This window comes from Acomys minous (assembly GCF_964271855.1).
Source record: "Acomys minous genome assembly, chromosome: 14".
Lineage (NCBI taxonomy): Eukaryota > Metazoa > Chordata > Mammalia > Rodentia > Muridae > Acomys > Acomys minous.
Genome location: NC_140496.1, coordinates 7083635 through 7213853, shown reverse-complemented (window position 1 = coordinate 7213853; position 130219 = coordinate 7083635). Strand labels below are relative to the sequence as shown.

At 51.6% G+C, this 130219-nt stretch overlaps 3 protein-coding genes and 2 long non-coding RNA genes across 9 annotated transcripts; 3 read left to right on the top strand and 2 right to left on the bottom strand.

Annotated features, from left to right (window-relative positions):
• Positions 1–59490: 59490 nt before the first annotated feature.
• Positions 59491–70098, bottom strand: LOC311582620 (uncharacterized protein C16orf95 homolog). 3 transcript variants are annotated; one of them, XM_084755798.1, is made up of 8 exons: positions 69822–70098; positions 68087–68138; positions 66444–66495; positions 65780–65920; positions 63874–64020; positions 63270–63306; positions 60385–60601; positions 59491–59755 (listed from the first exon to the last, which is right to left on the bottom strand). In XM_084755798.1, the coding sequence occupies exons 1-8, from the start codon at positions 69847–69849 to the stop codon at positions 59737–59739; spliced, it is 693 nt and encodes a 230-aa protein (XP_084611924.1). In that variant the 5' UTR covers positions 69850–70098; the 3' UTR covers positions 59491–59736. The 3 variants fall into 3 exon arrangements, with proteins under 3 accessions (XP_084611924.1, XP_084611926.1, XP_084611925.1); XM_084755800.1 differs by lacking the exon at positions 68087–68138 and having other exon boundaries at positions 69822–69842; XM_084755799.1 differs by lacking the exons at positions 68087–68138; positions 69822–70098 and adding an exon at positions 67590–68068.
• Positions 70099–75315: 5217 nt separating this feature from the next.
• On the bottom strand, positions 75316–113970 carry FBXO31 (F-box protein 31). Of its 2 annotated transcripts, XM_084755795.1 has the most exons (10): positions 113601–113970; positions 92957–93028; positions 91362–91448; positions 87204–87280; positions 86701–86868; positions 85212–85286; positions 82230–82339; positions 81629–81782; positions 80416–80765; positions 75316–78718 (listed from the first exon to the last, which is right to left on the bottom strand). In XM_084755795.1, the coding sequence occupies exons 1-10, from the start codon at positions 113896–113898 to the stop codon at positions 78496–78498; spliced, it is 1614 nt and encodes a 537-aa protein (XP_084611921.1). In that variant the 5' UTR covers positions 113899–113970; the 3' UTR covers positions 75316–78495. The 2 variants fall into 2 exon arrangements, with proteins under 2 accessions (XP_084611921.1, XP_084611922.1); XM_084755796.1 differs by lacking the exon at positions 91362–91448 and having other exon boundaries at positions 113601–113968.
• On the top strand, positions 104433–112534 carry LOC311582621. Its single transcript, XR_014774172.1, has 2 exons — positions 104433–104882; positions 110185–112534. It is a non-coding gene; the product is annotated as an uncharacterized lncRNA (long non-coding RNA).
• Positions 113971–118034: 4064 nt separating the features above from the next.
• LOC311582946 lies at positions 118035–119401 on the top strand. Its single transcript, XR_014774319.1, has 3 exons — positions 118035–118125; positions 118226–118314; positions 118835–119401. It is a non-coding gene; the product is annotated as an uncharacterized lncRNA (long non-coding RNA).
• Positions 119402–121080: 1679 nt separating this feature from the next.
• On the top strand, positions 121081–129442 carry MAP1LC3B (microtubule associated protein 1 light chain 3 beta). Of its 2 annotated transcripts, none has more exons than XM_084757695.1 (4): positions 121081–121240; positions 125109–125164; positions 128198–128304; positions 129028–129442. In XM_084757695.1, exons 1-4 carry the CDS (start codon positions 121201–121203, stop codon positions 129197–129199), a joined length of 375 nt encoding a protein of 124 aa, XP_084613821.1. In that variant the 5' UTR covers positions 121081–121200; the 3' UTR covers positions 129200–129442. The 2 variants fall into 2 exon arrangements, with proteins under 2 accessions (XP_084613821.1, XP_084613820.1); XM_084757694.1 differs by having other exon boundaries at positions 121082–121240; positions 129025–129442.
• Positions 129443–130219: the final 777 nt, after the last annotated feature.

Genomic DNA, 130219 nt, shown 5'->3' with positions numbered 1-130219 from the left:
ATCAATCAACACAAAGCCACCAGCCAGAGGGCACTCACTAGCAGGATCCTCACTAGAGCCAGCTGTGCTGTGTAAACTCCACTTCCAAAACCATGAGCTGCACTTACCCATTGCCAGGAGCCACCATAACCCAGGGCTCTGCCTGTGCCAGGCAAGCACCCTCCCAACTGATCTGTACCCCCAGCCCTTCTTTCTTTTTTTAAGTGCCCAGCCGCTGGTGCTTTGTGACAGCAACAGAAAACAGGCTAAGGTCAACAAAGAGCCCAAGAGCCACTGTCACACTCTAGACCTCGGGTTCTGCCTGTCTTCCTACGGTGTGGCCACGCTGCGCTTCAAGGCCATTTCTAAGGGTGACACTTGAGGAGAGTGCTGGATGCAGAAAGCGCAAGGAAATCAGGATCCCTCCCTCCCTCTCACCCCAGACTACTTCCCAGCACCCTATCTGGGCTTAAGATCTGTGCCCGCCTACCGGTCACATGACCACACATCAGGTCCTGAACCTTGATCCCACCAGGGCCTCTGTTGGCCACTCAGCTGCCAAAGTGAACACCTCCTGTGCTCTGGTATGTGAAGCAGCTGGGCTTACACTCCAAGCTGGGGTTGGGGGGTGGGGCAGGGGAGGATGCTCAAAGGCTGCTGGCCTTCCCTTGACAGCTCTATTGGCTAATGGATGTTCCCAGAGCTTTAAGGTCTGTCTGACTCATGAACAGGGGCAGGGGCTGAGCCTGGCAGCTTTTGGGGCCCAGTAGGTGAAGGGTGTAGGCAGCAGCAAGGACTCTGGGTGTCCCAGCTCTGGGGTCAAGCTTGACCCACCCCTCTTCCACCCGAGTGCTAGATGAGACCCAGCTAGGTCTTGCGACTTCTCTCTGATCTCAGTGTCACCTGCACGGCCACTTGCTGCACTTTGCACCTCCATCTGTGAGGAGTGAGCAGAGGACAGTGTCGACCCCTTCTCCGTCCCAGCCTTTCCAACAAGACAGTGTCCAGAAGGCCCACCCACAGGAGCCGGAGAGGTGGGCCAGTGGCTAAGTGCATTTGCTGTGCAATCTCCAGGCCTCGAGTTCAGATCCCAGAACCCACAAACCAAGCCAGGTACTACACACACCTGTACAGCTCTGATGAAGGTGGACACAGGAGGTTCTCTGGGACTTGCTGACCTCCAGCCTATCCAAGAAAATGCCAGTCCTAGGTTCAGGGAGAGCCTCTGCTTCAAAAGAGTAAGTGGAGGGCGACAGGGGAGGACTGGATGCCCTCTTCTGACCTCCATGAGGGTGCACTGCCTTGTGCACCTGCACACACATGCACATACTAGCACAGACATGTACACATATAAAATAAATGATTTTTAAATAAAAAAATACACTTGTTGAACATGGGCCATTAGCTAAGCAGAGCTCTAAATGTGAGGTGTCCTTCCCGGATGTACCCCTCTGTTCCCTGCCCTGAAAACCACTCACTGCCTTCTGAGTTAGCTTTGCTTGTCAACATGACGGAGCCCTGAGTAAACTGAGAAGAGGAGCCTCGGCTGAGGAATCACCTGCACGAGATCAGCCTGTCAGCACACCCGTGGGGGCTGGTACCTTGTCCTGTCATCCTCCTTCAGCAGCTGTCCACTGTGACCTAAAGGCCGAGTGTGACACCTAGCCCCGTTTCAGCACAGGCCTCAGCAGTTTTCCCGGCACGGAGCCAGCAGCGGCCTCACCGTCTTCTGTGGACAGTGCTCAGCTCCAGGGCCTGGACTAGCCCCATCCTAAATCCCTCCCTGGGGAAGGTCCAGATTAATGGAGTCATGAGTAATTACCCAGAAAGAGTTGGAGACTGGACAGAAAGAAGCAAGAAGCCACCAGCACACAGCCGCCATCTTAGACACAGAGAGCTCAGGAGAAGGGGGAGAGATAGACAGAACCCCCACTCTTGTCATCTTCAGTCTTCTGCGCCCAGTGACAGCAGAAGTTTCCTCTCTGGTCAGATTGGGGTGAACCTGGGTACCCAGTCTGTCTCTACCCAAAGGTCCTGGCCTCATGCAGGGGCAGTGTAAAGTGTTAGCAGCAAGACAGGACAGCTAAGTCCCTCTTAGGAACAGGGACCCAAAGGAACGCCGCCCCGGGAAGGCAGGTGACACACACAAAAGGTTTGAAACTGTGAACACCAGCACACCTCACAAGGCCCAGAGTCTTGATTATAAAAATAGCAGCAGCTGCACGCAGGACACTTGAACAGCACTGCTCCAGTGTGCACAACTAGGCAGCCACGTGAATCCGAGCTCAAGGAGGAAAGCTGGGTAAACCATGCCTGGGTGCACCCAGCTCAGCATAAACCATGTAGGCAAGCTGGGTATAGTGGTGACCACCTGTGATGTCAACTCTCATATGACAGAGGTGGAGGACTGAGATCCTGGCAGGCTGTTCTACAGGGTGACTTCCTCATTTTTTTGTGGTGACCCACCAACCATAAAGGTATTTTGTTGCTATTTCACAACTATAATTTCGATAGTATTATAGATTGTAATATAAATATCCACTATGTAGGATTTGCGACCCCTGTGAAAGGGTCGTCCAGCCCCGCCCCCAAATGGGTCTCCACCCACAGGTTGAGAACTGCTGATCTAAAGCCTACCGGAAGTCACAGATCTCAGACATTTTCAGCATAGTAGGGAGGCTCATCAAAATTCCAATGGTATTCCTCATGAACACAGGAAAACCTGACCTTAGCTTTTATGTGGAAGCACAGAAGAACCAGACTGTAAGAGCCAAGCTCTCCCAAGGGCTGGAAGTTACTTTCTGGACAGTGATGGTTGCCCCTGCAGTGGCCTGGGGGGGGAGGGGGACACATCTGCGCAGACACTTGCTGTAGTGAGAAGACATAAACTCCCCACAGCCTGCGTCTTGGTGAGGCATCTCTGCCACTATCGAGTGGGTGGCTCCTGGTTTGGCCTAGTCGCTCCTCCCAACTGTTATTCCTGGGCATTTCCAACAAACCTTGGAGCTGAGGAGGATGGTGATGACAAAGCCATGCACTGTGGGCGTGGTGGTGGTGGTGGTGGCGAGGACAGTGACACTGGTGATGATGATGACGGTTGATGGCAGTGACAATAGTGATGACGGTGATAGCGGTGATGGTGGCCGTCTTAGTGAGGGTTTCTCTCATGATGAAGAGGCACCATGACCACAGCAACTTTTTTTTTTCCGAGACAAGGTTTCTCTGTGTAGCCTTGGCTGTCCTGGACTCGCTTTGTAGACCAGGCTGGCCTTGAACTCACAGCCATCCACCTGCCTCTGCCTCCCAAGTGCTGGGATTAAAGGTGTGTGCCAGCACACCCAGCTGACCACAGCAACTCTTATAAAGCAAAACGTTTCATTGGGTTGAGAGCTTTAGTCCTTTATCATCACGGCAGAAAGCATGGCAGCGTGCGGGCGGACGTGGCGCTGGAGAGGTAGCTGAGATAAGCAGGCAGCAGGAAAAAAAAAGGGACGCTCAGCCTGGCTTGAGCATTGGGACCTCAAAGCCCCGCCCCCAGGGACACACTTCCTCCAGCAAGGCCACCCCTCCTAATAGTGCCACTCCGTATGCGCCTATGGGGGCCACTTTCATTCAAACCACTACAGTGGTGAATAATGAGAAGGTGATGGTGATGGTGGTGATGCTGGAGATAGTGGTGATGGGGATTGTGATCACGGCCTGATGGCTGTAGTGATCACAGAGGTGATAACAGTGACATCGTGTTTTTAGTGATTTATTCAAGAAAACTACCTAAAAGCCTTGATATGATCCGTGGCTCACACCAAGCCATCAGGGAGAGCTGTGCTGACTGCTTTTTCTCATGATAAAGCTCTGTTTGAAAGCTGATGCTAAGCAATTCTGAGTGCTTTGCTGCTGTCTCTCAGCACATGGGCTGCATGAATTATGACTCTTCGAGGTTATAGATAGCAAAGGCCCTTTGTAAGCCACCCCACACCAGTTAGGGGGGCAGGGAGCTTCCTTTAGCCACAACGCCACGCTTCAGTTAGGGTCTCACGAGAACCTCCGACAGCATGTCCCAGTCTCGATCTCTCTGACCCACACTGTTCCCCTCTGTACTGGCTGCATTACAGGCAGGCTGTCCCATAGGGAGGTGGCAGAAACTTCCAGTAACCTCATGTCCAAACCTCATGGCTCAGCAACCCCACCCTCACCCCCACCCCCCACCCCCGGACACAGAGAGCCTCTCTTTCTCAGAGTTCCAGCAAAAGACCTTTCTCGATGGCCCCTGCACAGACTGCTGGGCTGTGTGACATCATCAGGCTGTCACTGTGGCCAGAGGCTGGCACCACAGCCACACTGAGCGAGGAGGAGAGGAAACTGGGCTGGGAGAACAGGACTGGACCGGGACTCTCTGAAGAGAAATTCAGATGTTGCCTCTAGAAGAAATTGAGTGTTGAGTAAACAAACACACAGATAATCAAGACACATCTACGGTGCTCCCCACCCCCCACCCCCCACCCCAATCCCCCGGCAGGCCAGACCTGGCCAAGCCTGCTAGTCTCTTAATTTCACCTTTACTGAGGGCTTGCAGTATGAGGCCTGTCTGCTTCCTACACTGAAGAGACCCAGCTTCTGACCCAGGACAGAGCTTCAGGGCCTTGGATGAGAGAAGATATCCCACATAGTAGATCTGCTTTCCAGGAAAGGGTTAACATTGAAGGGGAAGCCCACAGCATGGTGCCCAATGGGAGGAAGCCCACCCACTGCGCATGTTTAACCAGGCTTCCTGTGGGGGACAGGAAAGACTGGGTGGCCCAGCAAGGTATGCTGGGGTGAGTCTGGTTAGTCAGAAAGGCCCAGAGCCAGTGAGCCGTGGGTCAGCGAGTGTCCCCTGGGCCCTTGGGTTGAGTTCATTCTTCTCAGCTGATATCATGAGGCATCTCGATCCGGAGGAGAAAGGAAATGAATCCCCCGGAATGTTCCATCTAGGGGTTGCTACTGGGATCCGGGAGGTCACAAGAACAGGAGGATGGAAAAAATGTATGAGTGTGTGAGTATGTTTGTGTGAGAGTGCGTGTGTATGTGAGCATATGTGTGTGTAGTGTGTGGTGTGTGAGCATGCTTTTGTGTGCCTATTTGGCATGCATGTGCATTTGTGCCGGTGAGCAAGCTGGTGTGTGAGCCTGAATGTGTGTATATGTGAACATGTGTGTACATGTATGCATATACACGTGTGAGCATGTTTGTGTTCGAGCATATGCTTGTATGTACACTTGTATCCATATGAGTGTGTTTGTGTGTATACGTGTGTGTGAACATTGTTGTACATTTACATGTGTTTGTCCTTCTCCGATGGGAAAAAAGAAGTCTAGAAACAGAGTGGGAAACCCATGGGGCTATGACCCAAGGCTGTCACTTAGCCTCCAGCAAGGAGCTGTCGGTCCTGCCATAGGCAACTTCTTCAGACTCTTCTCACCTCTCAACCTGGCAGTCCTGTCCCTAAGACATGTCACCATAGCAATGCTTTCCTGTGCAGACATGTATTTGGGGGGTGGGGTGGAGCCCAGCCTCCCATTTTGAACTTGAGGTTCATCTCTTTGCACTCAAGCTTTCTGAACACTGGCAGAGCCACCATGTTTACCACCCATGGGTCCTGGTCCTTTCCTTCTAGTTGGCTGCTTGCGCAGAGTCCAGTAGGAAAGACCTGAGGCTCGGGGGCCCGCCCCTGAGGCAAGAGCCCAAAGCCCACCAATGAGAAGGAGCTGGCAGATGTCCACAGTGGACACAGTCACCGTCACACAGACAGGAGTGGCCTGCAGATGTGGGGCCAAGGCTTGAAGGTGGATGTGGTCAGTGAACAGGCAGGGGCCACCTAAGCCATGAGGTGTATCTCACGGGCCCTGTACAACCCAGATGGAATTCCCGCAAGAGAAGTGTCCCATAGACATGTGGGGCCCCAGCATCACATCCCCTGGAGCCTCTTAGTAGGGCCTTTCAGCCTAGAAAACCAACCGCCGTGGAGGGTTGCAATATATGCGCATGCATATATAGGCATCACTGAATCTCCTCTGCAGCAGCTGAGCAGGATGAAGGGAGATGACACTCATGACTGAGGGTCACTGCCCCTAGAACGCAGTGAGGAAAGGTCGGAAGCCGTGCGGAGGTCCCAGGGGCTGATTAGAACCATTTGTGGGGTCAGCATGAGGCAGGCCTGCAAGCTGCGAGTGAGGACAATGTCGGCTGTGTTCTGCTCCAGAGCAGATGCCAACGCTGCCTCTGACTTTACAGCTTTTTCTTGGCTGTGCGGGTGAAAAGAACTGATTAAAAACGGGCCGCTGGATGCTCGACAGCCTCCCGGAATGTGGTACAGGACGCGCCGGGCCTGCACCATAATCCTCGCTGGCTCCAGCTCCCAAGGAAAATGTGCAACCCGCGCGCGTCCAGCCTCGAAGGCCAGAGGCTCGGGAGCTGCCCACATTCTCTGGGCCTCCCGCCAGCTCGGACCCAGGGCTCACACTTTGTCAGCACTGAGCAGTGAGGGCACCTCCAGCCTCCCTGGGACTGAGGAGCCCTCAGCACCCCCACAGACCATCCCCTCTAGGTCCACGTGCTGAGCTGCGGCAGCCTGGTGTAGGTAAAACCCAGTAAGCCTGGGGCGTTGGGTTTCAGAGACGAGTCACTGTGTGGTCTGTGCCGAGTGCCAAGACTTTCCAACCATACATTTGGACAGCGGTTACTCAAGTTTGGGTAAGAAAACACTTACCCAATTTCCGAGCAGACTGTGGAGTAAGGGGCCTGTACCAGACACAGGCGTTGCAGTGGCTTCCCAGAAGCGTGGCCCTGGCCACGTATGTCCACGGGGTTCATGGGACAGCAGCCACGCCTGGCCCCATACCCCATCCACGAGATGGCAAACTCCCTGGAGCCTTGCAGAGACGTCCACACCACCGGTTCCTTGCCAGAAGGTCGAGGCTCCCGAGAGGGAGCTGGAATGCTGATTGGAAAATGAAAACACCCCGTTAACGAGGAGCCAGAGGAGGCTGAAAATGCCAAAGCTGGAAGGAACTTTGGAGAGGGGCGAGCTCGGGTCTCCAGGCCTCCGAGGCCTTGTCCATAAAAATGAGCGGGTGAGGTGAGGGAGGCAAGCCCAGGCCACCCAAGGTGTTAGTGGCTCAACTGGCCTCAGACCCCTGACCCCATTCAGGGCCACCTTCCACATGGCAGGCCCCATCTAAGACAGAGGCTGGAAGCTATCTCTAGGAGCGTGACCACATCTGCGCCTGCCAGAGGGAGGGACCTGCTCCACACAAGAGCCCAGTCCCACCCTTTCTTCACAAGGGCTAACCCCTTACCTCTGCCGACTAAGGCTCCTGTCTTCACAGCACATGAATTCTGATGCATATCAGTGTGTCTTGTGCTGTTGGGAAAGAAAAAAAAAAGGGAGGAAGGAAAGAGGGAAGAGAGAGAGAGTGGAACAACTATAGTAGATGTGTGACAGTGTGCATATGCGTGTGTGTTTACTGCCCCACCCCATTCCCAGCCACCAACATACCACCTTGTTCTGGCCACTGAGGACATGAAGACACCCAGGTGTAACCCTTGTTAAAGTCACCAGTCATGTGCAGAAGGCATCAGATGACCATAAGGAAATCCTCACTCTCCTTCCTTCCCACACAATGGACAGTGAATGTGTTCACTCCCCCAAAGCCCAGTACCAGCAGACTGACGGAAAAGCCAAATTGGCTGCTAGGTAACTGATGGTGACTAGTTGGTTGGCTGGTCAGCTGACTAATCACTGCTTATTTGTTACTGGTTAGGAGAGCTATGGCTTACAGGTTGGTGGAGTAATTTCATGAGTTGTTAACAGGTGGGTGGATGCTGGGCTAGTTGTTTAGTGGTTAGTTGGTTCGTTGGTTGGCTGGTTAATTGACTTATTGGTTGGTTTGTTGATTGACTTATTGGTTGGCTTATTGACTGACTTATTGGTTGGCTTGTTGATTGACTTATTGGTTGGCTTGTTGATTGGCTTACTGGTTGGTTGCTTAGTTGGTTACTTGACTTGGTTGGCTAGTTAATTAGTTTTTTAGTTGGTTGGGTGGTTGTTGGCTAGGCGAAAGCAAAACCCAGATCTAACCAACATAGTACTCTAAATAGAAGATGGACTTTGGGGTTGAAAGCCAAAGAAACCACTCCTATCTCTGTCACTTTCACATTCTGTGACCATGAGAAAGTCCCTTCAGGGCTTGATGAGATGGCTCAGCAGATAAAGGTGTTCACTGCACAAGCCTGGTGACCTGAGTTTGAAAAGTGAAAGACGAGAACAAACTCTACAAAGTTATCCCCTGACCTCCACACACATTATGCATACATGTACCTAATAATAATAATAATAATAATAATAATAATAATAATAATAACAATAACAATAATAACAATAATAATAAATTTAAATATTTAAAAAAGAATGTCCCTGCTGGGAGGCTAGTTGAGAAGGGGACAGAGATGGGAAGAGGACAAGGGAAGGTAGTGGAAGTGAATATCATCAAAATGTCCTTGTGTAACCCGTTACTATGCATAATTAATATATAATAATAAAGTGAATAAATAAATCTCTTTAGTCAGGCCTCATAGTTCAGACCAGTAATCCCAGAAGCTAGGAGGCTAATAAAGGAGGATTATCACAAGATTAAGGCCAGCCTGAGCTACACAGAAAAGACTCTCTCAAGTACAAAAACAAAACCAGAAGTCCTCTCACAGTGGGCCCCCAAACCCCCCAAGTTCCCTGTTGCACAACAGGTCTGTGTCAAACACTCTGCAAGTAGCTATATAAAGGACAAAAGTGCACTCTGTGAGTGGAAGGTGCTGTCATCTGCTCAGCATGGTTGAAGGACTCCATCAGCATGGCTGAAGGACTCCATCTGCATGGTTGAAGGACTCCATCTGCTTGCCACCACCCCACCAGCCACCACTTGGAGGGTCTGCACATGGTTTCCAAGTAAGTCCAGCAGTCCCTCTGAAGAAGAAGAAGTAGGATCCTGCCAGAACTGCATGACGAGAGTCAACCTGAAGCTCACAAGGTATAGAGAAAACATCTGAAGGGGTTTCAAATTCTATGGTGTTTGGGGTAGGAGATAGGCACCTGGGATGAAGGACCAGCTCGGATGCCAGCTCTTGAGGATGGAAGGCTTCCAGGAGCAAACATTTTATACTCTGTAAAAGACATCCTCACCCAGAGCAACAATGGTCACTGGGTGACAGCATCTGAGAGACAGAAGAAGAGGACCAGGAGTTCAAGGTCATCCTTGTTGGTACAGCAAGTTCAAGGCTAGCCTTGGATACTTGGGACCCTGTTTCAAGACAACAAAAAAGCACCCTCCCATCTCACTCACAAATGTCACATTATGTTTACTATCCATTTCCAAATGAGGAAAAGGACTCAGGTTCTAGAAAACTTTGGGTGGCTAGATGTTGAACGCCCTCTGCCTTTCCGGTGCCAAGGCACACTTAACAAAGTTCTGAAGAAAAACATGTAATGAGCACAAACACCTCTGAAACATCTGCTCAAACACAGACGAGTCCTAAGCCATCACTTTTTTAAATTTCTCATTCAAAAATCCCAAAGAGCTACAGATAAAAAACAAAGTTTTAGCTACCTCATACAACTCTGGAAAGTATCGGGACAGTTGACTTTTAGCTCTTATGAGATGGACTTGGCTCCTGCACACCTGAGTGACGGAAGACCAGCCCAACCTCATTGCTCCAGGATGCTGAGAAACAGACACAGCTTTCTCCTGCTTCCTGGTCATGTCTGAATGCATGTTTTTTGTTTTGTTTTGTTTTTTTGGTTTTTGGTTTTTTTGCAGTGAAAATGTTCCACTTGCTCATGGTGTCATTGTCCCGCGTGTGTCCCCCTTATCCTGCGGGTATATTGGACACAGCAAAGGAGAACATGGGTGAATTACAAGATTGAGCTAAAGCATCCTACAAAGTGCTGCACAGAAACACTGAGGTAGAACCCATGCAGGGGAGTTAGAGGCACTAGATAAAATAAGCAGTTCTATCATGTGCCTGGAACATTCCAACAGAATAAAAGATTGACACAGAGGCCAGGCAGTGGTGGCTCATGCCTTTAATCCCAGCACTTGGGAGGCAGAGGCAGGCAGATCGCTGTGAGTTCGAGGTCAGCCTCGTCTACAAAGTGAGTCCAGGACAGTCAAGGCTACACAGTGAAACCCTGTCTCAAAAAACAAAAACAAAAAAGACTGACACAGAGATTTTGAAAATGATCAAAACCTAAAATGTTTCCAAAATAATCTAATACCGTGACTATTCAGACTGAGGCGGCCAATGACTCCCAAGCAGCCTGGGATAGAAGGACGGACAGATAGATGGATGGGAGAATGGAGGGATGGATAGATTGTGGATATGGTTGGAAATGAATGACAAACTCACAGAAGGACTTTTTAAGGATGGAGATATGACTCCGTGGCTAAAAATCCTGACTGCTCTTCCAGCAGACCCAAGGCTTCAGTCCCAGGAGATCTAATACCCTCTAGTGATTTCTTCAGTCACCAGGAACACAAGTGGTATACAAACATATATACAGACAAAACACCCATGCATGATAGTAGATAGATAGATAAATAGATAGTCTCCAAACAATTAAGGAATGTTTACCATTTGTTACCATGATCAGCCACAGAAGCAGCACCATCAACATCAACATCATCATCATCATTACCAGCACCACTACAGTCATCATTATCATGACATTGTTGCCATCATCACCATGACTATCACCATCATCACCATGACCATCACTATCATTCACACCATGACCATGACCATCATCACCATCACCATCACCATCATCACCATTATCACACCATGACCATCACCATCATCACCATCATAACACCATAACCATCACCATTATCACACCATGACCATCACCATCATCACCATCATCACAACACCATAACCATCACCATCATCACCATTATCATACCATGACCATCACCATCATCTCCATGACTATCACCATCATAACAGTATGACCATCACTAGCATGACCACCATCATCATCACACCATGACCATCACCATCATCACTATCATCACACCATGACCATCACCATCAATGATCACCATGACCATCACCATCATCACCATGATCACCATGACCATTACCATCATCACCATGACCGTCACTATCATTCACACCATGACCATCACCATCATCACAACACCATAACCATTACCATGATCACCATGACCATCACCATCACTCCATGACCATTACCATCATCACCATGACCGTCACCATCATCACCTTGACCATTATCACCCTCATTGTCATCATGTCTAGAGACCACTGCTGTGAACACTGCCCAGCACATTTAATTTTACCCATTTTCCCTCTGTCCACTCACACTCTGTCCCTCTGTCCCTCATGTCCCTCAGGGCCATGGGAAGAATCACTGTTGTTTTGCAGATGAGATGCTGAAAGACCCCAAAACCTGACACCTTTCCCACTGCTGAAACTGCCGAGCTTGATGCCAAGGGGCCATGCCTCTACCCTCTGTCCTGCCTCCTGTCTCCTGCTGAGTTCATGCTGCAAGCTCCACAGCTTTGCAAAGGGCTCTCCCTGTACCTGGAGCCAAGCACATTCATCAGCTCCATTCACAGCAGTCTATGAAGACGCAGTAGGTCCCGGGGCTTGTTCAAGGTCCCCAAGACCCTGAGTTAGATCTTGCATGGCTCATTTCGCCACGCGCTGATGGGAAATGCCAGGGAAAACATTTTATAAGTTTAAAAATACAAACAAGCATATTAAAAGCTTTCCAAGGTGTCCATTATAAAAAGCATGGGTGTGAGGGCACTGAGCCTGGTGGAAAGGGAAGGCCCAGAGCAATGCAGAGGGAGGCCCCTCCCCCGCTCTCCTCCTCAGTTCCCTGGAAAACTGTTTTTACAGGTGGAAAGTGACTGCGTTTCAATGGGGATCAAATCCCAGCAGCCCTGGCAGCCCTCACAAGCGCCCACGCGGAGCAGAGCCTGGTTTGGCTAACTTCCCACCCTATAGCCTATTTCTGCAGGTCTTTGGATATTAAAATTTAAAAAAAAAAAACATAAACTCAGCTAAAACCCAAATGCATCGGCTCACTCCGACCCAGCATGTTCGGAGGGTGTCTTGCGGCTTGCATTGCATGCCTTCGACACTATCTTTAAGTACTGCAAACCTAATAATCAGGATGCCACATGTAAAATTCTTATGAAGTCTCATATACAGAACTGCAGCAACCTCCATACCCCACCCTTACTTCCTCTACCCCTACCAACCCCCGTCCCCACCCCAGACAAAGCTTGCATGTCTTGCTCAGGAAGCAGTGCAGGCACTCCATCCTCTTAAACCATGAGGTAATCTGGTCCTCAGGGCTGTTCTTGTACCAGCAGTCACCCAGCTGTCCCTGACAACGGTGGGGGCTTAGAAAGGGACTGGCACTAAAGGCTCCCGGGATTCTGAAGCCTGCCCTCCCATTACAAGTGCCTTAGACTACCTTTACATCAGTAAATGCTGCTGCCAGCCAGGTCCCTGCTCTGAGCACTTTGCATGCGTGTGTGTGTGTGTGTGTGTGTGTGTGTGTGTGTGTGTGTGTGTGTGTAGCCAGCACCCTCCAGAGAGCCACTGCCATCACGATTTATCTCACAAACTGAGGCACTGAGAGGTTCCCAAAGATACGCAGCCAGTAGGTAAAAGGACTAGAACTTGAACCCCAAGAAGAACCAGCAGGAAGTTTCGGGGAGGTAGCTGAGGCCTCAATCTTGCTATGTTCCCAAGCCACCCTTGAACTCTTAGCAATCTTCCTACCTCAAGCTCCCCCATCTGGGACGACAAGTATGTGCCTGCGCCCCCAGCCTGCTCTCAGTTCTTCACCACCATGTCCCCTGCCTGTCTGGGTGCCCCTGCTCTCCAGGTTGCCCACTAGACTATGACGCCATCCTCCAGATGCAGTGAAGCACGTGGCTCAGACAAGACCTCTGGTGTGAGCTAGAAGTTTTTGCTTCTTGGGAGAAAGAGACAGCCCTGTTGTAACTTTGTTGAGATAAGAATTTATTCCTATTACTCCGTGATGTAAATGGAGTCATCCGGGTTGTATAGTGTACAACCTGAACAATTATACGCATTAGCCCTACCGCCCTCATAGTGATTAAAAATGAGACCCCATGGGGGCTGGAGAGATGGGTCAGGCTCTTCCAAAGGTCCTTAGCTCAATTCCCAGCAACCACATGGTGGCTCACTACCATCTACAATGAAATATGGTGCCCTCTTCTGGCCTCCAGGTGTTACATGCAGGCAGAACACTGTGTACTAAATAAATAAATCTTAAAAAAAAAAAATGAGATCCCAGGCAACAGATATGATATGGAAAAGTTTATTTGTAGGAGTGTAGGAGAACAAGGAAGTGGGAGGGGCAGCCAAAGGGGCAAGAGACAAAAGAGAAAGAGAAAGTGAGTTTGCCTTTATAATCGTGGGCAGGGGCACATCTAGTGGCAGATAGGTGATGACATCATAGGCTGCTAGGCAGACTGGGGCAGTACCCTAACAACCCATCCTCAGCCAGTCAGTGTGCCACACAGCAAGAGGCGAGGAGCACGCTCCCCAGAGTCAGACCTAGTGATGTCACCTATGATTCAGGGGGTGCTGGGAATGTTTGCAGAAACCGATGCCAACTCTCAGTCTTGTTTCCCTCATCTTTCCAGCCACCTCTCTGGTTTTTCAGTGCTGCCCATCCGGGACCCCCTCTTCCCCCGGGTTGTTTTCACCAGGAGCCTCCAGACTGGCTTTCCTATCATGGGCTTGAACAGTATTCACACTCCCTGGCCCCCTTCCCTCATGAAAACGCCAGGCAGAGGCTTCAACTCCTTGTCACCCTATGAACAGGTAGGCACTCATAAAGAGCCACTGGGTCCCCAGGCAGCCCCGTGCACTGCTGTCCTTAACTCACACACAATAGCTCATGCCAATTATCCCAGAGGCACTCAGGAGGTGAAGGCAGAAAGGTTAAGAGTTCAAGGTCACCCTTGGCAATATAATAGTTGAGGCCAGCCTGGCCTACATGAGAGCCTGTCTGGTGTATGCCTTTAATCCCAGCACTCGGGAGGCAGAGGCAGGCGGATTGCTGTGAGTTCGAGGCTAGCCTGGTCTACAAAGCGAGGCCAGGACAGCCAAGGCTAAAACAGAGAGACCTTGTCTGGGGGGGGGGGGGTTGAGGGGGTCGGCGGAAGGAAACAAAAACCTAGCAGTTCACCCAAAGCTGGACGCTTCAGCAGATAGTTGCTCACTGGATCTTCACAATGTTACTTTGATGCTGAGACTCAGAGGAGTGCATCTCAGGCCTCAAAACTGCTGTTGAGCACTGAAGCTCCTGCCACTGCTAAGCATCCGTCTTTAGAACCTGAGACTCGGGCAGTCGACATGCTACCCTCTGTCACTCAGTGGGGGAGGTTTGGGAGGCAGTTATGTTTCTATGGAGCTCAAGGGAACTCAGACTCAGGCCTTTTTCTCCCTGGGACTGGGGGGAGCCGGGGACCTGGAGTGAGCATTCTGTGCCTTCTTCCCTCTGTTCTAGGAGCGGTGGAGCCAGCACCCTCATACCCTTTTTTTTTTTTTTAATCCAGTAACAAACAGTTAACTAACTCAAGCCCCTGCATTTTCTGCATGGCCCCACCCTCCTTTTTTTCTAAATTTCATGAGAGAATTTGGACCCTGGAAAGGGACAGTCCACCTAAGCATTGGTTACATCTTACTCTGAAATCAACCTAAGTAACAAGGGTATAAAAACAAGGTGGGCAGTCACAATGAGGATCTGGGAATCCAAGTTTCCTGCCAACTGCCGGTGACACACGGACAGTGACTAAAACCAGTACAATGCCATTGTTTTACAATAAAGTGAATGCTTCAAGGGAGTCTCTGGACAGGAGACGACAACCAGAAGGAAAGGAATCGGGCAAAAACAACAAAATATAATAACATACATCTCAAAACAACAGAATCTTAGATGTCACAGAGGGAAAGCACACACATGTACAGACGCGTCACGTACAAAGAAGAAGAAGAAGGAGGAGGAAGAGGAGGAGGAGAAGAGAAAAAGAAACCTTTTTTTGGTTTTTGTTTTTTCGGGGTTTTTGTTTTGTTTTGTTTTGTTTTTTGGGTTTTTCAAGACAGGGTCTCTCTGTGTTAGCCTTGGCTGTCCTGGGCTCACAGTGAAACACCTGCCTCTGCCTCCCGAGTGCTGGGACTAAAGGCATATGCCACCACACCCAGCTAGAAACCTATTACTTTGTATACTTACTAAAAATAAATAAATGTTTTCAATGTTTTCCTTAAACCAGATATTTACTCTACTATCAATATCCTTAAAATACCACTAATACCCCAAAACTCTGCTATCCTTGGTATAACTGAAAAGGAACCGAGAGCTACGCCAGTGTCAAAGGCGGGAGCCAGAAGATGAGAGACCCAGCTTCCCATCCGGAGCCACTCAGCGCTGAGAGACAGGGCATTCCGCCACAGGTCTGACAGGAGCTCTGTTTGCGGCCATGTGTCCCTATTATAAACAAGCAAATGGTCCATGAGGGGAGAGAGGGAGGGGGAGGGGGAGAGAGCGGGACTGACCCTCCTCAGCTGTGAGGACTGTGGTGGCAATGCAGCAGAGTGACAAAATGGTGTCCAATAAATCTAACCAGTTGACATAGAAGAGTGTCACACACACACACACACACACACACACACACACACACAAAGAATGGTTTGCATCCATCCCTCCAAAGCTAGGAGGTGCCTTCCTGGAAGGCGAGCCCTTCCCTAACACACAGACCTCGGCCTCCTCACCAGGAACCCTTCTCTAAACAGGTTGGATTCTTGCAAACTCTCCAACAAAGTCCCAAATTCCATCCTTGTAACCCCAGACCCGGGACCCTAATGGGACAGGCGGTTTCCATTTTCCTCGGCCTCCTACTTTTCCAAACAGGACAGGAAGATGAACAGTCTTCAAAGAATTCTTCCTGTTCATACGAAAAGGCAGATTCCCATCTGCCTGGAGGTTGCTTTTGGGCCAAAGCCACAGAGACCATGGTGCGCCTCTGGATGCTCCGATGCTCCCAGCAGCCCAGCTTCACCCCAGCAAGGAGGAGGCCAGGCCCACTTTGCAGAGGCCCAGCCCCAGCTCTGCTCCCCTACACCCTGCAGCTCATGGCGGGGGGAGCCCCAGACCTGCAGCCTCTGGCAAGCCTCCCACTCGAGGGGCTGGCGGGCCTGCAGGGCTCACATCTGCTGCCCTGGCCACAGTGATCTATGTTCCCACCGCCAAGGCCTGCGGTGCCAGCCCCACGTCGAGAGCTGGATTGTGGTGGTCTGTCTGTGTTTGTTGAAATTGGGCCTGGAGCAAGGGCCTCGCCGGCGAGACTCCCTGGAATGTGCGCAAGCCCTGTGCAGCCAGCTCTGTCAGCAAGCTCAGGAAATGGCTGCAGGGCTGGGCCAGCACGGGCTCCCCCTGAACACACCATCAGGAGGGGACCAAGGGACGGACACAGCTGCCAGGACAGAGGTCCCTTTTGTGCGGGCACCACCATCCTAGCCTCTCTGGGTTTGCAGTATGAGGCCCAGATTTATCTGGACCAAGTAAAAAGTCAAATAGGAAACTAGGATTTTTTTTTTCACTTGCCTTACAGAGTGTTTTCCAGAGAGAAAAGTAAAGCATGCTGTGTTTGAAGCTGCTAGTATGGGCTCTGAGCATCGGCCTTAAAATAAGAATAGAGATGCGTTGGTAGTTTAGAGGGTACTTTGTCTGCAGTTGTAACTGTGGATCACAGGCCTGCAGAGGCCGGAAGAGGGTGTTGATTTGTGCACCTCCAGGTAGATGCTGGGAATCAAACCAGGGTCCTCTAGAAGAGCAGGCAGCGCGTTTAACTGCGGGGCCACCTTGTACTCCTTGTCCTAATGCAGCCCCAGTGAGGCAGTTCACACAGACTCACTGGCCAGGGGTCTCCGCACCGGCTGAGGGCTGATAGGACGTCGTCTAAGAGAACAGAGGACACGCCTTCGCCTTCAGGACGGACCATCTTAGAAACAGGGGGTGTAGGCTACATGAGGGGAGCTCAGGCACCCTGGAAAGTGAGGAGGGAGCACTCCTCAAGGGTTTCCTGTCAAAGGTGGCAAGGGCAGGGTGGAAGGCCAACAGAAATGTGAGTGTGAGCTCCCTTCTTTTTTTCAGCTGGTCACTGTCAACTTTGAGCATCTGTTTTAGGAGATGCTAAAGTGTCGACGGGGAGGACTATTATTGTTTTCCCAATAATTAAGTAATAATATCTAGGAAGGGTTTGTGACAAAGGGAGAAAAGTGTGAGAAAATATTCTCCAGTTGGAAAATATGGGTATGCGTCCCAGTGTATCGTCACTAGCAGGAATCCGTGCTTACACAGGGCTCACAGCTCAGCTTCCCAGTGTGGGGAAGTGTGATGCACTGCCAGTGCACTCTGCTGATCCGAGGGTCATCGCCAGCGTCCTCTTGGTGGTGGTGGTTCCCTAGGGTCAGCTGTGGCTGAATGCAGGACTCAAGAAGTGAGGTACGGCTGGCAGAGGCCACACCTGTATGTGACAGGTGCGGTTCATTAGACTCTAAAAGTGGGACCAAGAGGCTCTCGTGCAGGGTAGAAATAGCAGGACATGAGCGGAAACCCAGGGAGGCTGCTCATCTGAAAGCGAGGGCTTTAGGAAGCTCACGAGTGTTCAAGGACCAGCTGGGTTGGGCTCTACCACCTGGTATGGGGCTGGTCTGAGTTCTTAATGTTCTGGAGTGCGTAATGAGGGAGTAATGTTCTCCAGCTGGCCAGCGTAGAACAAAGGAATGTGTGTCGGGCAGCTTTGTCCAGCTGCCATGTAACAAACTGTTTCCCATCTTCTGCTGTAGCCCGTGTTACCATTGGCCAACAGAAGCCTCCGTCTGCAGGCCTTCCCACTGTCACCCTCTGGGCCTTCTGCCTGTCCTATGGTGATGGCCTGGAATATAGGCAGACTGGCCACATGGCTCCTTTGCATGGCCTCTCCCTCAACCTCTATCTATCTATCTATCATCTACCTATCATCTATCTATCTGTCACACACACACACACACACACACACACACACACACACACACACACACACACACCTCCAGGGCTACTCCACATGGCTCGTCCCTCTGACAGGTAGCCTGGGTTGAGTTCACAGAACCTCTCAAGGAGAACACCAATGCCATTTCCTTTGGTTAATGTTGTTCAAATAGCCACAGGGTTGAGTTCAGGAGACTCACAGAACCTCCCAGGGAGGAAGGACAGCAATATCATTTCCTTTTGGTCATGTTGTTCAAATAGCCACAGGCTCAGGAGAGGGGTATAAGCTCTGGTGGGGAGGAGGTCACCTCAATACAAGTGCTGGGACAGGATCTGCCATCAGGCACTTTCTGCCTGTACCTGTTTGAAGATGTTTGCTGCCTGGAGTGAAGAAGGTTCCTTCACAACGTCATTGTGGCCTAGCAGCTAAGGGGCTGACACCAGCACAGTGGCATTTCTAAGACCAGTCCTGGTACATTCAAGGACTGTGCAGTGCAGTAGGTGTTGAGTCAATCAATGGACAGGGCACAGCAGGTGTTCTCCCTCACATGTTAGGCTAGGCTGGCCGGCCCATGAGCCCCAGGGATCCCCCTGTCTCTATCTCCTCAGTACTTGGATTGCAAGTGCTCACCAGCAAACCCAGCTTTTATACATGGCTTTGGATCAAACTCATGAGCCCTCGCGCATCTGAGGCAGGCACTTTACTCCTCGCCGCCTTCGTAAGGACTGCGGGGTTCCAGGACATTTGGCCGGAGAGGCCTTCTGACGCAGCCAAGCTCCTAGGAACATACTCACACGTGTTCTCACACGACTGTGCCAACACATGTGTGCAGCAAGGCTCACTGAAGCAAAATGCGGAATAGCAAAGACTCAGAGAGTTTTCTCAAAGGGCACGGGTCAGTGAATTACAGCCCAGCCATACAAAGAACACCACGAAGTTGAAAAGGAAGGTGGAAGCTCTCACATGAAAGGCGGGCCGCGGCGCACGCTGAGTGAAGAGAGCAGGCTGCGGACCCTGGAGCCTCATATAATCCCGTTTGTGTAAGAAAGCATAAATAGGCGCGATTGTTTATACAGACATTGGGAGTTCTGGACATAAGCGACATCAAACTCTTCACCAGGCGTCCTGAGAAGCGCCAGCCTTGCCGGTGTGCTTCCCTTTTCTAGCGCTTGAATTGCTTCCAAGAGAGGCATGCTCTGGGGCGAGTAAACGTGCCTCATTTCTGCTTTCTGTTATGGAAAAAGTTGAAACGAACGCCACAACAGAGAGGGACGCCAGCGTTCCCACCCCCACCCCCAGCTTTAGAAACCATGGGCTCACGTCCCAGCCTGCTTCATCTCCACCCTGGCCTCCCAGCCCCCACCCTTCAGCACACCCAGAACTCACAGCCTGTCCCAGTGACAGAAAGTATCAAGTGGGTGCCCTGATTTACAACCCCTTGTTATACTGTAGATTATTCTTACAACAGTTGGCTTCTACCAAAATTCAAATGAAGGGCTATACATTTGCAAGTGTGCTTGCCTTGGGTTTGTTTTGTTTCTTTATTATCCTGTGTGTGCAGGAGTGTGGGCGGGTGGGCGGGTGGGTGTGCATGGGTGTGCCATGGCCTGTGTGTGGAGATCAGAGGGCAGCTTTCTAAAGTCAGTTCTCTCCTTCAACCGTGGGTGCCAGGGAAGGGATGAAGAACCCAATACTTTATCTAACAGTCAGCCAGACCCCTGCCACTGCTCCCTGGCTTTGTGACTAGGGGCGGTTGACTGAGCAGGCATGATGCCCTCCCCCAAAGCTGTCCATCTGTACTATGTAGTGTTGAAAAGCTCAAGCCTCTAAGGGCTACTGCATACAATCTGCCAACCTACAGCATAAAGGTTCAGGGCTAATGGTACAGGGTGGCACTGTCTGCCCTGCTTGGGCAGTGTCACAGCAACCACAGGAAAACCGTCCATTTTTACCCCTTGCAAGGTTTCCAGAACTACTAAGAATAGAGTACCACCAGCCCTCGGTGTACCTTCTAGGGCCACATGCATCTCCAGGATCCTAGGCAACAGAGTTTATATCTGTATCTAGCAAAAATAACCAAAATATCTAGGCCAAGCTCTGCTGGTCAGCTCCTCCATGTCAAATTTACGCAAAATGTTTCTGGGCTCTGGCCTGTCTTAGTCACTTTCTGTGACTGTGGCAAAACACACAACAAAGCAAGGGAAGGAAGGAAAGAAGGAGGAAGGAAGGAAGGAAGGAAGGAAGGAAGGAAGGGGGGAGGGAGGGAGGGGGAGGGAGGGAGGAAGGATCTATTTGAGTGCAAGCCATCAAGGCAGGGAAGGCACAGCAGCGGGAGCAGGGGGCAGTTGGTCACATCGAGTCTGCAGTCAGGAAGCAGAGAGAGGGATGAATGTTGGCACTCAGATCATGTTCTCCTCATGCAGCCCACCCACAGGAAGTGCTGCCCACATAGGGTGGGTCTTCCCTGGTGTGTTTCCTGGATGTGAAACCTGCATGTGTTTCCATGGTGTCACTAAATCCAGTGCTGCCATTTAGTTACTTTGGGTTTTTTGGTTTTTGTGGGTTTTTTGGTTTTTGGTTGGTTCGTTGGTTTGGTTTTTCGAGACAGATGTCTCTATGTAGCCTTGGCTGTCCTGGAACTCTTTTTGTAAACCAGGCTGGCCTTGAACTCACAGAGATCTGCCTGCCTCTGCCTCCAAGTGCTGGGATTATAGGCCTCACTTGGCATCACCTGACACTGGCTGGGTGACACAACCTAGAGTCTCTAGAGAAGTGAGAATCTTCACTGAAGATTCCATCAGATTGGCCTGTGGCTGAGAGTTGCCTCCATCAGATTGGCCTGTGGCTGTGTCCATGAGGAGTTGTCTTGATTGACAGCTGATATAGGAGGGCCCAGCCACTGTAAGAGTGTCATTCCTGAGCAAGTAGGCCTGGGCTGTACAAGAAAGCTAGCTGAGCAGGCCAGTAAGCAGTGGTCTACTGTGGCCTCTTCAGCTTTAGCTCCTGCCCTGACTCCCCTCAATAACCTGGAAAGCGCATGTTGAAAGAGACCTGTTCCTCCCCTGCGTTGCCTTTGGTCATTGTGTTTACCACAGCAACAGACAACAAGCTGGAATGCTGATTAGGTTGACAGGGATAAGCAGTGGCACTGTCTTTTGAGATCCGAGAAGCCGGGTGTGGTGGCGCACGCCTTTAATCCCAGCACTCGGGGAGGCAGAGGCAGGCAGATCTCTGAGTTCGAGGCCAACCTGATCTACAAAGTGAGTCCAGGACAGCCACGGATACACAGAGAATCTCTGTGATGGAAAAGAGAGAGAGAGAGAGGAGAGAGAGAGAGAGAGAGAGAGAGAGAGAGAGAGAGAGAGAGAGAGAGAGACCCGAGAGCTACAGGTGAAGGTGAGTGCTCTGGCAACGTAATTACAAGAAAGCTTCATGTGGGACACAATGGGCAATGGTGTTTCTCACCCACGTGACCTGGTGACAAGCACAAGGCTAACCATGGGTCCTATAGACCTGGGCCTTCTTACCAGTAATAATCCAGACTCCTACACTTGAAAGGTCCTTTGGGCTGGGAAGGATTGGGTAGTAATGGGGTTCCGGAAAGCTGAGAGGAGAGCAAGGACAGTGGCCACTTCACCCCCACACTGGCTACCGGACATGGTGCCATGGGTCCCACGCTCCCAGAAGCCCTGGAAGCTTGGCATTGGCACCCATTCTGGGAGCACATGGTGGGCTCTCGCTATTTCCCCCAGCACATCTGCTTTCATATATAAAGATACAGATGATATAGATATAGAAATATGTCCATCCTCAACTTCTGAAACAAGCCACCTCTGTCCCCAGTCTGACACTACCTTCTAGTCAGGGGGCCATCTACTGGTGACTCTACTCTCAGGGTTGCAGGAGAGAATGCATGACCCAGTCAGAATTCTTCTCTAAATGCTTTCATGGTCCTTAGGCAGGAGTGTTCGATGTCATTCTTGGCCACTGTCAGTCAAGAAGGGGGCGGGGCTTGTAAGGCCACTCTGCCTATGGACAGAAGAAATTGCTAGAAGCAGGAAGCGAGGGGGGGTGGGGGGGAATGTGGCACAAAGAAGAAGAAAAGGTGAGGAAGAATAGAAGGAAAAAGAAGAAACAGAAGAGGATGACAGGGATGGAAAAGCCCTGGTGGGGGCAGGGAAGAGGAGGATGAGGAAGAGGAGAAGAGGATGAGGACTGGTGAGCAACCAGGAAGAGCCTGAGTCAGAGAGCAGCTGAACCATCGCAGCAGGCAGCAGATGCTCTCACCCTCTCCTGTGGGCTGGATTTCACTGGAGCTGGGGGGTGGGAGACACGCAGGGTCCCCTTAGGTCCCCATAAGGTTCTAGCAGCTGGCCAGGCACGGCCACCGCCTTGTAAATGGGAGCTGTGTTGGAAGCAAGCGTGTGCTTCTGTGTGGGTTGGGGCGTGGGGTGCCTCGCCTCCCCTTCCCCCCACCTCGCCCCCACCCTCCCAGCACCTGTCAGGAAACACTGACCCCATTGCGGAGCTCGGCTTTACACGGACTCTGTCTAACACCTTGTAAAGAAGGCCACTGGTGCAGAAGATTAAAGGGCACCATTAACTAAGTTGTTTTATTTCTTCTGAGACCGAAGGCAGGCTGAAACCGTGCAAGGAAACATCGCCCAGTTGTTTACTCTCTGTTACCAGGCACCATGAGGCGCCCCAAGAGGCACCCCAGGCAGGTCACGGTGTTGGTTTATAAGGTGTAACTGTTGGGGGGCAGCCAGCACCAGCCTGCAGGGAAGCTGGGGCAGTCACATGGGTCAGCATGGAAAGTCAGCACCAATAAAAGCTCACAGGGCTGCAGCCCAGCGGGACCCTGAAGGAGGTCTGCTTGGCTCTCAAGTCCGCAACAAGGCCCGTATGGAATGTGTGTCAAGACCCTGCCCGTTTGCACTACTGTGCTCCTGCCTGGAGGCCCTCAAGGAGCTCAGACTGGCTAGAGAAAGAGCAGTGCCTGCCATTCTGGTCATGGGGGGGTAGGTGTGGGGGGTATGGGAGGTAGGAGGACTCCATTGGAGACGGCTGGGGACACTGAGGCTCTCTGGGTGCTGGCCCTCTCCTCACCTTCTCTATACAGGAAGCAAAAGGCTTTGGCAAAACCTTCCATGTTGGAGGAACAAAAATCCTTGTGGATGGCTGGATTGAAACCAGCTATAGGTGACAAGAAGTCCAGAGAGACAGGAGCCTTCCAGACTTGATGGAAAACAGCCCCGCCCCCATCTCTCTCTCTCTCTCTCTCTCTCTCTCTCTCTCTCTCATTCTTTCTCTCTCTCTCCCTCCCTCCCTCTATTTCTTCTTTCTCTTCTCATGTCTCTCCCCCATTCCCTTCTTTCTCTCCTTTCTCTCTTCTCTTTCTCCTTCTACCTCTCCATCTCTGTCTCTCTCTCTTCTCTCTCTCTCCTGATCTTATGGAGGCATTTTCTTTTCTCCTCTCTCTCTCTCTCTCTCTCTCTCTCTCTCTCTCTCTCTCTCTCTCCCTCTCCTTCCCTCCCTCTCCCCATCTCTGTCTCTCTCTGTATCTCTCCATCTCTGTCTCTCTCCATCTCTCTCTCCCTCCCTCCCTCTCCCCATCTCTGTTTCTCTCTCTGTCTCTCCCCATCTCTGTCTCTCTGTCTCTCTGTGTCTCTGTCTCTCCCCATCTCTATCTCTGTCTCTCTCCATCTCTCTCCCTCCCTCCCTCTCTCCCTCTCCCCGTCTCTGTCTCTCTTTCTCTCTCTGACTCTCTGTCTCTCGCCATCTCTGTCTCCCCCTCCCCATGCTGCACCTTGGCATCCCCTCTCCCCCTTGGCTGTGCCTGTGTCCTCTGGTACAGGTGCCATCCACATGGCCTAGGTGGTGTGCGCAGCCCTAGGAAGCAATGTCTGAGCCTCCGATTTCTAGGTGGAAAGATCTGAGTGGCCGCCATGGAGTTGGCTCTCTCCATCCGCAGCCTAAGGACCAAGGGCTAGAAGATCACAGAGGGAGTCAGCACTGCTGCTTTCTCCTTACCTGGAGCCATCACACAGCCCATCAAAAGCATGCCAAAGCCACGCATGGTGGCGCAAACCTTTGATCCCAGCACTCAGGAGGCAGAGGCAGGCGGACCCCTCCAAGTTCAAAGTCAATCTAGCTCACCTAGCAAGTTTCAGGTCAGCCAGGGCTAGACAGTGGCACTCAGTCCAAAAGAAAAAGAAAAAAGAAAGAAGAAAAGAAAAGAAGTCTACTCCATATTCTCTAAAAAATAAAAATTAACATTTCCAATACATTTCAGTGGTAGAGCATATACATAGCATTCACTTAAAAATAAAATAAAGCTAATATCCAAGCTAGGCACAGTGTATGTTCCTATCATCCCAGCTCCTGGGATTCTGGGCCTTGAGGGCTGTTCTGAATTCAAGGCCGGCCTACACTACAGAGTAAGAGCCAGGAGGGAGGGAGGGAGGGAGGGAGGGGAAGAGAGGGAGGGGGAGGAAAGAAAAGAAGGAGAAGGGAGGGTAGAAAAGGGAAAAGAAAAGAAAGAAGAGAGGGGAGGGAAGGGGAGGGGAGGGGAGGTGACAGGAAGGGAGGGGAGGGGAGGGGAGGGGAGGGGAGGGGAAGGGAGGGGAGGGGAGGGAAGGGGAGAGCAGAGGTGGTGACAGGAGGGGAGGGGAGGGGAGGGGAGGGGAGGGGAGGGGAGGGGAAGGGAGGGGAGGGGAGGGCAGAGGTGGTGACAGGAGAGGAGGGGAGGGGAGGGGAGGGGAGGGGAGGGGAAGGGAGGGGAGGGGGTTCTCTTGCTACAGCTGGATCTTTACTCTCCTGGCTCTCCCTTGAGCCAGCTTCCCTTCTCAACAATATGCCAGTGTCTTAGTGCTATTCTTCTCTATGTCCCTGTTGTAGTCACACAGAATCAGTTTGCTCTTCTGAAGAGTATACACTGTTGCCATGACCAACCCAGCCTAGCCTCTGCTCCACCCACCCCTGACCAACAGAGGAGCTAGGGTTAGGACCTAGGGCTTGTGCACATCGGAAAGCAGGCGGCAAAGACAACAGCTATGACCAGGAAACTCTTCAGGGGTCACTGGCATGGGGGGACAGAGGCAGCTTCAGATGAGGCTGGGTCCCCAGGGAGGCTTGGGAAGAGGAAACCTGAGGTTCAGATGTGCCAAACGCTGGCAGGCTTGTTCTATAATTACATGATGCTGAGCAGCAGCGCAGAGAGGAAAAAAGGAGCAGGAGGGACCTGGGTGCAGGGACGCTGTTATTCTAGATCTCAGTGATGAGGCAATCAGATAATGCCTCAATCAGATGAGGCAAAAGGGAGACTAGTCACAAGTTGCCCTCCAGCACAGCGCTGTCTGCAGGAAACAGACATTAATGAAATGACGGTCGGACATCAACCTAGAAACCCAGAGTAGGACAGGGGGAGGGGGCCATGCAACTAAGCATCTAACAGCCATTTCCATGGCAACACATCCTCCATGACAGACAGGCGTCCTGACGCCGCTCCTGGACACCTCATGCCTCTGGTCAGATGGGACAGTGCTGTGTGGGGTGTTGCTCAGGGAAGGGACATCCATGAAACAGAATCTCAGTCCTGGGACTCCAACCCTCCCAACCCAAAGAAAGCAGACGAGACAGTCCCTTGGATTTGACTCCTCGCTTTCTCCCCTTAAACTCTGTCCTCATTTCCATTAAAGCTGAAGACTTGGGGCAAAGAGAGAGGGTCAGCCTTTCTCTCAGAACCTCAGGCCCCAATTTGAACATGGTTTTGTGCGCCCCCGTCAGAACCCCAAGATCCTGTCTTAATGAGGACATGAATGGCGGCTTAGGAGAAAAACAAAGCTTGCCAAGATCATACTCAGCCTTTGACTCAGTGACTCTTGAACATGACAGTGACAGTTGAAGTGAAGAAGCAAACGCACACATCACCACATGAGGGGGACAGGGCACTGTGATAAAGTCTCTCCTTGGTTTGTCCTGACCATTCTCAAGCTGAAGCCTTTCTTTTGTCATAGCACACCTAGATGGCAGCCGTAACCATGGGCAGGCCTGGTTCTATTTGACCCTCAACAAATCCATAACAGTGGGGTGCTCACCATAACTTCCTTTGACAACTAGCGATGCCAGGGCACTGATGTGAGCCCAACAGCCCAGTCCTACAAAGAATGCCCCTCTCATAAGACACCCATTTCAGAGAAGGGAAGCAGAACAGAGAACAGCCTGGGGCCGCCCAGGAGCACCTTGGGACTGCATGACCACTTCTGAGCCAAACTGGAGGCCCCCATGATGACCCTGACTCCTGCCTCTTCTCACTTGAGCAAATTTGTTCTGGTGGCAGAAAAACAGCTCTTATCCCAGGACCCAGAAGAATGTTCTAGCATCTTCTTTAAAGATGGTCCAGCCCTTGCTGCAGGACTGATCTGACAACCCCTCCTTATGGACACAGAAAAAGACAGAGTGTAGAGGGATTTTAAATCAGAACACGGCTGCTCTGGAAAGAGATCACATCCAAAGACCTTTAGGTCTGTGTGATCCAGCTGGAATACAGACACATCTATAATCCAGGAGGCAGAGGCAAGCAGATCTGAGTTCAAGGCCAGCCTGGGATAGATAAAGTTTCAGGTAAAGAAGAGCTTATGTCCAGGTATGGTGGTACATGTCTTTACCCCTGAACACTGAAGGTAAAGTTAATTTGTAAAAGGGATCACCCATATTTGAAAGTGATGCTTAATTGAGTGGCAGAAAAAATGATGAATCAGAGAAAGATTTGACAGAATAGGATAGCCCAACTCTCATGAATAGAGAGGAAAGGGAAGCTATTTAAGGGGCAATGCAGAGAGGCAGGGAGAGGGGGGCAGGGAGGGAGGGGTGGAGGGAGGGAGGGAGGGAGGGAGAGAGAGAGAGAGAGAGAGAGAGAGAGAGAGAGAGAGAGAGAGAGAGATTGATTCAGGGGAAGACCAGATGAGCCAGAGAATGAGATGAGAAGCAGTCAGAAGATTAGAGCAGATTGCTGGAGTTAGTTTGAAGCCAAGCAGAGCAACTCAGATGCCAAGAGAGAAGCCAGATTGAGTAAGTCAGCTGGGAGAGGAGTTTGAGCCAGAATAGCTGAGTTGAACCAGCCAGCCCAGAGCTCAGTAAGAACAAGAAAGAATGAGCTCATTAAGCAGTAAGTCTCAGAGGCTGAAAACATTCTAGGCCTAGGTTAGATTGTATGGAGGCTAGAAGCTTCCCAGGATTAGGCCTAGGTTAGCAGGAGTAGGCAGTGAGCCTCCCAGACAACAGCTGAATCGGATATATAAAAGCTATTTTACAGCAGACATCAGCAGAGACCAACAGTCGGTCTCCTGCCTGGGGAAAGCTGTACCTCCAACAAGTGGGGACCAGTTCACCCAAGAAACCAACCCAGGAGCCCCATGGCAAAAGTGGTACCTGCACCGTGGTTCCCTTTGCACAGGAAAGGGGTGATGCTAGGTCAAACCAAATAATTTTTTTTTGGTAGTTGGTTTTTGCTTTTGTTGTTATGTTTTAGTTTTTGAGACAAGGTCTCTCTATGTGGTCCTTGTGTGCCTGGAACTCACTGTGTAGTCCAAACTTACAGTAGTCCTCCTACCTCAGCCTCCTGAGTACTGGGATCACGGGCCTGAGCTACCAGGATATATTCAATTTAAGCAATTTTATCACAGTCCCTCCAATACAGAATGTTAGAGTCCAACAAGCATTCTCACAGGTCGCATGGCCCCAGCCACCCAAGGCTAGGGGAAGCTAAGCAACTAAGCTTAACCCAGGTTAAGGGCACAAAAGACACCCCCAAAAGGCTGTACTGGGACCCAAGAATTACACAGTGGGGCTCCAGAGTGCCTGGGCCCCCTCTACCCAGCGAACAAGAGAAACCTTTCATTACTCTCTCAAGGGAGGGCTCAGAGAAAGCAAAACCTTTCACAGCAGAAAGCTCAGCCCTCAGCAAAACCAGGTTTTCTTTAAAAAAATAAAATTTTAATCAATTTTTGTGGTTTCAATAAAAGCAAAGGATCCTGTGGGCTTTCCCTCCAATTTTTCACCATTTTCCATTAAACAAAAACCAACGTTCGAAACCATTTTCTCCCACAATGAAAGTGACAACGTTTTGCCCAGGGACAATTTCTTGGAAAAAAATATCTTTGTAACATTCCAGCATGTGACAGCCCTGCTTGGGTGTGCGCTGGGGGCAAAGATGCCACACAGCAACACCGATTTCCCCTGCAGAGGTTCTGTGAAAGGGGCCACTTTACTCTCCAGAAGGCAGGACACTCCTGAAGATAGTAAAACTGACAGGTTTTCCTCTGGAAACAGACCCTACTTCACAAGTGGGTGTGGCTCCACCAAGCTTCCCGAGAACAGGCTTCAGAATTTTTCTTTAAAAAGACTTACTTTTACTTCTAAAATTATGTATATGTGTGGACGTCCATGTGGGGCAGGGGAGAGGGTGTCAGGTCTCCTGGCGCTAGCTAGAGTTGCTTGTGGTTCTGAGGTGCACAGCATGGACGCTGGGAACCAAAGTCAGGTGCTTTGCCAGAGCAGCAGATGGTCTCCACCACACAGCCGGCCCTCCAGAAGTTCATCATTCTAGACCGATCTAAAAGCTAAACTAATAAAAGAGAGTCTGTTTCCGCCAACTGATCCGTGATGATCAACAGGGTCCCTGTGCGTGCATATTTAATCATGTATGTATGTGTGCAAGTGTGTTTGTGTGTGCATGCAAGCATGTGGTATCTGTATCAGTGTAGGAAGAAGATCTTCAAAAACTTCAGGGGATCGTGGGTAAAGCAAACCATTGTACCTATTCCACTTTTTTTAAAATTCCATAAACTCTCTCCAGGAGCCTTTAAGGACCCTGGAATAGGGAAGAGACGAAGAACACAAAACAGGTTTGGACCCCCAGGGAGCTCCCATCCCAGAAAGCTTATGGCTGAGAAACATACTGTTCTCCACCCCAATGTGCGGAAATAAATTCTACACTCTGCCTGGTGTTGGAGCGAGAGGAAAAGCCGGCCTCTTGACGGATGAATGAAGCTTCCTTCTTCTGCACAGTGGTCCGTCAGCACAGTCTGTGAGGTGATTGGGACAATACTGGCATTTAAACCTTCCCCCCCACGCCATGGGTGTCAGGCCTGCGGCTGGCAATCAGGAAGCTTTGGCCTGCCCCTTCCTCACTGCGGGGCCGCAGCGGGCAAGCCTGGGATCTGCAACATTAGAGGTTCTGTGTGCTCCTGGAGCCAATTGATTAAATATGTCGAGAACGTCTTAGTGGTAAGAGGGAGTGGGTTTTTCTTTTTTTTTTTTTTTTTTTCAAGGAAAATTTTATTGGGAATATTTTTTCCCCTTAGGTGTGAAATTTGGCAGGCGAGCGCATTCTCTGATGGACTGTTGAAGACTGGGTCAATTAGAAATGAGTCTCAGGTCCAAGGCAAACACCTTGAGCCTGCTAAGTCTCCTTAGGGTGGTTGTCTGTAATCTTCTGAAAATAGTATAGCGTTCTGTAAAGAAATGTTACCCAGCGTTTACGGAGGGAGCTGACTCCAGCCTTCAGCTCTTACTAAATGGCTATTAGACGAGGGATTAGCCTCTGGTTTTATCTAAAAAGTCCCAGAGGAAGGCACAGCTCTCCTGGTTTCCCGAAAGGCAACTGTAGGATACTCTGTAACGGCAGCAGAGGGAGGCTTGCCACCGCGGCAACAGTTGATTGGCACTGGCTCGTTCATCCACCACAGGGGCAGGAGACACACTGGGGCACAGCCACATGCAGCTGTCCCCAAAGCCAGGCCACTCATATGCCCCAGCCACCTCCACTCCTTTTAGTTTCCCCTTTCTTCTCTCCATGGGACATGAAATTGTGCATAGGGACAGGGGCACCTTTAGTGGGAGCTGGCTCCAGGCATCGCTGTGACCTGCTCTGGACATAGATGGCGGTCCTGGAGGGAGCTACAGGGCTTCTGTGGCACCCTTTGGTGACCAGATACAGATGCGGCCTTCCTTTTTGCTGAAGTCCATAAGTTGAGCAAATTACCAGAGTAGGGGTGGCCCTGGGTGGTTCCTGCAGAGCCCAGAAGCCCTTGTCCCCACAAGAACTGGGTCCTTGATTTTCTTTTCTTCTTCTTCTTCTTTTTTTTTTTTTTTTTTTTTTTTTTTTTTTTTTTTTTTTTGAGATGGTATCTAGCCCAAAATGGCCTCCAAATTCATGATCCTCCTGCCTCAGCTTCCTGAGTGCTGCTGGGATTACACGTATGCACCAACACCTGAGGCTCTCGAAGTACTTCCTAAGCTAAGTGAGAGATGGAGCTGGCATGGAGGACAGGAGAAAGGTATGCAGATGAATCCACCAGCCAATCAGCAAACAGGAATCAGAGGGCAGGGGCTTCCCACGGGTGGTCAGAGAAAACAATCAGGAGTCCATCCAGAAAGAAATCTGCAAAGACTGGCAGATCTCAGACACAGAGAGATCCTTCTCTTTTCTGATAGATGAAGATGGTATATCAAAGCTAGGGTGTGGGGGGGAGGTGTGTGTGTGTGTGTGTGTGTGTGTGTGTGTGTGTGTGTGTGTGTGTGTGTGTGTGTGTGTGTAGGTCAGATGTCTAGTGTCTTTCTCAACCTGCTTGTTTTTCTTTCTTTCTTTCTTTCTTTTAAGATTTCTTTATTTATAACATATACAGCATTCTGCCTACATGTATGCCTGTATTACCAGAAGAGGGCGCCAGATTTCACTATAGATGGCTGTGAGCCACCATGTGGTTGCTGGGAATTGAACTCAGGACCTCTGGAGGAGCAGCCAGTGCTCTTAACCACTGCTGCTTGGTTTTTCGTTCGTTCGTTTGTTTGTTTGTTTGTTTGTTTTAAGGCAGGGTAGTGAACACCTTTAATCCCAGAACTCTGGAGGCAGAGGCAGGTGATCCGAGTTCAAGGCCAGCCTTGTCTAGAGTGAGCTCCAGGACAGCCAAAGACACACAGAAAAACCCTTGTCTCACGGGAAAACAAACAAGGAAAAACAAAAAACAAAAAAGCAGATGTCTTACTGAACCTAAAGCTAGATTCAAGACTGACTGGCCAATGAGCCTCAGGGAACCGTTTGTCTCCCCCACCCCAAGCTCCGTCCCACCACTGAGGTGCACAGGCACACACCACCTTATCTGGCTTTTTACCTGGGTGTCAAGGGTCCTGAATTCAAGCAGCCGACATTTTACCAGCAAGCCACCTCCACAGCCCTCATGTTCTTCTCTAAAAATAAGAATCTCTAAAAATAAATATTTTCTAGTCACATGGCAGTCTTCGATGCTTGGGAGCCTCCCCTGCCCAGGACACCTGGACACTGAGGGTGGGAGTGCAAGCTAACACACCGTCATGAAAACCACTACGGAAGCTATCAAAGAATTTTCAAAACAACTAGTGTACCTTCCAGAAAAGTCACTACTGGGAATGCATCCAAGAAGCTGGAACTCACTGGTCAAAGCCGTGTGCACTTGGCCTTGAATCCATCATACATCGGGGCTGAGAACCAGGCTTGACCCAAGTGCCATTGAACAAATGAAGGGAGGGAGCCGTATGCAGCACAGACCGTCTTAAGAAAGGAAACCCTGCCCTTTGCAACAACCTGGATAAACCTAAAGGTCAGTCTGTCAAGTGCCAACTGGTACTTTGTGACTTTACACATCCATGGGGTCTGGGGAAACAAGAGTGCCGTGGTGACTTCCAAAAGAAGGAATATTGGAAGAAAATACAAGATTTCAACCATGGTCAAATAAACACCACAAAAAAAAAAGGCTCCACCTCACTGGCCAGTAGAGAAATGTGGTTCAAAATACACTGAGAGTCTCTCTCACCCCAGTCAGAATGTCAGCAGCTAAGAAAACTACAACACCAAAGTTTGGTGAGGATATGTACCGTATGTGTGTTGCAAGCGCCAATGCAGACTGGTCCAGCCACTGTGGAAGACAGTATGGGGAGCCTCAAAAAAAATCAAGACTACATCTTTCATACAACCCAGCAGCATCACTCTAGGGTGCTGACCTGAAGGGCTCACAGTCAACATTCCCCAGACACCTGCGCATCAGCGTTTACTGCAGCACTGCCCACGACAGCTAAGTTATAGAAGCAACCTAGCTGTCTGTCAACAGAGGGACGGATAAGAAAATGTGGCTTGTGCACAGGGGGGTTTGTTTGCCTCCTCAAAGAAGAACATGGTCATGTCATTTGCAGGAAAATGGATGTTGCTGGAGATGACCGGTCCTGTTAAAGTAATTAAGCCACTCTCAGAAAGTTTCATGTTTTCTCTCACTTGTAGCTCCTAGATTGTTTGATTTGGTTTGGTTGTTTTGTTTGGGTGGGTTTTTTGTTTGTTTGTTTTTTGTTTTTTGTTTTTCGAGACAGGGTTTCTCTGTGTAGTCTTGGCTGTCCTAGACTTTCTTTGTGGACCAGGCTGGCCTCAAACTCACAGCGATTCATCTGCCTCTGCCTCCCAAGTGCTGTGATTAAAGTGTGCCACCACTGCCCAGCAGCTCCTAGATTTTAAACACACATACACACACACACACACACACACACACACACACACACACACACACCATGAAAGCTAACTGTCTAGGGCAGTGGTTCCCAACCTTCCTGATCCTGCGACCCTTTAGTTCAGCTCCTCATGTTGTAGTGACCCCCGATCATAAAATTATTTTCATTGCTACTTCCTAAATGCAACTTTGCTACTGTTGTGAGTAAATATTTGTATTTTCCGTCGGTCTTAGGTGGCCCCTATGAAGGGGTCGTTCAAAGGGGTTGCAACCCACAGGTTGAGAACCGCTGGTCTATTGGGACAAAGGACTAACAGAGGCAGGGTGAGAAAAGAGCCAACGGGAGTGTGAGGGCAGACCTATTCAACACAAAAGACGTGAATGTAGAAAAACTTTAATTAAACGAAAGAACTGTACAAAGAATTTCATTCATAAAGGAGAGACGGCCTCAGGAGCTATTGTCCTACCTGGTCGAAGGGATTAGTAGCAGTGAGTGTCAGAGCAGCACTGGGTGCAGGGGGAGGGTTGAAAAAAAAAACCACAAGTGTCCTCAGCACAAAGCAAAACAGGTGTACGGGGACCCCGTGAGGTACATGAAGAGCCCCCGTAAGGTGTGTGAGGAGCCCCTGTGAGGGGTGTGTGTGTGAGGAGACCCCGTGAGGTACATGAGGAAACCCCGTGAGGTACATGAGGAGACCCCATGAGGTGCACCAAGAGACCCTGTGTCACTCTTCTTGATTTAGATATTCTACAAGGTAAGCTTGTCAAAACGTAGTCATGGAGCTAGAGAGAGGGCTCAGCAGTTAAGAGCTCTTGGCTTATTGCCGAGGACACAGGTTTGGTTCCCAGTACCCACATGGCAGCTCACCCCCGTCTGCGTCCCAGTGAATCTGATGCCTTCCTCTGCCTTCTGCAGGCTCCAGGCACGCATGTGGTATGCAGACATACAGATAGGCAAACACATAAAAATAAAAATAAAAGAGCTGTGCACAGCATGTGCAGTCCTCATCTCATGCCTACACGTGTGGCAGGGCGTGCACCCTTACAGGTGGGGCTGTTCCAGGGCACCCCTCTCTGGAAGTGACACCGCTCCACGGCAGGCTGGTTCCAGGCTCTCTGAGAGCGTGTGCGCAGAAACTCACACGTTTAAAACCATGAAACTCGAGCCAGGCCTGGTGTCTCGCTGTACCAGAGTCAATTTCCTGGTCCTGCAATTTTACTGCTGCTGTAAGACGCCACCACCAGGGGAAGCTGAGAGAGAGCTCAAGAGACCCCCGCACACTATTTCTGCAACTTCCTGCGAATCTACGAACATTTTGAAAGAATGAAAACTAAGCCCCCGCCAACCTCAAAATTTCCTCTCTTCTGGTTGGTTTTGTACTGCAGGATCTGAGTCTTTGTAACTTGTAACCTGCCCATAATCTGAGTGAGGAGGCGGTTGAGCCTGACCTCTAGCACCCTGGGTGAGGTGAGGGAGAGAGCTGTTTGTCGTTGTACCTTCTGTCAGAGGATGTCAGGGCTTCCGAAATGGTACCCGTCTCTTCATGAAACCCAAATACCATGAACTGGAAGTGTGTTGGGCATTTCAGCCCCTTAATGTTTTTCCAGGGGCTGAAAGAGGTGGCTCAGTTGGGGAAATGCCCCCTGCCCCAGCTGAGACTCAAGTCCACCTCCAACATACATAGAAAACGCCAAATGGCTACGTGCGCCCGTCATCCCTGCTCTGGGGAAGTAGGGACAGGGGTATCCCGGGGTCTAATCTAACCAAACTGGTGAGCACCCAACCCAGTGAAACCCTGTCTCAAAAGAAGTAAATTAAGGGGCTCAGTGATTAAGAGCACTTTCTGCTCTTTCAGAGGACTTGGGTTCGGTTCCAGCACCTACATCAGGCATTCAAAACTGTAACTCCAGCTCCAGGGGATTCGAGGCCCTCTGGCCTCTGTGGGCACCTACATGCATGTGGTACACATAAACTCATGCAGGCACACTCACATACACATAAATAAAAATAATAAACAGTAAGGTGGGAAGTGAGCAGATCTTGTGCCAGAGCACAAGGTCAGGGGTTAAGAGTACCTAATACTTCTGTTACCAGCACCATGGTCCTGTGACTCACAGCTGCCTATTATCTCCAGCTCCAGGGGAATCTAATGCCCTCTTCTGGCCTCCATGGGTACTGCACTCATGTGCGCATATCTACATGATTTAAAAATAAAATAAATCTTCACCCACCCCCACCCCCAAGTAAACTCTTTCCTAGCCTGTTCAGTCTTAAACAACTGAAATCTGGTTCATGATCTCAAGAGAATATAAAAACAACAGCAGCAAAAATCTAAAATAGGTTTATCACAGTACAGCACACCTTTGATCCCAGCGTATGAAAGGAAAAAGCAGGCACATCTCTGTGAGTTAGAGGCCAGGACGGTCTACACAATGGGTTCCAAGACAGACTATGGCTATATAGCGAGCCTTGTCTCAAAAAGTATTTCTAAAATATTAGCTAATAGGAAAAGTTTGTATACCTCTCAACCCTCCTAGATGCATTGTAGGTAGCCTGACTATAGTTCCAGGGAGGGAACCCTAAGGAAACATGCCAAACCTTCCTCAGCTGCCAGCTTCCTGGGTTCCCAACTTGCCTGGTGAGTGAGCCTGGCCTATGTCTCCCCTTCTCTGTGTGCATGTGGGGGTGGGGGGGTGGCTTCACACCAAAGGAACGTCAGACAGGGCAAACATTTGTTCAGAAAAATGCTTCCCAGTGTTACTTCCCCCGGAGTGCCTGGCTGGGAATGAAAGCTTGGTACACACAAACACTGCCAGAGGACAGGAAATGGAGCCCTTTGCTCAGTATATTTTCAGCTTTCATGAGGTGGTGTCAGTAGAAATGTGTCAGCTTTTCAGCTGAAGACAGCCTGAGCAGAGCCCTCCCCACCCAGGCTCCGAGAAAGGGACACAGAGGACAGCATCCAGGGTCTCGGTGGGCAGAGGAGTTCCTGGTCACTTCTCATCTTCAAAGGGACCAAGTCACGAACAAGCAAGATAGGGGCAGGCAGGACCCAGTGGGTCAGAAGGGAGGGGTCACAAACTCCATCACTACATCCCTAACACTGCACTCTGACCCTCAGACTCAAGCGCCCTGGCCTCCACGGAGCTGAACTGCATTCCAGAAAAGCGAGCCCCAAGTCGCTTGCCTGTACCTGCAAACGTCACCTGATGTGGGGAGAGTGTTGCAGATGGGACCCTGGATTGGGACGTGGCTGGTCCAATGGTTGGTGTCCTCAAATGAAGAGGAGCGCAGGGCAGGTGCACAGAGAAGCCATGTGAGGATGGAGGTCAAAGGTTGGGCATGCGCAGCCACGGCCAAGGGACACCACGTATGACCCCAGTGGCACTGGGGACTGAGAAGAGGCAGTTGGAGGTGGGAAGAGCCCTGCGGGCACCTAGAATTCAGCTTTGGGCCTTCCGCACCGGAGGAGAATTCTTTCTGTCACGTTCAGCCCCCGAGAGACTTTACGGTACTTCCTTGCTACACCCCCTGATGGTACACACACTATTTTCTAGTGTTCGTGGTCAGCACGTGCCAGGTCGACCTTTGCCAGGAAAATTCTCACAGGTCAGCCCAGCATTTCATGGGGTGATAGCAAAGGTGCGGTCATTCTGAGCATGAACGGGGTTAGGGGGTGCAGGGGGGTGGGGGGAGTTGGAGCAGCAGTGGAAGAAGCCACCTGTTCCTCCTGACACACGTCTGCCCAAAACCCCAGGGTGGCTCCATACTCCCTGATCGCCCACCAGCTCCTCTCCATAAGCCCCATAGCTCCAAAGCAGAAAAGGAAGGGCCCAAGACACACCCGTATTTCATAAGGATTGTACCAGTCAGGACCTAGTTCACCTTCTGAGCGGACACAGGCAACAGCCACGTCATAACAATCTTGCAGACGACAGGCACGCTGGGGTCACTTCAGATGACATCACCTAGTGACATACAGCCACTAAGGTTATTCTCATGTTAACAGACACGCCCCGAGAACCGTTTTCTCAGGGCAAACACCACTGTGCACACGTACACAGGCGCACGTCCTCATACAAGCACACGTATGTCCTCACACATCCACACCCACGTCTTCAGACACATGCTTTGTATTGAGCCTGTTCAAGTGAGCATGTATAAACCTGTTGTTATTAAACATGCCCGTGTGTGCATCCAGTAGGGTTTTATTCCCAGTGAAAAGTTATAAGTTTTAATTTATTTGAGGGAAAAAGGATTCCCTGAGGGTGGGCTGCACAGGATGCTGTGAAAACAGATGACCAGTCGGGACTTAGGAGTCTGTGATGGAGAGGAGACTCGTTCTGCAGTTTTAAGCATGACGTGTTCCTGGCAATATGTCAGCCATACAGCCCAAAATTAATCTTTAATTAATTTCAATCATAAAAGAAGTCACCGAGTAATTAAATTCCTTGCCTCTAAGCATTTTCATTTAAATAAAAACCCATTTGCGTTATGACTGACTCAATACAAATTCACAGACCCAAAAATACCAGACTGGAGCTGGTAGCCCTCGCCAGACCACAAAACTGGCCATAAAGGCCACCCTAGGCCCAGCTTCAACTCCCTCTGTGGTCCTGGGTAAGTTTTTGGGGCCAGGCCGTGTGACTCTGTGCAACACGCCCATCTCTGGGCTGGACAGTAGGGTTCTGTGCAGGGTACTTGTCACCAGGATCTGCTTGAGTAGCTGCAGGTATGTGTTATGGATTGAGCTGTGCAGGATATGCTGGCTCTACAAACAACACAGACCACGCACCTTCTGATCGCCCACTGGAGACTAAGAGCCTGAGAGCTCCCGTCCCTCATTGGCCCTCTCCGTGGAAACACCCGGAGTTCTGGAAGCTTTCTGTTATTAGGATAAAACTTCAGGAATGGGGGTCTGGCCCTGCAGTACCCCACAATGGTTCTTTCTTCATCCTGCAACGGCCCACACCTGGGATGCAGGGGCTTTCCTGCACCAATTCACACCGAGGCCACAAAAGCTAATCCTCTTAACAGCCTGGAGGCCTCTGCACATGCAGCCCCTACACCTACCCAATCCTCCCAAATCCCTGGCCAAAGCCTCCTTCCTTTGCATAGGAGAACACAGAGTTCCAGAGACACCTAGCCCCTCTCCTGTGGCCGAGGACCCCCTTCACAAACTGCGCATGCACGCCCACCTCCTCCCCAACACACTCCATCCAGTCACTCTGTCTGTCTTCCCGAACCAGACCCAGGCCTAAGGGAGCAGACTGCAGTCTCACGTAGCCCAGGATGCCCTTGAACTTCTGATCCTCCTGCCTCTGCCTCAGGACTGCTGACATTACAGGGGTGAACTACCACACAAAGTTTATACAGGGCTGGGGATTGAACCCAGCCCCTCCTGCATGCTGAGCAGACACTCTACCAGTGGAGGAATGGTCCCACCCACGCCCTGGACTACACTCTTTAAAAACTAAAAAAGCTTTCGGTGACTGATGTATTTAATTAGCACCTAAAATATAGTTACACTATATATTTTATAAAACTATTAATCCACATGTGTGCAAATTTGCCTCTAAGGACAACTTAGTGTTTTTATGGTCTGCTTTCAATATTTCCCTATTGTTCCAAAGTAATATTTCTGGCTATTAAAATACATAATAAAGTTCTCAAGGAAAAAGAAACACCAGAGGCTGTACAGCAGGTAACTGGAAGAAACGGAGGCCTTGCACAGCCACCTTCTTTTCTCCACAATGAGGGAGAGGCCTGACATTAATTTACCTCCTTGAAATACTCTGAGGAAAGCTTTAAGGCTAACTAAAACCTTCCCCAACTTAGTCGCAATGAATTTGCTGGGGCTCAGGCATCCCAGCCCCAGCAGAGAAAAGCTGTAACAGCAGCCAGCTTATGGTGGGGTTCCACATGGTGAGGCCAACCATCCTGGCCATTGTGGGCCAAACGTGACTGCTCCGTGGACATCTACTGCTGTTATCTGGTGGTGAAACTTTCTGTTGCATGCAAAGACTCTGGGTGCTGTCAAAGAAAGCTCCCCAACCCCAAATTTCAGGGGTCTGCCTGAGCCAGAGAAGTCTAGGACATGCTAGGTGGGGGTACCAAGTACAGGCATGCTGAGATGCTATGGGGTTTCTGGGGTCAGAAGGCATGATCCAGGAGAAAGGCTAGATGTAAAACCACCTAGAGCGAAGGGCTTTCCCCTGTCCCAGGCTGCGCAGTGTGGCTTTGGCCAAGTACTCCGCCATGCAAGTTCCACATCTGTAGAAGAAATGTCCGTTCCCAGACTACGGTGCGTGTGTAAAACCAGCAGAGAAAGCACTGGCTGAACTAGAACCATTGCTGAGATTCAGAGAGCCCTGCAAGCCCCAGGCAGCACCCACCCAGGACACCACTGTGGCTCCTGGGGCAGTGTGGATGCTGGGCTGCAGTGAGAGGAAAGGCAGCTGGCAGTGACAGCAGCTTTATCACCATCCACACACTGGGCCCCAGAGGCCAGGTACGAGGAGAGAATAAAAACCATTCGCTCACTCTTTGATGTTGATACGGCACTGAGAAGGCAGGGTAATCAGGCTAAACAAACAAACAAACAAACATGCTTGATCCCGTTTTCATTTTCATTCCCGGGTGGCTACTGGAAATTACGCACTCGCCTCACAGCTTCTCTGTGGACAGAACTGATTAGATGGGACGTGGGTTGGGACCATCTGCAGACCTGCCATTAGAAATGCCGTTACTTGCCGGGCATGGTGGCGCACGCCTTTAATCCCAGCACTCGGGAGGCAGAGGCAGGTGGATTGCTGCAAGTTCAAGGCCAGCCTGGTCTACAAAGCAAGTCTAGGACAGCCAAGGCTACACAGAGAAATCCTGTCTCAAAAAAAGAAAGGAAGAAGGAAAGAAAGAAAGAAAAAAGATGGAAGGAAAGAAAGAATGAATGAATGAATGAAAGAAAGAATGAATGAAATGTCGTTACTTGTGTCCTCTTCTAGAACGCAGCAGGCCCCTTCCCCAGGTGTGTCTGTTGTTGGCACCCCCATGTCCCTCTAGCCTTGCAGGGCTGGGAGAGAAGGGGCACACATGTGGGGGGTGGGGGGTGCTGCAGCCTTTGTTTGGTAAAAAAAAAAGTGATTGGCATGGAGATGCTAAGCAAGAAAAGCAAACAGGATCCTCCATGTGCGGTTATTTCAGAGAAATGGTAGAAAACAAACAAGCAAAGAAAAGTAGGAGAGAGATCTAAGCCCTTAATGAGGTCCCTTAGAACTCACTCCAAGCTCCAGGGGGCTGGGGTGGGACACAGGAGAGAGGGGATGCGACTACAAAGGGAGAGAGAAGCTGAGGGGAGCAGGGGAGGGCAGAAGGAAGAGTGGGGGGTGATGGGAGACCGTTCAACTCTGCAGGTGTATCTGGTTGGTGTTAGCTGGGGAGGGAAGGCAGGAAAGAGCTTGCTGCTCCTCTGGAAGTCACTGTTTAGACATCACGTACCTTCCAGAACAGCAGACCACAATTTCCAGCTCCTGATGGCTATGTGTTCCCACTGCTGGGGCCTGTTGGCCTCTGAACCCAACCAATGGAGGGGCTGTCAGCGTCGACACCACATAGCCGTACGGTGTCTAATCTCAGTGGACTTGGGGGCAAGAGCCATCCTCCTGGGGTCTCCATGCACTGTCCTGGGCTGGAGTCACAAAGTAAGAATGCACGGCTTGTCTGCTGTTGCTGGGGGTAGAACATCCCACGCTGGCCAGCAGTCACTCTAACCACAAGGGTTAAGAACTCTCCCTGGGCTGTGTCCTGGAGGAAGGGCTATCCTTAGAGCTTTGGGGACATCCCGAATGAGAGCATGGAGCTGGCTAGGAAACCACAGGACACAGCTCCTGAGCCATCACAGAGGCCAAATCAGCTGGGAGAGGCTGAGTTTGCAGAAGCCCAGTCACACACCCCGTGTTTTCCACGGTGCCGCTGTGCACCGCGCACTACTTGGCAGATACAGCCGCGAGGCTACAGCCTCCATCCACCTGCTCACTCCTGAGAATGCTCTGGTGATGAACCTGTCCAGCCGAGCCCAGCCAAACAGAAAGTCCTGCCTCTCTGTGCTGCTGGCCTCTGCCTCAGAGATGGGAGGGGACTCCAGACCCAGAGAGTTTCCCAGAATGCACCACGCTGGAGACATCCATCCTCCTGGCCAGCAGTTTTCTTTCTTCCTCTTAGGATGTCAGAAGAACCCTCCTGACTCCCTCCTGCCAGGGAGAGAGGGAGGGAAGGATGGAGGGAGGGACAGAGAGGGGGAGGGAGAGAGGAATATGTAAATGGATGGTGGGTGGATTGGTACAGAGATTTGTAAATGGATGGTGGATGGAAGGATGGATAATTATGCAAACAGATGGTGGGTGGGTAGATAGAAAGTTGGGTAGGTGGATGAATGGAAGGATAGTTATGTACGCAGATGATGGATAAATGAGTGACTAGAAGGTTGGGTAAGCGGGTGGATAGATGGCTAGGTAGATGGATGGGTGGGTGGTGGATGGATGGGTGGATGGATGGATGGGTGGGTGAGTAGATGGATGGGTGGGTGGTGGATGGATGGATGGGTAGATGGATGGGTGGGTGGTGGATGGATGGATGGGTAGATGGATGGGTGGGTGGTGGATGGATGGGTGGATGGATGGATGGGTGGGTGAGTAGATGGATGGGTGGGTGGTGGATGGATGGATGGGTAGATGGATGGGTGGATGGTGGATGGGTGGGTGAGTAGATGGATGGATGGATGAAAATTAAAGATAGACAGGTAGTTCAGAGCCTTCCTGAACCTTTCCTATCAGCAACAAGCTCTGAAGCGTTAACATCTCTGTACATCAATGATGTCCAGACTCCAGGGGGAGGTCACGTCTGTATTGGAAGCATGTCCAACAGGCCTAGACAGCCAGACCAGGAAACGGAATTGTGTGCCTTGGGAGCATGCCCCTTGCATAAAGAACAGAAAACCAGAGGCTCCTTTAAAACTCAGCTGTGCCTCTACAGCCCCTTAGAGCTCAGGACAGAGAACAGAAGGCAAGGAGTTAACCCCTAGCCTCAGGGAAAAGGATTAACAGCCTGTGTCTGTTTAGTTACTCAGCTCTCTGACTCACTGGGAAAAAGTATCATGAAAGATTAGATTATGCAGTATGAACTACAGGGGTCACAGTGCTGAGAAGGGGGCTCGGTCCCCTGGTCCCCTCCCGCCTAAGCTGGGTCTGCGGGCTAATTTCCCGTAGGTGGTCCGGTTTCCTGGAGGTGGAAGGACAGAGCAGCCTTTCCAGGTCCCCGGGGTTATGGTGTGAAAGTAACTTTTAAACCTTAAATTAAAAAACCAAAAGGCCGTGTCCGTCCTGTGAAATCCAGGTACTTGGTCTCCCAAACAGCCAAACAGCCGAGAGCGGGCACATGGAGCTGGCTCGGGATGATAGAAACATGTTCACGGTGACTAGTACACCTGACACGACTATCTTATCCGAAGGCCACTTGTTCTCTGAGATGGCCATCACTCTCCGCATGAGAGTGAGTGAGAGGCTTAGAAGGGCAGCCGGCACACGGTCCACACGGTGATATTACAGTCTTCTAGGGTGGCCTTGACTGATGCATGGATTAGGAAATTATCCTGGCTCCAAACGTAAAAATTGCTGCCGTAAATGACCGAGGAACAACAGTGCCTACGGCAGAATGTTCTAGAAGTGTTCTGGGTGTGTGTTCTACCACCTCATGCCTCTCCAGAGTTGCCCACGGGGGGGCAGCGTCAAATGTGCAATTGAGAAGCAGCAGCCACCCATGGGGGGGGGGTGGAACATGCCAGACAAAGCTCTCTTGTCATTTCTGAGCTGTGTGGCCCTGGGCCGGCTTCATGGCCTCAATCTGTGAAATGACAGAACCGGAAACAGGGTGCAGCTGGGTTGGTAGAATGCTTGCCAGCGTGTGTGAAGCCCAGCACCACACACCAGGTATGAGCGACACCTGTCGTGCCAGCAACCCAGGAGGCCGAGGTGGAAAATCCAGAAGTTCAAAGTCATCTTCAGCTATGTGTGAAGCCAGCCTGGGCTACATGAGACCCTCTCTCAAAATAACATAATCTTATAAGCATGAAATAAATAATGGCTAGAACTGCCCCTATTGGCCCACGAGCCAGCAGACCGGATCTGGGGACAGCCTGCTTGGGAAGAGGCTATTCCGCAACTGAGACATGCTCCAAGGAGAGCTGTGACTAGTGTAGTCATCCCTTCGGCCCCTCCTCCATGACCCCAAGGCTCTGGTTCTCTGGTTGACTACTGTCCAAGGGAAACTGGCTCAGGAGATTCACTGGCCAGGCTAAAGCAGTGGTCTTTATGGAACACTGCTAGATGCAGCTTCAGGAGCTGGCGGAAGGCCAGTCAGCCCTCACCCGAGCTTCCACTAGGTTACCACCACATCCACTTCTCCTACAAAGTCCCATACTCCGGGCCATGTTTCAGAGTCCTGGTCTCCCCTGAGCCGCGTGCCAGTAGCTAGAGACAGTCTTTTTACCATTGAAATCAGTCTACGTACAGGGAGCCTGGAAGCTAAGAGAGTCATGGGCTTGCCACACCACGCGCACATCGGCCAGCAGCAACCATGTGATGCCACTGGGTCCTCTGTGCAGCCCTCTCAGTGACGTCACTTCCTCTTTATCCTCCCTACCACGTTAATATTGTGGGATGGACAACAGTGACGCCCTTCGGAAGCGGTCTACTTTCTAGTAGCTGTCTTCATGGACACGGCACTTTTATTCTGGGCTGTTCTGATGTTCTCTTCCTTTGAGTCAGAGTCAGGGATGGCTTGTCAGTGAACTCAACCAGCACATGGCAGTTCACTGACATCATGTATGGTACATGAGGCCTGCCCCTTCTGTCTTTGGGCAGAGGGCAAAGTTCCCTCAGCACTGCACTTGCACCTTCCAGGAGCAGGGAGCTGACAGGACAGCGAGAATAATACTGCCACTATTATAACCAAACATTAAAAAGGAAATGACAAGCAAAGCAGAAATGGGGACCAGAGCACCTGCTCCCCCTTCTCAGCCCCCCATTTTAGCTCCCTGCAGTCATTCTTGATAATAAAGAGACTCTGCAAAGTGCAGGTGAGGCCAGCAAAGAGCCCCTTGATAGGAGTTTAAAATGGGGCAGCCCAACTACCTCTTCATGGCCCTCCTTGGCACAAGGGATACCCTCAAGACACAGAGGGTCACCTAAGGCTAGGGATGGGTGCTGTAAGGGACACATTCTCTTCTTCCTTTGTCTTTTTCTTACACAAGCACATGCCAGAGCTGAGGACTTCAAAACAAATGAACCCAGAATGAAGGTTGGGAACAAAATCTCCCCCGGGGACACCAGGGATGTTTGATGTAGGTTTTCTGTTTGTTTGTTTTCACACGCCTGTAAGCCTCTCTCTTGAACAATGGGTGAAGCTGTCTCTGGAGATCAGGCAAGGTCTGCACTGCCTTTTAGTCAAAAGCTGAGCAGGCGTCCAGCCTCCAAGTCCCAGGGTTCGGTCACCCCTTACAACCCCGCAGATCCCTCTGCAGGCCACACACTCGCACTCCACCTCCAGGGTCGACGGCTCAGGTGGCCACAGTGGATGTCTGCTAATTGCCAAGGGACTACCTGGAAGTCCCCTGGGATTGTTCTCGGAAGACCCATTCCTTCCATCCTGCCCCAGCACGAAAACTCCAGCTGAAAAACCAGCAGCTGTCATGGCAAGCTTCATCTTCCGGCATCCCCACCCGGAACCCCCACCCGGAAACCTTCCCAGGTGTTCCGATCCTTATCTTCCCACGGGCACTGGAGCTCCATGGCTGTGGGTTCTGCCACCTGGCTGGAGCTCCGGAAGGCTTTGGGAAGGTGGGGGCGGAGGGTCGGGGCTCCAGGTTAGCCTAAGAAGACCAGGGTGCCAAATCTCACAGAAAGTGGGGACAGTGCACGAAAGACAGAGCAGACACGGCATGGTCTGTCACTGCATGAGGCTCCGTGACTCTGAAAGGTTGTGTCTGTCTAGCCCAGGCACACATAGCCATCTTCTGGGAACTCCAGGATGAACAGTCTGGTCCATCAGAAGCCGCCGCGTTCTTGAAGGACTCAACATCACCCTTCGCCAGCCTTAGCCCTCTGGTGTCAGTGGCCCGTGTTCCCAGCAGCTGGAGGAGGATGAGATAGCTGCCAGAGGCATGAGGCAGAAACGAGGCTCGCACAGTCCTCACGGGCTAGGTGTTCAGCCCCACTTTCCCTCCCACCAGACAGCTGACTGACCTATGGCCTGGATTTTGCTTCTGTCTTATTTGAGTTCTGGTGTAGCCAAGCAAACTTTCTTATTTAAGTCCCTGTAAAATGTGTATTTACCAGGAGCTGGAGACACTGGCTGGAAGAGAACCTGGATTTGGTTCCTAGTGTCCACATGGTGGCTCACAATTGTCTGTCTGTAACTCCAGTTCCATCGGGTCTGGTGTCCCACTTCTGGCTCCCATGGGAACCAGATGCACATATGATGATGCACAGACATACATGCGGACGAAACTGGTGGTACAGTCTTGTTGCTGCTGCTGCTGTTGGAGATAGGGTCTCCCTATGTAGTCCTGGCCTGGCCTGGAACTCTATCTAGACCAGGATGAACCCAGAGATCTGCCTGCCTCTGCCTCCCAAGTGCTAGTATGCTACCACACCTGGCTGCTGCGGATTTTCAATTCTAGGAAAATGGATCTCTGTGCATAGCAAGTTCCAAGCCAGTCAAAGCTACATAGCAAGTTCCAAGCCTGTCAAAGCTACATAGTGAGACCCTGCTGAAGAAGAAGAGGAGGAGGAAAAAAACATAAAATATAAAATTTAAATTTTAAATGTTTTTTAGAAAATTATTTACCATCTTAACTATTTTTAGAGTGGCTTGTAGGTCCAGGTGTGCTTGCCTATGCGTGCCCATCCTCTCTTTTTTTTATTTTTTATTTTTTTGAGACAAGGTCTCAACCTAGATCTTGCCATCTTGCCTAGGTTAGCAGTTGAGTGAGCCCCTGGGATCCTGTGTCCTCCCCAGCACTGGTGTTATAAGTGTGCACCATCACACCTGGCTATAAGCATGCACCATCACACCTGGCTATAAGCATGCACCATCACACCTGGCTGTAAGTGTGTACCATCACACCTGGCTATAAGTGTGCACAATCACACCTGGCTATAAGTGTGGACCATCACACCTGGCTTCTCACAGGGCTGGGATCCAAGCTCAAGTCCCCATGCTTCTGCAGGAAGCCCTTCACCAGCCAAGGCATCTCTCCAGCTCCATCTTAACTGTTTATGAAGTATATACCAGTGGTGTTTAGTCTGTTCACAGTCACACAACCACCAGTAATTGCTTTTAGGGTACTTCCTTCACCCTAAACCAGTGGTTCTCAACCTTCCTAGTGCTGCGACCCTTTAAAACTGTTCCTCAACATTGTGGTGATCCCCAACCATAAAATTCTTTCATTGCTACTTCATATCTGTAGCTTGCTACTTTTGTGAATCATACTGTAAATACATGATATGCAGGATATTTGATATGCATCCCCTGTGAAAGGGTCGTTCGACCCCCAAAGGAGTCACTACCCACAGGTTGAGAACTGCTGCCCTAAAAGTAAACCTACCCCTACAGCATTCGCCTTTGAATCTGCTTTCTTGGCCCCAGCACCACCACTACCACCCCACCCTACCCCTCCTCACCCCTGCACGTGCACCTCCTCCCACATACAAGACCCACAGAGGCTAAGAGACTGGCCCAAAGCCACAGAGCATGTGAGCAACCAAGCAAGAGCCAGCGCCCCGCTCCATGGGGACCCAGAGCAGCTGCAGTCCTCTTAGGAATGAACTTGTATGTCCTCATGCGACGGTGCGAAGTAGGGGACCTCACAACTCCTCCAAACATGTACTCATGTGATGCCTGTCCTTCACCTGACTCCTGGATGGGCCAACGGCTGCCTCACACTAGCTCACACAAACGGAGATAAAGAGAGAAGCCTGGTTAAGTGTCCTGAGCCACCCTTGGGCCCCTGCAAACATATGGTGCTTGTCCATGAGAAGTCACCCCCTGCTGAGACGCCCTCATCCAGAACTACTGTAGCTGTAGTGGCGGGTGCCGTGGCCTGTGTCTGCTGGTGTGCAGATCCAGCTGCAGGGGAACTCTCACGTGACAACACGTCCTATGTCTGCACGTGCTAACATTGGGAAGATGCTCAGTAACCTGAACTGCAGCTCTTAAGGCCCAGCCCCCTGCCCTTCCTCCCTCATCTGATGTCAGTCAAGGCTCTGGGACAGAAAGAAGATGACAGATGTAGACAGATGATAGAAGTAGAAAGAGATGACAAGATGAGTGTGCCACTTGGAAGGCCGACAAGCCCGAGATGCACAGGCTGGGAGCACTGCGGGCGCCGTGTGGCTATCTGACCAGGGATCATCCTTTCCCCCTTGGGGATGTTTCAGCCCTCACTTACACACTGTCACCTGACTAGATGACATCCACTCATCTAGAGCAGACCTGCATGCCTTACAGGAAGACAGAGGACCCCAGCCCTGACATCCAGGTTACCGTGGGATGCCCCGGGTATCACCGCTGGCCCTGACTCAGCACACTGTCAGCCGCACAGCCCACTGGGGTCTTGGCCAGGCGTTAGACTCCATGTCATAGCAACTCTGAGCTGGTGTTCAAGCCATCTCTTAGAGACAGTGTCTCCAGCATGTTCTGGCTTGCTGTCTCAGCCACAGAAAGCTCCTTAGGAGGTCCTCATACATGACACAGACTGTGATGGTTTCATGTGTCTGAGTCTTCTGACAGCCTAAAACCAGTGGCCATTGGCTGTCTCCAAACAACAGAACAAAGTAAAGTATCTAATGTTCTTTTTTTTTTTGGTTTTTGGTTTTTGGTTTTTCAAGACAGAGTTTCTCTGTGTAGCCTTGACTGTCCTGGACTCACTCTGTAGACTAGGCTAGCCTTGAACTCACAGTGATCCACCTGCCTCTGCCTCCCAAGTGCTGGGATTACAGGCATGCACCACCATGCCTGGCTCTATTGCTCACCTTTCTTTGACAAAAATAACTTGGGGCTGAAGCAATGGTTCAGTGGGGAAAGTACTTGCCACACAGTTACAAGGACCCGAGTTCAATGCCCAGCATCCACACAGAGCTGAGCGTCGCAGTGTGTACCTGTAATCCCAGTGCTGAACACAGAGCCAAGCAGACCCCTTAGCCCACGGGACAGACGGTCTAACAGAATCAGTGGGCTCCAAGTTCAGTGAGAAACCCTGGGTCGAAAAATAAGGTGGGGCCAGAGAGACGGCTCAGCAGGTAAAGGGGCTTGCCACAAAGCCTAAAGACCTGAGTTCAATCCCAGGGTTCCATAGGAGAAGGAGAGACCAATTCCCAAAAGTCCTTTGACCTCTACACATGTGGCATTTGCACATATAAATAAGCATAATACCTTTTAATATATAAGTAGGAAGCAACTGGGGACAACAATGAATGCCAATCTCTGGCCTCCACACACAATTCACATCTACACGCATGCTCACCACACTTACACAAGATTACTCCAGTCAAGGAAAGGAGCCAATAAAAACAACTTTTGTCTGGAAATGCCATGTAAAATCCAATATTTTGCATGTACTTATTGGGAAAGGAAACACATGCCACCGCCTATATTAGGAGGTCAGAGGACAACTTCAGTGATTCTGTTCTTTCCTTTCACCTGTGGGTCGCAGGGACCGAACTCAGGTCAGCAGGCTTGTCAGCAAGCACCTCTGCTTACTGAGCCAATGTCACTAAGCCTGCATGCTAATTAAAAAAAAAAAAATGTGGGGCTGGAGAGATGGCTCAGAGGTTAAAAGCACCGGCTGCTCTTCCAGAGGTCCTGAGTTCAATTCCCAGCAACCACATAGTGGCTCACAACCATCCGTAATGAGATCTGGAGCATGCACGTGTGAAACCCACCCGGGCTGCTGGACAAGAGCCGATCTAAAAAAGACCACAATAGAAACATCTCTAAATAACAGAGGAATTACCAGCTGTGAACAGCGGTGGCATCAGTCCAGCCACAAGAACAAAGACAGAAAAACCAGTGACGCCTATGGCCCCCACATCAGTAACATGAATGGTGGGACTTGGAGGAATAAAAATATATATATATATTTATACCACACTGAAAACCAAGAAAGCATCGTGTTGAACAAGGGCCCTTCGTGTGTGCGTGTGCAGGACTGCCCTGAGATCACAGATACATGGGAGAGTGTGTCACAAATAGCCTTTCACAGCCACAGAGGAAATGGAGGGAAATCAGCTGCGGGCGGGGGCCTCTTGCTATGAACCCGGCGCAGCTGGGGGAGGGGACATTTGGGATTACAGGCTGTCACTTGAGCGGCACGGCCAAGGCGAGCCAGGAAACGCTCTATGTGAGCAGCGAGGACCTGCCACTCTGATTTTACACTCCAGACCCCTGAACAAAAGCCACTCTGTGAGGTGCTTGGCGGGGCTGCGGAGGGAAGGGCTGCCGGTTCCCTTACACTTTAACGACTTCCGGGTGTTGACTAAACCTGCATGCCTTTCCAGGCTCTGCCTCCTCCTGGCTGCCAGGAGCTGGGGTCCCACTCAGGGACAGTCTGCCTGTGCCTCACCTAGGGACATCCCCAGACCCCAGGGCTGCCCCACAGTCTGGTACTGTCCCTAGGAAATGGAGCTCAGCTACAGCTGACATCAGCCTCTCAATAGAAAGCCAAACAGCAGCCTGAAGCACGGTCACACATGCTTGCCTGTGTGTGTGCATGTATGTATATGTATGTGTGTGCACCCTGTGTAGATGCATGTTCAGAGCGAGATCCAAAGTGCCCCTCAGGATAGTAGCCACTGCTGCAGAAGTAGGCCCATAGAGGCCTAAACAGCCAGGAGTCCCCTGAACTAGACGGCTGCTCCCAGATCTGCACTTTTAAGTAGCAAACCCTCGTAATACCCTGGATGCAGTATTTCAGGAAGAGTGCCCGGCGCTGTGCGCTTGGTCCTTGCTGGACAGGTTTCCTCCACACCCTGGTGTGAAGTCACTCTAGAGACACAGCCAGGAAATCAAAGGCTGAGTGTGTCCTTCTCATGCAGGGATCCACAGCCAGTCGCCCTCCAAACTGCCTGCCGACAGCCCCTGGCTGAGTCTCCTCCACTCCCTTGCCTGGGCTGTCCCTCTGCTCACTGTCCCCTTTCTGTATAGACACTGAAGGGATCCTATCTGTCCTTCCGTGACACCCCTCCAACAGACTTCTCTGTCCATGACCTAGAGGGAGCCCTCCAAAAACAGCTCTCTCCCCTTGGGTCCTCGAGGAAGGTCCAGCCTGAGCACCTTGGGTGTGTCAGAGCCGCAGCCACGCTCCATCCACCTGTCTGCAGGCTGTACAGAAACCTTCCGCCACAGAGCAGGTGCGGCTGAGCTCTTCTGTCCAGACTCCTGTGAGTGCTGTTAGGGTTAGGGAAATGGGGCTGGGGTGATTCTGAAGCCGAGCTGGGGTGAGCACAGCTCCAGGTGCCTCTGAAAGCTAGGAAGCCTGGGTGAAGGGCTCTGGCTCTGCGCTGGGGCATTGATTAGTGTGCCCAGCCTGAGCCTTCCACCACAGGTACCCAGCCCGAGAGCTGAGTAAAAGTCTCTTCTAAAGCAAACAGGTCTCAAAACTTAGCGCGCAGCCTGGGCAGAGACCTGAACTTACTCCTATTTTTCTTGATTGTTTTTCCCTTCCACGCTGCTGGCCCAAAGCCCCTTCACTTCCTCTCGCCTCTCAGCAGCTTGGGGATAAATCTGGCCTCCCTGAATCTCACACCTGGATCCATAAAGCGGGGGACAGCACCACCTTCTGGAAATGAGGTGAAGGACAGCAACATCTAGCTCAATGCGACCAGGTTACAGGAGCCCAGGGCTGGCCCTGAGACCAGAGCTGCCGGCCTTGTCCTAGTGCCTACTAGGACAGAAAGTGTACAGGAGAGGGTGAGAACATCAGGCAGGCAGTGCTGACACACGCTACCACGTGAACGAATCATGATCCTGAAGGAAGAAGACAGACACAGAAGGCCACACCTTGCATGATATAAAATGTTCAGATCAGACGACCCCAGAGAAACAGTGATAGCCAAGGTCTGAGGGTTTTGCAAGGCAGGAAGAGGGGTAGGAGGCTAGACCACATGACAGGGTGAGTGGGTCGGAGGGTGAATCGGATGTAGATAGGTAAATGGGCAGGTGATTATATACGTGGGTGAGTGGGTGGAAAACAGCGTGGGTGGCTGGATGCATGGACAGATGACAGCGGTGTTGGCGGGTGGCTGGGAGTGTGAGTAGCGAGGCGGATGGATGGGTTGGTGGGGGATGAGTGGGAGTGTACACAGGCTGATGGGAGGGTGTGAGTCTGGGTGATGGGTTGGAGTGGGTGAGACCTGAAGGGACAGACGGATGCGTGGAATGGGAGGTAGTTGGGTAGGTAGGTGAGCTGATGGGCTGAGGAACAAATCAGAAATGAAAGGGCCACTGCACTGAGGTGGAGTGAGCCTGTCACCATGACCGAGCTGAGCGGGATGACAGGGCATTTAAAGTCAGTCAGTAAGGGAGCACAGCTCATTGGGATTGGTCCACCCAAATCACAGAGGCACCCCAGAAAACACATCCTCGGGGTCAACTTAGTAGGCTCCCTCTAGGGTTCCCTGCCTCACCGTGTCTAGGCCATGAGACATAGCTCAGCACTGAGTCCAGGATGAAAATCTGAGCCAGAGATGGACCACGACTGTGCCGGACTTTAGTTCTATTTAGCATTTGCTTCCCAGGCTCTGGCTGCCAGGTGCTGTAGCAATGCCTGATGGCCACACCCCTAATCTCACCACTAAGGCTGCCATAGATGAGGAGACTGAGGCACAAAGGTAGAATACACAGTAAAACTACGGAGGCAAGATCTGAATACTATTCTCAGAGTCCCTGTGTGACATGACCAGGGACCAACACACCTATCCTAGCAAAGTTTTGCACATGTCCTGTTAGCCAATACTCACGCCGCTGTCTGGAAGCTAAGGGTCAGTGCTTAGAATAATGATCCATGCTTTGAACCTAGGGTGTTTAGCACAGGAAACCGTAGTTCACTCAGCCTATGCACGGGGCAGGTCCATGATGTTCCCCAGGGCAGCCATCTGACACCAAGGCCAAAGCCACACATTGGAAATATTTACACAACTTGAGAATATTGTTGTGCTGGGCAGTTTTATGGCCACTTGACACAAACTAGAGTCATTTGGGAGACAAGAATTCCAGTTAAGAAAATGCCTCCATGGGCTGGAGAGATGGCTCAGTGGATAAGAGCACTGTCTGCTCTCCCAGAGGTCCTCAGTTCAATTCCTAGCAACCACATGGTGGCTCACAGCCACCTATACTAGAATCTGATGCCCTCTTCTGGCCTGAGGTGCACATGCAGATAGAGCACTCATACATTAAATAAATCTGAGAGAGAGAGAGAGAGAGAGAGAGAGAATATGAATATGCCTCCATAAGAAGATCAGGCTGTAGAGCATTTTCTTAATTAGTGATTGGGGGAGGGCCCAGCCCATTGTGGGTGAGGTCATCCCTAGGTAAGCAGCACCCTCCATGGCCTCTACATCAACTCCTGCCTCCAGGTTCCAGCCCTCAATGGAGTTCTTGTCCTGACTTCCTCCAATGATGGTGATCTGAAAGCTTAAGAAAAATAAATCTTTTCCTCTCCAAGTTGCTTTTGGTCATGGTGTTTGTCTGAGATAGTGTTCCTATTGCTCTGAAGAGGTACCATAATCATGTTAATTTTTTTATCAATTCATTCATATTACATCTCAATTGTTATCCCATCCCTTGTATCCTCCCATTCCTCCCTTCCTCCCATTTTCCCCTTACTCCCCTCCCCTATGACTGTGACTGAGGGGGACCTCCTCCCCCTGTATATGCTCATAGAGTATCAAGTCTCTTCTGGTAGTCTGCTATCCTTCCTCTGAGTGCCACCAGACCTCCCCATCCAGGGGATGTGGTCAAATATGGGGCAGCAGAGTTCGTGTGAAAGTCATATCCCACTCTCTACTCAACTGTGGAGAATGTCCTGTCCATTGGCTAGATCTGGGTAGGGGTTCAATGCTCACTGCACATATTGTCCTTGGTTGGAATAACTTTTTTTTTTAAAGATTTATTTATTATTACGTATACAGCACTCTGTCTGCATGTACACCTGCAGGCCAGAAGAGGGCACCAGATCTCATTATAGATGGTCTGTGAGCCACCATGCGGATCCTAGAATTGAACTCAGGACCTCTGGAAGAGCAGCCAGTGCTCTTAACCTCCGAGCCATCTCACCAGCCCCCCACCCCTCACGGTAACTGTTATAAAGGAAAACATTTCATTGGGGCTGGCTTACAGTTCAAAGGTTTATTCCATTGTCATCTTGGTAGGAAGCATGGCGGCAGGCAGGCAGACACGGTGCTGGACAGGTAGCTGAGAGTTCTACACCCAGATCAGCAGGCAGCAGGAGGAGAATATGACAGTGGTACTGGCTTGAGCATTTGAGGGGTGGACCTCAAAGCCCACCCCTAGGGACACATTTCCTCCAACAAGACCACACCTCCTAATGGGCCAATGGAGGCCATGTCCACTCAAACCACTATAGAGGTTCAGCACAGTGATAGTAGCTCTAATTAGAGCCACAGCCCTGCCCCGATCTCCAACAGAAGGTGCTAAGGTCCAAGGCCTTCGAGAAGTGAGGCCTGAATGCCAGGCCCAGGCACACAAGAGCATTGTCTTAGGTTGGGCTGCAGTTGCTGCAACCAAACACTGATGAAAAAGCAAACTGAGGAGGAAAGAGTTTATTCAGTTTACACTTCTACATTGCTGTTCGTCACCAAAGGAAGTCAGGACAGGAACTCAAGCAGGGCGGGAACCTGGAGGCAGGAACTGATGCAGAGGCCATGAAGGGGTGTTGTTTACTGGCTTGCTCCCCATGGCTTGCTCAGCCTGCTTGCTTGCTTTTTTATTTTTATTTTATTTCATTTTATTTTTTTGGTTTTTCCAGACAAGGTTTCTCTGTGTAGCCTTGACTATGCTGAACTCACTTTGTAGACCAGGCTGACCTCGAACTCAGATCAATTCGCCTGCCTCTGCCTCAGGAGTGATGGCATTAAAGGTGTGGGCCACCACACCCGGCCTCAGCCTGCTTTCTTATAGAACCCAGAACCACCAGGCCAGAGATGGCACCACCCACCATGGGCTGGGCCCTCCCCCTTCCATCACTAATTGAGAAAATGCCTCACAGCTGGATCTCATGGAGGCATTTCCTCAACTGAGGCTCCTTTCTCTCTAATGCTCTATTTTGTGTCAAGTTGACACACAAAATCGGCCAGTACAACCGATCCCTTGTCAACCTGACACACAAACACATCACTATAAAGCCACAACCCTTCCTTTCTCGTTCATCCCCAAGACCTCTCATTAAAAACATAAATAACTTTAAAGGTCCCACAGTCTTTACAAAGTCAAACACATTAAAATGTCAGTCCCTTTAAAAATATCCAATCTCTTTTAAAATTCAAGGTCTCTCAAATATGGGTGCCAGTCAAATAAAAAAAATAATAATAATAAACCAAATACTTTCTTCCTTCAAGAGGGAAAAATCAGGACAGGGTCACAATCAAAGCAAAGCAAAAGCAAACTCCAACCATCAAAAGTCTGGGATCCACTTACCAACTCGTGTGCCCCTCCAAAGGGCTTGGTCACTTCTCCAGCTCCGCCCTCTGCAGCACACACAGCTTGTCCTCCAGGCTCGGGCTGGCTCCACGCCGCTGCTGGTGGAGTTCTTGGTGGCCACTCCCCGGTACTGGCATCTCCAAAACTGCTGGGGTCTTTTGCTGCAACTGGGCTGCACTTTCACCAATAACCTCTCCTAGGCTCTCTTCCTGGTGCCAAGCCTCAACTTCTTCGTGTGACCCCTTCAGTCCTGGGCCTTCAATGGCCACTGAGGCTGCATCTTCACCGATGGCCTCCTCTGGCCTCTCACAGTGCTCAGCCTCAGCTGCTCTCCATGACCCCTTCGTGCCTTCAAAACCCGAGTGACTCTCACACATGACCAAGTCTAGCTACCTACACGAGGTCCAACTGTGGCAGCCTCTGGGACACAGCTTCTCTGTGCTCTCAGGAAACACTTCCCAGAAGATTTCACCTCAGCAATCCCACTGATTTCTTAGTTCCGGCTGACAAGTATCCCAGTGACAAAGGGCTCACTTCAGTAGCTCTGGTCTCTTAATAATCCCAGCTGATTCCTCAGCTCCAGCTGACCAGAATGACTCTTAAATCTGAACAGCAAACAGCCCTGAGAGAGTCTTCAAACTTCCCTCTGAAAGTTCACAAGCCACACCTCCATCTTTTTCTCTCCCCCCCCCCCCCCCCCCCGTTTCAAAACGCTTTATTTTTATTTGGTTCGAGACTTGGGAAGGGCTTGAGGGCAATTACAAAGCTGCCTTGAGAGCTTCATTCAGGTGGAGGTCCCAAGGCTGACTGGCGCAGAGCTGAGGGTTAGGCGAGGGGCTTTGGAAGGTGAGGAGGCCTCCTAGCCGCGCTCTCGAGAGTGAACCCCTCAAAGAGACACTCATCCAGAGGTGCCTGCGGCACGCCTCCTGTCTGCACTGCCTAAACCCCAGCCAGCCTACGGATGTTGGTCAGACGGCTGCCCATCTTCTTGGAAGTGGTGGTCCAAGAAATCACAGAGCTGAGGATCTGTGTGTGCAGAATCCAGGGAATGAAGAGCCAAGAGGGCCTGGTTCAGGTTCTTCTCCAGGGCCGAGGCCGCTTCCAGGGCCTCCTGGGTTTTACCTCACTCATCTTCTGCACTTCCTGGAGAGTGCGGGAGGGGCGCGCGCGCACGCACGCACGCACGCACACGTACACGTGCTGGGTCTGTAACTTGAGGAGCGCCAATTGGCGGGAAAAGTGGCCTACACCCTCCTAAGCCACGTCATCACGACCAACATAGCAGCCCAGAGAGAGGTGGGTGTAGGGGACCATGCAGGTGCAAGTTGCCCAGGCGGTCCACGGCAGCTTCCACTTGAGTGGAATAATTAATTCTGGGGAACCTGGGAGGCCATGGCTGATCGGCAATACGGAGCTAGCCGCAAAGAGCCGGTGCTGGCTGGTCATAGGAGCTGCTGATGGTCCCGAAGCTGCGACTGGAGAGACCATAAGGCGGATGGAAGCTAACAAAGAGGGTGTCCCCGGCTCTCTTCCGTCCAAACACTGTTGAAGCAAGCCACAGATCCACGGGGCCAAAAGACTGTAAGAGCCAGAGCGAGTAGGCCCCTGCAGCAAAACCTACACACAGATTTACACTGGCTGTGGCTGCCTGTACAAGGCCTGTAACAGATCAGGCCAGCCAGTATCCCCAGCATGGTGTGTGAGAAGATCATGAGTTTCCCCCCTTACCTAAGAAGGTATTGGCAACTGACAGCCAATATATATGTATGTGTGTGTGTGTGTGTGTGTGTGTGTGTGTGTGTGTATTTTTTTCTTTTCTTTTTTTTCTTTTTTTAAGAAGTGATGCCCAGACGAGAAAAAATAATTTTTTTATTTTTATTTTTTTTTTTGGTTTTTTCGAGACAGGGTTTCTCTGTGTAGCCTTGGCTGTCCTAGACTCGCTTTGTAGTCCAGGCTGGCCTCGAACTCACAGCGATCCGCCTGCCTCTGCCTCCCGAGTGCTAGGATTAAAGGCGTGCGCCACCACGCCCGGCAAATATTTTTTTTTTAATGTTTTCTGGAAGGCACGGGGAGGCAGGTACCTTGGAAGTGGGTAGGAGAATGGGCAGACATTGTGGGACAAAGGAGGAGCCTTTAGGAAGCCAGAAGGAGAGCAAGCCTTGTGGGACAGAGCAGGGACTATCAAGGGGTTGGCAGAGGCTGAGGCTATAACACAGGCACTTCACAATCATGTCTCATGGACCGTTCTGCCTGGCCCTGGCAAGGCACCCCAAGCTCAGAGCTCCCCCTGGCTCCCCCACAAGGCCCCCTCACCCCACAAAGCCTACCCCTTTGGCAAAAAGCAAGAGTAAATCTGGCAGCCCAGCCAAGGCCACTCACCCGGCTCTGCAGTCACCTTCAGCTCCCCCTAGCCCGGAGCTGGAGGGCCGTGATGGCATTTCCTCCTTCCATGTGGGATGTCTGGAAAGTACATGCTTGCTTGGCAATACTGACACGCTCAGGAATGCCAGGCTTGGCCTCCTCCAGAATTCCAGCACCTTCCAGAGCTCCTGGATTAGCCTGGGTTTTGCTGTTTCAACACCAAAGTGGTGGCTTCAAACAGGGTTTTCTCTTAGAAGTGGCAAAGGAGAAAACGGGAAGCTTCCATTGATCCAGGGAGGCCTCTCAGGACCCCTGGCCTAGAGCTCAGTGAGAGTCACTAGGCAACATTGAAAACTCCAGGACACTCCTACCCCACCCCCACACACACCCCACAACCCCCACACCCTAACACCCACACCCACCCAGACATCATTAATTGATTGACAAGCTTCCATTTCTCCAGCAAGTCCGGCTCCCTAAAATAAGCTCACCTGCCATTCCTTTGGCAGGGACCGTGGAAAGTCTCTTCCTTAGGGGGAGTGATGGGTGGAAAGAAGGCTCCGGGAAGCAGCCCAGACGGGAAGCAGAGGCTGCGGTCAAGCCTTAAGCTGCCAACAGCAGTGTGACTATGAGAGGACACTGCCCTATCTGGGCCCAGCATCCCTGTTTGTGAATGAGGTGGTTGGACTGGAAGTCCCCAAAGGCCTCTTCCAGCCCTTAGTGACTAGGTTACCCTAGTCAGACATAACCAGGAAGTTCTGGAAACTAGCCACAGGGACAGAGGAGCAGTGGCGCCCAAAAGGATTGAGTTGCAACTAAGGTAGACAACCAAGCCAGTGACTCTGCCTTGTCTTAATGGCCTGGCAGAGCCACTGGAGCTCTTATGTCACAGCACTGGAGCTGAGGTGCACTGTGGGACTGTGTGAGGGAAGCCTATGCCACACAGGAGGCCAGACAGGAGGCTCCAGGAGGCACAGGGCAAAGCAGGCATGGTAGGCTGCGAGGGCTCCCACCAGACCACACCCTGGCCCCTTCTCATGCCAACTGACTTCCCCAAGCCCATTCCTGGGCAGCCGGCCTTCTGCTAACAAGAGTCTGATGATGTCTCCTGGCAGGGTGGGGCTCCAGAACTCATTCCTTTATTCCAGGAAGTTGTCACTAAGTGTTACTGTATATAAGTTCTATGCTGGGGCTTGGGGAAGAGGACATGGCCTCAGCAGACAAGGACATCGAGGCCACCATGGCTGGGACCCAGACTAGGCCCTCAGCTAGCACCATGTAGACAAAGAGCCTGTAGGGTCACCCCAGCAATAGCCAGGATATTGCAGTCAGACACTTCCTTGAGTCTACTAGTCTACTGGCAAGCTTTCTTGGTGTGTGTTTGATATATATATTGGAATCTGGGTCCTATGTAGTCGCATTTGGGGATTGGAGCTAGGAAGCCAACCATCAGCTCTCAGCCTTGGAATTCAGACTCTATTTCTGACTTAGACCAGCTGTGAGTGGAGAGCAAGCCCAGATCCTTCCTGCAGCTTCCTCCACCCACCCACCCCCAACCCTAAAGGAGATGAAGAGGCAGCAGCACTCTGTGTAGAGTCCTCGGCTGTTCTGTCCTCCCCAGCACTGAGCAAGAGGACCCCTAAATTTTCCTGCCTCTTCACTAAGGGCACCCAGAGACTAGGGCTTAAGCATCTTCTGTAAGATGCTTGCCTATGACTGCGCTGCAGAACATGGGGTACAGGCATCTAGGAGGGAGTATGCTCAGGAGAATGATGACCACCATCGCCCCCCGAAAAGCTGAGTGTGTGGTGACCTTTGAGACCTGGGGATGGCAGTCCTAAGAAAAGGAGATTAAACATCACGTTCTGGAGCGAATTCCTCCCGTTGGGAGCCTGTGGTTGTACTGGTTGCCTTTGAGCAGCAATCCGGCTGTGTTGGGAGCTAGGCACCGTCAATTTGTGCAGTCTAGCCCAGTTGGGTAGCATCCGGAGCCTGCAGACTTGGCAGCTCTTGACCGACCCTCTGCCTCACTCAAAGACTCCTTCAGCCCTTGTCCCGGGGGGCTTTGTTGCCTTCAAGCACAAAAGCTGCCACTGACCTCTGCTCTGCTGTCTGAGGACAGAAGTCTCACAGCTGCTGTGCACGGTGCAGGCAAGGCTTTGAGGCTGCTGTTCTTGACAGCTGCCACCTCCCACCTGCCGAGAGAGAAGGCAGGTCCTTTGCACACCAGTGATACCAGTGGCTCAGCTGTGTGAGGCCCAGGAGATGCTGGTAGAGTGTGGAAACCCTAACCTGCAGGAAGACAGGGCCTGGGGCTCTAAAGTCATAGCAGGCTGGTTTCTCGGCTGTGAAGGACTGAGGCTGGAAGGGGACCTCATGGGGAGAAGATGGTGAGAGTCTCCTCCAAGAGCCAAGGAGATGGCTCAGGGTGTAAAGTGCTTTCGTGCAAGCGTTAGGACCCGAGTTCGGATTCCCGGCTTTCCCATTAGGAAAAAAAAAGGAAAAATGGTGCAGCAGTGGGGCTGGAGAGCTGGCTCGATAGTTAAGAGCATTGACTGCTCTTCCAGAGGACCCAGGTTCATTTCCCAGCACCCACATGGCAGCTCACAACTGTAACTCCAGTTCCTTGTGGCTTCCATGTGTTCCCAGGCTTATATATGGATCACAGACGCACATGCAGGCAAAGCATGTAAAACAACATGATTTCTTAGGCGACTGGTTTAGAGTTTCACAAATAACATTTATTGGCTGCATTCATAAGACTCATTTGGACGTTCCTTCCAGCCCCCTGTCAACTAACAGTCACATGACGGCTCCTAGCTCCGATTGGATCGTCAGTGCAGATCTTATCGCTTGTGGAAACAGCAAGTGTCACAGGTCCCCCTGATCTGAGGGCGTCCCTTGAAGGCCGTGATAGTGAATGACATTCTCGCTGGGGATCTTGACAGTAGCCGAAGACTCCAACTCAGTCCCAGAACAAATGGCTAGAAAGCCAAGAGAAAGGCAAATGCTGGGAGTTGGCCCTCAGGATGAGTGCCGGCTGTCCTTGGCATGGGCTTGCCAGGGACCTTCCACAGTGAGAATGGTGTGGGTGTCCCTTCAGTCACTGGGCCCCCCACTACACTCAGAAACTAGGCAAGTAGGCTGGGGCCAGTGTTTCATCTCTGATTTCTGGCTGTGAGACCCAGGGAGCCTCTGACCTTCAGGAAGGGAGGAAATGCCTAGTTTTGTAGAGCCATGGGAGCAGGTGAAATGGGAGCTGTGTGGGCCATAGGGGTGGGGGTGAGAGAGTTGATGGGGTGAGGGAGTTCCATAGCACCCTTGCTCCTGGGAGGGCTCTGAGCTAGACTCTCTGCCAGCAAGTGTCTGCTAAGCCACGGACGGGGGCAGCCGGGTCTCCCCACATCACAGCTGGGCAGCACCACTGTCCCACAGCCAGGCCTGTGAAGCCAGGGACAGCCTCACAAGTGCTTTCACCATGGCATCTAAGGGCTGAATGGTCTTTCAGGGACATAAGACACGTCTGGGGCAGGGTGCTGGTGGCAAGGACTCGAGATTCCAAACTGAATGGGGAGTCTAGACTCACCCCTTCTCAACACCCCCCGCAGCTCACCGAATGGCCATGATGGCCCTCAGGACAGCCTGGATCAGGGTCAGGAGACTGAAGCTGATGGGCAGGAGGCCTAGGCGGCCAGAGTGGGACTCATCCTCTGGAGGATATGGCGGCTCATCTTGATGAAGGACCTGGAGCTGCTGCCACTTGAGGAGGAGAAGCTGGTCCCCACAGACCCGCCAACAGCCATACCATCTGTTTGAGTTTAGGGGGCCATCTAAAAGCAAGAGGAGCATTGTCGAGGCCAGGGCAGAACCTGGGGACCCAGGAGCTGAGAACTGTAGCTCTGTGGAGAACCAGCCCCACCCAAGAAAGATGCTGGGTTGTGTGGGGGTGATGACTCGGCAGTTTCTTTTCTTTCTTTTTTTTTTTCTTTTTTTCTTTTCCTCTTTCTTTTTCTTTCTTTCTTTCTTTCTTTTAAAGACAAGGTTTCGGGGGCTGGAGAGATGGCTCAGTGGTTAAGAACGCCACCTGCTCTTCCGAGGTCCTGAGTTCAATTCCCAGCAACCACATGGTGGCTCAAAACCATCTATAATGTGATCTGATGCCCTATTCTGCAGATAAAGCACTCATATACAATAAACAAACAAATAAATAAAGACAAGGTTTCTCTATGTAGCCCTGGCTGTCCTGGAACTTACTCTATAGACCAGGCTGGCCTCGAACTCAGAGATCCACCTCCCTCTGCCTCCTTGGGATTAAATGTGTGTGCTCCACCACCAAGCATCATCGGTGTCTGAATCCTTATTCTTCAGAGTGGATAGCTGCGACCTGCAGCCTTTATTTTATTCTATTATTGTCTTTTTATCTCTAGAAGGGAGAGGCCAGTGAAGACGGAGCCTGATTGGGCTTACCACTGCTGAGTTATGGGGGCATGGCTGATTTAGGTCTCCTCTCCTCCAGCACAATAGTTAAGCACCTCTTGAACATTTCTCAGTGGTGAGTGAGCACAGGCTGTCCTTTGAGGACCTGGGTTTGACTCTTAGCAAGCACATGGCGGCTCACAACCATCTATAATAAGATCTGGTGCCCTCTTCTGGCGCACAGGTATATGTGCAGCAGAGCACTCACATAAAAGAAATGAATCATATCTTTTTAAACAAGATACTCTGATAGGGGCTGGAGAGATGGTTCTGTGGTTAAGAGCACCGACTGCTCTTCTAGAGGATGCAGGTTCAATTCCCAGCACCCACATGGCAGCTCACACCTGTCTGTAACTCCAATTCCAGAGCTTCTGACACCTCACACGGACACACAAGCAGGCAAACACCAATGAACATTAAATAAATATATTTTTTGAAATGACTATCACATGCAATCCAGGCTGACTCCAGGTACTTCCACAGCAATTGCTACAGCCGTTCCACACATAGAGACCCAATGTTTGGGCTTCCTGGAACCCCTTTACTGTTTCTCAGGTAAGCTTTGGTCAATGCAGTATCCCCTTGGTATATTTTTCACATTATTGATAGTAATATAAGCCCTAATTATATCAATGTAAAAACACTTAATATGTAACAGGATAGATCCTTTTCTTTCTGAAAAAAATTCCACCACCACAGAGCACAAAAGCACAGAAACCTCTTTTGTGAGAAAAACATGTCTGGGGATGTAGCCCAGCATGCAGAAGGACCTGGCTGTGATTTCTTCAGCACATACGTGTGCACACACACACACACACAGAGAGAGAGAGAGAGAGAGAGAGAGAGAGAGAGAGAGAGAGAGAGAGTGATGAAGTCACACTGCGCTGGGAGAGAGGCCAGGCTGTCGTCCAGATCCTGCCCCCAACCGCCCTGAAGTCCCCAACATGAACAGGAGGGAGAATGGCTTGAGCCCAGGAGTCCACACACAGCTCAGGGCAACACTGTAAAATCTCATCATGAAAACAAGACAAATCCCCTCAACCAGAAGGAGTGATCAGAGGGGCCGGGAAGACAGCTCAGAGGTCAGAGCACTGTCTTCTTTTGCAGAGGGCCAGGAGTCAAATATGCGCTCCAGGTGACAGTGCTGCTTCTGTGGTTGTGGACGGGACATTTTTGCACATTTAAGAACAGGCTGGCTGGGGGCTTATCCATCCCCAGACGCCTCTCACCCTTTCCTTCAAGTAATTTTCCTTTTTCCCAGAAGGCTATCCCTACCCATGTCCTGCACAAGGGATTCCCTGTGCGGAGCTGGCACAAGGCAGCACAGACCTGACACCAGGCCAGAGCCTGCAAGCATCCTCAGGATCAAGTCCGGGATGCAGGGTTCAAAACACTGTAAGAAACATGTAGAGGAGACACCTGTCTCTCCCAGAGATCTGAGGCACCAGGGGGTGGGGAGGTGGGGTGGGGGGTGTCTGAGGGCCACATCACCAATGTTTGAGTGTGCTGTTTAGCATGTATGATCATACGCTGAGCACATGAGTGTGAGCCCATGTTGTCAACCATGAATACAGGAGTGCAAACATGCCAGGTCACATGCATGAGCACATGAACACTGTAGCATGTGCATGCACTTCTATGGTTGTATTGTATAATGCATGCACACACACACACACACACACACACACACACACACACACGTGTATGATCCAAGAGCTGTCACATCAGAAATACACACCAGTTCAAAGGTGACCGTGTATACACACTCCATCCCACAAGTCACAGAAGTGACACAAGTCGTAGCCTAAATAAAACCTCACTTCAGATGTCATCAGCTCCAACTTGCCACTGCTAAGGTTGACAGTCTGCCTATGTCTTTTGTAAAAAACGGCAGGCAGCTGGTAATGCCTAGCAAGGGTTGGGGGGGTCACATTGTGTGTGTGTATGTGTGTATGTGTGTGTGTGTGTGTGTGTGTCCTTGCCCTGCCCCCTTCCTGGGGCACAGTGAGGCCGTGGAGTTACCTGGAGTGTCTCTAACATTCTCCAGCTGCTTCACCACCTAAAAGATGAGAAAGTGGGTCAGTGTGTCACCCAGTGACTCATAGCGCGTGTCTGGGGACAGGGGTGCTGTGACTCCCAGTTCACATCCGAGGTCTTTGTGCTGGGGATGGCTTGCTGCACAGGGGTGGAGAGCCCAGAAGTGGAAGGCAGGAGGAGAGAAAAATGAGACTTCTAGCTAACCCTACACACTGGGAAGGCCCTCTCTTGGCTTCTATGGGGGAGGGGGAGGGGGCAGGGTTACAGAGGAAGGAAACCCAGAGCTGTGGTCCCTCCCAGCCACCTCTGCAGGACTCTGGACAGGTGCAGAGAGGTGGGCACAGGGCATGGTAGGGACAAAGAGGGAGGAAGAGATGGCAAGGAGGAAAAGATGCAGTGGCCTGGGTACCAGATGGCCCCTCACCCATCCTCAGAAAATGAGGCCCACACTTCCCAGCAGCCTCCTCAAGACATGACTTTCTGCCCTCAGCTGCCCTCACCATGGCCATCATGGAGGAGGTGTCCCCTTGGATGCCTCCCCTTCTTACCCCTCCTCACTCAGCCCTGTCACACATGCCCCCTTCCTTACCTTCTTCTGTGCCCTCAGCCCTTGAGGCACCCAGTAAGGCATAACAGCCTTATCCCTGGGCATCGGAAGGCGGCCCCCAAAGCAGTGGCAGGGGCAGCGACATGACATTATGCCTCTGGGGACATAACACCGCATCATCTTCGAGACCTACCAGTGGACAGTAAAAAAGGTTCAAAAGGTTGAGTGGGAGGGTGGCACCAGATTCGATGGTGCATGCCTTTAATTACATCACTCGGGAGGCAGGTGGATCTTTGTGAGTTCAAAACCAGCCTGGTCTACATAGGGAGCCCCTGTCTTTAAGGGAGAGAGGCTGTAACCCAGATATTATAACCGCTTGCCTACAACACACAGCGACCTGGGTTCCATCTCCAGCACCACCGGACGCAGGGACCAGCAGGATGGCGCAGGCAGGCAGGGGCACCTGCTGCCTAGCCAGCACACCTGTGTTCAATCCCTGGGACTCACAGTGGGAAGAGAGAACTGACTGCTGTAAATTGTCCTCTTGACTTCCACGTGCGCGCGCGCGCACACACACACACACACACACACACACACACTGACACACACACACCCCACAACATAATAAATAAAGAAATGTAGACACATTTCAAAACAGACATGGTATTGGTGGCAGTCTGAATGAGAATGGTCCTTACATGTTTGACTACTTGGTCTGTAGTTGCTGGGTCTTTTGTTTGTTGTTTTGTTTGTTTTCCAGGGTTTTGTTTTGTTTTGTTTTGTTTTTGAGACAGAGTCTTCTATCTATCCCTAACTTGCCTGGAACTCACTATATAGACTAGGCTGGCCTTGACCTCACATGCGAAAGAACGCCCTTAGCATACTGTCAGTGGTAAATGAACTGTCTAGAAGCCTGTGGCAGGGACAAGAGGTATGTGCCCCTCACCTCTTGGCCAAAGTCCATGTGGCTTTTTTGTCCTGGAAGATGAGGGTATGGGCTGACCCCTGAGTGTCAGTGCCGTGTCACTGGGCGAGCTGCTCTCAGGGAACGTGGTGCCCGGCAGAATGCAGCACGAACAAGGGAGCTAGGAGAACACTCCCAACCTAACACACACATCACACGAATGAATCGCAAAAGCCCTAGGCAAGCCAAGGTCTGGCAGGTAAGGGTGCACGGCCACAAAGCCTGATGGCATGGGATTGATCCCTGGAACCCACAGGATTGAAGGAGAGAGCCCACACCCAAGCAGAGTCTTCTGATCTCCACAAGTGTTATGGTAACACATGTGTACACACACGTGAACACACACACATATACATGTATACACACACATGCACATAAAAAATGTATTTTAAAAAATAAGAGGAGCTGGCTGAGTGGGTGAGAACACCTACTGTGCACACATGAGGAACTGAGCTTGGATCCCCAATGCCCTCGTGAGAGATATAGGCATGGCTGTGAGCCCAGCACAGACGGGCAGATCCCAGGAACTTGCTCTCAGCCAGCCTAGCTGAGACAGCAAGTTTCAGGCTCAGTGAGGGGCTGTCTCCAGGGGATAAGGCAGTGAATGGTAGATAAGACAAAAGACACCTGAAGCTCTGCTCCAGCTTCCAAAACCTTATTTATGTGGGTGCATGTGGCCCCACAGGCACAAACATATAACACATATACTGTTCACATACACATGCACGTGCGCACACACACACACACATACACATAATTGAAAAGAAACAAAAGGAGTGGAAGGAAGGAGAGGAGGACAGTGGGCAGGGACTGTCGTTCAGTGGAGAGGACTCGCCTAGTCTGTTCAATCCCCAGCATCAAAATCAATCAATCAAACCAAACTCATGTCCCAGGAACTTCGGTCATAGAACACCTGTGGTTCTGATGGGCTCTGGACCAGGACTCGGGTCCTGGTCATAAATGACGACCTGCCAAGCCACTTACCTGCTTTCGTGGTCTCAGGGACAGAGGGACCCAGTAGGGCAGCAGTGCATCAGCCCGGGGCACAGGCAGGTGGCCCCCAACCCTGGCATAGCATTGGCAACACATACACTCCTGCAGGACAGTGTGGAGGCCAGGGTACACCTGAGCAAGACACACAGGACAGAGCTCAGTGTGAGAGGCATTTGTGACAGGAGTGAAGGACAGCACCCAGGGGAAGGGACAGGTCCTCAGGTCTGTCTGTGGCTCAGGATGAAGCTGGCTGCATGGCTGTTTGCCAGCAGGGGTCTGCAAGCTGGGTTGGGGGAAATCCTGGCCACTCACTGCTGCCTCACTGTGAGCAAGCCTACCTACGGAAGATTCTAGCAACTCAAGGCAGAGGAGTCCACTACTCCCGGGTATGCCTGTGGCGTTCTGAATGGTACTAATCACGCATTTGGGGCCACCATGCCCTCTAGGGGCAGATGCAGAAGCCAAAGACCAGAGCAAGTCACTGAGGGGGGCTTCTGGTCTCTGATGGGCCTGGTAGAGAGGCGGTGCTACTACACAGAGATATGGGGTCACCGACATGACCCATTCGGCGGCCACATGCTTCTGTGTGGGGCGCAGCCTGAGATCCCCATCTCACTCTTCTCACCCGTAGGAGGGACAAGAGGCATGTCCTCACCGTGTGACCTGTGATGCACACCTCCTTTCCAAAGGTCTGAAATGAACCCTTCCTGGAGAAGAAAAACACACAGCTGAGAATGTTCTGGGCTCTGTGCAGACTGCAGGCTGGGCGCTGGTGACCCTTGGCACTACGCTCAGGGTGGAGAGGCCGTCCTCTCGAGCCCAGGAGTGACAGAAGGGCAGGCTCACTCATGTGACAACTTCTCCATTGATGTGAGACCCTGGGTCCCAAAGCCAACTTGGTTCAATACATTCCAGCTAAAGCCGGGCTTGGCTCTCAGCTGGGTCCTAAGGCCCAGACCTCCCAGGGAGGCTTTGTTGGGTATACACAGGCTTGCTGGAGTAAGAGGAAGATCTTGTCAAAACTGGAACAACCCGGTAGACCTGGTGAGTTTCAAGACATAGGGGTGCAGAGGACAGAACAGAGGGGAACAGAAAACAGAGGTAGACAGAGCAAAGCAAAGAGGAACAGAGGGGAGTAGAATGGGACAAAGGAGGACATGGCAGGACAGTGCTTGGAGGCACAGTTACTCTTCCTAGATCCTAGCCACACACTGCCAGGATGTTGGCATGTCTCTTGCATGTAGACATGTCAGGCAAAGCTGAGTTTCCACGGTGGGCGTCAGCTTGCTTCATGTCGGAAAGCACACACACCGCCTGAGTGTTTCTGTATCTCATTACAATAACCACAATCATTACTGCCTGTTTTGTTATTTTGTTGAGGCCTGCGTAACCCAGGCTTGCCTCGAACTCACAGCAATCCTCCTGCTTCAGTCTCCCAAGTACTAGGATCACAGGAGTGAGCCTGGTGTGCTTCAGGCCTTTGCACTCAATTCTCCTGGCTGATAACTGAAAGCAAGAGGGGGAGGAGGGGCGGGGGGGGGGGGGGTGGCTGAACCCGCACAGCATCGAGCCTACCCACAGCAGCCCAGCCTAGTCTCAGAGATTGGTCATTACAGCATCATAACCCTTGAGGCTAAGTTTGGAACTGCCTGCTGGAACCAGTGGGAGCAGCTGGGCTCCTTTGCTGAAGGAACTACCCTAGTGACAAGGTCTGGGTGGTGACCTGGCCTGAGTGGGAAGGCAGCACATGGGAAAGGTGAAAGCCGGGGGAAACCATCCAAGGGCCACAGTCCTTGCACACCTGCATACAGCCATGCCTGAAGGCCTGCTCCTGACATTTCCAGGGATGGAAGAAGTAGGTCGCCTTTCCGTTTCCTTGCCACCGCGCTACCGCTGGACTCGGCAGCCTTGGAGCTCCGGGCACTCACAGGTGAGCTCCGAGGTCACCTGTGCAGGCTCTTGGCTGACCTGATCTGTCATGATGCGCTGTGCTGGGCATGCGCTACACAGCCTTGGTGAGACCAGAGCCAGGTGAGGTCCAAGGTCCTCGCTAGGGCTGAAGGGTTGCCGGTGTTTCAACAGCTTCCCGCTCGACCCACTGATTGGCCCTAGATCAGCCAATCAGGAGCTGTCGTATTTGGTCGTGCACTGAGCTGACAGCTGATTGGCTACTCACAGGGGGCGGCTCAAGGGAGCTGCGGGACAGAGTGGAAACCCCACCCCCACGCCACGCTTGGCTCGCGCTTTCTATCCTCTTGTCGCCAGGGTGGACATGGAGACCAGCCCAAGGCCACTCACCATTTCCTGTGGATGGGCCTGTGCGCGAGTGAGGCACCCCAGTCCTGATCCCCTGAAAGGAGACAGACAGAGAGAGGTCGGACAGGACCTAAGGTGTTCTCATGGGCTATGTTCCCTCTGTGGGTCCCTATCAACTAAGGTGACAACTTGGTGAACCCGAACTTCATGTGCCTCTCAGATGTTAGTGAATTGTAACTTTAAAAGAAAGGTTTCCATCCAGAGCTTTGGACAGACCAAACCTAGCGTTTGGAACCATTGAGACGGCTCAACAGGCACCCTGACAACCTTAGTTTGATCCCGGGATCCTGAAACAGCCCAAAGAATGGGAGAAAAGTCTTATCCAGCCGTACTTCAGGCAGGGGTTAAGTTCAGAACGTACAAAGCACTGCAGAAGTTCACCACCAAGGAACCAGAGCTGCTAATTAACAAAGGGGCTAAGGAAGGGAACACACTTCTGCTCGGTGGCTCCTTTCAGCCCCACCACTCCAGAAAACGTCCCTACACACGTCACCCTGTGGCCCTGCAGATCTCCACGGCTGGGCTTTCCTTTTCACCTGTTTGCCCAGTCACCTTCCTGTGACTACTCTGGATTCCTGTCTTGGGGTCTGCCACTAGAGATCCCAAATTGAGGCAAGCTGTTCCTAGTACCCCTCTGACAGTTATACCCACCAAGAGGATGCTGTCACCAAAATCCCGAGGCTTCTCGCTGTTGCAGCTGGGCCACGGACCAACGACAGTCCCCAGCTGACAACGGCTCCATCAGAGCCCAGGTGAACACACCAGCCTCCCTACCCACCCCACACTGCTTGCAGAGATAGTGGCTGATGCAGCACCAGGCTGCGGCCCTGATAATGAACAACCGGCAACAACTCAACAAAAAGAAAAGCCCAGGGATACGGAGAAAGAAGAAAAGATGGCCGCCACAGCCATGCTGGAAGGTATAACACACCCACAACTGAGCTGCAGGAAAGCTGTGATCCCACATGGATGCTCGGGAGGCTGAGCACAAAAACCACTTGAGAGTATGAAGGTTATCAAGAGTTCCAGGCCAGCCTAGACTACAGAGTAACCCTGTCTCAAAATAAAATAAAATAAAATAATAATAATAATAATAATAATAATAATAATAATAATAATAATAATAATAATGGAAACCAGGTGAGTGGTGGTGGCGCACACCTTTAGTCCCAGCACTTGGGAGGCAGAAGCAGGTGGATCTCTTTAAGTTGGAGGCCGGCCTGGACCACAGAGCAATTTCCAGGATGGCCAGGGCTACACAGAGAAACTCTGTCTCAAAAACCGAAAATAAATAAATAAATAAATAGAAAGAAAAAACAGAGCCGGGCATGGTGGCGCACACCTTTAATCCCAGCACTTGGGAGGTAGAGACAGGCAGATCACTGTGAGTTCGAGGCCAGCCTAATCTACAAAGCGAGTCCAGGACAGCCAAGGCTACACAGAGAAATCCTGTCTCAAAAAAGAAAAAAGAAAGACAGACAAAAAAAGATGAAAACCAAATGCTAAGAACACATTCCTCTGCGGGGCCCTTCCCAGGCCTTTCAGGCTGGGCACTGGAGGGTTCTAGGGCAAGGTCACCCAGCGCCTCTGACTAGTGTCAGTTTACATTTCTTGTCTATTGTCCCTGCTACAGGCTCTCAGCTTCCCGCCCTGACTGTGGTACTGCGACTGTCCCAGGGGGCAGACAGTGTGTCAGCTTTGCTGGCTTGCCCATTACCTTTTCCTCTTGAGGTCACCGGTATCATTGCCAACCTTTTCCTCCCTGTCGCCAACAGTGACACGTCCCAGTTCTTCCAGTGACTGCACCTGGTCTTCTTCCTTCACTCTGTCCTCCAGTGTGCTGTGGGATACGGTGTCATCGTCATTGTCTTCACTGTCATCAGAGCAGGAAAAGGAAGAGGCCCACAAAGGCTCTAGCAGCTTGCTACTTCCCAAATGCCTCTGTCAGCCTGAACCCCATGGTCCTAGGGCACCTTGAGAAGTATGTGGGGGAAGCAGCCACCGACTTACCTGTTGCACCCTCTGTGTCCCTCACAACCATGGTGCTCTGCGAGAGCTGGCCTTCCAATGGAACTGTGGAATGCTGGAACAGAAGCTCCATGGTGACAGTAGGACAGGCCATCCCTCTCAGGCAGCCCTTGTCCCCGCACTGGCTCCAGAAGGGCAGCAAAGGCCGAGGAGCCACAGAAGTGGACAGAAACAAGGTCCACTGCACTAGGCTCAGGGTGTGGAAAGCTCAGCGGCAGCTTTCTGAGTGATTGTCTTCAAAAGGCCTGCCTAGTGGGCTTTGTTGAGCCAGCAGGGGCTGTCAGGACCCAGTGTCCACTGAGTGACCCAGCAGCTCCACACAGCAGGCTCCAGAGTTTTACCACAGACTGGTGGGAGCCTGGCAGAGGCTGCATCATAGCCCCATAGGTGCACAGGCAAGTAGGTCACACCCAACACCAAGCTCTTCTCTCAGCTCTGCCCCACATCCAACGCTCCCTAGCTCATCCATCCCTCCAGACATCACAGCAGCTGCCTCAGGGCCCTTCACACCTGCTGGCCACTCTCAGCAAGGAGGCCAGAGCCATACACTAAGCCCCTTCAGGGGCCTCTGTGGCACTCACAGAGCCAACCTCCAGGGCACACACAGTCAATGCTGGCACACTGACAGACTCCACTCTGCAGCTCGGTGGCCTCCTTCCCCAACAGCATGGACTTGCTCCTTAATGCCCCATGGTGTCACGTGATTCTTTATTAAGCCATGAACCTGCTCTGCCCATCACCAGCTGTGTGTTTCACTCCTTGGGGTCCACAGAACAAGCCTCACTAAGAGCTGACCAAGCCAGGCTGACTGCACGGTGGAGATGGAGCTGATAACAGCTAAGGTTTGGAGGTGTCAGACACTTAATGTGCTTTCTGTATTTCTTTCCCACAGTCACCTCTTCCAGTGACACTGAGTGACAGAGACTCATAGTCAGGTGAGTGAGTCTCAGCACCCAGGCTGGACTTCCTGGGACCTGTCAGAATTCACAACCAGGCAGCAGGTATGCATTCTCTGTAAGCTGGCAGAGCCATGCCCAGCTCAGACCAGCCTGTGGCCCATATGGACCTGTCCCCAGTCTCCAGTCCCAGGGATCCCAACCCAGCTGGCTCCTTGCGTCCTGTTCTTCCCTCCCACCCTTCTCAGGGACCTTGAACAAGCATCTTGTTGTGCATGACCATCTTCCAGGTGTGCACACAGAAAGAGGCCACCTTGGCCATTAGTGAGGGGACACCATTGTGACCTTTAAGGATGGCTGCGGTGGAAATGCCCAGGGACAATGAGGCAAGGCTGGGGGATAGCGCACCCTTCGTCCTGTGCTGGTGGGAAAGCAAAACAGCGCAGCCACTGTCAAACCTAGGCAGGTTTTTTGTAAGCATTTATTTTGTGTATATGTGTGTTTGCCTGCACACATGTATGTGCACCACATCCGTACAGTGCCCACAGTGCCAGAAGAGCACACTGGAGCCCCGGAACTGGAATTACAGATGGTTGTGAGCTGCCCTATGGGTGCTAAGCCCGTCAGGTCCTCGGCAAGAGCAGCTAGCTCTCGTAGCCAGCGAGTCACTGCTCCAGCCCTGGGACTCCCACAGTGCCTCGTCCTACTCCGAAGACCCTATCCATACAAAAGATACACCAGGGTGTAGCCGGGCAGTGGTGGCACATGCCTTTAATCCCAGGACTTGGAAGACAGAGGTAGGTGGATCTCCATGAGTTCGAGGCCAGCCTGGAATACAGAGTGAGTTCCAGGACAGCCAGAGCTGTTACACAGAGAAACCCTGTCTCAAAAAAAAAAGAAGAAGGAGAGGAGGAGGAGGAGGAAGAAGAAGGTGATACCAGGGTGTATATGACTATTCACAAAACAGCCAACTGTAAACAAGCCAAGGTCCATTACCTGGAGAGAGACAATGGTGGAAGAGTACCCACCCCCAGAGCACTAGTCAGCCATGGAGGAGTGACAGGTGTAGCAGGATGGGGGAACCCCAACATGGGCAGGGATATGACCTCCACTGGACAGATGGCTGTAAGTCAACAGTCCGGCTTCTGCCCTTTTGAAGTATAAAGCACAGATGACCGCCCTATACGCTTAGATTCGTATGCGATGTGCAGGTGTGGTGGCGCAAGCCTGCAATCCCAGCACCTGAGCCTGAGGCGGCAGGACCATGGATTTCAAGCCAGCCCCATCTAGTTAGACCCTGTCTCTCCCCATGGAAATACTTGAAGGGGGGAAAAAGTACCTAAATGGCTCCCTGGAAGGGACAATAATGGAAATGAGTTGAGAAACAGACTGAACTCCCTACTGTGTGCACAGACTGCACATTCTAGAAGAGGGAAAAAGTGAACTGTGGATCAGCTTAGAAGAGCCTCTACCAGCCTTTGGTAAGGATGGAGCTGCAGAGGGACCTCTCCCCTGGCCAGAGCCTCCTCCAGAGAACTGCCAGGCGCCCACTGCTTGGAGGGGTACAGTCAGACACACCAGGTCACCAGGCAGGAGGTGACAGCTAAGACACAGGCTGCGTTTTCCCTTCCAGAGCAAGGTGAAGCGGGACAAGGAGGTGGAGACCCTCCCCGTTTGGAAGAGGGTGGAGAATGCCCTCACCGCACAGCAGCTCCCCCAGAGCGCACAGGCCACTGCCTCATGCTACCTATGGACTTGAAAGCCACAGTCAACGATGCCCTGAAAGCCCTACAAATGTCCCCTTTGGCAAGGTACTGTGGGCTGCAGTGACTCTAAACTACCACTAGAGGTCACCACAGCCTCTTTGAAAAGATGAGATTGACAAATGCCTTGGCGATTGAAAAGCTAACTAGATGCCTAAGCAGACTACATCAATGCCAGGTGACAGATCATGACCCCTCCATGAGCTCCAGAAAGCATCCATCTCCACCCTCATGGCTGTCTTCTGTTTCCCATGGGACAAAAAAAAAAAGCCCAAGTTCAGACTCAGGAAAGGAAAGGACACCTGGGGACAACAGATACTTTGTTTTAAAGTATTTCAAGCTTGGAGCTGAATCTCATAGGTAGGCATCTGCTTTCTGTGTCTGTGTGAAACACATCAGTCCATCACCAGACACAACTGCCCCGTGTGGATACCAGTGTTTTATTCTGACAGGAGGCCACCAACGGCTCCAGCATCTCTGACAGATCTGTAGCAGTAGCTCTGCCCAGGGGTGGGCGGGAAGGGCAAAGGCCCAGCGGTGGCCACAAAGCATTAGCTGCATACTTTGAGCTTTGTATGTGGCACCTGTTGTGTGTGGCTACACGTTTGTGGAGGCAACAGGCGGACACTGAGTGTCTTTCTCTATCACTCTTCACCTTTTTTGTGTTTTTGTTTTTCGAGATAGGATTTCTCTGTGTAGCCTTAACTGCCCTGGACTTGCTTTGTAGACCAGGCTGGCCTCGAACTCAGAGATCTGCCTGCCTCTGCCTCCCTGAGTGCTGGGAGTAAAGGTGTGAGCCCCAAGCCCAGATGCTCTCCACCATTTTAAAAGTAATTTTTGCCCATCCAGGGCGGTGCACACCTTTAGTCCCAGCACTAAAGGCGGGTGAATCTCTCTCCGAGTTTGAGGCCAGCCTGGTCTATACAACAAGTCCAAAGGAAACCCTGTCTTGGGTGGGGGAGGGGAGTAAATGTTCACAGAGCAACTTTGCTGAGCGGGCCCTTCCCTTCCACTGCACACATGGGCTTCCAGCTAATTCTCCAGGCTTTACTTCCCACTAGATGGAATGCCGGGATTAGACTCAAGACATGACATCTGTGTTTTGTTATTTTAATATGAATTCCAGGGATCAAAACTCAGGTCTTCTGATTATACAAGCACCTTTATCCCCCAAGCCCCTCCACCTTACTTAAGATTATTTAATGCATTTTATCAATATGGATGCTTTGCATGTGTATCTACATACCAGAAGAGGGCACCGGATCCCATTATAGATGGTTGTGAGTCATCATGTGGGTGCTGGGAATTGAACTCAGGAAGCACAAAATAACAGGAAGTGTTCTCAAATCGTTGAGCCATCTCTCCAGCCCTCCACCTTTCTTTCTTTCTTTTCTTTTCTTAATTTTTTTTTTTGGTTTTTCGAGACAGGGTTTCTCTGTGTAGCCTTGGCTGTCCTGGACTCGCTTTGTAGACCAAGCTGGCCTCGAACTCACAAAAATCCACCTGCCTCTGCCTCCCGAGTGCTGGAATTAAAGGCATGTGCCACCACACCCGGTTTCTCCACCTTTAAGTCAGGTTCTCACTGAGTTCACCCACTAGTAGGAAGGACCGACCCTCCTGTTACTGCTTCCCCAGTCCTGGGGTTACTGGCACATGGGTGTTGGGGATCTGAACTCAGATTTTCATGCTTGAGAAGAAGCTTATGTGCGAATTGGTCAAATATAGCTGTTTTATTCTTACATTTTATATAAATATAATACTGCACCTCTTCCAACATCCCATGATGCAACAGTGGTCCATGCACATTGGCCCTAAAGGTGGCTGGGGTGCTGTCCTCTGGGCTTTCCTGAGTCCCAGAGACAGGCATCAGAGTTCTCAAAGCTGTCACCTCACTGTGGATTCCTGGCAGAACTATGTACCAGTTTCTGGCTTATGTTGCCATTGTCCCTCAGCGGCATTGGGTGGGGACAAGGACACAAACCAACACTTTTTTGGGCTGTAAGGAGTAACCTTGATCCTTCATCCTCATTTGGAAAGCTGAAAGCTGGAGAGATGGCACTGCAGCTAAGCACAGCTGTTCTAGCAAAGAACCCCAATTCAGGCCCCAACACCCACATGGCAACTCAAAATTATCTGTAACTACAGCGCCAAGGAATCTGGCATCTTCTGAACTCTTCAGGCACCAGGCATGCAAGCAATGCACACATGCAGCCAAACACACATATAAAATGTTGGTGTGTAAGCCAGGCAGTGGTGGCGCATGCCTTTAATCCCAGCACTGAGGAGGCAGAGACAGGTGGATTGCTGTGAGTTCGAGGCCAGCCTGGTCTACAAAGTGAGTCCAGGACTGCCAAGGCTACACAGAGAGACCCTGTCTCGGAAAAAAAAGAAAGAAAGAAAAATTCGTGTGTGTGTGTGTGTGTGTGTGTGTGTGTGTGTGATGCACAGCCCCAACCACCCTTCCTAGGCACCCTCCCCACCCCCATCTCCATTTTAACAGAGAAACAAATCAAAGGCCCACAACAAGGCTTCAAAAACAGGTTTACTGAAAACTGAAGAGAGAAACAGCCACACATGTCCTAGGTGACAGTGTCACAGGTGGCATCAGGCACACACAGCAGCTACTCTTCAGGGCCCTTCCCTGACCCTTAGGCAAAGCTGACCCGACCTGAGAGTGTCTTTCAGAGCCACCCTCTGTCCCAAGCTCGGGGACCCTCCAGACAAGCCACACTTTCCCAACAGGCTCATGAGCACAAGCAACAGTACTGGAAAAACACAATCTGGCTCCCTGTGTTGGTTTCCATGCAAATACAAAGGCTGCAGCACAGCACGGATACCGCCCTGCAGGTGCCTTCAGGGTCACCACCCAACATTAAACCCTTCCTTGGAGTTTGGCCATGTAGGCCAAGGTGCTGCGAATGCCAGTACCTTGTTCACAACATTCTAAAGCATGCTCCCCTGTTTATAGCTTCTCTGGGGAGATACCTACCCCGCTCTGCCCTGGAACCACGGGCTTGGCCTACAGCAGCAAATGGGGGTTGGTGTCCTGAGGAGGCAGCCTCAAGCCAGGTAAGCATTACACAGGACACTTCCCAATCAGGACAGAAAGGCAGGGGGCAGAGCAAAGGGCTCAGCACGGCCAGTTGCTCTGCCCAGCACCGCATTACAGGCCAGGTGTTTGATGCCATCCATCCGTGCCCCACCGTCTTGAGGAAGTGAGAGTCCCAAGCTAAGAAGTACAGGTGACCTGGGGGTCACAAAATCCTGATGGCTGAGCAGGATGGGTCCTCTCCACAAGTACTAAAGAGTGAACATACATTGGGTGGTGTGTTGTTCCCGGCAAGGCTGGCAGAGCTTCTGGAGGGGCTGGGGTAGACAGCTGGTAGCTAGGGAGGAGTCTTGGCTGTCCAGGCCACAGCAGCCCTCAGCTCCACGTTCTTGGTGAAGGAACAATTCTAACAAGTGCCCCCAAGCTCACTGCACAACGTGACGAAGGACTGGCTGGCACAGCATCTGGCCAGAAGCCACTGCCAAGCACCCTCTCTCTAGGCAGACATGCATGGGAGAGAGGTCCCAAGAGGAAGGACAGGAATGCTGCACAGCTGACAGCCCAGAATCTGAAAACATGCCACAAGCGGCCAGACAATTGATGCCAGAGGAACACAAGGTGAGTTAGGACCAAGGCAAGGAGTCTCTAACAACTACCACCGACCATACTGCTGATGCCCCAAGTCTGAGTAAAAGATAGGCAATGTCCGGGCACTGCCAGGCCTGAACAAATCGGGAGCCTAAACAGACACCAGCAACATTCTCACACAGAAGAATTCAGTCCTCACTAGAAAAACTTCATAAAGCTTGCCTATGACCTTAACCACACCATCTCCACACACAGCAGGGCAGGAAAAGTGTGCAAAATTCGCAGGAGAACAACTCTGGGCTATGTTGCCTGAGCAGCAAAATAGCAAGGCTAGCCAATGATGCTGACACGGGGAGGCCCAGGGACGAACACATCCACCCACAGCCTGCTCCCAGTGGCGTACCAGGGCCTGGCAGCTCCCCTCCGCGAGGCAGCACTGTTTCAGTTACATCCATCAGCGATGTCAGCCCTCACTGATCCTCGCCTGCAGCAGATGGGGGCGTGTGTCTAGGAAAGCCTGTGTGTTGCTGGGCTAATACAGCGGGATTGCCCCCACCTAACTGGAAGTGGCTGGGAACATTTAACCCGCAGACCTATCACGTCCCCACAGCAAGCCTGATCTGGGTAAAACAGACTCTTGGCTTTCTCCAGACTCAATGAAATCTGAGCAGCAGCCACCTGCACAACCAGACAGCCAGTCTTCATTGTCTCTGCAGCTTCACAGTCACATTCGCCACTGCCCAAAGCCTGCCTCCTCCGGCGTAAGAAACACTCATGACTAACAAAGAAACAAAAGGCACGGGGCCCAATTCTGCAAAAGATGCTAGAGGCTAGAGGACCTGGCCCAGAAGCTCACCACAGGTTCCGGTATAGCTCCTGACAGAAAGGTAGCTTTGGAAGGGTGCTTGGCCATGCTACTGAGTCTGCAAGCCCTTCCTAGCAGGAAGAGCTTGCCCACTATCAGGGAGAATATGGCCGTCCTCCTGTGCCTGCCACCTCCCTAAGGTCCCTCACCAGTAGGATGAGCCCCAAACATCCAGCACAAAGGCCTGCAGCAGCCCCAGAGAATGCGCAGCCATGGGGAAGAGGGGCAGCCTAGAAGTATGCTAAACACTGCAAGTGCCAGAGGCAGTTCCCAAGGTTAGGAGTTCTCGGTCTCTGCCCTTTAGGCGACACGAAGGACAGCCTTAACATGGCCAGCACTCAGAGCCTCGGAGCAGGTGACTCCACAATTGGCAACGCTCCCAAGAGCACTGCCACACCGAAGTGTGACTGTCTAAAGAACTGCCATCTCCCTTTCACCTACAAAAGGGCTTCACGCGCACTCACTGCTGACACCAACACGTGAGAGGCATCTTCGCAGCCATAAGCAAAGCAATAGCGATGCTGTATCCAGTCAGGGCAGGCCTGACAAACAGGCAGGGCTGGCTCCCCATAGGTATGGAGGACCAAGGAACAGCATGTGGCTACTGGGGACAAGCAAGCTGGCCAGACAGCTTGGTTCTAACAATGTAGCAAGTGTGTCACCGAGGCCACCTCAGAGCCAGGATGGAGACTGCCAGCCATGACCATCTCTGGGGGCGCCAATCAGCCAGGGCAGGAAAACAGGTCCTGGCGCAATGCCCTTGTCCAAAAATCTAAGCAAGCCAGTGAGGAAACAGAAGTCCAGCAGGGTTCCTGTGCCTGATACTCCACTGAGGCTACTTCCCAGCAGTGACCGTGTAGGTCATTTGAAGGCAGCAGGCGCAGCAGTACACCTCCCGTGACCCATGGTGGCCATGTCATAACCCTCCCTAGAGACAGACTCACTTTTTCCAGAGGACCTGTAGGAATCCATTTGACTCTCTGCTCCACAGCCACTAGCTAGTCAGACTCATCCTGGCTCGTGTTTATTTTCCCACCATGCTTAAAGTTCACCTTCATAGCTACCGACAAATCAAATGTACAAGAGTATGTTACACACTATACAGGGGTGACCGGGACCCTAGTGAGGAGGTGTGCGTTCATTTTTAAAGTGCATGCGTCCCCCACCCGGGCCCCAGCGCAGCCTCTTCGCCCACTCCGAGGTCAGGAGGTGAGGGACTGGATGTTCCTAAGCATGTCGTCGAAGGCCTGAGGCGACGGGGCGTCGGCGTTCTGGAAGGTGGCCTGGACTCGGCTGTACAGGCTGAAGGACTTGAGTTCCAGCCAGAGAAACCCAAAGCGGTCCTCATCAAACAGGACGAAGACGCCAGGAGTGCGCTCGGGGCTGGTGAAGCCATGGCCGGCGATGAGGCCTGTGCCGTAGAAACTAGAGAGAGAAGAGTGAGCCATCAGAAGGGGCCCAGCCAGCGAGAGGACGCACCACACGGGGCACCCACAGGGCACACTCGGCCAGCCATTTCCATAGGCCCCAGCCGCATCGCAGCAATTGGCAGGTAAGCAGCACCCACGGAGGGCCTCGCCTCATAGAGCTAGGGCTAGGCAGATAGGTCCTGACTAAACTCTGCTAGGAACAAGCACATCAGAGCCCTGGAGACAGGCCATGGCTCTGAGCCACTTAGGGAGTCTGTGTGCAAGAAACCAAGATTGTGGCCTATTTGTGGCCCAGAAGATACTGTGGCAACTGAGGCAGGAGTGCCAGGCAGGACCCCCAGGGATTCTCCATGCCCCTACCTGCACCTAGGCATGTATCCTGCCCGAGGCTGCTCAGGAGAGCAGAGAAAACAGCACTATGGATCCGAGACTCCTTAAATGGGGGAAGGCAGGTAACTCAACGGCCACAGAGACTTCCTGCCTCAGTGCAGGGGCCTGGCCCGCACTCATCTGTGCAGAATGGCGAGGGTGGCCAGGGCTAAAGAGGCAAAAGTCAAATAGGTTGTGAGCTGGTGCTCAGCAGGTTGGGCTTCGGGTCAGTGGCCCACCACCTGCAGGGTGACCAGGAAGACACATGCCACCTCTCCCTCAGCAGCGCCAGCACATGTGACAAAAACCACAAAGGGGCTCACTGATCCCACAGATATCAGATACAGCTACCAGTGAGAGGAGACAAAGGAATCACAGAACCACACACACCGGGCTCACCAAGCAGTGTGAGATGCATGCGATGCCACCAACCACAGGACCCCCAGGCATGCTGCAGAATCCAAACCCTCCCCTGCTCCACCTACTTGCCAAAACTGTGGGGCATGGCCCTTGTGTGTCTTTTACATGGCTAACCAACTAAGCCATCCTGAGCCACTGGCGAAGCTTTGCCATCTGTGCACCTGAAGTGGCCCCAAGTCCTGGAGGCTCTTGGAAAGCCCCCAGTTGGTCCTTCTAGGAAGGGTGCTGTGTTTGATCTGCAGTGCTGTGCGTCCTGCCCCACCCCACCTTCAGGCTCAGGGTTCGAATGCTGCCAATGCTGCTCTGTCTGGAAGAAGCTGACAGGGCCCAGATGTAGGAAGGATTACTGAGGACGGCCTGACCCCTGTTTCTGACTTATAGTCAAGTCAGCTCCCTGGTCCACCTGTGGGTTGCTTCTGCCACACGCTTGCAGCAAGAACACATCCCAATCCAACCCTCTCCATCCCCCACCCCCACCCTCCCACCCAACCTCCGCCACAAATGGCTGAAACCATTAGCTAAAAACAGACCTTGAGCCAACTCAGTGGGAAAGGATACTATGATGCCTGGCTACCTGAGTTCAAGCCACACCCCACCCTACCCCCAATAGTCAGACAGATAGACAGACAGACAGACAGACAGACAGACAGACACACACACACACACTCTCTCTCTCTCTCTCTCTCTCTCTCTCTCTCTCTCTCTAAAAACAGACTTCTAAGCTGTACATGTACCCCACATACAAGCGCGCGCACGCACACGCACACGCACACACACGCACACACACACACACACACACACCCCCTCTAAAAGCAGACTTCTAAGCTGTGAGGCAGGGATCCCTCCATCCTCCCGAGAGCACCCACAGCTGTGCTGGCTGAGAGCTGGGCCCTCGGTCCTCACCATAGCCGGCAGGTGCGGGGATAGTCCTCATTCCTCGAGCTGACACCCACGGGCAACACAAACGGCTGCCCCTGCCCAGATGAGGCCGACTGCCCGGCTGCCTCAGCTCCACTGCCAGGCTCTTCGCTGTCCTTAGCAGGTGGCCCCTCAGGACCCCTGGCTGAAGGCTCCCGGGGTGGGGCAGGGCCCTCGCCCGCCTCCTGCTGCTCCTGCCGAACCTGCTCTCGGACCTCCAGGACGATCCTGGACAGCTCGTTGAAGTTACGGAGGTTCTCCACATCCGGCAGCTGGATGCGGCGCTGAAGGTCAATCTCTACAGTCTGCTGCCCTGCAGGGATGTTGGGGTCACCCTGCAGAGAGAACAGGGGATAGTAAGCAGGGCTGGGAGACCCACAGAAACCTCCCATCCTGCAGAGCATGGGCCAGCAGCTCCCATGACTGGCCAGAGAGTGACACGAGGTGCCCAGCTGGACTGAAGGCGCACACAGGTATTCCTGTGCCTAGAGTGGGTCCCACCCCCGCCCCTTGTGCAGTATGTGGGCCCTCCTAGGGTCTGGCTGAGAACAAGCCAGAAGCTCAGCTCAGGCTTGGCCCTGCCTGGAGCACAGTTCCTGAACCTGATTGCCGCCACCCTGCCACCCTGTGCTGGAGGGATGCTAAAATCTCAAGGGAGGGGCTGGGGGAGGTCCCACCATACAGCTGGGCCCTTGACTCTGTACCGTGTGGAGTTGCTCCCAGAGCAGAGTGCGAAACCCCAGAGGCGATGACGGAGGCTTTAATTAATGCTCAGGACACATTTGCAGCCTAAGACCCTCCTCCCAGCACTCAAGTGACAGGGGACTGTGGCAGCAAGGAGGACTTGGCAAGGAGCAGCCACACAAGCAGCCAACCATTCAGAGGTCAGGAAGAAGACCTTTATCTGAGGCTTAGAGCTTTGCCCAGCCCAAAACAATAGCCAGACAACAGGAGCTGTGGGGAGCCCCCTGAGGCAGAGGGTCCCAATGAGCCTGCACAAGGGTGTTAGCTAGGCATCTTGGAGTTCCTTTCCCCAGGTCCGGCTCATCAGAATCTAGGAAGCCTGGGTCATCAGTGTTGGAGAATGTCTAAACCCAAGCATGCCCAGCACTGCTGGGTCCCCATTCACCGAATCCTGGGCCCCATGGTGGCCTCAAGCCTGAGCGCCACGCGGCTGTGAGGGAATGGTATGGCTCACCGTGATCTTGGTGCCCCGGGCACGTGAACCGTGGAAGCTGAGCATCACAATTTCCAGGCCGTGGCTGCCGTAGGTGCCCTTAAAGAGGCCAGGCTTGATGAGGTCATCGGGGTGGCTGGGGGGGAGGTAGATCCTGCGGTAGGTCAGGCAGTTGCTGCAGGGGGGTGGGCAGAAGAAGCAAGGGGCTCAGCTCGGCTGGACAGGCATCCTCCATGCCTAGGCAGCCACTTGACCGAGGCTGTGGGCGCAGCCCTCCTGGTACCAACAGGCAGCATCTCAGGGCCCAGGAGGGCAAGCCATGAGCACAACACAGCCTCCACAGATAAAGGGGGGCCCACGATATCTACACTTTCCAAAAGGCAGGACTAAGTCCACAGTATCCACACAAAAAAAGGGAGAACCCAGTTCCCAGAATCCAAAAAAAAGGGGGGTGGACACCAGTGTTCATAGTACCCACAGAAAGGGGACAACACAGTCCCCATAGAGGCAGGCCACACTCCCCCAGAGGGAGGGGCTGTCCTCACACCTACAGTGACCTGGACTGCTTTCACAGTCCCGCCAGAGGCAGCGCCCGCACGGCAGCACAGAGGCCTGGACTCACTCGTACTGACTGGTGTAGATGAACTTCATTAGAATCAGCTCCTGCATATGCTCGTGAAAGATGTCTTCCAGCGTGCGGCCCCACTCCTCCCTCAGCCACGTCCGAAATTCCTTCAGAGAACAAAGGTGTGGGAGTCACCAGAGCGGAAGTTGAGAGGCTGCTGTGTGAAGCTGAAAGGACGAATGCTCCCAAGCCGAAGCGGCTGCATGTTGGGCAGGCATGACCAGGAGCTGGTGAGTGCCTGGGATCAGGGTCTGAGGACAGCCCGCACAGCCCGCATGGGGAAAAGCAGAGTCCTCACCTTCCGCAAGGCACACGGACCTGACAAGAGGCCACAAGGGTTCCCTCGGGCGAGGCTGGGGTCAGAGCCCCTGTGGGGGACAGTGGATCCAACGCTGACCCAGCTCCACCTGCACAGCCCTGGAGAGCTCGGGCACCTGGAAGAGTGCAGGTGCAGCAGGGTCCCTGTCCTAACCTCTGGCATCCCAGGCAGCTGGGCTACTGCCTGCACTGACGATGATGCACACAATAGAACTCAGCCTGACAATTCTCCTTTCCCTCAGCATCTTCACAGCCTGTTGAGTCCACCCAAAGTACATTTATAGAGAAGAGGCCTTCAGGAACACAGCGTGTGTGAGGCATTCTGTTGCCGTGTCCTGCAAGTCCTGCTCACTCAGGGCAGGTCGGTCAGTCAGTCCCTGCTCAGGAACCCAGGAGCCACTGCAGGGCACACAAAACGCCAAAGCCACGGTATAGTCAATACCAACACAGACCAGGAACACAAAATCTTATGTCTCTTTCCAGCATCCCGCACAAAGTGGGACTTGATAGAGAACACTGTGTACCGGGCCACTACTGCACAAGCCACAGAAGCAGGCAAGAAGGAAGGCCCGATGGGATTCAGGCCTGGGACAGCCACCTGGGCACTGCACCCTATAAAGACAAAGATCCAGCCGGGCAGTGGTGGCGCACACCTTTAATCTCAGCACTCGGGAGGCAGAGGCAGGTGGATCGCTGTGAGTTCGAGGCCAGCCTGGTCTACTAAGGGAGCCAAGGCTACACAGAGAAACTCTGTCTCAAAAAAATAAAAATAAAAATAAAAATAAAAATAAAAAAAGACAAAGATCTTCTGTAAACTGACCTCACACACCACACACACCATACCACACCACCCTGAGAAACAGGACAGCCCATGATGGAACTCCACGGAAGTGGAAGGAGTCCAGCCCCGTGGACAAAATGGGAAGATGCCACAAGCTCTCACTATCATCCGGTCAGTCACGCATGAGCTGTCTGTGACCTGAAGACCAGCAGGTGGGTCCCCGGAGGCATAAGACAGATGAGATCTGGCTCATTTTCAACAAGGATGTCCAAACTCTGACTAAGGAAAGTTTTCAACCACCCAGAGGCTGACCTGGGAGGGGCCGTTAGGAAGCCCCCAGCCCACCGCTCAGAGTGAAGGTCCGGAGCAGAACGATCACCAGCCATCCTGCCAGGGCAAACCCAGCTACACAAGGACAGCACCAGGGGCCTACAACCCGGCTCAGGAGTGACTGTCCATCATGTCCATCCAGGGACACGCTGTGCCAGGCACTCAGCAGTCACCATCGTATGCTCCCAACAGCCCTGGGAGATGGCCAAGGCTGACGGCATGGCTATACTTCCTCCCCCTCCTGCCTCTGCTCCTCTCAGCGCCTTCACATCTCCAAGGCTACTGTCTGCAGGAGAGGGGGTGGGCTGGGTGGGGGGGGGGGGGAGAAGCTGGTTTGGCTGCTGCAAGATGTTCAGGTGTCTGTGGACGCCTAGAACGGACACGAGTGTCTGACATGTGGCTGGAGACCTGCATTTGTCACCAGGGCCCAGGGCCCAGGAAACCCAGAATGTACAAACACAGCACTCCATCTCTGGCCTCACTCCTAACAAGAGACACCCACTCCCAGTAAGCTCTGCTCCTCACTTCAGCCAGGAGCATACTGCGTTTGAAATCAGGAAAATCTCTCCCTTCAAAGCCAAGGAGCCAGGCAGAACCCTAGAATCTCATCACGTATCTCCAGAAACTGGGCCCATGAGGTCATAGCAGCTGAAGTCTACGCTGGAAAAAAATGAGAACTCCAACAATCTCACAAGGACAGCAAGTCCAGACTGTAAGAAACCAAAGTTCACCAGCAGGGTTAGGACAGGGACTGTGCCAAGTGCAAGCGCTGTTCACTAGAACTCTCCTGGGGTGCTGTGGCCACCAGGAACCCTAGAAACTGAGCAGGTAGCTATGGATGTACCCCTCATAAACAGCTCCAGCAGACACCCACACTCAACAATTCCAACTTATTTTTTAAAGATTTATTATTTATACAGTACTCTACCTGCATGTATGCCTGCAGGCCAGAAGGGGGCATCAGATCTCATTATAGGTGGTTGTGAGCCACCATGTGGTTGCTGGGAATTGAACTCAGGACCTCTGGAAGAACAGCCAGCGCTCTTAATCTCTGAGCCATCTCTCTGGCCCTCCAACCACTTCTTAGTGGTGGTGTGGCTTAGATGCAAGCCAAACCTCAAAAGTTACATTAACTCACTTGTGCACATGGCAGAAAGCCCAGCACATAAGCATCTACTGTGCAGCCATGGTCTAGAAACCCAGGCCACCAGGTCCCAGGTGGACCAGGCATCTCTGATCAGCCCGAGGGGCCCCTGAGTTGCACATCTAGAAGCAGCTTCCAGAAGTTCAAGTGGGTGGGCTCCCACCAGAAGGCGCAGGAGCGCACAGGGTCAGAGGACGTAAGCAGTTCTGTGCTCGTGTCACGGGTGTGTCCGTGAGGTGGACTGCAGGCACACTCTGCATAGGGCTGGGGAGATAGTGTGCAACAAAGATGCTGGTCATGAGATGGTACTTCCACGCGATGGGACCTCACATGCCTCACCCGACAGGTCAGTGCCCACGAGAATCCACGGCCAGCCACACCCTCCCTCCCAGGTTCCGGGACTCACCTCCTGCCGGCCACCAGACATCCTGTGGTGATCCGTCTGGTTGCACTTGGTAGAGAACTCATCCTTCTTCACAATCTTCAGCGTGACCACAGAAGGAAGAGGGACAGGAGGGACAGTGAGTCCCAGCGTCCACCACCCTCCCCACCAAACCCACCGAGAACCAAATGTGTCACGTCTGCAAGTGCAGGAATGGGAGACTGAGGCAGGAAATCCCAGGCTCTGCCTGAGCACGAGGGCGAACTCCAGGCCAGGCTGGGCAACTCAGCGCACTGTCTCAGAATAAAAGGACAGCAGGGGCGGGCTGGGGGGGCTGCAGAGGTGGCTCAGTGGTTAAGAGTACCGGCTGCTCGTCCAGAGGACCCGTGTTCAATCCTCAGCATCCACCTGGCAGCTCACAATTCTCTGTAACTCCAAGATCTGACACCCTCACACAGACAGATATGCAGGCTAAACACCAATGGACATAAAATAAAAATAAATACTTTTTAAAAAAAAGGATGGTTGGGGTATGTAATATGGCGACATACTTGTGGTGGGGACATGAGGACTCAAGTGGTAGTGTGGCAGTGGCAGTGATCTCAGAACTGGGGCAGTAATGACAGCTCGATCCCCAGGGCTTTCTAGCCAGCCTAGCATAATTGGCCAGCCCTGGGTCACAGCAAGAGACACTGATTCAAAACACAAGAGGGACGGCTCACCGGTAAGAACAAACAGCACCTGAGGCTGGTCCCACCCACCTCCACATGGATGCACACACAAGCCCACAGGCACCCACACACACATGGATATGTGCACACATGCCCACCCAAATAGAAAATTTGAGGGGCTACTGAGATGGCTTGGCAGGATAAGGCACTTGTCATCAACCAAGCTTGAATATCTGAATTTGACCCCCAAAACCTACATACATGGTAGGAGAAAACTAACTCCCCTAAATTGTCCTTTGATCCTCAAATGTGCACTGTAGCCCACACACATACCCACAAAAGTATTAATTCTTGATTTTTTTTTTAAAGCTTTAGAAACAAAAAAAAAAAAAGACCAAAATGCATTTATAACATACCATTGAAAGGAAGACACTTAAAACCCATCCCCCAGCATGTGCACTTCGAGCGACTGGCACTGCATTTCTCCTGCCGAGCTGGTGGGAGCCAGTGTCAGAGTGTAACCTCTTAACTGTGCCATCCAGCCAACATGGAGAGAAGGCAGCTTGCAGGGAGAACAGCACAGCTCCAAGAGAAACAAAGTTCCAATGGACCCTCCATCTCCATGCAGAAACACAAGGCGTGGGGCCGACCCTCCCCTCACCCCCCTGAGCTGGCCAAGCCACTGCATGCAGACAAGGGATCACGGTGGAACTGTGGCAGGCTGCAGCTGACGGTGCCATGGAATACCTGCCTGGCACCCACCAGGACTGCGACAAGCAGAGAAGGGTAGTCCTTCATTGCACATGCATGTCATGTCACAGGGGACCCAGCTCTTCTCTTACCTGGATGTGGCCATTGTGTGGCCCTTTGTGGCCGTACATACACTCCACCGTGGCAGACTTCCTCTCCATCAGATGGATTCTAAACAGTGGCTTAAATCGCATGGGGTCGCCAACATGGGGGTCATGAGGTGGCAGGTACATCCAGCCAATGATGAACAGTCCGTCCACCTGCAGCAGGGAAGACAGTGGTCACACCAGGCAGCGTTCTCTGCTTCAGTCACACAGAGCCGGTGGCTACAGACATGAGCCCGCAGCCTCCCTCAGCGTCTAGGAGCTGAGAGCCTTATGGCTGCTTAAGTTGTCTTTAAATAGTCCAGGGGCACAGCCTGAGGCTGAAGGACTGCTTACAACAGTCTTTGTTCATTTGGAAAGTAACAGCTGGCCCTGAAAGGGAACCATAGGGGGAGTTTTTCACTCCTCTACTGAGCCAAAAACTGGCAGTGCCGCTCTCCGGCGTGGGCACCTCCTCCGCTCACAAGAATCACCACGAGGCTCCCACTCACCACCACGTTCAGCAATCCTCCATACGGCCCGATGTCTGGCTGCCACAGCCCCAGAATATGTCTGTATCGATGAAGCACTGTAGGGAGAGGAAGGAAGCGGTTACCCAGCATGCTCCACTCGCTCACGCAGCATGCCCCTGGGGCACAGGAAACACCCCCACTGTGAACCACTAGAGATGACAGTCCAGCCTGTGTCTGTCACCACGGCCACTGCTTCTGCTCACAGAGCAAAGGAGGGGTGAACAGTCCTCGCTGTCCAGTACAGGAGCATGGGGGTCTCTGAAGGCTGTGGAGTCACAGCCAGCTATCAAACACAGCTCACACTTAGGTTAACCAGGCAGAACCACAAAGGAATAGGGACCGCAGGCCTTGGCCTGGGTTACAGGGAGAAAGACAGCCCAGCCTCTGGAGGCCGTTGAAGAACTGCTACCACCCCCAGGTGCAGCTCGAGACCATAACAGAAGGTTCTAAAGACAAGGTGTGGCCGGGCGTGGTGGCACATGCCTTTAATCCCAGCACTCGGGAGGCAGAGGCAGGCGGATTACTGTGAGTTCGAGGCCAGCCTGGTCTACAAAGTGAGTCTCGGACAGCCAAGGCTACACAGAGAAACCCTGTCTCGAAAAACAAAAAAAAAAATAAAGACAAGGTGTGGGTCACCAGCTCAGGCTCAGGCTCTCCGACTTTGGAAACAGCGAGACAGCCATGACTAATGCTCACACCTGAGCTACTGACAAGCAGCCTGTGGACACATGCAGAAAACTCACACAGAGAAGAGGCCAGGGAGGGGCCAGGGTAGGGCACACTGTGTAAACATCTTACCCTGAGTGCACCCACACCAGCCACATCCTTATCACCTCTAAGCGTGAGGCTAGCAAGCCCAGGATGCCCCCAGCCCTTTCCAAAGAACTACAAGGATGCTCAGGCCCCGGGTAAACCGACCCACAGGGACCACGGCTTCCTAAAGTCGCCTTGCCACCTGCCTCTGAACTCACAAGCACAGCACACAGTATCTGAACCTGGGGTACGTACAGGGTGATGGGGGCACACTCCTAAGAGTGGCCACCACGTCATCCTGCAGTGTAAGGAGGAGAGAGCTCAAAGGCCTAAGAAGAAAAAGGCAGCATTTTGTCGTCACTTACAGTTGAAGAATAGAAAAGCTGGAAAAACCACCCGTTTCAGAATCATCTTAGAAAAACACTGCAACCCTCACACATAACAGCGGGAACAATGATGACACGTCATGGATGACTCCATCTCCATCTCGAAGAGCACAAACCCTGGGGAGAAGCCTTGCCTCCTCCCTTCAGCTCACACAGGCGAGAACTGGGTACCGGGAGTACAAACAAGCCACTTCTCTTGGCAGCCAGTCTACAGGTGCTTACAAAATCGACAGAACACACAGCCTGCCTCCCAGGTGAGTCCTGCGCTGCCCCAAGTGACAGCCCAGGTTGACCCGGAGCTAAATCAGCTCAGCAAAATTCAGGAAGGGCAGCCCCAGCTCCAAAACGTGGGCCCAACGCAAGATGGAAACAAACTGAGTGTGTGTATGCTCATGGCTTCGCTCGGCCTGCGGACAGTGGGTGAGCCTGAGAGCGGCCCCACACTTCCCTCTAGTCCAAAAGGACAAATGCAGCTAACAAGCCTCTCTCGTTCTAGTCACCAAGTCAAAGACAGCAGCACCAGGGTGCACAGTAAGAGTGGAAATACTATCCCACGTTGGGCGTCTGCTTTTAGACTGATGTCACTCTGGGGGAGTCAGTGTTAGTGGCTCCTAGGGAAGGGAGGGTCTGGAGCTTTGTAGGGGACTTCCCAACACATTGTACTGTGCAGCCCAGGATCCACAGGGTCCACCACAACCTGTCACCAAGGCCACGTCCTCGACCCTGCACCCACAGTCACTCCAAGAGACCTGTAAGTTCAGACCACTTTGCAGTCACCCTCAACCCACACAAAGAAGGACAGACAATAGTGTCATCCAAGGACACAAGTGTCCCTGGATGTCCTATAATACCCTACAGAGGCCAATCACTGGCATTCCACAGATCTGCGGCAGCTTGATTCTGCCTGAGACAGTCCTACACTCAGGACACTTCTCATGGTGAGGACTTTGTACACAGATCCCACCTCAGGCAGCAGCACGCGCGCGCATGCGCGCGCGCGCACACACACACACACACACACACACACACCTGTGGGTGACAAAAAGTCAGGTAGGACCAGGTCCCAAAGCCTTCATGAGCAAGGTGTCACAGCAGGCTGGTGAGAAAACGCACTGAGGGCCCAGCTAAGTGCCTGGAGGCCAGAGAGATGAGGGCACCAGGTGAGGGTGGGCCTCATAGTCTTCTCTTTCTTCACGGGCACTATACAGGCTACCAGGACTCACTGCCAGGGGCGCTCCTCAGACTGCCTGCGCTTTCCAAGCCCCTACGCCCCTACCATGTGCTGTGTGACTCAAATGTTCTAAACCTCAGCAGGACAGCAATCCCTACCCTGCCACTAGGCTGCCGTGACAAGCTGCATCACCAAACGAGGCTGACAGGAATGAAGGAGAAGGAAGGCTCTACTCCCCCCACACACAGACCTCCCGGAAGGGCGGGCTTCCAACTGATCCAGAAGCAGCTCATGTGGCCCTGCATGGGGTCAGGGCCTCTTGTGAGCTGTGCCTTCCCTGTGGGGCTGGCAGGACCTGCTGCTCTCTCCTCAGCAGGGAGGGCTGCCGGGCCCAGGACATGGTGTTCTAAAAACACTATCCAACACAGTGTGGGAAGTGTCTCCACACTGCAAACAGACAGTGCTCCCAAGCTCAGGCTTGCCCAGATCCCGTGCCCCGCCCTGCCCAAGTCTTCCCGCACCCCCTGGCCATGACCTTGGCAGTTAGTCCACCTCTGTGCCAGCCAGTGTAAGCAAAGGGTTTTGTTAGCGGCTAGTCAAAGTGCCCACACACCACCCAGGAGCATGCTAGGCAAAGGCAACATCTATGAAGCTGGGACTGTCCCCCACCCCCGGGGAGGCAGAACCCGGTGTCCAGACCTTGAGAGCATGCTGGGAAATAAGTTACAAGCTTGACTATCCGTTCTACTGCTTTTGTTAGGCAGGAAGTGGCCATTCATCACCAGCTTGGTTTTGGGGGGAGGTGCTGGAAACAGGACCCGCCTTATACTTACTATACAGCCAACACTGGCCTTGAACCTCATCCTCCTGGCTCCACCAAGAGCAGGAAGTGGCAGGCAGGGCCACCACTCCCAGCTCTCATCTCTTTTGTAACAACTGAAATTCACTCTCCCATCTTCAATGTGTTAAAGAAAACTTCCAGCAATCAGTCAGGGCAGGAAAGCAGGTGACTTTTTTAAATACTTCATTATAATTTTATCTCTGTGGGGGGGGTGAGTGTGGGTATAGGGGTGGGGGGTATAGGTGTGTGCACGCATGCACACATCACAGTCAGAACCTGGGGGTGGGACAACACAGTAGTGTCATTCTCCCACTTTTTCAAGTTCCTGAAATTGAACTCAGGTAACCAGGTTTATGGGGCAAACACGTTACCCATGCTGTGTCTGACCTGGGGGGTTGACAGGGTTGTCACATGATTCTGTAAGCTCACGAGTAACTGGCAAACATGGACATTGGTTTGGTTTACATTTCATCTGGGTTTTTGGCTTTTGGGGGGGGGGGGTTGGTTTTGTTTTTTGTCTTACTTTGCTTTTTTTGAAAGTTGTCCTACTCTATAGTTCAAGCTGTCCCACAACTTACAGCAATCCTCCTGCCGCACCCTCATGAGTGCTAGGCTCACAGGCGTGTGGCACTGAGCCCAGTTACATGTTATTTTAGAATAGAGGAGCCTTAAAGGCCTCTACATAGCCTTCTGCTCTCTGCGCTACCCCAATTTTTCTGCCACTGTCTTAAAAAATATTAGTGAGGCGTGCCTGGCCAAACCGCCATGACCAAGATGTGCTGCCCAAGACCCTGGAAGCGACTGTGGAAACCCAGCCCACACATTCAGAACCTAGGCTGCCACTCAACGTGGCCCGCCACAGTGAACCACAGACCACAGCAAAGGGGAAGAGGCCAGGGGGCCGCATCTCCCCAGGGCCGTGAAGTGAGCCTGTGAGCATCCATGCAGCAACGCCAGCGGCCGCAGTGCAGGTGTGGGGTACGTACGGCAGGTGTACACATCTCTGTACTCCATGTGCTCGTAATCGGGGAGAATTTTCATGAAGCGTCCTGACTTCACGCGAGGGTTTATACCTGAACAGACACAGCAGGAAAGGCTGAGGGACCCTCCCATGTGTGACCCGGCACCCTCTTCCTCCTGGCACTCCTAGTTCTGGGGTCAGGCTGTGCCACACTGGCCACAGAGCACACTACAGGATCCCCTGTGTACTAAAGCCCCCTGCAGCCATAAACTCAGGTGGCCGCTGGGGCTCCCTCATGCCTTGTCACAGCTCACTGGGACCTAGAAGTGGGAGAGCAGGTGTGGCTGGCAGGTCCCTACAAAGACACTGTCCTGCGGCCAGCCTCACGCTCTCCCTATCCTCACGTTGTGTGTTTTAAGGCAATGTCGCACCTGTCACTGATGAAGCCAGACTGACTCGGCCACCTGTGCCATTAGCCCCAGGGTTTAGGAGTATGTATAGACTTTCAAAATCTCAGCTCCCACACGGCGAGGCTCACCAGAGTTTGCTCTGGCCAGTGCAGACCAAACCCCCGGGTGCTAAGAAGCAGGCTGAAATGATGGGCCGGCAGCTGCAGCACACTCACAGAGCCAACAGCAGAGCTCTGGTGTCCTCTCAGCCCACCTCCACCATATGACACTGTCTCCCAGGCAGGTTCTCCCACAGAACAGAGGAGAGCAGCTGTGGAGCCCCATCCATGTGTGCTCCATGGGCTGTCGCAGGACAGCAACACATGGCCAGTGTCCACAGCTGTGTCCCTGTGAGAATGAGACTGCTGGCCCTCCTAACTTGTAATGAGGGTCAGGCAGCCACACTCAGAGCAGTCAGAGAGGGACGGTACCACCCAAGACATGATGGCAGCCACCTGACCACAGTGTGGTACACATGAGCGTCACAGGCTCCGAAGAGAAGCAAACCGAGGACAAGGACGCTGAGCGTTCAGAGGCAGAGGCTTTGGAAAGTGCAGATGCTGGTGAGATGAGCCACAGGGCTGGGGGTTAACATGCTTACAGAAAAGCGCTGCACAAGGATGTGCAGCACAGGGCAGAGGCAGCCACTCTGGAAACAGGGAGCTAATGGAAAACCTGCAGGCTGCAAACCCAACTCCAGAGCACCGGAGTGTTCCCTACCCAGCCCACACTGCTCAGCGCTGGTCTCTGGTAACAGGTGCAAGCTGCAGCTGGGCAGGAAGCAAAACAGGTGAGCTGCCTCGCAGCAGACAACTGTTCATAAAATGGGAGTAAAGTCTGGGGCAACGGGTATGCCATTCACCGTGACCTCATCAGTATATGCTGTGTACTGTCCTGAGGTCACCGTGTCCCACAGATACACACAATCATGTATGTTACAAACAGAATATATGGTCTGGGATGTGGGAAACAGACAAAGAGAGCATCTGCCTAGCACTGACATCCCACCCGACCCCCACCCCACGAGCCCGGGATGCCTTTAGCCATTATGACCTTAGAAGTAGTGTGTCTAGGACACCGGAAGCAGCAACCTGACCAGCAGTCATGGCTGCCACCGTCCACCGCGCTCTGGTACAAAGGCAACGTGCAGAAGACAAGGGGGCTGACTCACGCTTTGCGTAGACATCCCGGCAAGACACGCCTGTGATCTCCAGCTTCCGCAGGTTCTCACACACGCCATACTCTGCAACAAGACACAGGCCAGATGTAAAAATGGAGGCCCCCACAAAGCAGCAGAGATGTGTGACTGTGGCAGGCGGGCGAGGGCGGGCACACACGCCTTTGGCAGTAGGAATCTGCCCTTTGCTGTGTGACCTCAGCTTGCTCGGGAATGAAGCCCTTTGGAGCTGAGTCGGGCCCCGCCCCCACCCCACGCACGCCCACCTGCGCCATCTGCTCCGCTCCAGTCCAGCATCCTAACGGTACAGTGAGGTCACACAGTGGCCGTTCACACCGAAACGAAGTCTACACTGGTGTCAGGGTCCCGGGTGGTCAGAGGCCTACTTAACGCACACTATGGGCCTGGCCTCACAGCAGATGCTGGAGAGCAACGGGGCACCGTGATGTCCCTTTGGTCAAGCTGCCCTAGTCCCACTGAGAAACACAAATGGAATGAGCAGTCGTCAGTCCTTCCTGTCAACGGGTTAAGTGCGACAGAGGATGTTCCATCTTCAGAGAAATCTGTAAAGAGGCATCTGGCAGAAAGCCCTCCCCAGTCAGCACGTCTCTAGCGTTAGAACGGGTGCCAGGGCTGCACCCCACTCTCAAAGGTCACTCTTTGCTAAATAAGAACTGTCCCTTTAAGCTAGCCAAAGGTGTAAGAAGGTGAGGTCAAGCCCTGACCACTGAGAGTGAGGCAGGAGACCCTTTCTTCTTTGCCGTGGGAATAAAAACCAAGTAGGACCAGCACCAAGTGTGGCCCCCCGCTTCACTCACACAGCTGCAACACAAACCCTTCTGCAGGCGATGTGGGGATTCTCCTGACACCCCATTTTTTTTTTAAAGAGTTATTTATTTATTATATGTACAATGTTCTGCCTGCATGTACACCTGTACACCAGAAGAGGGCACCATATCTCGTTATAGATGGTTATGAGCCACCACGTGGTTGCTGGGAATTGAACTCAGGACCTCTGGAACGGCAGACAGTGCTCTTAACCTCTGAGCCATCTCTCCAGCCCCCATTTTTTTTTTAAATATTTATTTATTATTATGTATACAATGCTCTGCCTGCATGTACACCTGCAGGCCAGCAGAGGGCATCAGATCACATTACAGATGGTTGTGAGCCACCATGTGGTTGCTGGGAATTGAACTCAGGACCTCTGGAAGAGCAGACAGTGCTCTTAACCACTGAGCCATCTCTCCAGCCCCGACACCCCATTTTTTAAATAAAAGATTTACTTATTATGTATACAGTATGCACCAGATCCCATTATAGGTGGTTGTGAGCCACCGTGTGGCTGCTGGGAATTGAACTCAAGACCTCTGGAAGAGTAGTCAGTGCTCTTAACCGCTGAGCCATCTCACTCCATTTCTAACACAGCATCGATGGAAAGAAAGGTCCTTAGCGCCCTCTCACCCCCTCCGCCCTCCCACGGTCACCGACCCATGCCTTCATCTCACCACAGCGCCACCCCACCCCCAGCTCACCTCAACCAAGTGCCAGCCCCCTGCCTCAGGTCTCAGCGGAGGGGGACATTAAGCACAGTTTATGGCACCACTGAGCAGCCTCTCCCCACAATGCCATCCTCCACCCCCGAGGACTAGCCAGGACGCACTGCATTTAATCCTGCCAGCACACCATACCCAGGAAAGGCCCATGTCCTGTCCATCTGCACAGAGGAGATGTGGCCTGAACAAAAGACCATGAGCCTACAGTGGGACCCAGGGACTAAAGGTAGGTCAGGGCCCCTTAGCAGTGAGCACAGGGCATGGGAAAAAGGTTAAGAGGACCCTTGAAACCAAAGGCAGCTACAGCTCACACCTCTAGGGTCACACCATGTGCAGTGTCAGGCTGGACTTGGTAACACAACCTCGTCAGTTGTTCACAGTGACCTCCCTCGTCGGGTCTCCAGCCTGGCCACAGGGTGGGACACCAGCTGCCTAGAAAGGGACATACTGCAGGCAATGAGGGGTCTCTAATGCTATGCCTCAGCACTTCCATTCTGATGGTCCCCAGAGGCTGGTCTTTCCCCTCTCAGTAACAGATGCCGCTAGCCCCATGCCCTGGGTGAGAGGGATTCTGCCGGTACTCACAGGCTCTCAGATGCAGGCATCCGGGAGGCTCTCTGGGCACCTCAGGAACCAGGGCCTCCAGCTTCCTACAGGGTCCCCCACTCCACCCTAGGCCCCAGAAGAGTACAGTCCTACAGCATGTATGTGGCTGCCCCCTCCAGCCCAGTGCGTGCGTGTGTGTGTGTGTGTGTGTGTGTGTGCGCGCGCGCGCGCGCTTTTAATGAATAAACTCAGAGACTAAGTCACATAGGGGTCACGGCCTGGCTCCAAGGCTGTACGCCTTGGCACATCCTACTGATGAGCTCACTCAGCTCTCCAGCACATCACAAGGATCGGGCCTGTGTCTAGAAGGCCCCGCCTACCCACAGCAATTCTAACAGGAGGGAGGGTGCTCGTTAGCAAACATGCAGGAGAAATCAGAAGTGGAGAGACCGTGGGCCAGCTGGGCCAGGATGTGGGCAGCTCAGCCGTGTACCTCTAGCTCACCTTCCAGAAGGCCACCATACCCCCACAGCCCACTTCCAACCTCAGATGTGCTGATCCTGCACAGTCCACCCTTGCAATTGATTGCTGGAGCTGAGCAGTTCCTATCCAGTCAGCCTAGGAGGAAGGGGTTGAGACAAGGGCAGCCACGTGGCCCAGGCCCAGCACCTTGAACATGATGCCTCGAGGCGACCTTGCCAACTCTGCCAGGAAAAGCCGGAACCGACTACGAAGCACAACTGCACTGGCTCCCACCGCACAGCAGGTGCAACGGATGGGGGAGGCACCGGTCTTCCTGCTGTCTAACCTGAGCCCCAAAAAAGCTGCAACCACTCAGGTCCTCAGGAGAATTTATCTGTGTGAACTGCTTTCTCCAGAGCTGGAGAGCTCCAATGCCCAAGGCACCCTATGCAGGGACACCATAGGCTGGGGACATTTAAATGCCCATCTGATTATCACAAGGACAAGCATGTGAGGCCTACCCACTGGCGGGCAGACAACTGAGACAGCTAGTCCACCTCGATGCTGTGGCCCCGCAATCACCATCAGGCCACTTTCAGGGACCCTGGTTCTGCTCCAGAGATGACCAATCAGGTGGTGTTGCTTTCGTCACCCTGCACCCATCTGACTGACACACTTCTACACTGTCCCCCAATCACTCACGCAGTGTCCCTTTAGCCACATCACTGAAGGCCAATGACTCGATTTGATTTTCTACTGCCTAACCCGACAGAAACCACATCAGAACTGAGCACAGCCAGCCCATGAGCCGCAGTGGCTTGTAACATTGGTGTGCATCCTTCCCGTAAGTCACGTGAAGAAGCTGCCGTGGGCTTGCTAAGGCCCTGGGCCCTGGCTAACAGCTAGGTGGTAGCTTCCCTTCCAGGAAAGCTAAGGAGCGTTCACACCATCACCCTGCACCTAGCTCAGCCAAGAGGACTAAAGTTAGCATGCCACCCTGCTTTGTTTCTTTGCACGGTGCCAGTGCTGGAACCCCAGGCCATCTGTGGCCCGGTACGCGGTACCCCTTGAGCGACTGCAGGCCGGCCGTTTCCCTCACCACTCCAGTGAAGGGGTGCAAGTGGCTCTCTCTCTGAGAAGCGCCTGCCCCACAAAAGGCAGCACAGAGACAGAACCCCGGGAGGGTGTGCATGTGAGCGGAGAGCAGGCACGCCACAAGCCTGCACTGCCGCAGCCCCAGCGAAAACCCACTCACACTCACTGCGGGCCAGCGTGTGCTGCCAAGCTCAGGCCCGAGGAACTGAAAGTGGGATGTACGGAGATGTCACGCTCCTCACGCATACACCCTGCACAGCAGCCCAACAGGTCTGTGGTAAGGTTGGCACAGACATGCAATGAGAAACCGCGCTGGTCCACGCTACAGCGTGGATGCTCCTTGTGAACTTGCGCTGTAAACCATCCACTCACAAAGGCCACCAGAGTCTGCTCCTGAGCCCCCTAGACACTTCACAGACACTAGCAGAACACGGAAGGGGCTGTGGAGGGTGGCACTGAAGCCTAGTGATGCGTCAGTTTGGAGAGACAGTTCAGCAGAAGGCAAGCCTACAAATGGGTTTCCAGTGTGAGCCTCCCCCCCTCTGCCCCCCCCACCAACCCCGCCAACTCCCAGAATTGAGTCCATACATCTGAGGGAAACTGGATTTAATGATGAATGTTTGCTGGGCCTTTGGAGGCACGGCCTTCCTGTGTAGCATACACTGACCTCAAACCTGTAATCCTCTCACCTCAGTCTCCTGAGAGCTCTTATCACAGGCCAGCACCCCCATGCCCAAGATGTTAGGTATATTTTGCCCCAATAAAATAAAAAAATAAAATAAAAGACAGGACCCGTTACTTCACTTCAGATACTACGTAAAAGCTTAATTTAAAAAAAAAAAAGCCAGGCAGTGGTGGTGTATGCCTTTAATTCCAGCACTCAGGAGTTCAAGGCCAGCCTGGTCTACAGAGCAGAGTTCCGGGACAGCCAGGGCTACACAAACAAACTCTATCTCAAAAATAAAGGAAAATAAAAAGGAAAGCAGGCCAGGTGTGATGGTGAACACTTTTAATCCCAGCACTTGGGGACAGAGGTAGGAGAACAGATCTTTATGAGTTTGAGGCCAGCTTTGCCTACATAGCAAGTTCCAGGACAGCCAGAAATACAGTGAGAAAAAGAAAAAGGGGAAAAAAAGGGAAGGAAGGAAAGAGAGATGCTAGCACAGACTATAATGCTGGGATGGTTGAGGCTGAGGCAGGAGGGTCACCTATGGACCCAAGGCCAGCAGCATAGGGCTATAGAGTGAGTTCTAGGTAAATCTGAGATGAACTACAAGAAAGAAGGGGGCGAATACCAAAGGGGCCTAGGGGTGTTAAGGGAGAAACTATTCCGAATATTCTGACAGGAAAACGTCCAAAAAATACTCTGACGTCAGGTGTGGTGAAGCACACCTTGGATCCCAGCACTCGGGAGGGAGGGACAGGCAGATCTCTGCGAGGTTGAGGCCAGCCTGCTCTACAGAGTGAGTTCCAGGCCAGCCAGGGCTACAGCCAAATCACTGGGCTCCACCTGCCCCCCCCCACCACCACCTCACCTCCCCCAGGGATCTACTGCAAAGCTGTGGCCTTCTGCCCAGCCAGGCCAGCTCAGAGACGCAGCTGCTCCCTGCAGATGGCCCCAACTTCCAGTCACTGGGGACTCGGTGTCACTGTCCCCAGTTGTCTCTTTTGGGAACCCCTGATGTGTCCCTGGGGAAGGCCAACACAGGCGCAGAGCTCAGGAAGAAAAAAAGCAGCATAGTGGCTCTAGGCACAGGCCCAGCAAGGGATTCTGGACTCCCACAAGGGCCCCGGAGGCAGATTCCTAGTCAGTCACAGGACCAGGCCATGAGCTAGGTGGTGACAGATGACCTTACCAGCGACAGGGTGGACACACAGATCATCCCTCCACCCACCGTTTCAGCTTCAGACACAGATGTCTGTCTGCCCAGCCACAGGCCCTAGACTCAGCCACTGCTGTGGCTGCAGGAGACGCCTGTCTTTTTTCTTAAAATGTATTTATTTTAATGTGTATTGCCTGTGTATGTGTCTCTGCATCATGAGTGTCACTGTCTGAAAAGGCCAGAAAAGCATGGTGGTGGTAGTGAGCCATCATGTGGGTGCGAGAGCCACCAGCGCTCTTAATTGCTAAGACGGCTGGCTGTCCAGGCCTCATTTCTTTTTCAGAACAATTATTTGGTTTTAGTTCATACTTACACATGCTTTGCCTGCATCATAAGCACACAGTGCTTGTGGAGGCCAGAAGAGAACAGTGACCAAGCCGGGTGTGGTGGCGCACGCCTTTAATCCCAGCACTCGGGAGGTAGAGACAGGCGGATCGATGTGAGTTCGAAGCCAGCCTGGTCTACAAAGTGAGTCCAGGACAGCCAAGGCTACACAGAGAAACCCTGTCTCGAAAAATCAAAAAATAAAGAAAGAGAGAGAGAGAAGGAGAGAGCGAGAACACACTGAGACCCCCTGCAACTAGTGTGACAGTTCGTTGTGCAGACCATGCTGGGGCAGGGAACTGAGCCCAGATCCTCTGAAAGAGCAGCCAGGGCTCTGAGCACAGAGCCATCTTCCCACCCTGGACACTCACCCTGAAATGAAGCAAACCCTGACTACAGACCCCGCAGAATATCACGCCCAACATTAAGGGGCTAACAAACAGACCAGCCGAAATGCACACAGGGTCAACACAGCCTCTCAAGCAGCCGGCAGAAGGCAAGCAACCTTCCAGTCATCCCCAAGACACCTGCGCAGGTGGGGGAACGGGACAGGGGCATTGTGGCAGAGCACCTACTCACCTATGGTCTGAATTTAGGAGTAGGCTGTCCTGGACCCTTCCTAGGGTTAGGACATGGGCCATTCCCACACACCAGTGCCAGGCTTATGAGTCCTGGTCAGCCCTTATCTCATCTCTGGGGACAGCTGGGCATCTGCCAGAGGACAATGGGCCACAATGCCCAGACCCAGGCAGGCATCTCCGAAGGAAGAGGGCGGGTGTGGGGGTTGCGGGAGGTGACTGTCTCCTCTGCACAGCCCCATGAGCTGTGTTTACACTCTGCCCAGAAGGAAGACACAGCCAGTTCCTCAGGCGCCCTGTAGCCACCTCAGAAAGCCTGTCCACCCACCCACTGTGGCGAGACCAGCCTTTCTCTAAGCCCACAGAGACGGACTCACGCCCAGTCTGTTTTCCTATGGCAAAACAACCGTAAAGACCTGCTGCCCCTGCTGCCAAGGGAAAGGACACACGGTTGTGTGTGGATGTTAACTTGTGAACACCTAAACTGGACTGTGGTGGCACACCCCTGTCACCCTAGTTCAGAAGGCTGAGATAGGAGACGACATTCAAAGCCAGCCCGGACCTTACCACCACGTGAGACCTTGTCTCACAAAAAGTAAAACACGTTTAAACCTGATGTGCTGGTGCACGCCTGTGGCCCCAGCACTGTGGAAGACGAGGCCAACCAGGACCACAAACCAAGAACCTGTTTCAAAGAAGCCAAAAGCAGGCAGACGCAAAGCGTTGGAGTCAAGCACGATGTTAGAGAGCTCACCCACCAGAGACAAAGCCTGGGTTTGATTCTCAACCTCCCCATTATCCATCCACACCTCCCCCCAAAAAAAACCCTGAAGCCAAGCATAATGGCTCACCCCTGCAATCTCAGTCCTCTGGAAGCTGAGGCAGGAGGATTTATTTATCCAAGTCTGAGGACAGCCTGGGCTGCAGAGCACAACCTTGCCACACAAGGAATGAGGAAACCAACCTAAAACAAAAGCATAAACGCATGCCGGGCGTGGTGGCACATGCCTTTAATCCTAGCACTTGGGAGGCAGAGGCAGGAGAATCGATGTGAGTTCGAGGCCAGTCTGGTCTACAAAGTGAGTCCAGGACAGCCAAGGTTACGCAGGGAAACCCTGTCTCAAAAAAAAAAATAAATAAATAAATAAATAAATAAATAAATGGAGGGGGGGAAGCATAATTGCACAAGCCAGATGTTGAGGCAGTTTCTGCAGCAGCAGGGAGGGAGGCATGAGACTGGACAAGGTGCCTCAACTTGGGCCCTTCTGCCCCTCCAGGACCTGGACAGGCCAGGTTCCTGTTTTCTGGAGAGTTGGCTTTCTCCGCTGGGTCCCCTCTACAGGATGGGTGGGCTCGACGTGGCCACTGGACATTAAATATTCCTAAAGGGATTTCAGATATCCCCCTAAGACAGCGCCTCTAAGCTCAGTGACCTGACGGCTGGGAGTCAAGCTGGGAGAGTACACTGGCCTCCTCTCTTCACCACGGTCCAGTCAATGAGGGCATTGACGAGCAAGCCCACAGTGGACTCCCACTCAACACTGAACAGGAGTTACAGGTGTCCTGACAGCGAGAATCAAGTGCATCTGCCCCACAGTCCTTGCAGGGCGCCAAGCAGAAAGTGAACCGTGACTGTCTCCTTGATTTGAACCCCACCTTAAGAAAGTTATATTTATTCTATCTTGTCACATTATATTTTTTTTAAGATTTATTTATTTTATGTATATGAGTGCTCTATCTGGATGTACACCTGTAGGCCAGAAGAGGGCACCAGATCTCATTATAGATGGTCGTGAGCCACCATGTGGTTGCTGGGAATTGAACTCAGGACCTCTGGAAGAGCAGATAGTGCTCTTAACCGCTGAGCCATCTCTCCAGCCCTTGTCACACTTTATGTATGCAGAGCTTCTATGGAAATGAGGGGATCCCCCACCAGGTGGGATCCAGGGACTGAACTCAGGACACCTGGCTTGTCGGTGGCGCTTTACTCACAGGGCCACGCTGCCAGCCCCTGTATGAACAGTTTGATCTAGAATTAGGACCTGAGATGTCAAAACGCGATAGCCCTAGGCTGACTTTAAGGAAACACATCCAGCCATGGGGCATCAAAACTGGCAGCAGCCGATCCGGGTGAAGCATTAACCAGAGGCCTGCCAGGCAAGGAAGGGCAGGTACCAAGGCTCCTGCCCTCAGTGCTCCGTATTGACAGCCCTTCCCACATGACATAACTGCAGGTGGCCCTTGGCCAAGGGGGGTGACGCATCAAAGAGAATGTTTATGTCCGGGTGGCTGGGTGCTGGGCTCTGTCCCTCTCCTCTGGGACGTCATTCTGGCACAAGGCAGAAGCAGGACAGAGTTGGCTTAACAGAAGGCAGTCACTGGCCTGCCCAGAGAAAGACTCCAGGGAGGGATTCCAACAGTGCTCAGCTGCCCCAAATCGCTCTGCATCCTGACCTGCGCGCCACCACAGCAGAAGGACTAAGGCAGCAAATGCTGATGTCACTAATGGGACACAGAAAGTTCTGATAGTCTAAACGCCGCCTGACACCATCCCAGGTTCCTAGTGTCTCCAGTCCCAGACCACCGCATCTGACAAGAAAGCGGTAGTTTGGTGTTTGTTTGTTGTTTCCTGAGACAGGGTTTCTCTGTGTTATAACCCTGGCTGTCCTGAAACTCACTTTGTAGCCCAGGCTGGCCTGGAACTCAGATATCTACCTGCCTCCACCTCCCATGAGCTGGGATTAAAGGCGTGTGCCTGGCTAGCCTTTTTTTTTTTTCCCCTCCCCTTTGTTTTAATTTTCATCAGTAATAAGAATGGAACCCAGGTTCCTTCTCTGAGTTGCACACACCCCTACCCCCACCCGACCCCAGGCTTTGTTTACTTTTTCTGTTGAGACAAGAGCTAGCCCTGAACTCATTCTTTTTTTTTTTTTTTTTTTTTTTAAGTTTTTCTTTTTCGGTTTTTCGAGACAGGGTCTCTCTATGTAGCCTTGGCTGTCCTGGACTCACTTTGTAGACCAGGCTGGCCTCGAACTCACAGAGATTCCACTGCCTCTGCCTCCTGAGTGCTGGGATTAAAGGCTTGTAGCACCACACCTGGCCCTCAACTCATTCTATAGCCCTTGAATTTTTGATCCCTCTGCCTCGGCTTCCTAAGGGCTGTTGTACCACAAGCCTGGCCACCATGCCTCACTTACAAACTTATTAAAGCAGATGTTTTTTTGTCCACACCTTGATGGTCAGTCATGCCCAAGTCTCAGAAACAACAAATCCTGGCAAAAAAATCATAAACACATAAACCAGTCCAACCCACTCCCCTGGGCCATACCACAAGCGGAGCCAACAGCAAGCCCTGCCAAGAAAGCTCAAGGCCTGCTCATGGGGCAGGGCTGGGTCCTGCTTTTCACCTAAATCAACTGGATTCTGGAATTCAGGAAAGAAGATGCTCAGAGCTCAGATAAGTAAAGGCAAGCCTGTCTCACACACAGCAATTCTCCAGGAAGTTAGGCACAAAGAGACTTCCCAGTGAGATCACAAATCCTGAGCCTGCCAGTCAACCCATCCCTGACTGGCCTAGATTAGAGTACACTGCCTGAATAGCCAGGTGCCCCGAACCACAGTGCCCCAGTGTGAGGGTGGTAGAAACAGGAGAATGAAGGGTTCAAAGCCAGCCTTGTCTACACTGGGAGACCTTGTTTCTCAAAAGGCTGCCCAGAACCCCATGAGCTGTCCACTGGCCAAGCTCAGCACCTACGAGTGCCAGAGAGCACCTGAGCAGACTCTGAACTCAAGCCATAACTAACACAGGAGTTCAAAAACAAGCAGGACGAAACAAAAGAAATATGGGACAGAAATCCTTCCAGACTACCTGAAAAATAAAACCCACAAACTGAAGGGAGAAAAAATGCTGGGTGCCGGGCTGATCAGATGCTTGGCATTTAAATGCACACACCGCTCTCGTAGGGGACAGAGTTTGGTTCCCAGCATCCACATGGGGTGACTCACAAGCATTTGTAACCCCAGCTCCAGGGGATCATGATCATAATGTCCTCTTCTGAAACCAGCAGGTGCCTATAGAAACATGTGCACATTCGTGCACACACACAAATAAAAGTAATAAAAATAAATCTTTTTCTTTAATGGCAGGTGTGGTAGCTCACACCTGTAACACCAACACTCTAGAGGCTTTTAGTTCTCGAGCCTTTAATTTCTGGAGTCCCATAAGACTGCCGAGCGAGCGCTGTGACAGTGGGAGGGACTGGCAGAGACTCCCCAGAGCTGTCCCCCACCGCTTTCCACACTGACAATGGGACTCTCTACATTTCTCAGAGTGTGTCCCAAGCTCCAGTCAGTTAGCATGGCTGGAGCACCCCTTTGAAATTTCGATTTTCACAAAAAGCCTGTGACCCTGTGCTTGGCCAGGGCCTACCTGCACCCCCTGCTACAGTTCCTCCAAACATAGACACAGGCTCAGCTGGCTGATGGAGGGCACGCTGGAGGGCGCGGAGTGTCACAGGTGTACACACTAAACATCAGGCGAAAAACCGGTCAGCTCAGCAGGTTAAGAGCACTTGCTGCACAGGCCGGCAACCTGAGTCCCAGCATCGGGAACCCATAGAGCAGAGGTTCTCAATGTGGGGGGTCGAGACCCTTTCACAGGGGTCATCTAAGACCATTGGGAGACACAGCTATTTACATTACCATGCATAACAGTAGCAAAATTGCAGTTACAAAGTAGCAATGAAATAATTGTATGGTTGAGGCAGGAGGGGGGGGTCACCACAACATGAGGAACTTATTAAAGGGTCCCACCATTAGGAAGCTGTCCTCTGACCTCCACAAACATGCGTGCCCCATTCACGCACATGCCTCACACGTAATAATAATAATAACACTAATAATAATAATAATAATAATAATAATAATAAAGAAGTAATTTGTTTTAAAAAAAAAAAAAAGGAGGGGGTCTGTGAGTTTGAGACCAAGCTGGTCTACAACACGAGTCCAGGACAGCCAAAGCTACACAGGTGTCGGGAGCCGCTCCCGCCATTACAAGATGGCGCCGGCTTCCGACTTCCGGGTTCTCTTTGCTGACGCTGTTTTACTGCTTGCGCATGCGCAAGGACAGGCTGACTCGTTGTCACATCGCCGTCCAATCATTGGCAATATTATAATTAGGATCTAGACTGAGCACCAATTACAGACGAGCACGTCGCCTTGCTGGCTATTTAAGCAGAGCTCCGCTCGGGGTTTGGGTCTTTCTCCATCCTGCTAGAAGAGCTGTAACAATAAACTGCCGTGAACAGAATCCTGAAGTTGTTGCGTCATCCTTTCGGCGGGACTGCGCGCAACAATCTGGTGCCGAAACCCGGGATTTGCCGAACCCCGAGGTGAAGGTTGCTGTGAAGGACCCCGACTGCTCGTCGAGACAGGATTCAGCGCTGGCAGAGTGAAAACCGCGGTACTTTTCTGCAAGGTATGACTTCCTGGGAGTGGGGAATCCCGTTTCTCGTTGTTAGTTTCGTCTTCTTTGTGTTTTGTTGTTTGTGTCTTAATTGTGGGAAACGGGATAAAGTTTGCGCTTATCCGCTGTGTGACCTTGAATAGTTTGGCCTTAATTCTCAGGTAAGATAACTGAGGCGGCCGTCCCGCTCCTGTAGAAAAAGGAGGTATGGGAAACCTTCAAGTGAAGCCGATCTTGGACGCAGTGCGGGCGCTGCTCCAGGAACGGGAACTGAAAATCCCAGATCGTGTGCTAAAGAATTTTATAAAGGAGGTTGATCGGGTGGCTCCTTGGTTCCAGATATCTGGAAACTTAACTGCGGGGTGCTGGGATAAGCTAGGGAATGATATTAGGGCGGAAAAAGAGAGGGGAACTTTGAGACCAGGAACCCTACCAGTTTATAAATTGATAAAATCATGCATTGAGGATGAGAACTGCAAAGAACAGGTAAGAGCAGGACAAAGAGCTTTGGCGGATCACCAGGATAGTTTATCAGAAGCAGAAAAGGAAACAGAAAAGAAAAGGGAAGCTAAAAAGAAAACCCGGGGAAAAGAAAAAATAAAAAAGGAGGAAGACCACGAGTCCAAGGACCACGAGTCCAAGAGAGAAAAAGACCAAGAGTCTAAGAAAACAGACTCCGTTAGACCTAAGTTGTATCCAACTTTGACGGAGTTTACAAATCTCAAGTTAGAGGATTCCTCTAGTGAGGAGACGTCCTCCACAGAGGAAGAATCATCAGAATCAGAAAAAGAGGAAGTTCTAAATAGGGAAGACCAAGCCGAGCTGGAAAAGGAAGCAGCTAGATATGAGTCTGAAAGATACTGGCCTGACCCGCCTCCTTATATGATGGCATTTGGCGCCACCTCACGCCCTAGTGGGAGAAAAGGGCATATGGATCAGTCACCAGTAGGAAAAGGATCTGGAACCTTAATTTCAAAAAGGGATAGAAAGAAAATATCACTGGCTTTCCCAGTATGGCAAGATGCTAATAATGTCCGTCAGCATACACCATTAGACTTTAAACAGTTGAAGGCATTAGCAGAGGCAGTACAAACCTATGGAATCGGAGCTTCTTTTACAGTGGCTCTGGTGGAAAGATTGACTCAAAATGCCATGACGCCAGATGATTGGTATAACACCGTTAAGGCATGTCTATCCATGGGTCAATTTCTGGATTGGAAATCCATTTATTTTGAATTATGCTCTGTGCAAGCCAATCAGAATATCGCTAATGCACATCCTCAATGGAGCTTTGACATGCTTACTGGACAAGGACAATGGAGACTTAATCAGACCACTTATCCCCCTGAGGTCTATGAACAAATTAATAAGGCTGCTGAGAGGGCCTGGAGAAGCATACCTAATAAAGGACAAGTAACAGGAAATTTAACAAAGGTAGTTCAGGGAGCTAATGAGCCATTTTCTGACTTTGTGGCGCGCATGATGGAGGCGGCGGGTAAGGTATTCCCTGATCAAGAAGCAGCTATGCCTTTTGTGGAGCAACTGCTCTACGAAAATTGTACTAGGGAATGCAGAAATGCCATAACTCCCTGGAAAGGGAAAGGAATAAATGCATGGATGAAAGCATGCAGGGAGATTGGAGGACCCCTAACGAATGCAGGGATTGCTGCTGCAGTGCTATCCGCACAAAAGGCAGCAAATATGAAATGTTTCAATTGTGGAAGGACAGGTCATTTAAAACGACAATGCAGAACTACAACAGCATTTGGTGGGGAAAGAGCTAATAAACAACCTGGGCTCTGTCCCCGCTGTCAGAAGGGGAGACATTGGGCAAATGAGTGTAGATCAGTCAAAGATATTAGGGGCAGGCCTTTACCAGAAAAAGGGGAAGAGGACTCAAAAAACGGAAGGAAGGGCCCCAGACCTCAGGGCCCAAAAATATATGGGGCTATGGAACACAATGGGGCCATGGAACGCAGGACACACAGATCCAGAGAGTTTGTGAGAGCCAAACCATTAGGAGAGCAACTAATGGATCAGCAGGACTGGACCTGTGTGCCACCACCAGAGCAGTATTAACCCCTATGATGGGCTGCCAACCGATTCCAGTAGATTTGGCTGGCCCATTACCTGAGGAGTCCGTGGGGCTCATTATAGGCAGATCGTCCACCACTTTAAAAGGTTTGATAGTGCATCCAGGGGTTATCGATCAGGATTTTGAGGGCCAAATTAAGGTATTATGTTCTTCCCCAAAAGGAATTGGTGCTATAGCACCTGGAGATAGAATAGCTCAGCTCTTGGTCCTACCAAGTTTACATCAGCTGTTTCCAGGCCAAAAAGCCCCTCGAGGGACAAGGGCATTTGGTTCATCTGGTGGACAACATACTTTTCTGTCTCTAGAATTAGACCAACGGCCTATGATGATCTTAAAAGTAAATGGAAAAGACTTTAAAGGATTGTTAGACACCGGGGCGGATACCAGCATTATAGCTATGTCCTGGTGGCCGAAAGACTGGCCCCTTAATCAATCATCACAATCCCTACAAGGATTAGGATATGAAGAAACTCCTGCAATAAGTGCTATGGAGTTACATTGGAATGATACAGAAGGGCACCAAGGAACTTTTACACCCTATGTCTTATCACTTCCTGTCAATCTCTGGGGTAGAGATGTCTTAAAACAAATGGATTTTAGAATTACTAATGAATACTCTAAGCAAAGTCAAAATATGATGAAAAACATGGGATGTGTCCCAGGAAAAGGATTAGGAAAAGCTTTGCAAGGGAGGACTAGCCCAATATCTGTTGAGCAAAGATTAGAACATACAGGATTGGGTTTTTCCTAGGGGCCATTGGGGATGCCATACCTATACCATGGCAAACAGAGGGCCCGGTGTGGGTTCCTCAATGGCCATTGACCTCTGAGAAACTGTCAGCTGCAAGGGAGCTAGTGGCAAAACAACTGGCTACCGGTCATTTGGAGCAATCCATCTCTCCTTGGAATACTCCAATATTTGTTATTAAAAAGAAATCAGGAAAATGGAGATTGCTTCATGATCTTAGGGCTATAAATGCACAAATGCAAGTTATGGGACCTGTGCAGAGAGGTCTCCCTCTTCTGTCAACCTTGCCTAAATATTGGAATATAATAATAGTAGACATCAAAGATTGTTTTTTCTCTATTCCATTGCACTCTAGGGATAGACAACGCTTCGCCTTTACCTTGCCTAGTATAAATCATGAGGAACCAGATCAGAGATACCAATGGAAAGTACTACCTCAAGGCATGGCTAATAGTCCCACCATGTGTCAGCTTTATGTTGATGCAGCCACTCGACCAATTAGGAAGCGATTTCCAAAAATTAAAATTTGTCATTATATGGATGACATATTGTTATGCCACCATGATGAAGCGTTATTGCATCAGGCATTTATTGCACTTTCATCATCCCTTCAAAAAAGAGGGCTAATTATTGCCCCTGAAAAGGTTCAGGAAGGTATTGTTGGGCATTTTCTTGGATCAAAAATTACTCCTACGAAAGTAATCCCTCAAAAACTTGCTATCAGAAAGGACGGATTACGGACTCTAAATGATTTTCAAAAGTTGATGGGAGACATTAACTGGATTCGACCCTCATTAAATTTAACAACAGCTGAGCTTAGACCTCTATTTGCTCTCTTGGAAGGTGACACGGCTATTACTTCGCCCAGAAAACTCACTCCAGAAGCTTCCAAAACCTTGCAATTAGTTGAGGAAAAATTAAATAAGGCTTTCCTGACCCGCTTTGATATAGCTAAACCATTTCAGTTATGCATTATTCCATCCCCTCAACAGCCTACGGCAGTGTTATGGCAAGAGGGTCCCTTGCTTTGGGTACATCCGCAAGCATCCCCTGGTCAAATTCTGAGTCATTATCCTACTCGTGTGGCTGCGATAGCCATTAAAGGACTTCAATTAGCAATTACTCATTTTGGCATAGAGCCACAATTAATTATTACTCCCTATACCAGTTATCAGGTACAAGTGTTATGTTCCACCGTTGATATTTGGGCTATTTTAAGATGCTCCTATGCAGGGAAAATAGATAATCATTACCCTAAACATCCCTTATTACAGTTTGTGATGCATCATGCTTTTATTTTTCCAAAAGTTACAAGGAATCAACCCATCGATGGAGCTACTGATATATATACTGACGGCTCCAGCACTGGGCTTGGAAGTTTTGTGGTGCAGGGTCAAGTGGTTCAGAAAGTTTTCCCTTTCACGTCCCCTCAGCTTGTAGAATGTGCCATTGTCGCTGAGGTACTCAGAACGTTTTCAGAGCCATTAAATATTGTTTCAGATTCTCATTATGTAGTTAGAGCAGTCCAAATTTTGGAAACTGTAGGATTTATTAATACTAAAAGTCAGGTGTTACAAGTCTTTCTGGATATTCAACAATCTATTAGACAAAGGACTGCTCCTTTCTTTATTCAGCACATACGGGCTCACACTCTGCTTCCTGGGCCCATGGCAGAAGCTAATGCCTTGGCAGACAAGGCTACTAAACAGATTTTTGTTAATATTGATCCAGTCCAAGAAGCTACAATTTTTCATACTCTTTATCATGTTAATGCTAATACTCTTAGATATAAATTTGGCATTTCTCGGGCTCTTGCTAGAGATATAGTTCTAAAATGTAGCAAATGTGCAGAGTTCAGACATCCCCCTGCTATAGGAGTTAATCCTAGGGGACTACAACCTCTTCATATTTGGCAAATGGATGTAACTCATATTCCAGCCTTTGGAAAGATGAAATATGTTCATGTCTCTGTAGACACATGCTCGGGGATAATTCATGCTACTCCCCTTGCAGGAGAAAAGGTCGCACATGTTATAGCTCATTGTCTAGAGGCTTGGGCGGCCTGGGGCAAGCCCCTACAAATCAAGACTGATAATGGGCCATCTTATACTTCAAAAACTTTTCAACAGTTCTGCCAAAAAATGCAGGTTCGCCACGTCACGGGCCTTCCCTACAATCCTAGGGGACAAGGTGTGGTAGAACGGACTCATAGTACGTTAAAAATGTTTTTACAAAAACAAAAGGAGGGAATAGGCCCCATTACTATGGGACCTAAAGCTAAAATTTCCCTTGTTTTATTTACTATAAATTTTTTAAATTTGGATTCTGAAGGACGGTCTGCTGCAGACAGGCACGTCAATCACAAAACATCCAGAGAAACAGTAAAATGGAAAGATGTTTTGGATAATCAATGGAAAGGACCGGATCCTATTTTAATAAGATCCAGGGGAGCTGTTTGTGTTTTTCCACAGGACCAGGAAAATCCTGTCTGGGTGCCGACAAGATTGACAAGAATCATCAGGACTGAAGATGTTATGGAATCCAGGAAGAATGATGAAGACTCCAATCAGGAACCTGATCTGTCTTCTTCTCCTCCCGTCCTTGACTCTTAGCCTAGCCATGAAATTATGGGCTGTAACAAAAACATGGCCCATGCCCATGCCAGTACATGCTAATTCAACTGTGCTTCCCCATTTTTTCTCCACCTCCTGTGAAGGAGAGATTCCCTGTGCCACTGCGTTTGGGGAAGACCCTAAACCATTTAATCAGTCTAATTTTCATTTGCTTGGTACTCTTTGCTTCTCATTTCATGGCTTCATGCCATGTATTCGACTCCAGCATGCCAACTTAAGTGCCTGGTTGGAACCACAGCAAATTGTTAACCCGAAGATTGATCTTGGTACAGGGGCTTCGGCTGCTGCTGTTCCTTTACAGTCCATTTCCATTAGTCTGGATGGAAAACAACATGTGCCAAATGTAACAGCTAGCACCACTGTTTTCACATACATGATTACTAGCCAAACAGTTATTCCTTTTAGGAATAATGTGACTTGTAAGAATGCCACTCAATTTAGAGCTGCACCCTGGTGTACTCCTGCTTATAGTTTTCCTCCCACGTTTAGAGACTGTCAATCTCGAGAGAGCTCAAATTCTCAGCTGTCTTTAGGGTTTCAGTTCTCTCCACCACTAGATAGATTTATATTATCTCATAAGGGCAATGAGAGTGGTATAGCTGGATGGCCATGGTTTCAATGGATATTGAGTAATGAGGCCAAGGCAACTACAGACTTGTCTGCTTTCTCTTCCTTTCGCCAGGTAAACCATGAACTTTGGAATGTAACAGCCTTACTTAAGACAGCTGGCACTGAGAATCAAGCTTTTAAATTGACTAATATAACCTATCACCAAAAGCTTTTTAATCATTCTTTTAAAGCCTCCCCAATTTGTACTAGACCCCCTTTTTTCTTTTTACTTGCAGACAGTAATGATACCGAAAATCTTAACTGTATGTCCACATCCTGTTTTTTGGCGGAATGTTGGAATGGCTCACAGTCATTGGCATTAATAGTCCGTCTGCCTACCTTTGTACCTATCCCTGTAGAGGCAGACCCTGAGAAATTTCCGATTATGAATCTCATTCGACAGGAACGTGATTTTGGAATTACTGCAGCCATTATAACGGCTATTACTGTTTCAGCAGCGGCAGCTGCCACTGCAGCCGTCGCTATGGCTCATCAAGTACAAACTGCTGAGACTATTAATCAAGTGGTGGAAAAGACTGCCACTGCCTTAGTAACCCAAGAGAAATTCAATGCTCATGTCCTGTCTGGCATGCGTCTGGTTAACCAGAGAATGGATTTAATACAGGAACAAATGGACGAATTATATCAACTTATTCAAACAAGTTGCATTTCTCATTATCAACATGTGTGTGTTACCCCTCTAAGCTATGATTTTGCTGTGTCTACTAAACAAAGTAGAATTATTTCAGACTATCTTGCAGGAAACTGGACGTTGGAAGCAGAAAGGCTATCCCGACAACTTGTCTTTCAGATTGCACAGTTGAATGGGACTCGAGCAGAAATCGTTACCTTCGGAGATTTTACTTCTTGGCTGCATTCTGCATTTTCTTATTTTAAAGAATGGATTGGTGTGGGAATGTTTGGTATATGCCTGCTCGCGGGTCTGTTCCTCTGTCTTTGGTTGCTCTGCCGTTTTAAAAAACAACAGTATCTGAAAAATCAAGCCGTAATTCAGGCTATGTTGGCTGTAGAGCAAGGAACTTCTCCCCAAGTTTGGCTTAGTATGCTCAATCGTTGAGACGCTGCCTGGACACACAGCATTCCTGAAGGGCACAGGTTCCCATTGCACCAGGATGCTGTTCAGTGCAGCCCTGTACACCTCCCAGGGCTCAGGTTCCCATTGCACGGGCTACAGGTGTACAGGGTCTCAACACACCTCCCAGGGCACAGGTTCCCATTGCACGGGATGAAGGTGTACAGTAGCTAAACTAGCCTTCTATATAATTAAAGAGGGGGAGATGTCGGGAGCCGCTCCCGCCATTACAAGATGGCGCCGGCTTCCGACTTCCGGGTTCTCTTTGCTGACGCTGTTTTACTGCTTGCGCATGCGCAAGGACAGGCTGACTCGTTGTCACATCGCCGTCCAATCATTGGCAATATTATAATTAGGATCTAGACTGAGCACCAATTACAGACGAGCACGTCGCCTTGCTGGCTATTTAAGCAGAGCTCCGCTCGGGGTTTGGGTCTTTCTCCATCCTGCTAGAAGAGCTGTAACAATAAACTGCCGTGAACAGAATCCTGAAGTTGTTGCGTCATCCTTTCGGCGGGACTGCGCGCAACACACAGGGAAACCCTGTCTCAAAAAATAAAATAAATAAATAAATAAACTTTAAAGAAGGGCAGCGCTCAGAGAGAATCTGAAAACAATCTTCACCTGTCCTATGTGACTCATGGTTACTACAAGAGAAAATAAAGACAAAAGCCAACCAAGGCCCTACCCACAGGCCAACAGACATGCCAAATAGCAGTGGTCAAGGGCTTGCCATGCTTCTCCTTACAAAAGCCTCCAAGTCCCCCTCAGGAGGGGCACCCACCACCAAATGCTCCCACTCAGCCGGGGTAATCTACCCAACATCCCATAGGGGATAAGTGAGGACAAGGCCAGACCTCTGGTGTCAACCATGAAATCACAGGCAAAGGTGAAAGGACCCTGCCGTGGGGAGGGCCTGGGGAAACCGCTGCTCTCACACAGCCTGTCGTCCCACAGTCCCACTTTGGGAAAGTGCAGGCCCACGAAGATAGCGTCAAGAGGTTCCAGGAGATAGACGTAAATGCCCTAAATTTCTACAAAACGCACAAAGCGGTCTTCAGAGTGCTGTGGACAGAAAACAGAAAAAAAAAAAAAAACCGCTGACCGCCCACAGGCAGGGGAGTAGTAGCCTGTGTGACATGCAGGTAGCGGAATCCCTGAAGCTCCCTTCACCAGCAAGGCAAGAGGACACACACCATCAAAGCCACGCAGACCGAGAGCACCCTGCTTGTATGTACACGGAAAGAAGGCCTCCCAAATAGGACTCTGACCGCTTTTGCGTCCTCATTCTTGTAATGAGTGGGTGGGCTGTAGGTTTGGGGTGGGTAGTTTTTTTTGGGGGGGGCGTGGGATTTTTAAAAACAGGGTCTCACTCTGCAAGCCAGGCCTTCTGACGATCTGGTTTTCTAACACAGGGTCTCACGCTGCAGCCCAGGCCTGTTGGCTATCTGGTTTTCTAAAGAATCTCACTCCGCAGCCAGGCCTGGTTTGGAACTCTGCACCATGCCCCTGCCTCGGCCAAGTGCCCGTGATATGGGACGTCCCCGCTCACCCTCGCGGCAGCGCCGTCTCCAGATGGTGTCCGTGTGCAGGATGCGGCGAAACCTGCTGCAGACCTGCGCCAGGCTGGGCAGGTCGGTGCCGGGCAGCGATGCGAAGATCTCCACTAGCAGCTCCGGCGGGAGCTCCAGCAGAGAACAACGTGCCGGCCCCGCCTCGATACGCTCCTCCTCGGGGTCCGTGTCAGCCTCACTGTCCGCCGCTGCAGTCTCGGCCGGGCCGCGGCGCTGCTGGCGGCGGCGGCACCCACGCGCGGGGCCCACGCCGCAGAGCCGAGCACACACCGCCATGCCCGCCACCACCGCGGACGCGCGCACGCGAGCGCGCACGCACAGCGCTCTGCGTAGGCAGCGAGATGGCCGTGGACCCGCTAGGGGAGCCTCAAACTCCACCCGAAACGTGACCACGCCCTCGGACCGGACCGCACCCCCTGAACCCCGACCCGCAGAGATGCCCCACCCCGAGAGGCAGATAGGCCCCGCCCTAGATGTGACCACGCCCTCGCTCCAAGCCCACCCAGATGCTTGGCCCCGCCCCTATGTGGTCCCTCCCTCTCTGCGGTCCACGCCCCTGGTTGTTGCCACGCCCTATTTCCAGGCTCCGCTCCAGAGCGTTTGGCCGGTAACCTATAGTACCCAGCTGCTCATTGAAAAAGAGTCGTAGGGTTCAGTCCCGGAAAGCCCCGCCCCTAGGCATGACCACATCCCCTCCCACAAGTCCCACCACTGATCCGTTTGCTGCAAAGGATCAGGTAAGGAGACCCTACCTTTAAAAAAAAAAAAGAAAAGAAAAACGCAGGATGCCCCGTGTGAGGATCGAACTCACGACCTTCAGATTATGAGACTGACGCGCTACCTACTGCGCTAACGAGGCTCCTTAGCAACCGCCTCGCGCCAAGGCCTTTGCACAGGTGTCAGACTTGCAAAATCTAGCTACGGAGATCAAGGATACCGTTGCCTAGCAACACTGCGCCTAAATAACTTGCCCTGGCTGCTGCCTTGGTTGCGAAAGGAAGTTCTGGTGTTTAGTGACCTGGGAGTTCCTGGTGTCCCCAACTTGCTCTCAAGCTGGCGTTTCCCTGCGCAGCACAAAAACATCTAGAAACTACCCTCTCTGGAAAGGAGTGGTCTGGTGAATCCTCCGCAGCTCTCTCCCCTTCATGACTCTATATGACTATATTACCTTTTTTTTTAAGTATTAAAATTAGCCGTTTGCATGGTGGTCTCTAATTCCAATTTGGGGACAGGGGATAGCTACTTAATAGTTTTGAGGCCAGCCTGGGCTACATGAGACCCTGTCTCAAAAGAGCCAAAGTGAGGCTCTAGTTATCTCGGACCTGAGTCCCCTTTTAGTCCACTCAATAAACTATCCCCCCAACCCCGCCACCACTAAGCAAACAGATATTGCCTAATTCATTAATTGATTAGTAATAACGCTAAGCAAAGGCTCCACTTGGTGACCTGTAATCCTAGTCCTTAGAAAGATGAGGCAGGAGGACGGGGACTTTCAGGACAGCCTGAGCTACGCAGCAAGATTTCATGTCAAGAATAAATAAGTAAATAAACAAACGTAAATTATATAATATCAACATCGTGTAAGAGTGTAGCTGAGCGTAAGCTCCGTGTAGGCGTGCAACTTAGACCCTAAACTGACCATCCAAACTGAACCCTAAGGTCCAGCATTTCCCGGGGCTGCACATGTATTGGCTTTTACAGTGAGGTGTGCGAGGGTCCTAACTCCAGAATCCAGCACCGGGGGGCCCACGATGCTGTGCCTGGATGGTCCCCTGCTTCGCTGAAACCGGATTCATCCCGCCTGCAGGCTTCGTAGGCGCTGTTCCTTCGCGTGGTAACTCGTAAACAAAACACCGGCGCCTTCGGTATTGCTCACTTCCTGGAAAGTATTCGCAGACCTCACTGACTCCTCCCCAGGTCACAGCTGCCCTTAGCTTCTGTGTCACCTCCATTTCTGTCCACCCCCTCATTGGCTGCCCTGGAGGGGAGGGAGCAGGGGTTGTCCCTTAGAGAACGCAGTTCCCAATCTATCCGGACCCCCACCTCCCTTCTCCTAGCCTCAAAACCATCCCTTCCAGGAAGCGTCGTCCCATGTTGTCCCCACAGATGACACACTTTATTCCTGAGCGAAGACTATCCTTTATTATGAACAGTGTCTGAGTGTGGCAACCACGTGGGGGAACTGCGTGCTTCCTCTCCGAGTCTGTGAAATGAAAACAAACAAGGCGTCCAGCGGAGGAAGGAGGAACCTGCCGTTGGTAGACACCGGAAGGGACTGGCGGTTCATCAGCCTTTGCAGTCGCTGGACTACACGGGGCACGGCTGCTCTGGGCGTCCTTCCGTTCCAAAGTGTGAGACTTGCCCTGATTTGGTCTACTCCAAATCAAAAACAAAGCTGGCTACTGTGGTGAATGCTTCTGTAACCCCAGCCCTGTGGAAGAGAGTGGGTTAACATTACGTTTAAGCGCGGGGGAGGGGGGTGTGAGGGGGTGGGGGTGGGCGGGTCATGCGTGGTGGGTCACGCCTTTAATCCCAGCACACAGGAGGAGGCAGAGGCAGGCAGGCCACCCTGGTCTACAAAGTGAGTCCAGGACAGCCAGGGCTGTTACAGAGAGAAACTCTGTCTCGAAAACAAAAAACAAAAAAAAAAGTTTAGACTCACTAAGTGTGAAGGACCAAAAAGCACAAAAATACCTCTAGCTTGTACAGGCTGTACTCCTAGCAGCCCACTTGGCTTTTTCCCCAGACATTGAAGGTCATTCTTTTTGGTTTTGGTGTTTTGTTTTTCGAGACAGGACTTCTCTGCGTAGTCCTGACTATCCTGGACTGTCATTACACCAGGCTGGCATGCAGCCACTGCCTCCAGAGTACTGGGATTAAAGGTGTGCGCCATGACTGGCCAGCAAAGAGTTGTTGGTTTGTTTTTGGTTTTGTTTTTCTTTTCCCCCAAAGAGTATTCTTAAATTAACTGATCTTGTAAACTTGACTGTTCTAACCCAGCACCGTGGTGCACACCTCTAATCTCAGGACAGCCAGGGCTACACAAAGAAACCCTGTCTTAAAAAAAAAGAAAGAAAGAAAGAAAGAAAGACATGAAGTTAGCCAGTAGAAAAACACAGCGGTAGACTGTTCCGGAAAGAAGAGGCAGGTACTTGCTAAATACTAATTTAGCTAAGTAAGCTGAGAGCTGAGGCAGGCAGTGGCTTCTGGAAGCCCTGCCAGGGCACAGGGACTGAGCGAGCAGACAGGCAAGGAAGGAAGGCTCAGGTCAGAGTGGAGTCTGAGCAGCTGAAACAGGAGACTGAGCCAGGCCCCTGGCGGATGATGCAATCCTGAAAGTGGTGTTTTGGGAAGCCAGCACAGCGTGGGATGCTGATGAATATGCAAGATTAAGTTACCAGGAACACAAACACATTTTGTTTTGGTTTAGCATTTGATATGCACAAGTGAAAATTACGTAGTACATAAAATTTTTAAATCTCCATTGCATAGATACCTCTACATGTAACCAAGTTCTTTTTAACAAACCTGATAAAAAGTGGATATTTTGGCTGGGTGTGGGTGCACACGCCTTTAATCGGAGCACTTGGGAGGCTGTGAGTCCAAGGCCAGCCTGGTCTACAAAGTTGAGTCCAGGACAACCAAGGCTACAACAGAGAAACTGTTTCAAAAAAAACAAAAGTGGCATTTGAATGAAAACAGTCAGACTCTGCACAGTGCTATTGGAAATACAAGCAGATGCTATGAAAATCCTTTTTAAGGCCGGGTGTGGTGCACATGCCTTTAATCCCAGCACTCAGGAGGCAGAGGCAGGAGGATCTCCAAGAGTTCAAGGCCAGCCACATCTACAGAGTCCAGGACAGCCAAGGCTACACAGAGAACCTTGTCTTGAAAAACCATAAAAAAGAAAAACCAAGCCGGGCGGGCGTGGTGGCGCACGCCTTTAATCCCAGCACTCGGGAGGCAGAGGCAGGTGGATCGCTGTGAGTTCGAAACCAGCCTGGTCTACAAAGTGAGTCCAGGACAGCCAAGGCTAACACAGAGAGACCCTGTCTGAAGAAAGAAAAATAAAATAAAATAAAATTGTTATTAAGGTTCCTCAAAGCTGGGCGTGGTGGCGCACGCCTTTAATCCCAGCACTTGGGAGGCAGAGGCAGGCAGATTGCTGTGAGTTCGAGGCCAGCCTGGTCTACAAAGTGAGTCCAGGATGGCCAAGGCTACACAGAGAAACCCTGTCTTGAAAAAAAAGGTTCCTCAAAAATCTAAAAGCAGAACTACTGTAGCTGTGGCCCTCCTGGGTCATACGTAAAGGACTCCAAAGGCATGTCCACATGCCACAGAGACACTTCCACACTGTGTTCCACCGCAGCTCTGTTTACAACAGCCCCTGGGAAGGAAACATAAGGAATGGATACAGAAAATGTGCACGTACACCACGGAATTCCATTAGCTGTAAAGATTATTGAAATTACGGCATCTGCAAGAACATGCTTGGAACTGGAGGTGATCCTATTAGGTGGCATAAGCCAGAATCAGAAAAACGACTAGCACATATTTTCTCTCATATGTGGACCCTACATTTAAATGTGCATGTGTGTTCTAGGACCTCAAAGTAGAAGGGAGCCCTGAAGTGGAGACGGCACAGAAAGGAGGAAGGAAGAGCAAGGGAAGAGACTGAAGAGCAGAACACAGGTATTGCAAGGCTGTGTACAGCTGCCCAGCACAAGACACAAGCAGCAAGGGGGCCAGGATCGAGAAAGCAGAGCAGTGTAGACTCTGGCACTGATTGTCGGGAGGTGGCAGAAGACCACAGCGGTGCCCACAGGTCCTCTCCAGATTGGGGCATCGCTTGATGCTTTTGCAGCCTTGAATTCCTACTAAAAGAAGGAAAGGTACACGGAAGAGTAACCAGGCTTGCAACAGCGAGGTGTTAGTGAGGGGGGCGGCGGGGGGGGGGGGGTACACTTGGGAGGGTGGGGACTGCTGAATCAGTTTTCCCTTGGCTACACTGGAAGTTAGAAGTGAGGCCTAACCTAGGGTACATGAAATCCAGTCTCAGAAAAAACAAGCAAGAAGTGTCCATTTTGGGAGTAATCATGGGGGTTCATGCCTGCAATCTGAGCACCCACAAGGCTGACGTAGCCAACCTTGGGCTACAGTAGGAACCCATTGAAATAAATAAACAACATAGTGGCCTATTTGCCCATGGCAGGATTCAGATGCACAAGTGTAGTGGTACAAAGTACGGAAAAGGCCCAGCACAAAGCGTCAGGATGGAGCACCGCCGCAGCCCTGACCCTGTCGCCCTGAGGCCCTAGACCCCGAGGGACAAGCCACCTCACTCCCCTCGACGATCTTGAGCAATTCTTGTTTACTTGTTCTAAAGAGCAGGTGACGCTAGGATTGAGCGCACAACCGGCCAATAGTTTCCCAGACAATAAAACCCGATGGACGGCTTCTTCCAATGAGAAAGCGATATGAGTAGGACGGGGCGTGAGCAGGCCCCGCAGCCCTGAGCACGCGCGGGGCCCCTCGTTCTCCATGTTGAGTGTGGCACCTCCGCTCGGCGCAGCGGACGGAAGTGTCCGCCCGGCTTCTGGTGTTCTGGCTTCCGGCTTTCCGCGTTCCGGAGTGCCCAGGTTCCAGCCTAGGCTCCTCGCTGGGAACCGGCTTCGGTTTCCAGGTGTTTTGTCATCTACCTACTAGTATGAACAAGCAGTGGTGTGGGAAATTCTTAAAATGCCACTGCCTGGGTTCAAGAATGAGCTGTTTGGTTGATAGTCCCAAAGATCCTCCAGCCTCTGCATGCTGAGGGCTGGGATTAAAGGTGTGCCACACCAAGGCCGAAAGCACCAGACATTTTCTGCGTAAACAGTAAATCTAGGCAGGGATGGTGGCGCACGCCTTTAATCCCTGCACTCGGGAGGCAGAGGCAGGCGGATCATTGTGAGTTCAAGGCCAGCCTGGTCTACGAAGTGAGTCCAGGACAGCCAAGGCTACACAGAGAAACCCTGTCTCGAAAAACAAAACAAAAAAATAAACAAATAAATCTATAGAAGCGCTGTGCCCTCACTTTTCTGCTGTATATGGACTATCCCAAGGAATATTCATATTACTTACTACAAAATAATGTCGAGTGTGGTGGTACACGCCTTTAATCCCAGCACTGGTGAGGCAAAGGCAGGTGGATCTCTGTGAGTTCAAGGCCAGCAGGTCTACATAGTGAGTCCCAGGACAGTCAGAGATTCATAGAGACCCCTGTCTCAACGGGAGGAATTTGGGGGTTACCATGTAGCTGAGGCTGGCCTTGGACTTTTATTGGAATTTTTAAATACCGTTTTTCATGTGCATGAGTGTTTGCCTGTATGCATGTGTGTGCACACTATGGGTGCATGGTGCCCGAGGCGGCCCGAAGAGGCTCTCAGATCCTCTGCAGCAGGAGTTGCAGTTCGGCTGCCATATTTGTTCTTAGAGGAAAACCTGAGTCTTCAGCAAGAACAGCCAAGACTCTTAACCACTGAGCCCCACCCCACCTCACGCCTTTTTTTTTTTTTTTTTTTTTTTTTGAGACAGGCTCTCACTATGTAGGAACTTTCTGTGTAGAACAAGCTGCTACAGACTCACAGAGGCCAGACTGCTCTCCCTTCTGGGTGCTGTATTATAAAGGCCTAGGCACCATGGCCAACATGGCCTTAGATTTTTGATTCCCCTTCTTCAGTCTCCAGGGTGCTAGGATGACATGCCATGTGCCACCAAACCTACCTCCCCCTTTTACTTTTAGTCTGCTCTCTTGTTCCTCGGGCCAGGAGCTTCATACAAAACAACAGCCCTCAAGCAAACAATAAAAAACAGACTCAAATCAACGGTCTTCTGTGGTTTTATTCAATGGTTTGTCTGTTTCCTGTTCGCACAGGAGTATAAATAAGGCAGTCCCTTTGACGAACAGCATGTGATTTACAAAATTAAAGGAAGAAAGTCTGGGGTATAGGGACTGATTGAAACGCCAGAATGAGCCGACTGCAAATGATTGCAAGCTCTGTAGTTCCTAAGACCTGGCTTTTCTCCAAGTTCAACGCAGGGGTACATACTCGTGTTAGTGGCTGCAGGGGAAGGCGCCACAAGGTCAGATTCAGCAAGAAGTCTTGGAACCCATAAACGTAAAAGAGTTAGCAGGCAAGACCTCAAGTCACCTTTTTGGGGAGAATTTAGGGACGTCAAGGGGGCGGGCACTGGGGGCGGGCACTGGGACACTGGCAGGGCCATGCGTGGAGTGAGTAGGAATGGGGTCAGCAGGTCCCCACCACCACACCAGCACTCGGATCAGGGAGAAGGTTAACAGGGAAACCAGGAGGTGCCCAGTGCAGCCGGCGCATGCGCATGACAGACCGTTTGTTGGCAGCCGGCACGCATGCGCACCGCTTTGGATTCCGCCACGCTAGTCATGGCGGCTGTCGGGGCCGCCCTCGGTCCCGCCCTCGCTGACGCTCCGCAGGTCACCTGACTTCGGCTGCGGGCTGAGAAGACACAAGAGAAGTGGCCGTCGCGGGAGCTGGATCCTCCGACCCGGACCTCCGCGCCATGCCGTCCGAGAAGACCTTCAAGCAGCGCCGGAGTTTCGGTGCGCGGTGGGAGGTCCGGGTGGTGGGAGGTCCGGGTGGTGTCGGGAGGGGTGGAGGTCGGGATCCCGGTGGTGTCGTGCGGGGCCGGGACGCGGCGAGGCCGTGGGGGTCTCCCTCTCCATCCCTCCCCACCCCAGCTTCGCGCTCCCAGCCGGCCCAGTCCCCGGGGTAGCCCGGGCGCGGCGCGGCGCGTCACTCCGACCGTCGTCGGTTCGGTGGGCTCGGCGTCCCCTATGGCACTGGAAACCCGACCCCGGTGGTGGAGGGGACCGCGGCCGCGGCGCTGTGGGCTGGGTCCTTACAGGACCCAGGTCCCCGCAATCCCCGGGGGCAGCACCCAGCACCTTCCGCTCCCGCAGTCGCCTGGCGACGTTCGTGTGGGGGAGAGATGGCCTTTGTCTCATAACGGAAACCCAACAGCTGTCTTGCTAGGTTTCAGTGATCTTTAGTTAATCTGGATCACTCCCTGAACGAGTAAGGGTGGGAAAAGGGGCGGCTGGGACGGGGGTCCCCAGAGTGGCCGGCGGGCAGGCTGGGGGAGGGATATGCTCTCCAAAGTTCCATCTGGTTTGGCGTGTTTTCCCCGAGTTCTCCTTCGTTCTCCCTACCCTCGTCATTCTGAAGAAAGCGCGGGCACCCGATGCGTGCTGCTTTCCTTGCTTCTGACTTTGGTGGTCCTGACTGTGGCTACTGACACACTGACAGTTTAGAGGGTTGCCACACCGAGGTGTGCAGCGGCCCCTTGGAGGAGGCCAAGAGCAGTCTTGGATCTTTTTAGATTGGATGGGGAGCTCTGACGTCTCGGCTGCCTAGAAGGAGGAGAAGCTTACTGGATGGACTTAGGGCTCACCCGAAACAAACCCTTTGTAGCTGAAGAGCCAGGGTGGGGCCTAGGGCAGTGGAAGCTCAGGATCCGCCTAGTGGCAGAAACCCATTCGCTTCCTGTCATGAATTCTTAGCCTTCCAGTAAATAGCCATCATCCCCAAGTGCTGGAAGGGGACTGAGATTGCCTGGAGGCTGTGCACCCTTGCAGATTCTCAGACATGACCAACTTCAAGATAGAACTCATGAAGGGATTTCGGGGTTCACTCTTACCCAAAGTCGTTCCGCCGTCTTTCTTCCTGTGGTGACCTAATGTTTGCCCATTTCTTCCCCCCCCCCCCAGGATGGTCCTAAGGTCCAGTGAACTGGGTATTTCCCTGGAAGTTTGTGTACTGGGACAAAATAAATAGCCCTGTGGAGAGCAAAATTCCCACCAAACATAAGCTGCCAAGTGCGGTGGTGCATGCCTAAGATCCCAGCATTGGAGAGGCAGAGGCAGGCCAATCCGAGTTTGAGGCCAGCCTAGTCTACATAGTGAGGTCCTCCCTCTCTCAAAGCAAACAAAACACCTAGGTAGCTTCAGGAATTTAGGCTGTCAATCGCAGCTGGGCCTGAGTCAGCCATGTAAGGCAGCTGTGGTGCTGCAGGTGGCACTAGCAAAATAATACTTTCTTAGACTTAATCTGTTTATTTGGGACTCCTAGTTCCCAGAGGCTGGAGGAAAGGAGTCTAGCTTTGAACCTTGCTGGGCCTCCTTGGCAGTTCACTGCCATATTGTGGCTTTGGGGGGGGGGGGGTTGGTGTTTGTTTGTTATGATACAGGGTCTCTTTGTGTAGCAGCCCTGGCTGTCCTGGAACTCTCTTTGTAGACCAGGCTGGCCTTGAACTCAGAGAACCGCGTGCCTCTGCCTCCTGAGTGCTGGGATTAAAGGCGTGCGCCACCACACCTGTCCACGTTACGGCGTTAGTCATGTTCCTTAAGTGCCTGAGTGGGGGTAGGGCCACCTGTGGGACTCGGAGATGGCGAAGCTGCCTCTGGCTGCCTGCTCCAGTGTCTGCAGAGACATGACAACTAGCTCATTGCAGTCCTCAGTACAAATTGTTGGCCCCTGAACAGCTGTGTGCTTAAAAAGGCCACTAGCATGCGGGGAACATCTCAGCTCTTCCAGGAACCCCCCAGTTCTCTGTCGTCGTAGCCAGCCAAAGGTTGAGCAGGTCCTATGGGCCATCAGTTTTGTCCCTTATCTGCTTTAATAAAGACAACTGTAACTGCCTCTCCTTTTAGGGCAAATCAGAATGACGTAGTTTCTGGTAGTGGAGCCATGTGGCCTGCTCTTTCCCTTCTGCACTTACCCAACTTAACTGTCGGTGCTTTTAAGAACTCAACTCTATCGAGTGCTACCATCTTACCATGCGCTAGGTTAAGGCCTTTTGGTGGTGGTGGTTGGTTTGGTTGGTTTAAACACAGGGTCTCATTATGTAGACCATCTTGGCCTTGAACTTACAAAGATCTTCCTTTCTGCCTCCTGAGTACTGGGGTTAAAGGCCTGGGACTTGGTGTTCTAGGTGCTGTGAGCTGAGTTTTTAATGTTTATGTGTATGAGTCTTTTGCCTACATGTATGTCTGTACCATGTGCATGCCTCGTGCTCATGGAGACCAGAAAAGGGAGTTACAGATGACTGAGCCACTGTGGGTGCTGGGAACTGAGCCTGGGTCCTCTTGGAGAGGAATAGGTACTGAGCCATCTCTGCAGCCCGTGAAATATATGCATGCCAGGTGTGTGAGCGTTGTTGTTTGTCAGATTGAGTTCACTGCAGTGACTAAACCCTGGAGTACGGAGCAGGGATACAATGGAGGCTTCTTCTGCAGAGAGGCAGAAAGTCACGTGTAGATAGTACCATGCCATCTGTGTGGTGACGGGGAGGAACGGTGCCGAGAGGTCAGCCAGTGCTTGAGAGTAGGGAAGGGTGCAGGGCAAGCCCATCTCCAGCAGTACAGCCAGCTACTACTCTTTGCAGTTGAAGATAAGGCTGGCCGCAGGCCTCCCAGCACTAGTGAGGGCACAGCTGAGAAGGGGTTCAAGGTCATCCTTAGCCACAGGATGTGTTTGGGGCCAGGCCATGCTACGGAAGCCTATCTCAAAAACTAAACAGCCAATAGAGAGTTCTCACAAGAGTGGTCACCAGTAGACTCTATGGTGTTTTGATTTGGGGGGTGGGGTGGGGAACAGGGTGGTGGTGGTGGTGTTTGGTTGAATTTGGTTTTTCAAGACAGGGTTACACCGAGCCTGGATTCTTGTTTACAAACCAAGCTGGCCTCGAACTCACAGCGCTCCGCCTGCCTCTGCCACCAGAGTGCTGGGATCACAGGCGTGCACCACCACACCCAGTGGTGTGTTTCAAGAGCCCAGGAGCATAGTGATCATTGAAGCACTGGGAAACTCAGGCAAGAGAGTCTCCAGCAGAGGCCACCTGGGATCTTTTTTTTTTTTTTTTTTTTTTTTTTTTTTTTTTGGTTTTTGGAGACAGGGTCTCTCTGTGGAGCCTTGGCTGTCCTGGACTCACTTTGTAGACCAGGCTGGCCTCGAACTCACAGCGATCCACCCGCCTCTGCCTCCCGAGTGCTAGGATTAAAGGCGTGCGCCACCACGCCCGGCTTGGCCACCTGGGATCTTAGCCCATCTCAGGAAGTGAACAAAGCCAGTCCTCCCCTTCCTTATCCGGAAGGAAGCCCAGGGAAAGTCACATCACTTTTTGGTTTACCCAAGTTGAAAAATTAACAAAACAGGGATGATAGAAGTCATCAGAGGAGAGATTGAGAGACACCCCTCTTTCCCCAAGCCCATTTAACCTGTCTGAGTGGCTGTCCATCTGGGTTTGCAGGCCCTTGCAGTGAGGGCTTTACCATCTGGTCGTGTTGATAGACCTGCCATTGCTGTTGGCTCTGCTGACCGCCCCTGTAACTGCTACCTCAGCATGGGACAGACACCAGCAGAAACTGGTAGCAGGGTCCCGATGTCACTGTGTCTCTTACTTTCTTGCAGAACAAAGAGTGGAAGATGTCCGACTCATCCGGGAGCAGCACCCCACGAAGATCCCAGTAGGTTCTCCTGTAGTTGTGATGACAGTTCTGTGCAACCTAACCCACTAGACAGCCCCAGGGGCCCTTGGACCTTATACCCACTAACCACGGGCTTCTTGTCTGACTGAGCCTTGCCGCTCTTGTACATGTCAAAGGGGAAAGGGCATGTTGGCCAGACCTTCTAGCTTTTTGTTTTGCTCTGGGTTGTTTGTTTGTTTGTTTTTGAGACAAGGTTTCTCTGTGTAGCCGTGGCTATTCGGTGCTGGCTTTGTAGACCTTGCTAGCCTCAAACTTACAGGGGTTTGCCTGCCTCTGCCTCCCTGAATGCTGGGGTGACAGGCGTGCACCTGTCTGCCCTTTTAGCTTTTTTTGCTTTGCATTTCTCTGGTGTCAGGGATTGAACCCAGGGCCTGCGCTTGCCACTGCTAAACTCCACTCTAGCCGTCTCTAAGGAGACAAGAATGGCGGCTGCTATGGGAATCAGTAGCCCTCAGGGTAGCGTGGCTGCCGTATAGGAGACAAAGAGGCGTGCCCGTCAGCACGCCAGGCACATCAGACTACCCCGGTGTAGGCCTTACACAAAGCTGCAAAGGCAGGCATGGACAGGCCAGCACATTCAAAATGGCTCTTCTCCACTTTGGCCCCACATCCTGGGAAGAATTCTCCTTTTTCACAGTGGAAGAAGACCTATCTGTTAGGATGTCAGCTGCTCCTCCATTGTTAGGAGCCTCAGTGCCAAGTCCTGCAGGTGTGCCCACTGTGGTTTTCTCAGCAGCCGTCATACAGTTCTGAAAGGGGAAAGTTGATAAGGGAGCGCCTGCGGCTGTTGCTGCGGGGTGGGACAAGTGGGACATGCCGTTCTGCACTGGGTGGACACTTCATCGGGTTGGGGCTTCCTAGGAGTGCGCTTCCTGGGCCAGGTCCTGGGAGGAGCCTTTCCTGGTCTAAAAGAGCCCTTCACTTGCGAGTGGCTGCCCGACCTACTTCAGGAAGCGCAGCTGCCCGAGCCTGCCAGAGTTTGCACGCGGCTCCCCGCAGGCAGGCCTGTGCTCTCGCAGAGATGCAGCTATCCACCCTGACTCCAGGCAAGCATGAGAGCCAGGCTCAGCACATGGTGTCTGGTGGCTCCAGGCCTTCCGGGCTTGAGGGCAGAGGCCTATTTCAGACCAGGCAGCCTGTCCTCTGCTGTGATCAAGAGAAGCAGAAGTCGGAGTGGAGAGGAACCAGATATGTTCAGAGGATGTGTCACTGCGGGGCTTCCCAGCGAGGGGCTGGAACCTATTCACACCCCATCAGGACAAGTGAGCGTCCCCGCACTTCTAACATGCTCCGTCACTACCCTGCACTCTGCTGCCGGACAGTCGGCCTTGTAAACCCAGGCATGTGGCGCCCAGAGCTGGCATTTCCTGTGGATGGCACCTTTCAAGGAACCACATACAGGGAGTATGTGCAGATAAGCACTTCCCTCCGGAAACGGGTGTGGTGGTGTCCCTTCCTGCCACACAGTGAGCAGGCATGGCTTTCTGTTCTCAGGTGGATGTCCATAAGGGAACCCTGGTGTACTGAGGTTCTAAGCTCATCAGCGCTCAGATCTGGAGCGGTTTGTTGAGTTTGTTTTGTTTTTGAGGCTGGTCTCATCCCGGTTAACCTTGAATTTAGAGCAGGCCTCAGCCTCTAAATACTGGGACTTATAAGTACGTGTCCTAGATTCATACCTAGCTCTTAACTTTTTTTTTTATTCTTAACTTTTTAAAAATTTTGTTTGTTTTGTTTTGTTTTTTCAGGACAGGGTTTCCTCTGAATCTTGGCTGTCCTGGACTTACTTTGTAGACCAGGCTGGCCTCAAATTCACAGCAATCTGCCTGCCTCTGCCTCTCAAGTGCTAGATTAAAGGCATGTGCCACCACGCCTGGTTTATTTATATGTGTGCTCTGTCTGCATGTATGCCTGTATGCCTGAAGAGGGCATTAGATCTCATAGATGATAGTGAGCCACCATGTGGGTGCTGGGAATTGAACTCAGGACCTCTGGAAGAGCAGACAATGCTCTTAACCACTGAGTCATATCTCTAGCCCTTATTTTTGATTTTGTTTGTTTCTTTATTGGGGTTAGGGTCTCTCTATGTGTCTCTGGTTGTCCTAGAACTCGCTGTGTAGACCAAGCTGGTCTTAAACTCTACCTCCTAAGAGCTGGGATTAAAGGCACATGCCACCATAGCAGGCTGCTTTTAACATTTCTTTCTTTTTTTTTTTTAAAAAGATTTATTTATTTTATTTATTGCATATGAGTGCTTTATCTGCAGAAGAGGGTATCAGATTACATTATAGATGGTTGTGAGCCACCATGTGGTTGCTGGGAATTGAACTCAGGACCTCTGGAAGAGCAGTCAGTGCTCTTAACCACTGGGCCATCTCTCCAGCCCCCCCTTAACATTTCTTAATAATTATTTTTGGAGCTGGAAGCAGTGGCGCGCGCCTGTATTCCCAGCACTCAAGAAGGCAGAGGTGGGCAGATCTCTCTGAGTTCGAGGCCAGCCTAGTCTACAAAGCGAGTCCAGGACAGCCAGGACTACACAGAGGAACCCTGTCTTGAACAACTTGCCCCCCCCCCCAAATAGTGGCAAGGGGCTAGAGAGATGCTCCGTGGCTTAGAGCACTCATTCTCACAAGGACCTGGGTTGATTCCTAGTGCTCACAACCATCTGACCCGTAAAGCTTAGAGCTGAATATATTGCTAGACACCGGGCTCTGTGATCCTAGCTCTTGGGAAGCAAGCACCAGGCCATGCTGCGCTCCAGTGTGAACTTTTACAGAACTATAGCCAGGTGTGTAGCATACATCTTTCATCGTAGCACAGTTTAAACAGCAGAAAGGTGCCTGGTGGCCCTCTTACATGTCCTGTGCCACCTTTTGCCAGGGATAGTGGCAGAGCCATGGGGGAGTGCCATGGGGAAGTCAAAAGCAGGCAGAGTTAGGCTGGACTGTGTGGCACGCGGTGGCCACAGCATGGGGAGTGGTGTGTCTGCTGCTAAGTCTCTCTCGGCCTCTGCAGGTGATAATAGAGCGATACAAGGGTGAGAAGCAGCTGCCCGTCCTGGACAAAACCAAGTTCCTTGTACCTGATCACGTGAACATGAGCGAGCTCATCAAGATAATTAGGTATTGGCCACTTCTTGTCCTGTTTCCTTGAGCTCCCTTACTCATCTTGGTGCCGGCTTTAGGTCCCTCCTGCTTCTTTCGTGTCCTTGTAAGTCAGGATGTCCAGCCGTGGGATAGCTGTGAGTGTAGTCTGTTTATTTAAGACATCAGGTCTAGCTGGGTGTGCTGGAGCACGCCTTTAATCCCAGCACTCGGGAGGCAGAGGCAGGCGGATGGCTGTGAGTTCGAGGCCAGCCTGGTCTACAAAGTGAGTCCAGGACAGTCAAGGCTACACAGAGAGACCCTGTCTCGAAGAAAAAGGGAAAGAAAAAAAAAAAAGACCTCAGATCTGAGGGGCTAAAGGCTGGACACCTACTGGGTGGTGATTCTTTAAAACACTGTAATTGCTAGGTGTAGTAGACAGCTGTGGCCCCAGTTTGAGACCCACCCATCCTAGGAAACTCTCGGGAACACTTCGGCTTGCACAGCAGTTAGGAAGAGAATGTGCACTCACAGCTGCAGCAAGCTAAAAGGCTGTGGCCACTTGTAGGTTGGGAATACTAATGGCTGTTTGGACGACAGCTTTAAACTGGCATCAGATATAGAGCCAGTCCTTGCATCCAGCCATCGAGGTGGGCTGTGGGCATGCTTGGTTTTGCCAGCCGGTGGGCTTTTTTAGTGCCCTAAGTTCTGCACACAGCATGAGACCTTGGTGAGTCTCCCACTGTTTTCTCTCCACAGAAGGCGCTTACAGCTCAACGCTAACCAAGCCTTCTTTCTCCTGGTGAACGGGCACAGCATGGTGAGCGTGTCTACACCCATCTCTGAGGTTTACGAGAGCGAGAAAGATGAAGACGGCTTCCTGTACATGGTGTATGCCTCCCAGGAGACATTTGGGGCAGCTCTGGCTGTGTAAGACTAGAACGGTGCCTCATGTTTGTTAAGCCCTTACCAAGGAAAAAAGGGATGTTACCAGCAGAAGCTGGTCACTCACCACTCACACAGATCAGAACTTAGGCGCCCACCCAGGGTGTTAGGAACTGTTTTTCAGGCAGAAACTGAGCTCCATGCAAGCGCATTCAGCTTGGAAACTCATCTAAACTAGGCTGTCTTGTGTTCAAACTTTAGAAGTTTAAAAATAAAATACTTTGCATCCTAAGTTGCCAATAAAAAGACCAAGTTATTTTGACATTTTTCTCCCCAGTAGGGACTTAAGATGGAACAGAGCGTCAGGGACAGTCTCTTCCTGGGACGTGCTGCCTTCTCTAAAAGGGCTTCCACTGAGTAGAGAAGTCTCCCTAAACGGTCCCCCTCCCCAGGTTGCCTAACCGAGGGCTCTGGCTCTGGCCAAACAGGTCCGATGTGCTGGATATAACCCTAGAGGGCCTGGTCCTGACTGACCCCCAGCTGCACCACCATGCTCACCCTCAGCAGTGCAGGGAAGTTCACCCACTGCTGTCCAGGTGTGACCACACTCCACTGCTCAGAGGCCAGTTCCAGCCTCGAACAGGGGTGATGGCTCCAGCTTAAGAGACTGCAGAGCAAATGTTTCTCTCCTGGTTTGGATTTCATCCTGCTTCAGGGAGGGCAAGCAGGTGTGTAGTGCTGGCCTTAGGATGCTGCTGTCAAGTGGTAGACTGGACTTTGAAGTTCAAATGCCTCTGCACTTGGCTTACAGCTACAGGCATTTGTTGGGGTGTAACTGTCTTTGTAAAGGTGTTTGTCAGACAGCTGTTAGGAGTTTTCCAACATGTCAGTACATAGGTAACAGCTGTGAAGACACATGGTCTTGACAGACACCTTTGGCCAGTGCCAACTAAAGCTTCCTGCTCCATGCATGTGGCCCAACTGTGACATTCAGAGCATCCCTGGTCACTCATTCTTCTGTGGTCTGAGCAGCTCAGTGAGAGCTGCCTGCTCTCGTGGAGGGAAGCTC

Coding starts and splice junctions, on each gene's coding strand:
- LOC311582620 (XM_084755798.1), bottom strand. CDS start 69,849: ATGATACCGGTGACCTCAAGAGGAAAAG. Junction 68,139..69,821: donor GGTGACCTCAAGAGGAAAAG/GTAATGGGCAAG, acceptor GTCTCCTTTCAG/GGGATCAGGACTGGGGTGCC. Junction 66,496..68,086: donor AGGCCCATCCACAGGAAATG/GTGAGTGGCCTT, acceptor TTTCTTCTCCAG/GAAGGGTTCATTTCAGACCT.
- FBXO31 (XM_084755795.1), bottom strand. CDS start 113,898: ATGGCGGTGTGTGCTCGGCTCTGCGGCGTGGGCCCCGCGCGTGGGTGC. Junction 85,287..86,700: donor CACACAATGGCCACATCCAG/GTAAGAGAAGAG, acceptor GTCACGCTGAAG/ATTGTGAAGAAGGATGAGTT. Junction 82,340..85,211: donor TGTCTGGTGGCCGGCAGGAG/GTGAGTCCCGGA, acceptor TGTTCTCTGAAG/GAATTTCGGACGTGGCTGAG.
- MAP1LC3B (XM_084757694.1), top strand. CDS start 121,201: ATGCCGTCCGAGAAGACCTTCAAGCAGCGCCGGAGTTTCG. Junction 125,165..128,197: donor AGCACCCCACGAAGATCCCA/GTAGGTTCTCCT, acceptor CGGCCTCTGCAG/GTGATAATAGAGCGATACAA. Junction 128,305..129,024: donor GAGCTCATCAAGATAATTAG/GTATTGGCCACT, acceptor TTCTCTCCACAG/AAGGCGCTTACAGCTCAACG.